General features: G+C 42.1%; 3 protein-coding genes across 3 annotated transcripts; 2 read left to right on the plus strand and 1 right to left on the minus strand.

The window, feature by feature from the left end:
• Nucleotides 1-13,305: 13,305 nt before the first annotated feature.
• LOC139475881 (cation-independent mannose-6-phosphate receptor-like) lies at nucleotides 13,306-85,512 on the minus strand. The gene is made up of 43 exons (XM_071259093.1): nucleotides 85,358-85,512; nucleotides 81,442-81,733; nucleotides 80,488-80,725; nucleotides 79,388-79,590; nucleotides 77,676-77,838; nucleotides 72,215-72,401; nucleotides 71,391-71,494; nucleotides 69,990-70,154; nucleotides 69,448-69,570; nucleotides 68,796-68,948; nucleotides 65,495-65,632; nucleotides 64,804-64,978; nucleotides 62,043-62,330; nucleotides 61,765-61,936; nucleotides 61,274-61,447; nucleotides 60,035-60,250; nucleotides 59,392-59,569; nucleotides 56,872-57,171; nucleotides 55,681-55,868; nucleotides 54,119-54,199; nucleotides 53,420-53,639; nucleotides 52,548-52,916; nucleotides 51,689-51,755; nucleotides 46,947-47,100; nucleotides 45,745-45,883; nucleotides 45,093-45,218; nucleotides 43,614-43,873; nucleotides 43,148-43,375; nucleotides 41,516-41,665; nucleotides 40,885-41,052; nucleotides 39,713-39,923; nucleotides 38,803-38,882; nucleotides 37,012-37,169; nucleotides 35,838-35,980; nucleotides 34,280-34,424; nucleotides 33,051-33,119; nucleotides 32,148-32,240; nucleotides 31,572-31,753; nucleotides 27,454-27,572; nucleotides 27,206-27,291; nucleotides 25,474-25,641; nucleotides 24,743-24,818; nucleotides 13,306-18,073 (listed from the first exon to the last, which is right to left on the minus strand). Exons 1-43 carry the CDS (start codon nucleotides 85,510-85,512, stop codon nucleotides 17,912-17,914), a joined length of 7,266 nt encoding a protein of 2,421 aa, XP_071115194.1. The 3' UTR covers nucleotides 13,306-17,911.
• Nucleotides 85,513-86,634: 1,122 nt separating this feature from the next.
• Nucleotides 86,635-100,970, plus strand: LOC139474199 (mitochondrial carrier homolog 2-like). Its single transcript, XM_071257100.1, has 12 exons — nucleotides 86,635-86,728; nucleotides 87,943-88,027; nucleotides 89,867-89,973; nucleotides 90,792-90,878; nucleotides 91,064-91,121; nucleotides 91,760-91,811; nucleotides 92,368-92,427; nucleotides 94,843-94,936; nucleotides 96,668-96,700; nucleotides 97,568-97,635; nucleotides 98,967-99,033; nucleotides 99,933-100,970. Exons 1-12 carry the CDS (start codon nucleotides 86,639-86,641, stop codon nucleotides 100,035-100,037), a joined length of 906 nt encoding a protein of 301 aa, XP_071113201.1. The 5' UTR covers nucleotides 86,635-86,638; the 3' UTR covers nucleotides 100,038-100,970.
• An 11,396-nt stretch (nucleotides 100,971-112,366) lies between these two features.
• On the plus strand, nucleotides 112,367-113,383 carry LOC139476076 (uncharacterized). The gene has a single exon (XM_071259316.1). It carries the CDS (start codon nucleotides 112,367-112,369, stop codon nucleotides 113,381-113,383), a length of 1,017 nt encoding a protein of 338 aa, XP_071115417.1.
• The last annotated feature ends 30,796 nt before the right edge of the window (nucleotides 113,384-144,179 follow it).

Below are 144,179 nucleotides of genomic sequence, written 5' to 3' on the forward strand. Positions count from 1 at the left end.
CTAAAAGACACAAATGTTAAAAAAAAATTTAAAAAAAAAAGGAAAAAGAAAAAGAAAGTACATTTAAAATAAACGATGTAAAACGTGTAAGAGGCACGGGCGCGCGACATGTATCCCGCATTAAGTAAATGATTGGATAGATATAGGTAAATAAAATAGATGGATACAACTACATGTGCAACAGTCATAGCAATGCGAGACAGACGACGTGCGCCCGGGTCTATGGCATATTACTAGTTATTATAAAATGCTTTCTACGCTGAAACATCCGGTTTACTAAAGCGGCAAGGCTTGCCGATAATTCATCGCATACTTATAATAAGAGGAACAGGGATGCTAATTGTTCCTTGTAAACTTGATACTAGTTAATCGGGATGCTTTCTGCTGTGTGGTCATCTTCCATAGTCAGTTAACTCTCTTGCCTCGGGAAGATGCTGTGTGGAAAACCTCATCCAGACCAACGCATTAAACAGGTCTGGTAAAGATGTTTTAAGAACAGGTACAGAACCTCAATAATACGGACGGTCTCTGTTTTAATCATACATGTACAGATAAATGAGGAGTCTTGATTCCCTGCTCGCGTTTGTAAATGTAAGCTGTCCAGATTAAGGAGTGTGTGGATTAACGAGGTGACATGGGATCGTGACAACCAAGCTGTATCTCCGATACAGAAGTCCTTGATCAATATGTACTCTTGTTGTTCGGTCGATGCTCTAGAAATCAGTCGTGCGTGATGGAAGGGTCGCTGAAGCGGACAGCTGGTCTGGAATCACATTACGTGACGTCGACACGGTAGGAGAGATGGTGAAAGGTTGCGTTCGTGTGATATTCTTGGCGCTGGGAGGCAGCCCGCGTGGATACTGTTCAAAGCCTAAACATATATAAGTCGGCACCGAAACGTCTACAGTTTTCTAATAAGGAATTCAACACGTTAATAATTGCTGTTATCTTAAATCTGTGTGAGACTCAGCTTGTGATTTACAAATGAACGTTGCAACGCTAATATTTCGACAATACTAATACAATAACAATAAAAATTATGACTGTTGTTTAACGAGACAAACAGCAATTTTCCAGCTATAATAAATGAACGAGTTTCCTTACCGCCGCAGTCAGTAATATGCAAAACCATATCGTGGAGACCTCTGCCTAATAGAATTTGGGGCAGGCGAACGTAGGAAAACGTAGGAACAACGCTCCAAGACATTCATTGGGTACCAGGGTCCCCTCTACCATGGAATCCCCTGGTGTGTGTGTGTGTGTGTGTGTGTGTGTGTGTGTGTGTGTGTGTGTGTGTGTGTGTGTGTGTGTGTGTGTGTGTGTGTGTGTGTGTGGGTGTGTGTGTGTGTGGGTGGGTGGGTGTGTGTGTGTGGGTGTGTGTGTGGGTGTGTGTGGGTGCGTGTGTGGGTGCGTGTGTGCGTGTGTGTGTGCGTGCGCGCGCGCGCAGAAAGAAGTGTGGTTGTGTTTGTGTGACTATATTATGTATTGTTGTCATGAAAATGATGCGATGTGTGACACTTATATGGTTTGATTCACTCTCAGTTGAACTAATATTGTTCTCACATTGAGCGATTTACCACTGTGTTGACGCCTTGCATCAAGGGTTCCATCGTAAATCCTCGAATAAGCGTCGTGCTTGTGTTTACTTCGGTTGATCCTCCGACCCGGGCCCTATCCGAAGAAGGTGTTGTTTTGCTTCAAGCAGAGTTATTATTCCATAATTAAACGTGTTTATTCTGGGATTTGCGGTAACTTGGGGAACGCAACACAACTTGAAACGCGCTATACAACAAGCACGGCAGTAAGTAAGGAATATTTCAGTCAAGCAAACAGCTGGGACCAATACCATCCCAGAATGTTCACCGTATGCTCAGTGTTGTGTCATCTAACATTGAGCCAGTAAATATTCACTATTTGCCCCATAATGATCCCTTTCATTCTCTTTCCTTATTTAGTATTGCTAATATTTCACTAGATGATAAGAATATATACTCAACGAGAAATCGAACCTGAATAATCAGGTTGTCAAATGAGAAAATAGGAAAATGTTTTATCTATGTGTCGGAAAAATCATTACTTTGTCATATAACAGCAGAGGCAGATGTTAATTCTCTGACTTTTAATGTAGCACTTGTGTTGTATATTGGTATATATTGAAGTGGTGATGTATTGACCTTTTGCTGTGTTGCTTTTAATGTAATAAACCTGTCCAGCTTATTTTATTCACAGCGCTGCCTCCAGCAGTATATGAGTTTTCTTTAATCAACTCTAGCGTCTTCAGCTCTACTACTCCAAATAAGGAACGCATAGTAGATTGTTTTTCAATTATGACAACATCGTGGATGGGTAGAAACAGTGTTTATATATATATATTTGATATTGAAACAACACGTGATCAGCCTCGTTCTGGTAAACTTCGTGTCACCACGCCGGCTCAGGACGGATCTTGTTCACGTTCAGAGTTTAACGTTATTGCGATGAAATCATCAGGCTTCAAGTCATTCCACTCATGAACAACCAACATGTCATCTACCAAGTAGTGGGTAAAGCGTTCGGTCGTCACGCCGAAGACCCCGGTCAGATTCCCCACATGGGAACAATGTGAGAAGCCCATGGTGTCCCCCGTCGTGATATTACTGGAATATTACTTAAAGTGGCGTAAAACCATACACACTAACAAATCTACCTACAAAACAATGTCCGATTACATACGGCGAGACTGACCACAGCCTTTATTACTCACAACAATATCCCGGTCCTTCTCTTGCTACCCCAATCACCAGATCTCCATCCTATTGAACATTTGTCTGAGAACTCAACAAACGTTCGGCAACACCATAAGGAACTTCGGACCATACCAGTTTCGTTTTTGGCACTACAAGGGGAGTATCAGAACTTGGAACTTAGGATACAAGCAGGATGTACTGGGAACTTACCCTTTCCTGAAACTTCCTCAGGGCACAAGCAGGATCTACCTTATCCTTCCCTTAACACCCCCAGGGGACAAGCAGGATGTACTGGCAACTTTTCCTTCCTATAACTCCCTCGGGGGACAAGCTGGATGTACTGGGAACTTATCCTTCCTGTAACTCCCTCAGGGCACAAGCAGGGTGTACTGGGAACTTATCCTTCCTGTAACTCCCTACGGGGACAAGCAGGGTGTACAGGGAACTTATCCTTCCTGTAATTCCCTCAGGGCACAAGCAGGATGTACTGGGAACTTATCCTTCCTGTAACTTCCTCATGGGACTAGCTGGATGTACTGGGAACTTATCCTTCCTGTAACTCCCTCAGGGGACAAGCAGGGTGTACTGGGAACTGATCCTTCCTGTAACTCCCTCCGGGGACAAGCAGGGTGTACAGGGAACTTATCCTTCCTGTAACTCCCTACGGGGACAAGCAGGGTGTACTGGCAACTTATCCTTCCTGTAATTCCCTACGGGGACAAGCAGGGTGTACTGGGAACTTATCCTTCCTGTAACTCCCCCAGGGGACAAGCAGGGTGTACTGGGAACTCATCCTTCCTGTAACTCCCTACGGGGACAAGCAGGGTGTACTGGGAACTTATCCTTCCTGTAACTCCCTCAGGGGACAAGCTGGATGTACTGGGAACTTATCCTTCCTGTAACTCCCTACTGGGAACTAATCCTTCCTGTAACTCCCTCAGGGGACAAGCAGGGTGTACTGGGAACTTATCCTTCCTGTAACTCCCTCAGGGGACAAGCAGGGTGTACTGGCAACTTATCCTTCCTGTAACTCCCTACGGGGACAAGCAGGGTGTACTGGCAACTTATCCTTCCTGTAACTCCCTCAGGGGACAAGCAGGGTGTACTGGGAACTTATCCTTCCTGTAACTCCCTACGGGGACAAGCAGGGTGTACTGGGAACTTATCCTTCCTGTAACTCCCTCAGGGGACAAGCTGGATGTACTGGGAACTTATCCTTCCTGTAACTCCCTACAGGGACAAGCAGGGTGTACTGGGAACTGATCCTTCCTGTAACTCCCTCAGGGGACAAGCTGGGTGTACTGGGAACTCATCCTTCCTGTAACTCCCTCAGGTGACAAGCAGGGTGTACTGGGAACTTATCCTTCCTGTAACTCCCTACGGGGACAAGCAGGGTGTACTGGGAACTTATCCTTCCTGTAACTCCCTACGGGGACAAGCAGGGTGTACTGGCAACTTATCCTTCCTGTAACTCCCTCAAGGGACAAGCAGGGTGTACTGGCAACCTATCCTTCCTGTAACTCCCTCAGGGCACAAGCAGGACGTACTGGGAACTCATCCTTCCTGTAACTCCCTCAGGGGACAAGCAGGGTGTACTGGCAACTTATCCTTCCTGTAACTCCCTAAGGGGACAAGCAGGGTGTACTGGGAACTTATTCTTCCTGTAACTCCCTACGGGGACAAGCAGGGTGTACTGGCAACTTATCCTTCCTGTAACTCCCTCAGGGCACAAGCAGGGTGTACTGGGAACTTATCCTCCCTGTAACTCCCTACAGGGACAAGCAGGGTGTACTGGGAACTTATTCTTCCTAAAACTCCCTCAGGGGACAAGCAGGGTGTACTGGGAACTTATCCTTCCTAAAACTCCCTACGGGGACAAGCAGGGTGTACTGGGAACTTATCCTCCCTGTAACTCCCTACGGGGACAAGCAGGGTGTACTGGGAACTTATTCTTCCTGTAACTCCCTACGGGGACAAGCAGGGTGTACTGGGAACTTATCCTCCCTGTAACTCCCTACAGGGACAAGCAGGGTGTACTGGAAACTTATCCTTCCTAAAACTCCCTCAGGGGACAAGCAGGGTGTACTGGGAACTTATCCTTCCTGTAACTCCCTACGGGGACAAGCAGGGTGTACTGGGAACTTATTCTTCCTGTAACTCCCTACTGGGCACAAGCAGGGTGTACTGGGAACTTATCCTTCCTGTAACTCCCTCAGGGGACAAGCTTGATGTACTGGGAACTTATCCTGTCTGTAACTCCCTACGGGGACAAGCAGGGTGTACTGGGAACTTATCCTTCCTGTAACTCCCTACGGGGACAAGCAGGGTGTACTGGGAACTTATCCTTCCTGTAACTCCCTCAGGGGACAAGCTGGATGTACTGGCAACTTATCCTTCCTGTAACTCCCTCAGGGGACAAGCTGGATGTACTGGGAACTTATCCTGTCTGTAACTCCCTACGGGGACAAGCAGGGTGTACTGGCAACTTATCCTTCCTGTAACTCCCTACGGGGACAAGCAGGGTGTACTGGGAACTTATCCTTCCTGTAACTCCCTCAGGGGACAAGCAGGGTGTACTGGCAACTTATCCTTCCTGTAACTCCCTACGGGGACAAGCAGGGTGTACTGGGAACTTATCCTTCCTGTAACTCCCTCAGGGGACAAGCTGGATGTACTGGCAACTTATCCTTCCTGTAACTCCCTCAGGGGACAAGCTGGATGTACTGGGAACTTATCCTGTCTGTAACTCCCTACGGGGACAAGCAGGGTGTACTGGCAACTTATCCTTCCTGTAACTCCCTCAGGGGACAAGCTGGATGTACTGGGAACTTATCCTGTCTGTAACTCCCTACGGGGACAAGCAGGGTGTACTGGCAACTTATCCTTCCTGTAACTCCCTACGGGGACAAGCAGGGTGTACTGGGAACTTATCCTTCCTGTAACTCCCTACGGGGACAAGCAGGGTGTACTGGGAACTTATCCTTCCTGTAACTCCCTACGGGGACAAGCAGGGTGTACTGGCAACTTATCCTTCCTGTAACTCCCTCAGGGGACAAGCAGGGTGTACTGGCAACCTATCCTTCCTGTAACTCCCTCAGGGCACAAGCAGGACGTACTGGGAACTCATCCTTCCTGTAACTCCCTCAGGGGACAAGCAGGGTGTACTGGCAACTTATCCTTCCTGTAACTCCCTAAGGGGACAAGCAGGGTGTACTGGGAACTTATTCTTCCTGTAACTCCCTACGGGGACAAGCAGGGTGTACTGGCAACTTATCCTTCCTGTAACTCCCTCAGGGCACAAGCAGGGTGTACTGGGAACTTATCCTCCCTGTAACTCCCTACAGGGACAAGCAGGGTGTACTGGGAACTTATTCTTCCTAAAACTCCCTCAGGGGACAAGCAGGGTGTACTGGGAACTTATCCTTCCTAAAACTCCCTACGGGGACAAGCAGGGTGTACTGGGAACTTATCCTCCCTGTAACTCCCTACGGGGACAAGCAGGGTGTACTGGGAACTTATTCTTCCTGTAACTCCCTACGGGGACAAGCAGGGTGTACTGGGAACTTATCCTCCCTGTAACTCCCTACAGGGACAAGCAGGGTGTACTGGAAACTTATCCTTCCTAAAACTCCCTCAGGGGACAAGCAGGGTGTACTGGGAACTTATCCTTCCTGTAACTCCCTACGGGGACAAGCAGGGTGTACTGGGAACTTATTCTTCCTGTAACTCCCTACTGGGCACAAGCAGGGTGTACTGGGAACTTATCCTTCCTGTAACTCCCTCAGGGGACAAGCTTGATGTACTGGGAACTTATCCTGTCTGTAACTCCCTACGGGGACAAGCAGGGTGTACTGGGAACTTATCCTTCCTGTAACTCCCTACGGGGACAAGCAGGGTGTACTGGGAACTTATCCTTCCTGTAACTCCCTCAGGGGACAAGCTGGATGTACTGGCAACTTATCCTTCCTGTAACTCCCTCAGGGGACAAGCTGGATGTACTGGGAACTTATCCTGTCTGTAACTCCCTACGGGGACAAGCAGGGTGTACTGGCAACTTATCCTTCCTGTAACTCCCTACGGGGACAAGCAGGGTGTACTGGGAACTTATCCTTCCTGTAACTCCCTCAGGGGACAAGCAGGGTGTACTGGCAACTTATCCTTCCTGTAACTCCCTACGGGGACAAGCAGGGTGTACTGGGAACTTATCCTTCCTGTAACTCCCTCAGGGGACAAGCTGGATGTACTGGCAACTTATCCTTCCTGTAACTCCCTCAGGGGACAAGCTGGATGTACTGGGAACTTATCCTGTCTGTAACTCCCTACGGGGACAAGCAGGGTGTACTGGCAACTTATCCTTCCTGTAACTCCCTCAGGGGACAAGCAGGGTGTACTGGGAACCTATCCTTCCTGTAACTCCCTCAGGGCACAAGCAGGACGTACTGGGAACTCATCCTTCCTGTAACTCCCTCAGGGGACAAGCAGGGTGTACTGGCAACTTATCCTTCCTGTAACTCCCTCAGGGGACAAGCAGGGTGTACTGGCAACTTATCCTTCCTGTAACTCCCTACGGGGACAAGCAGGGTGTACTGGCAACTTATCCTTCCTGTAACTCCCTCAGGGGACAAGCAGGGTGTACTGGGAACTTATCCTTCCTGTAACTCCCTCAGGGGACAAGCTTGATGTACTGGGAACTTATCCTGTCTGTAACTCCCTACGGGGACAAGCAGGGTGTACTGGCAACTTATCCTTCCTGTAACTCCCTCAGGGCACAAGCAGGATGTACTGGCAACTTATCCTTCCTGTAACTCCCTCAGGGGACAAGCAGGGTGTACTGGGAACTTATCCTTCCTGTAACTCCCTACGGGGAAAAGCAGGGTGTACTGGCAACTTATCCTTCCTGTAACTCCCTCAGGGCACAAGCAGGATGTACTGGCAACTTATCCTTCCTGTAACTCCCTCAGGGGACAAGCTGGATGTACTGGGAACTTATCCTGTCTGTAACTCCCTACGGGGACAAGCAGGGTGTACTGGCAACTTATCCTTCCTGTAACTCCCTACGGGGACAAGCAGGGTGTACTGGGAACTTATCCTTCCTGTAACTCCCTCAGGGCACAAGCAGGACGTACTGGGAACTCATCCTTCCTGTAACTCCCTCAGGGGACAAGCTGGATGTACTGGCAACTTATCCTTCCTGTAACTCCCTCAGGGGACAAGCTGGATGTACTGGGAACTTATCCTGTCTGTAACTCCCTACGGGGACAAGCAGGGTGTACTGGCAACTTATCCTTCCTGTAACTCCCTCAGGGGACAAGCTGGATGTACTGGGAACTTATCCTGTCTGTAACTCCCTACGGGGACAAGCAGGGTGTACTGGCAACTTATCCTTCCTGTAACTCCCTACGGGGACAAGCAGGGTGTACTGGGAACTTATCCTTCCTGTAACTCCCTACGGGGACAAGCAGGGTGTACTGGGAACTTATCCTTCCTGTAACTCCCTACGGGGACAAGCAGGGTGTACTGGCAACTTATCCTTCCTGTAACTCCCTCAGGGGACAAGCAGGGTGTACTGGCAACCTATCCTTCCTGTAACTCCCTCAGGGCACAAGCAGGACGTACTGGGAACTCATCCTTCCTGTAACTCCCTCAGGGGACAAGCAGGGTGTACTGGCAACTTATCCTTCCTGTAACTCCCTAAGGGGACAAGCAGGGTGTACTGGGAACTTATTCTTCCTGTAACTCCCTACGGGGACAAGCAGGGTGTACTGGCAACTTATCCTTCCTGTAACTCCCTCAGGGCACAAGCAGGGTGTACTGGGAACTTATCCTCCCTGTAACTCCCTACAGGGACAAGCAGGGTGTACTGGGAACTTATTCTTCCTAAAACTCCCTCAGGGGACAAGCAGGGTGTACTGGGAACTTATCCTTCCTAAAACTCCCTACGGGGACAAGCAGGGTGTACTGGGAACTTATCCTCCCTGTAACTCCCTACGGGGACAAGCAGGGTGTACTGGGAACTTATTCTTCCTGTAACTCCCTACGGGGACAAGCAGGGTGTACTGGGAACTTATCCTCCCTGTAACTCCCTACAGGGACAAGCAGGGTGTACTGGAAACTTATCCTTCCTAAAACTCCCTCAGGGGACAAGCAGGGTGTACTGGGAACTTATCCTTCCTGTAACTCCCTACGGGGACAAGCAGGGTGTACTGGGAACTTATTCTTCCTGTAACTCCCTACTGGGCACAAGCAGGGTGTACTGGGAACTTATCCTTCCTGTAACTCCCTCAGGGGACAAGCTTGATGTACTGGGAACTTATCCTGTCTGTAACTCCCTACGGGGACAAGCAGGGTGTACTGGGAACTTATCCTTCCTGTAACTCCCTACGGGGACAAGCAGGGTGTACTGGGAACTTATCCTTCCTGTAACTCCCTCAGGGGACAAGCTGGATGTACTGGCAACTTATCCTTCCTGTAACTCCCTCAGGGGACAAGCTGGATGTACTGGGAACTTATCCTGTCTGTAACTCCCTACGGGGACAAGCAGGGTGTACTGGCAACTTATCCTTCCTGTAACTCCCTACGGGGACAAGCAGGGTGTACTGGGAACTTATCCTTCCTGTAACTCCCTCAGGGGACAAGCAGGGTGTACTGGCAACTTATCCTTCCTGTAACTCCCTACGGGGACAAGCAGGGTGTACTGGGAACTTATCCTTCCTGTAACTCCCTCAGGGGACAAGCTGGATGTACTGGCAACTTATCCTTCCTGTAACTCCCTCAGGGGACAAGCTGGATGTACTGGGAACTTATCCTGTCTGTAACTCCCTACGGGGACAAGCAGGGTGTACTGGCAACTTATCCTTCCTGTAACTCCCTCAGGGGACAAGCAGGGTGTACTGGGAACCTATCCTTCCTGTAACTCCCTCAGGGCACAAGCAGGACGTACTGGGAACTCATCCTTCCTGTAACTCCCTCAGGGGACAAGCAGGGTGTACTGGCAACTTATCCTTCCTGTAACTCCCTCAGGGGACAAGCAGGGTGTACTGGCAACTTATCCTTCCTGTAACTCCCTACGGGGACAAGCAGGGTGTACTGGCAACTTATCCTTCCTGTAACTCCCTCAGGGGACAAGCAGGGTGTACTGGGAACTTATCCTTCCTGTAACTCCCTCAGGGGACAAGCTTGATGTACTGGGAACTTATCCTGTCTGTAACTCCCTACGGGGACAAGCAGGGTGTACTGGCAACTTATCCTTCCTGTAACTCCCTCAGGGCACAAGCAGGATGTACTGGCAACTTATCCTTCCTGTAACTCCCTCAGGGGACAAGCAGGGTGTACTGGGAACTTATCCTTCCTGTAACTCCCTACGGGGAAAAGCAGGGTGTACTGGCAACTTATCCTTCCTGTAACTCCCTCAGGGCACAAGCAGGATGTACTGGCAACTTATCCTTCCTGTAACTCCCTCAGGGGACAAGCTGGATGTACTGGGAACTTATCCTGTCTGTAACTCCCTACGGGGACAAGCAGGGTGTACTGGCAACTTATCCTTCCTGTAACTCCCTACGGGGACAAGCAGGGTGTACTGGGAACTTATCCTTCCTGTAACTCCCTCAGGGCACAAGCAGGACGTACTGGGAACTCATCCTTCCTGTAACTCCCTCAGGGGACAAGCAGGGTGTACTGGCAACTTATCCTTCCTGTAACTCCCTACGGGGACAAGCAGGGTGTACTGGGAACTTATTCTTCCTGTAACTCCCTACGGGGACAAGCAGGGTGTACTGGCAACTTATCCTTCCTGTAACTCCCTCAGGGCACAAGCAGGGTGTACTGGGAACTTATCCTTCCTGTAACTCCCTCAGGGGACAAGCTTGATGTACTGGGAACTTATCCTGTCTGTAACTCCCTACGGGGACAAGCAGGGTGTACTGGCAACTTATCCTTCCTGTAACTCCCTCAGGGCACAAGCAGGATGTACTGGCAACTTATCCTTCCTGTAACTCCCTCAGAGGACAAGCAGGGTGTACTGGGAACTTATCCTTTCTGTAACTCCCTCAGGGGACAAGCAGGGTGTACTGGGAACTTATCCTTCCTGTAACTCCCTACGGGGACAAGCAGGGTGTACTGGCAACTTATCCTTCCTGTAACTCCCTACGGGGACAAGCAGGGTGTACTGGCAACCTATCCTTCCTGTAACTCCCTCAGGGCACAAGCAGGATGTACTGGGAACTTATCCTTCCTGTAAGTCCCTCAGGGCACAAGCAGGATGTACTGGCAACCTATCCTTCCTGTAACTCCCTCAGGGCACAAGCAGGATGTACTGGGAACTTATCCTTCCTGTAAGTCCCTCAGGGCACAAGCAGGATGTACTGGCAACCTATCCTTCCTGTAATTCCCTCCAGGCAGAAGCAGGATGCATTTGTGGCCTACATTCCCCTGGATATCGCTCAGGCAACATGCATTGTGAAACTATTGTCACCCTTTAATTTCAACCAGGTACAGCACTGGGGACCTGATTTCCCCCAGGAATTAATAATGAGGCAACAAGCACGGGGTACCTGGGATCCATTTCTTGCCTGTCATTCAGACAAGTGAGGAGCATCAGGTGGTGGAGAACCAGTTCCTCTGTTAGTAGCCTTCACAGTAAGCATGAGCCCTATTTTGCCTAGTATATATTATATTGAGTCAAATACTGATAACAACAACACAAAACAGTATATCAATTTATTATCCACAAACAACTTAATTGATGTCCCCACTGATGTATATCTATCCAACTTAAATACTCTGCTGTCATGGACCAACCGCTGCTGCAGGGTAGATTCCTTACAAACTTTTAGACATGATACCAAAAATAATAATTTATTGTAATGAATCATATTCATCTTCTGCATGCAAACATCACAACATTAATATCACAGCTTTCATAACTGTTCATAAATAAAAATCCAATATACCAACGTCGGACAAGCCACACAAAGCACAGCTTAACAAAGAAACAATCTGTGATGCATCATTTACAATCTGTCAAAATAAAGATGTAAAGATGTTTGGTCAAAACAATTTGTTGTGTGGTTATTGAAAGAAAAAAAAAGGAAAAAATACCCACCCGCTTAACCGTGTTGACATCTTCCCTCACTATTTCATTCACAGCAGTTATATATATCCCATCAATGTCTGACCTAACAAAGCTGAATATGGCCCAAATCGTTCACCATCCTAGGAAGATACTGTGCAGACCCCTTTGGGTTAGCTACACATAGATTGAGTGATGATGATATTTTTTCAATGAGACTTAGGAAGCATGACATTCCTGATCGTGAGACTAACTCATCAAATGAATGATTAAGTACTTCAATGCACAAATCTCCAAAAGCATAAATGACATAAATGTTTTCATACCCAGTAAGTAAATAGTTTCAAGCACTGAACAACTAACCTCCTTTAATTGTGAGCTAACTTTTCTACATGGTACATGATACACTGGCAGCCAATGTGCCAGTACTGCTGATATGACCAAAGCAATAGTTACTCACATACTATATACTGATGAAAAGAACAAAGGGAACAGTTATAAAGGGAAACAATTTGCTGTAAACATCACACGAAACATATCATATCACCAAAGATAGTTTAGGTACCTGGCAATGCAGTACTTAGAGAAGAAGCAACAAGTATGGGGAATTAGTGGTAATGTCCCAGTGGAAGAAGGGATCCTCAGGCGACAACCTTCATTCACGAGGGAATAGTAATTTCCAGTTCTGAAAATGTTATTCCATGTATAACTCATCTGTTTCCAACAGTATATGTACAGAGCCGTGAGCTTCAAATTCTCTATAAAACTATCCAACTTGTGCTTTACTAGAATCCTCTGGATAGTTGAATAGTTTACCAGTGATCTCTACGTGCAACTGTACATCATTATAACAATCACATGGAATAATAGATTTTCATTCATTTCAGTGTCAAATCAACTGTGCTGATTGATTAAACAGGTGAATCAGCGTCTCATTTGGCATTTGCTTAATGCTAAATAAACACTTCCAGTGAAAATAGTTTATTTAATACTGTTGTAGAAGTAAGGTAATTGCCACAGTGGGGTAGGCAGCAGGTTCTGTGTGTTTCAGTGAGTGTGTAGGAAAGTAGTATTTACATGTAATACACGTCCCAGCAATCTCTACGGGTGTAGACGTACCAATTAAAGTCTATTGGGAAGACACCAATATTTACACTGATGGTTACAAAATACATATATATTATTCAGAGTATTTGTCTCAATAAAAATACATCCCAGTGGTCATAAAATATAACTTAGTAGTAGAATAATTATTCTGAAATTCACACAAAACATAAATTGGAGGGTGAAATCTCGGCGCAAAATAATTCTACATTAAATGCACCAGAGTTGGTGAAACATTAAACTACATGAATCCCTTTGTAATCTGAAACCCACATGTGTTAAATACTAGCAGTATTGCAGGTGTCAATGTACAAATATCATAATTACAAGCCTGGAATCTATCTACGACTCTATACTAAGTGCCCTAGGTAGGCTAACTGGGGGGGGGGGGGGGGGGGGGGGGGAAGGGATCAATATTTTGATCAAAACTGGGATTCTTTTATAGTTATTTTCTTAAATCCTGAGATATTTTAATCATTTCTGCTTATTGTGATATACAAGATTCCTCTGCAAAGTCGTAACATTAGTTATAACTATATTAGGGTGTACGGGTGGCCCAGTCGTCTAAGGCGCTGCGATTCGCTTTGCAGAGTGGCATCCCTTGGGCACCCCAGAAACCTATGATTGTGTGTTCGAATCCTGGTTCGCCCCAATTATGTTTCTAGGTTTGTCAGCACCATACCGGGCTGGTGGGTTTCACCGAAGTGGTAAACCATGAGAACTGCATCACTTCAGGCATTCTTTCCACATTAAGCTGACACGCCGTGACATAACTGGAATACTGTTAAAAGCGGTGTTAAACTCAACTCACTCACGATATTAACATGAATTTGGAAATTATAAATTCCAATATAGGAATAATTAGTGACTTTGCTGCAGACTTGGGGATAAATATTGGCCTTTGAGCAGGCTGTGATGTAAAACATACAGGCAAATTTATACAGAACTACTGAGGTGTGATGGGATTTGGGTAAAAAACAAGTTATCTATGGTCTTGAGTTCGACTTGTAGTTGATGAGTGCTTTGAGCAGTGTTTTAGTAATGTCAGATCAATGTGAGAAGAATACCCACATAGACAGAGCTTGGTCTTTGTGCAGCTCCACTTTTCTCAACAAGTGTGGACCAGAAAAACCACATTCGTTTCCAACTTGTGTTATTCCTGTTATTGCGACCGGGTTCTGTCTTAGCGCAAACGGGAATACCTAAATCAATTGTCAACGCTTTGCGTAACGGTTCACAAATATTTCCCCATATATTACATATTTTTCAGATGCAATTTAAAGCACATTGGGACGTGCGGAATTATACAGTATGACATTTAACTGTGTCTTGGGTATATTTTTAGATGCAAGACATATGTAAAATCAAAAATTATTTCTGAGGGATTCTTTGACGAAGAACTTGAAATCACACACACATTCTCATTGGTTTGTCGTATTTTCGCACATAACATTCATGGATAGGGGGACAAGTCTACTTGCACGTTATGGAAAGGGGCGAGTGGTGACGAATGGAAAAACCAGTGATTGATATCATGAGCAATTGTTCACATTGTGACAGTAAGATGACACCCAGTGAAAGTCACCAAACCTGACCTCCCAATCCGTTTGGTCGCCTCCGAGGACAAGCCCTGGTTGCTGGGTACCACCATCTACCCTGTATCCCCACATGGTTGCTGCTTACCACATTGATGAAACCCACAAGCATAGTCCAGTGACGACTAGTGACCCATGCCACTAACACATATCAGTGAGCAAATCAATTTACACTGCAATGGTAAATATCCCAGCTTCAGAGAGACCTAAACTGTGTGACAGAGTCTGGTACCAGCAAATGTCAGTGAATAGAAACAGGCAATTTACATTATTGATAAATTCAATCATTCGTAAAGACAAATATGTTTCTGTCCCACAGGCAACGCATTCTTTATGTCCATTCTCAATTTAAATGTGAACAGGATAAATATATGTGTATGGCAAAACCCTGATGAGAGAAATAAAATTCCTGTCAGATCTGTATCATCTTGTTTGTTACTGGTGGATGGGATGATGACATGGCAAACTGAGATACATTGAACGCATGTTGAAACAAGCACAGGGAGAGAGCCAAGGCTTCCCATTGATCCCAGTGTAAACAAATGTTATTGAACATATTTGGCAGATGGTTCATTATATACAAAACAAAGAAAATATACACATTCGGGCTGAATAACATAGTGTTCGGTGATATGTTTGCAAAACTCATGTCATCATAAGAGTGAATCACATAAATAGTCTCTTTGTGAAATTGTCAAATGCAAAGTCTTATTTGTGATATGAGTGCTGTTTCTTCAAGTGTTAAAAATATTTAACCATTTTAACCTTCAAAATTACCTCTATGGCATGAAATTAATTTTGAAAAGAAATTTGTCATTTAAAAACACAAATCATTGGACATTATAATCAGAAAATGAGGCTTTCATTGCGAACTCTTCCAAAATGACAAAAGACCTCCAGACAAATCCAGCTCCAATAACACATGCAAGGGGCCTTGGTCTACACACACAAGGCCACACCAGCCTGTATAACATAGACATTGCATTCTACAATAACTGGAGCATTCACACATCTTCAACCTCAACACATCTCATCCACACAGACCTGGTGAAAACATCCCCCCCCATACACACATTCAGCAGGACACCATACAGACGACAGTTATGTCACTGAACTAGTATATGTCACATGAGCAATGTCGTGACAAAACACAGCTGGAGCCATCTATTGATCACCCTCGACACGTGTCCGGTCCGAGACACTACAGTGGAATCATACAGAAGCCAACTTCAATAATGATGTTGTTTCTTTGTTTGTTGGCAATCCACATGTTGTACAAGGATATATACATAAATGAGTTTCAAAATGCTAGGTTGGGGTATTATTTTGGAAACAATCCAACCACAATGACACCAGGGGTATTCAACAATACATACAATGATGAAGAGGTCATGGTGTTGGGTATTACAGAAATATACCCTGCCCAGAACCAGACAACAGGAATGTACCCACACTGGCCAATGCATAGCACTTGAGTCACAGGATGATTCCATTCTAAATTCAGCCCTTGCTTCCAGTACCTCTGCAGACTTGGGGAATGTCAAGCCTCAGCGAAATCAGTCAGTATGGGTTGGCGTAGGCATTGGACCTTTCGCTGCTCGAATCATGTGTTCAAATACAATCAATTTCATATTGACATCACTGTTCCAGGTCAATAAAACTTTACAATTCAAAAAAACATTTTTGTGCATACGTTAATTGGCTTGTACAGCTGAGGTATATTTCTCTATTATTATTCCAGCCAGGGTACATTTCTGCAGTACACCATACACAACAATGACCCATTCAGCCAGACTAACAGGTCTGGATAACAAGGTGTCACTACAGGTTCACCGAATGTCGTGTAATATTACAAGAAGCCCAAAGTGATGCTGGTCCAACACATTTACCCTATTGGTGAAGGAAGCATGAGAGTGGTGCTGACAGGCCAGAGATCATCATCAGGGTGATTCTGGGATTTGAACCCATAATCCTGGCACCACTAAGGGAGGCAACTTGCACAGTGTTTCATAGTGCCCCATAGATACTTGATACTGGCATACTCACTTCATTGACACTGGGAGAGGTCACATGTTACTATTCTTCTTCTGAAGAGAAAACATTTGGAACAAAACAAGTTCACAGTTCTCACTGAATTGTGAGTGATATACCTTCAAGTGTAGACAGTAAGTAGTGATGATCACAAGACATGATATTTCACAATATATGAAGCACTGTTATGTGAAAGCCACATTTCTAAAAATCTTGACATCAAACATATTCAAACGACCAATAATTACCCAGTCTATTTCTATTTCAGGGTGTCGTTGTACACTACGACTGTTGTAAGTCTATGTTAAGGTATGGGAGTTACGATCACCTTAGCGTTGAGATCGCTTTGTACAACGGCACCCTGAACTCCAAATATACCAAACATTTTATTGCTTATTTAAAAAAAAAAGGAAAAGCTTGGTACATGTCACAGGAGCATGTAACATTTGGATGGACATGTACCAGTACAGGGCCAGATAAAGGAACTTGCACCAGGTGCATGTTAACATATACACCAGGTTCACCCTGTACCCATAAATGTATCTAAGTTGGAACATGCACATGATGTGGAAGTACCCACATTTTGATGATGTCAAGCCCCAAAACACAACACAAATTACAAATAACATTGGGGTTATTGATGTGGTATGGTAAATAAGCCTAGAGGTATTGAATACGCTGTTTGGACATGTAAAGGTTAGACACACATTTTGAAAGATTTTGACATAATTTTATGGTTACATTTTTCAAAAAATGGCTATATAGCTAATGCCTAAGGAATGCAAGCCTGTACAGCACAGCACAGCACAGCACTGGGTTTGAATATGGGGTTGGCTTAAAAGTTCAGTTGCATCTCATGTGGGAAGGTAAGAAGTGATGCAGGTCTCAGACGTTTACTACTTTGGTGAAGGCGATGAGCACAGGTATGATGCTGACAAACCAAGACACAGAATCATGTGAACCAGGATTTCAATCTGAAGATCATAGGTTTCTGGCAAGTCTAAGACAAACTTTGCACAGCCTCAGACTGGGCCACCCATGCCCCCGGCTGCTAATGGATACAACCCTGATCCAAAATCTGTACCCTCTCAGTGTAAACAGAAGTGTGACTAAAATATTGCATGTTATATTTGTTTTCCCCAATGTTTTTTATGCATATAATCTCCTGCAAGTTGTTTTCCTGATAATTACTCTCAGGCATGTAATTTAGTCATGGCCGTCTACTTTCAGACCTAAACACAGTGAAACCAATTGAACCAACACAAACAAGAAAAATAAATAGCCATATGTAGTGAAGCTAACATGTGAGTTTTGATGAGACAATGACATATTATGACTTGGTCATTAGCATATGTGATCAATGGTTATGAAAAGTACACATGTATTCTTCATGCCAGCAGGTCGTCATCACTGTCGTCATGGTAACTCCGGACTTGTGCCGTCGTCTGTAATGTAGTGTCCGTGGATGTATTGGGTAGTGTTGTGATATCATTGTCATGATCCATGAAGAAATCGTCATCCACCTCTGGGTCCACATCATCTTGGGTCAACTGAAAAAGTGAGGGAGTTGGGTTTAAAGGGCTTCAGTTACTTCACTGCATGTCAAGTTTAATGTGGGAGGAAAGACTGAAGTGATAAGGTTCCTCAACGCTTGGTAAACTCATGGCATGGGTAAGGTGCAGACAAACCAAGAATCATGATCGGCTGATCTGGGATTCAAATTGTGGAACAAATGAAGGACTGTAATAAATTATATATTTGGAAAAACACTTTCTTAGAAAAGTACAGATTCTAGAGTCCCATCCGGGATTTGAACCCACACTGCCAGAGTGAGGCACCTTATCACCTGCACACAAATTCAGCAACCTAACCCACACAGCCATCGAAGCTTCCCCGGATGGCACTAAACCCCCCAAAAGTACTAGAATCTGTACGTTACTAAGAAAGTGTTATCCCAAAAATAACATTTGTTACATTTGATGACTTTCTAAATGGCGTTGTGTGTTCATAACTGAAGGACTATTATTGAAGGTTCACTAGCAGCGTACCTGTGACAGTGCACCCTAAGGAATGAGCGACACTTCTGGAGCCCAGATGCCCTGAACAGATATCATCCACAATAACCTCTACCTCCATCCTTCAATCCCCAGATGTCACCCTCAACAAGCTGTACCTCCATCCTTTAACCCCTAGATGTCATCCTCAACAAGCTGTACCTCCATCCTTCAACCCCTAGATGTCATCCTCAACAACCTCCACCTCCTCCCTTCAACCCCTAGATGTCATCCTCAACAACCTCTACCTCCATCCTTCAACCTCTAGATGTGACCATCAACAAACTGAACCATCATCCTGCAACCCCTAGATGTCACCCTCAACAAACTGAACCACCATCCTTCAACCCCTAGATGTACCTCCATCCTTCAACCTCTAGATGTGACCCTCAACAAGCTGTACCTCCATCCTTCAACCCCTAGATGTCATCCTCAACAAACTGAACCACCATCCTTCAACCCCTAAATGTCATCCTCAACAAACTGAACCACCATCCTTCAACCCCTAGATGTACCTCCATCCTTCAACCCCTAGATGTCACCCTCAACAAGCTGTACCTCCATCCTTCAACCCTTAGATGTCATCCTCAACAAGCTGTACCTCCATCCTTCAACCCCAAGAAGTCATCGTCAACAAGCTGTACCTCCATCCTTCAACCCCTAGATGTCATCCTCAACAACCTCCACTCTTCAACCCCTAGATGTCACCCTCAACAAGCTGTACCACCATCCTTCAACCCCTAGATGTCACCCTCAACAAGCTGTACCTCCATCCTTCAACCCCTAGATGTCACCCTCAACAAGCTGTACCTCCATCCTTCAACCCCCAGATGTCACCCTGAACAAGCTGTAACTCCATCCTTCAACCCCTAGATGTCATCCTCAACAAGCTGTACCTCCATCCTTCAACCCCTAGATGTCATCCTCAACAAGCTGTACCTCCATCCTTCAACCTCTAGATGTGACCCTCAACAAGCTGTACCTCCATCCTTCAACCCCTAGATGTCATCCTCAACAAACTGAACCACCATCCTTCAACCCCTAGATGTACCTCCATCCTTCAACCCCTAGATGTCACCCTCAACAAGCTTTACCTCCATCCTTCAACCCCAAGATGTCATCCTCAACAAGCTGTACCTCCACCCTTCAACCCCTAGATGTCATCCTCAACAAGCTGTACCTCCATCCTTCAACCCCAAGATGTCACCCTCAACAAGCTTTACCTCCACCCTTCAACCCCTAGATGTCATCCTCAACAAGCTGTACCTCCATCCTTCAACCCCTAGTTGTCATCCTCAACAAGCTGTACCTCCATCCTTCAACCCCAAGATGTCATCCTCAACAAGCTGTACCTCCATCCTTCAACCCCCAGATGTCATCCTCAACAAGCTGTACCTCCATCCTTCAACCCCAAGATGTCATCCTCAACAAGCTGTACCTCCATCCTTCAACCACTAGATGTCATCCTCAACAAGCTGTACCTCCATCCTTCAACCCCTAGATGTCATCCTCAACAAGCTGTACCTCCATCCTTCAACCCCCAGATGTCATCCTCAACAAGCTGTACCTCCATCCTTCAACCCCTAGATGTCACCCTCAACAAGCTGTACCTCCATCCTTTAACCCCTAGATGTCATCCTCAACAAGCTGTACCTCCATCCTTCAACCCCTAGATGTCACCCTCAACAAGCTGTACCACCATCCTTCAACCCCTAAATGTCATCCTCAACAAGCTGTACCTCCATCCTTCAACCCCTAGATGTCATCCTCAACAAGCTGTACCTCCATCCTTCAACCCCTAGATGTCACCCTCAACAAGCTGTACCTCCATCCTTTAACCCCTAGATGTACCTCCATCCTTCAACCCCTAAATGTCATCCTCAACAAGCTGTACCTCCATCCTTCAACCCCTAGATGTCACCCTGAACAAGCTGTACCTCCATCCTTCAACCCCCAGATGTCATCCTCAACAAGCTGTACCTCCATCCTTCAACCCCTAGATGTCATCCTCAACAAGCTGTACCTCCATCCTTCAACCCCAAGATGTCATCCTCAACAAGCTGTACCTCCATCCTTCAACCCCAAGATGTCATCCTCAACAAGCTGTACCTCCATCCTTCAACCCCTAGATGTCACCCTCAACAAGCTGTACCTCCATCCTTTAACCCCTAGATGTCACCCTCAACAAGCTGTACCTCCATCCTTCAACCCCCAGATGTCATCCTCAACAAGCTGTACCTCCATCCTTCAACCCCTAGATGTCATCCTCAACAAGCTGTACCTCCATCCTTCAACCCCTAGATGTCATCCTCAACAAGCTGTACCTCCATCCTTCAACCCCTAGATGTACCTCCATCCTTCAACCCCAAGATGTCATCCTCAACAAGCTGTACCTCCATCCTTCAACCCCTAGATGTACCTCCATCCTTCAACCCCCAGATGTCACCCTGAACAAGCTGTAACTCCATCCTTCAACCCCTAGATGTCATCCTCAACAACCTCCACCCTTCAACCCCTAGATGTCATCCTCAACAAGCTGTACCTCCATCCTTCAACCCCTAGATGTCATCCTCAACAAGCTGTACCTCCATCCTTCAACCCCTAGATGTCACCCTCAACAAGCTGTACCACCATCCTTCAACCCCCAGATGTCATCCTCAACAAGCTGTACCTCCATCCTTCAACCCCTAGATGTCATCCTCAACAAGCTGTACCTCCATCCTTCAACCCCTAGATGTCATCCTCAACAAGCTGTACCTCCATCCTTCAACCCCTAGATGTCATCCTCAACAAGCTGTACCTCCATCCTTCAACCCCTAGATGTCACCCTCAACAAGCTGTACCTCCATCCTTTAACCCCTAGATGTCATCCTCAACAAGCTGTACCTCCATCCTTCAACCCCTAGATGTCACCCTCAACAAGCTGTACCACCATCCTTCAACCCCTAAATGTCATCCTCAACAAGCTGTACCTCCATCCTTCAACCCCTAGATGTCATCCTCAACAAGCTGTAACTCCATCCTTCAACCCCTAGATGTCACCCTCAACAAGCTGTACCTCCATCCTTTAACCCCTAGATGTACCTCCATCCTTCAAACCCTAAATGTCATCCTCAACAAGCTGTACCTCCATCCTTCAACCCCTAGATGTCACCCTGAACAAGCTGTACCTCCATCCTTCAACCCCCAGATGTCATCCTCAACAAGCTGTACCTCCATCCTTCAACCCCTAGATGTCATCCTCAACAAGCTGTACCTCCATCCTTCAACCCCAAGATGTCATCCTCAACAAGCTGTACCTCCATCCTTCAACCCCAAGATGTCATCCTCAACAAGCTGTACCTCCATCCTTCAACCCCTAGATGTCACCCTCAACAAGCTGTACCTCCATCCTTTAACCCCTAGATGTCACCCTCAACAAGCTGTACCTCCATCCTTCAACCCCCAGATGTCATCCTCAACAAGCTGTACCTCCATCCTTCAACCCCTAGATGTCATCCTCAACAAGCTGTACCTCCATCCTTCAACCCCAAGATGTCATCCTCAACAAGCTGTACCTCCATCCTTCAACCCCTAGATGTACCTCCATCCTTCAACCCCAAGATGTCATCCTCAACAAGCTGTACCTCCATCCTTCAACCCCTAGATGTACCTCCATCCTTCAACCCCCAGATGTCACCCTGAACAAGCTGTAACTCCATCCTTCAACCCCTAGATGTCATCCTCAACAACCTCCACCCTTCAACCCCTAGATGTCATCCTAAACAAGCTGTACCTCCATCCTTCAACCCCTAGATGTCATCCTCAACAAGCTGTACCTCCATCCTTCAACCCCTAGATGTCACCCTCAACAAGCTGTACCACCATCCTTCAACCCCCAGATGTCATCCTCAACAAGCTGTACCTCCATCCTTCAACCCCTAGATGTCACCCTCAACAAGCTGTACCTCCATCCTTCAACCCCCAGATGTCATCCTCAACAAGCTGTACCTCCATCCTTCAACCCCTAGATGTCACCCTCAACAAGCTGTACCACCATCCTTCAACCCCCAGATGTCATCCTCAACAAGCTGTACCTCCATCCTTCAACCCCTAGATGTCACCCTCAACAAGCTGTACCACCATCCTTCAACCCCTAGATGTCACCCTCAACAACCTCTACCTCCACCCTTCAACCCCTAGATGTCACCCTCAACAAGCCGTACCACTATCCTTCAACCCCTAGATGTCACCCTCAACAACCTCTACCTCCACCCTTCAACCCCTAGATGTCACCATCAACAAGCTGTACCTCTATCCCTGAAGTTACATGTACAGAAATCTGAAGTATCTGGATTGTCGAAAGTGAACACACTAAGGCAAATGGGATGAGAATCTCCAGACTTCCCGAAGTTACTAATCTGGTGAAGGATTTATGCAATGACAGCAGCTGACAAGGGGAGGAATAGTTCAGCAAGTGAGGAAATCTCCAATAGTTGAAAACCTCATTGCATAGCAAATCTTGTGAAGCTAAGCCAGAGATGAAGAGGTTGAAGGATGATGACGTTGCAGGATGAGAGGGAGTCGGCTTGTGTTATCACTTCATGGCAAAGTGGTGGCAAAGTGGTTCACAGGTCACAAATGAGGCGAAGCAAAAACATCCAGACAGGAGAGTAGGTGGATGGTGGCATGCCCCACACTCAATCACAGGTTATCAACACGTGACTTTGTTCAAAATAGGCCTCTGTTCACCCAGCTAACAGCTTGCAACCCAGTTGGATGAGATGGCAACATGAACGCAAAACCTAACACTTACACAAGGCAGATGGGTCGTGTAGTCTCCAGGGAGAAGACTGTTCCACTGACTGGGGTAATACTGTGAAGCAGCCTGAGAATGCTTTAGGGTACAGATGCTGTCAACACAGATTAGTGTTCCTCCATCACCCGTGAAGACATCCACACTGCAGTGCAGTAACCACTGTGAGCCAATGCACCGAGTCATGGCTTGGGTCAAGTCAAAGGGAGCCAGTGAGTGATGCAAACAACTAGCATTCAGATCATGCATCAGCAGTATGTCTCCACAAAATGAGCATCAAGTTCATGCACAGTGTAGGGCTTATTTGACTTCTGTGAGGTATTGCACAGAACATAGCAAACATTGTTTCTTAATTCTTTTAGATTTACCGTATATCGCTGTGTATAAGGCGACCCCACGTATAAGACGAACCCCCTGTACAGGCCTTCAAAATCAACCCAAAATCCTATACTCCGTGTATAAAGCGACCTGGAATGAAGCACATCACAAGTGCGCACACAAACCTTATATATGCAATAAAAATATGTTTATCTTGCGTTGTTTTTTCTACGATGATTGGTCGCGTGTGTAACTCCAGCACATGTTGCCATTTTGTGTTTACCAAATTGGTGCCCGTAAAATAAAATTCATTTATAAGTAATAACATATAAGAGACAATGGTGAGTAATTTAATCGCCAATTAACTATGTTGTAACTAACTAGACTTATGTTTGCTTCACATTCAGCGTGTTTATTCCACAATCACTAATACACACCGTCTCCAACACTTGTTTATACAACTGTAAAAACAGCAGGAATTGATTTCAGCTTCACCGGTTATCACATGTTGGGTCACATGTGCAATATGCAAATGCTTACCAGTACTTCCGGCTCTCTACTCCCGGATGTTGATTGTTTTACTGGTTTGACAATCTGCATCGAGGCGAGGGTCATTTCAACTTTATTTGCAGAAATTATCAAACTTTATTCAAGGAAAAGAGATATATATCATGTTTATGTATGGAAATAGTTATTGGAACAGTTATTTAGGACGAAATGCGAAGTTTTATTGTCAAATGCTGGGCTGGCCTTCGGATGCCGGTTGACATCGCCAGTGGAAAAAAATGTGAGATCTTTGACTCCGTGTATAAGTCCACCCCCCTTCTTAACCCCCTCATTTTAGGTACGAAAAACTCGCCTTATACACAGTGATATACGGTATATTCTGGGGTAGGCCTTTATCCTAGGCAGATCAGGTAGGGATTTCAAGGGTTTGATGTGTTTTTCTTTTCACAAATTTTATCCAGTGTGCGATATTGGATCCCAATACACACTATACCTATTTAGTCAAGTGACCTGTACATGTTCATCTAAAGTGTTCCATCACTCACCACAGAATACTGGAAATGTCTTTCAGTTTGTGTCGGACATCTGCAAGTTCTCTTAACTCTGGACGCAAATGCAGCTCTGAAAGGAAGCGAGGTACTCATGAATGAGGTGAGGTGAGGTTATATGGGGTTTAACGTTGTGTTCAAGATGATTGCACTTACATAGTGAGGTGCATGCTCATGTGTGGCTGCCTGTACTAGTCTGGACTAACGCCAAATTTATAGTGCTAGCCCACTGAGATACCATGCCGGATTTTTACATGACATAGTATACTGACACGAGCCAACCAGTCCTTGTTTTAGACCCTTATTGCCGAACGCCAGGCAGGGTAATAACAAGTACTATCTTTTATCATCTTTTGGTATGAAGTGGCCAGGGATTGAACCCTCTACCACGGAGAGGGAGATGCACATTCAAACTATTCCAAGTACAAATTCTGAATATAAGTTCAATTAACCCTTTCTTCTCTGTCAGCGGTATCAAATCTATGATAGATCATGATCCCACTGATCACTGTAGTTGAAATACAAAATATTTGTTTAGAAAGAAAGAAAATACTTTTATTCCTTTGCAAATCTGCCTGTTTGGCAATTTCAAAAACTGATCTTACTTCTCTAACAATGCTAAATAAGGTGTTGCAGTTCTTACAATATTCACAGTAAGTGTAGCATTATATTTCAGGCGTACAATGCCACATTCACTCCCTCACTGCTGCGGTATTGTGTGTACGTACCTCCTCTCTGGTTTATGGAAGACAATGAGGGCGATGCAGATGACGATTACTGACAGGAACACAGAGATGATGACACCCACAGTCTTGGGCTTGATGCTGCTGGACTTGCCGCCATTACCCAGAGTCTGGTCACCAACAGCGCCGTTGACAGCCACATGCTGAACATCTCTGTGCCACAAAAAATAATGACCTGTTGGTTTTTCCAGTAACAATATTTCTTACTGAACTTACTTGCCATAATATATTACAACTACATAAGTATTGATCAATAAGATGAACAAGATGTGTGTGCTCAAGTCATTATACCTGATGTGTGTGCCCAAGTCATTTTAGCGGATGTGTGTGCCCAAGTTATTATACCTGATGTGTGTGCCCAAGTCTCTATATACCTGATGTGTGTGCCCAAGTCATTATACCTGATGTGTGTGCCCAAGTCATTATACCTGATGTGTGTGCCCAAGTCATTATACCGGATGTGTGTGCCCAAGTCATTATACCAGATGTGTGTGCCCAAGTCATTATACCAGATGTGTGTGCCCAAGTCATTATACCTGATGTGTGTGCCCATGTCATTATACCTGATGTGTGTGCCCAAGTCATTATACCTGATGTGTGTGCCCAAGTCATTATACCTGATGTGTGTGCCCAAGTCATTATACCTGATGTGTGTGCCCATGTCATTATACCTGATGTGTGTGCCCAAGTCATTATACCGGATGTGTGTGCCCAAGTCATTATACCTGATGTGTGTGCCCAAGTCATTATACCTGATGTGTGTGCCCAAGTCATTATACCTGATGTGTGTGCCCAAGTCATTATACCTGATGTGTGTGCCCAAGTCATTATACCTGATGTGTGTGCCCAAGTCATTATACCTGATGTGTGTGCCCATGTCATTATACCTGATGTGTGTGCCCAAGTCATTATACCGGATGTGTGTGCCCAAGTCATTATACCTGATGTGTGTGCCCAAGTCATTATACCTGATGTGTGTGCCCAAGTCATTATACCTGATGGGTGTGACCCAATAGTGTTGCCTGATGTGTGACCCAATAGTGTTGTCTGATGTGTGACCCAATACTGTTACCTGATGGGTGTGACCCAATAGTGTTGCCTGATGTGTGACCCAATAGTGTTGTCTGATGTGTGACCCAATACTGTTACCTGATGTGTGACCCAATACTGTTACCAGATGTGTGACCCAATACTGTTACCTGATGTGTGACCCAATAGTGTTGTCTGATGTGTGGCCCAATAGTGTTGCCTGATGTGTGACCCAATAGTGTTGCCTGATGTGTGACCCAATAGTGTTGCCTGATGTGTGACCCAATAGTGTTGTCTGATGAGTGGCCCAATAGTGTTGCCTGATGTGTGACCCAATAGTGTTGTCTGATGTGTGGCCCAATAGTGTTGTCTGATGTGTGGCCCAATAGTGTTGTCTGATGTGTGGCTCAATAGTGTTGTCTGATGTGTGGCCCAATAGTGTTGCCTGATGTGTGGCTCAATAGTGTTGTCTGATGTGTGGCCCAATAGTGTTGCCTGATGTGTGACCCAATAGTGTTGTCTGATGTGTGGCCCAATAGTGTTGCCTGATGTGTGGCTCAATAGTGTTGTCTGACGTGTGATCCAATAGTGTTGCCTGATGTGTCACTCAATAGTGTTGCCTGATGTGTGACCCAATACTGTTGCCTGATGTGTGTGACCCAATAGTTTTGTCCGATGAGAGACTTACACAGCCGCAGAGAAGCACACAGCATCTGTATCCCATTCAAACAGGTAGAAACAGTTGCGAGACTTGTATGTCAAGCTTGGCTCACTCTGAAACAAATGAAGGATAATTTTTACACTGAGAAGTAGATGAGCTGGGGATGGCCTTTTACCATTACATTACAACAATGGATGCCACTAAGGTCTCCATCGTCCTAACGTGTATATTGTGTATACCTTAAACTCCAGTATTAAACTGTTCAAATAGCTCACCTTATTTTTCAACCTATCACAGTTAAACACAATGGCAGTGGAGATGTTTTTGGCTAGCCTGTGACCATCTCTCCCCACACACTTGTCTGGCGAGGTGTACACAACTTCCAGCTGATCATCTGAAACAGTAAACATGGTAAACTCAGTATTTGAAATTACCCATCGGTTTTGTTTGTGAAATAAGAGATTTCAATATCATGTTCTAATGAGTACCATATTTTCTTGAGCATAGTGCGCACTTTTAAAAAAAAAAAGACAGCTGTGTAGAAGGGGGTGCGCATTATACACGAATTAAGAGTTTGGATGTTTTTTCCCCCATGGAAAGACATTACCGTGAGCACGAAACACCGGAAATACCATGTCAACAAATCCAAACTGAAGTATGCAAAAATAATCATGTAATTACACTGTCTGGCTATAAAAAGTGTTCTTTGTATATCTGGACTTGTGTTTGTAACTTATTTCATTAATTTTATTCAAAATTCCTTTTAATATTGTTTTTATTAATTTCGGCGAAATCGTGTGTGAAGCAATCGGAAGATCGCACAACTCACCATTATTAACAGCAACCACGGTCAGAATACCGCTATTGACGCCTTGAAACAAACTTTAGTTGACAGAGAATGGATACATATATCATAAATGACATACTTTGACTCGTTAAAAGTCATACACTGTATTTGGTCTGACCATGGTGACTGGTCAGACTGGTTCCATGTAAAAAATAATACCCGGGAATAGCGATCAGCTGCTTCGCTTAGGGTTATTATTATTTTAAATATGTTTAGTAAAGGCTGCATATAATTAAGAAAATAATGAAATATATTATTCCTGATAAAAAGAATAGTTTCAGATACCGTATATGACCGCGTATAAGCCGACTTTTGAGGACCAGAAAAAAGATTCTGTAGGAAGGGGTTGGCTTATCCACGGGATACACTTTCATGACAGTATTTTTCAGATCGTAATCTGTCAGAAACATCGCCTGAATGACGGTCCGATAGATTACAACTTCCCGAAAGTTTGGAAGTTGCCGCGACTAGAGCCATTATTGTTATAAATTATCAATGAAGTTATTATTATACAGCAATGTTGTCATTATTAAAACTTGTTTATGCATGTTGCTACTTCAGATAAGTTTTCAATTGAATGTTCAAAGTTTATCGTTCTTCATAAACTCCACAATCTTTACATGTAACAATGTATAATATATAATCGCCAGATGAAATTGCCAATAGCTATTACGTACGTTTTGCAAAGTTCATAAATTGATAGTGAACAAGTGTCTACCTTTATTGAAAGAGGCAAATAAACAACTGTATCTGCGAGTTATTCCGTTCGCCATTTGCAAAAACATGTGATCAGTTGTTTCCGGTGACGTCACAAATGGTGACCACTGTGATTGCTTCCTGTTGTTTAAAAAGCAACACGGTACGCAAGGAAATGAGCACTGATAATAAGGGGCCGATTGGTATTGTCATGTTGTTTACACAAACATTTTCAAGTTGTGGGTGCCTAGCGATCGTGTTGGGAGTAGGGGCTTAATTCCTTTGTTTTCGAGAGATTAGTTTAATAAACTGTATTCATCAATGTGTTCATAGTATAATAGTTTATTTAATTCAACTGGATTAACATACAATAGTGGTGTAAAGGGGGTAATAAAAGTTGGTATATTTTTACTGACTGACATTCTCATCATGAGTTTGAAACGAAAACGCCATGCTTACGATGCTGAATTCAAACTGCGAGTCTTCGCTCTAGCTGATATATTTTCTCACGGGTTCATAATTCTATATACACCAATTCACAAAATGGCGCTTCTTTGTTGATGGTACAATTGTTGCCGACCCTTGCGTTAAAAATCCTATAAAGTTTTATCAATGAGTGTGTCTTGACCAAATCACCGGTCAATTCCAAGAAAACATGTGCACAGCTTATTGTTGTTTCCGGCTTAGTTTACGAGAAAATACACAAGGTAATCTTAATCCCTAGATATCAAACAATGCCTAGCAGAACAATAAATACTATCTAAACGGTAAATAAACATGTCTGGTGATTTTTTATCTCAAATTTCGATTTTGTACTGACGAAGTTTCTCATCACCCGTTTGTTTGCCGGACTTCGCTGAAAGGGTACGGTGTAATTTTTTTCTGCGCATAATAATCAAATTTCTTTTTTTCCCAAATACTGAACCTGCTAGAGGGGGGTGCGCATTATACATGGGTGCGCACTATACTCAAGTAAAAACGGTATTCAATTAATGTTTAATCGGAGTGTAGGATTCTAAAACGTCATGTAAGAATTTCTTTTGAAGGAGAACGTCATTGTACTGGTACATTTGCGGCCTTTAAAGATGTGGTTTCTATACCAAAATCCCTTTTCTAGTCCTGTGAATGAGTGAGATGTTGGTTAATGCTGCAGTTAACAATATTGCACCTACCAGTTTGTCATGTCAGCCTACGGATAATCAAGAGTAAGCCAAGCAAACAAGTTTGTTTTAATAACTATTATCTCAACACTCAGGCGACACTCAGTGGGGACACACTGTGGTCAACAAGCATGGATGTGGGGAACACACTGTGGTCAACAAGCATGGATGTGGGGCACACATTGTGGTCAACAAGCATGGATGTGGGCACACACTGTGGTCAACAAGCATGGATGTGGGCACCAACTCTCAACCTTCTGGGGACACACTGTGGTCAACAAGCATGGATGTGGGGCACACATTGTGGTCAACAAGCATGGATGTGGGGCACACATTGTAGTCAACAAGCATGGATGTGGGCACCAACTCTCAACCTTCTGGGGACACACTGTGGTCAACAAGCATGGATGTGGGGCACCAACTCTCAACCTTCTGGGGACACACTGTGGTCAACAAGCATGGATGTGGGGCACACATTGTGGTCAACAAGCATGGATGTGGGGCACACATTGTGGTCAACAAGCATGGATGTGGGGAACCAACTCTCAACCTTCTGGGGACACACTGTGGTCAACAAGCATGGATGTGGGGCACACATTGTGGTCAACAAGCATGGATGTGGGGCACACATTGTGGTCAACAAGCATGGATGTGGGGCACACATTGTGGTCAACAAGCATGGATGTGGGGCACACATTGTGGTCAACAAGCATGGATGTGGGCACCAACTCTCAACCTTCTGGGGACACACTGTGGTCAACAAGCATGGATGTGGGGCACCAACTCTCAACCTTCTGGGCACACACTGTGGTCAACAAGCATGGATGTGGGGCACCAACTCTCAACCTTCTGGGGACACACTGTGGTCAACAAGCATGGATGTGGGGCACACATTGTGGTCAACAAGCATGGATGTGGGCACCAACTCTCAACCTTCTGGGGACACACTGTGGTCAACAAGCATGGATGTGGGCACCAACTCTCAACCTTCTGGGGACACACTGTGGTCAACAAGCATGGATGTGGGCACCAACTCTCAACCTTCTGGGGACACACTGTGGTCAACAAGCATGGATGTGGGCACCAACTCTCAACCTTCTGGGGACACACTGTGGTCAACAAGCATGGATGTGGGCACCAACTCTCAACCTTCTGGGGACACACTGTGGTCAACAAGCATGGATGTGGGCACCAACTCTCAACCTTCTGGGGACACACTGTGGTCAACAAGCATGGATGTGGGGCACCAACTCTCAACCTTCTGAGGACACACTGTGGTCAACAAGCATGGATGTGGGGCACACACTAGTGAGATAAACATTACTTTCTTTCAGATTTGCATGTGTTATTGAGTGTTTGATGCCTGCACATATTCCCATACTGTGATCACCTGACTACAAGCATGCTTGACAACTGACATTGAATTAATTGTTGTCGTGAAAACGCCTAAAAAAAAATGAAAAAAAATCCCTAATCATCCAAAGGCACCAGTTCACCACTAGACTAATCTACATTAGACAAAAGTTTCAACAAGATATATTTAATGGTTTCGGAGTTCTTCTCAGGAAACGAAAAACGGACACACAAATCTGATCGCTATATCTGATCACAAAAACTAAAAAAATCCTTCTGCCCTCTTCACCTAAGAGCAAAATGAGCCTGAGAATTCAATTTTTAAATCCAGTGTTACCTTTAAAGAAGTACTTCCTGCTGGTGAATGTGCCGAGGTTGTTATTGACATTGGAGTCCTGTGGTTTCCTCTGACACACAGCTGCCCCGACACAGGATCCGGCCGAGGTGGACTCCAGTTTTCCCTCCAGGCTGATGGCGTACATGAAGTTGTCCTTGCTCCTCTCATGTACGATGTGGTCGCTGGAAGAAACAAGACATTGTTCAAGTTAAAACATGGCTGTTACACAAAAGATTTTCTTGTCGTCAAAATTGATCATACCTTACTCTTTGATTTATGCATGTTTGTTTCCTGCCTTGCAAACAGACTGCGAGAAGTCATGGAGCCATGGCACGAGCTTGTAGGATGTTCAGGTGATGAAATGAACTGCAATTTCTTTCAATGGACACATATCTTCACTGAACAACCATGCTTCATTATCATCACCTTGGAGCTTCATTGAATAATAGTAGTAGTAGAATCTAGTAGAGTAGAACTCACAACAGATAACTGCTTGTAGATTGGTCGGTCATGTACGAAACTGTCCTAAAACCACACTGATGAAGTGTCCCAGTGTCCCAGTGTCCCTGTACTTACCGATGTGAAGTGGAGAGTTTCCTGATGTCCACCATGCCACTGGACCGCGGATCTATGATGATACCGTTACTGTCTTGTACTGCCTCCATCATCCTGTAGACACACAGGTCACATATTACACACATCAGCCTGTAGACACTCACACAGGTCACATATTACACACATCAGCCTGTAGACACTCACACAGGTCACATATTACACACATCACCCTGCAGACACACACAGGTCACATATGACACACATCAGCCTGTAGACACACACACAGGTCACATATTACACACATCAGCCTGTAGACACACACACAGGTCACATATTACACACATCAGTCTGTAGACACACACACAGGTAACATATTATACACATCAGCCTGTAGACACACACACAGGTCACATATTATACACATCAGCCTGTAGACACACACACAGGTCACATATTATACACATCAGCCTGTAGACACACACACAGGTTACATATTACACACATCAGCCTGTAGACACTCACACAGGTCACATATTACACACATCAGCCTGTAGACACTCACACAGGTCACATATTACACACATCAGCCTGTCGACAAAGTCACATACATAATGGTCACCTAGATACACAAATTCAAATGAATTCAAATGAATTCTCAATGCAATGGAAGTATGTTTGTAATACTTGTCAACACACATCCTTCTTTGTGAAATCAATGAAGCAGGCAATGGATTCAGTATGTGAGTATGTGACTTTGTGAGGTTTACATTGTCTACTGAGAGATCAGCCTATCCCACATAGTTTATAATCTTGGCAGGGACGTCAAGCAACATGGGCTCATTATATCAAGTAGTTAGCAGACTAAGGAATCATAAAAAAGGAATTTACATTCAGATGTGCATTATGAAAGTGATATTCACTCACATGTCTTTCTTGCAAGCCAGTCTTGTTTTCCATTCAAATTCAAAGATGCACTGCTCGTTATTTCTTGCACTGAAAATAGAAATGACATGATAAGCATTGACATAGAGAGCGAGAGAGTTGGGTTCCTCTGGGCAGTATTTCAGTGTAAGTTTGACACAAGGGGAAAGCCATCTTCCTGAAGCAAGGGAGTAAACTGATGCTCAAAGTCCAGTTTTACTTGCCCGGAATTCTGGAGTTACATTCTGGCTTGACTAACGAGTCTGTGCATAGTCCAATCAAATCATGCAACGCATAAGACATCCAGATTTCATCTTGCAGATTCGATCAACTGCAAGTTTTGCAAACCATGTGTACCGTCAACTGGGCATTGAAAGATATTTTCCAAATCTTTTCATGTTTTTAATCAAGGTGCTCAAATATAGATCATGATTATCGACAGATGGTCTTGACGGGGTGCAACCATTTTGTTTGAAGGAAATGCAAGCGACGTAAGAGGTGAAAACTGATTGCTCAACAGAAGGGACATAACTCGCATTATCCACTGCTGGAGCAACAATTGTGGCCAGAAATTCATCAAGGGTGGGAACTGGACTTTAGTAGTCAGTTAACTCCCTTGCCTCGGGAAGATGGAAGGAAGATGGAAGGAAGATGGAGGGAAGATGGAGGGAAGATGGAGGAAGCCTGACAGCAAGGACACAACACTGGGCTAGCTAGGCCCCTAGAATACCAAAAGAAATTGTAAATTTGGGAGCTTAATGTGGGAGGAAAGCCCGAAGTGATGCAGGTCTAAGACATTTACCACTTCAGTGAAACCCACGAGCAAGGGTATGGTGCTGACAAACCTAGAAACATAATTGGGGCGAACCGGGATTCGAACCCACAATCATAGGTTTCTGGTGTGCCCAAGGGACTCAACTCTGCACAGCGAATCATGGCGCCTCACACGACTGGGCCACCCGTGCCCCCTCATAAAAGTTGAACAAGAAACATTTTGTGTAGGACATATTTAATAGGTTAGTAAGCGTGCACCATTACGATCCATTATAAATAAACTACTTTTTTATAAATAAACTACTCAAACTTCTAAATCATAAAAAATTGTGAACAATTCAAGCTCTGAGAAACAGACAGACAAAATAAATAAACAAAAAGAAACATGTAAACTGTCAATAAGTAAATATATTACAAAGGATCATGAGAACAATATTAAGACGATTAATGTGACATACCTTTCAATAAATCTTGGGCCTCCCACCAGTTTATCACACTTGAACTTGATAATGGTTTTGGCCATGAGGTTGTTGCTGCGGCGCCGGCTGTGGGAACAGGCTGACGCCCCCTGAGAGTACTCCAAGACAATAGTGTGGCCGTCAGCTGAACAGGAAACAATGGCGTTAGACGACAAGGACCAGTGGCATGCAGTGCAGCAGTTCATGTCTCACTGGTTTGGTGATGAACACAGCTTAGGCCACCATCATATGAATATGCAATTTTCATACAAATCTTTTATAAATGTGATGCAGCAGGCATTTGATAATGTATTTTTGCAAACTGTGCAATGTCCAATGCATCTGTGATCAACAATATCAACAGAGGTGATCAACATGAAGCATGTTCTGTAGGCTTCCATATGGTGAACTTCATGAAACAAAGATATCGAACACCCAGCCTCACAGAGATATTCTCATCTGTTTGTTTGATGTCTAACACCACACTCAGCAATATCTATATCCTTATGATGGCAGCCTGTAAATAATCGAGTCTCCAGACAATCTAGTGATCGTTATTGTGAGCAAAGATCCACACCGTCGAAGTATGATGACACGCTATCAACCTAGTGAACAAGCCTGACCCTCCGAACCATTGTGTCACCACTTACGACCAGCATGGGTTGCTCTAGACCGACTCCAACCCAGAGGTCCTACAGCGTTTTCATCCGTAGGTACTCAAGGGCAATAAAATGATACGAAGCTTGGTGTTTGGGATTGAGGCGAACAGGGATGGACAGGCTACCCTTGTCCTTTCAAAGTCCTTGGAACCACGGGCAGTAAAACTACTGATTATGTTAACTGACTGAGTGTTCAGGAGAGCGACAGTCATACTTCAAGATAAGTTTGTTTGTTTGTTGTTTAACGCCGCACTCAGCAATATTCCAGCATATGACAGCAGTCTGTAAATAATCGAGTCTGGACCAGACAATCCAGTGATGGACATCATGAGCATTGATCCACGCAATTGGGATACGATGACGTGCATCAACCAAGTCAGTGAACCTGACCTCCCTATTCTGTTTGTCTCCTCTTACGACAAGCATGGGTTGCTGAAGACCTACTTTACCCCGGATCTTCGCGGATATCAAGGTAAGTAGTGAGCCTGTATCAGAATATAGTGACATGGATCATCATCAATACTTCACAGGTCTCTTTCTATCACATTCACCCATAAATACACTGTCCAGTTTTAGTAAGCTTATGAAAAGAGGTTGCATCTACTCTGTACAAAAGCATTGTGCACAACCAACCACTGCCTGGCATAAGCCAATGTGTGCCCATATTGCCATGCAAGAAACAGTAATGAGTATTGTTGATGCAATGTAAGCGGAACGCTCAAGAGTCTAAGCACCCACTGGCTCCAACTTCAGTGGAATTAGGTCTTTGAATGATTCGTTGGGTAAATATGGCAACTACACTGCAAAGCATCCCTATATATTGACGGAAGATGGACATTCATAGTGTATGCTAGACCGTCAAGAATTCAAAAATGCTAAAGCTAGGCCGGTCAACCTACTATCCATATGGAGCTTCTGTGTCCGCACCGCTCCCAACATATCTGTCCTCTTGTCGGCAGTCTTGCGGCAAACAGCCGAATCCATGTGACATCCCTCACCTCGAGCCCGACCATGAACCCCTTGGCAGATGTTCAAGAAGTAACTAGAAAAGAGAAGGAAGGGAGGTGTGAGCTGTGTTTAATACCACTTTGAACAGTATTTCAGCAATATCATGGCGTCCATGTTCGTAGGTAACTAAATTTAGTGATGGAACCATGTATGAGTCAGACCAAGAATCATTGTCATCGGCAGTCTGTTATTTACATCCAAGACCTGCTGATCCTGGCCCTGCTAAGGGACATAACTCTAAACAGCAAATTGCTGAACCTTAAGTGACAGAGCCACCGATAACAAACACAGAACACTAAAGCATGCAGTCTCACCTGAAGAGAACGAGTTGTCATGTAATGAAGCTAACATCCTAAAACATTCTAAAACAAAAGGTATGCTTTTTCTTTAATCAAAGTTAGTTCTGACATGACCTATAATGGGATGCTAAGATCTTTATGTGGCAGTAGCGAGTACTAAGATCTGACTTTAATGAGATTGTCTTTATATTACTGATTACACATAATTTCTCAATAGAAATGAAAATAAAGCAAGCAAACTTCTTGTTTTCTTAAATCATTTTGACTAAAAATACTTTCACTCTAAAGAAAATCAGTTGGGTGATGTAACTAAAAGTAACATTTTTGTCTGTTAGTAGTTGTAAAGTAACAAGTACTGTATTTTTGTGTGTACACACTTTTCCCATATATTTACAGCGGTGTAGAGAGGAAAAATTGTTTGATAGGCATTACTTAGAATTTGACAGATGACGAGGTAGACACAATTTTATGGATAACAAGATCGTTAATACAGTAAAAAGTGACGTTTCGGTATAGATCCTTATACCGTTGTCAAAACATGGCTTTTTACAGTATTAAAGAAGTTGTTATCAATAAAATTGTGTCTACCTTGGAGCAGAGAGGGATGGAGAGACAGGGACAAAGGTTAGTTTTCATCCCAAATGAAAATCATTACTGCAAGCATGCAATATGATTACGTCAATAGCATGTCAACAGATGCAGTGACGTACACCAGCTGCTCTTGTTGACACACTATTTTGTATATTAAACACAGTAGAAAACGTACATGTTTCCCTTGGAGTCTGTGTAGTTCCAGCTGCCGATGTCGCGTGAGAGTATCCCGAAGTCGTACACCGTCCCATCATGCACCAGGGTACAGTCTTCAATGATGGGAGGACAGATGAGGTTTGTCTTCCACATAAACAAGGCGGAACACTTGGCACTCTGCAGCACAACGTACACCATCAGACAACCAACCCCATCAGGGTGTATATGTGATTCACACTTGACAGTTAGGCATTAAATACACTTAATTTGTGATTACACATCTCCTTGACGCAAGGGAGTTAACAGACTATAAAAGTCCAATTTCCACCCTTGCCGAACTAAACTGGAATTTCTTGGTATGATGGTTGCTCCACCAATGGCTATTATAAGTTATGTCTATGTCTCTCGTATTGACCAATCACATTCCACCAATCACATTACTTGCATTTGCTTTAAACAAAATAGCAGCTCTGTATCATGGCGATGTTATAGATAATCCATGACCTATATTGTCATTAAACATGTTTCACCTCGCCAAGTTTATCAAATTAATTGAGCACCTAATTAACAAAATGAAAAGATTTAGAAATATCTGTTGACGCCGAGTTGAGGGTACACATCCTTTGCAAATCCTGCAATCGACAGAAATCTGCATGGCAGTTTACAAACTACATGTCAATTTTGTTACGAGATTTTGATTGGACTATGCATCGACTCGAGATTTCAAGCCTAGTTCGGCAAGGGTGGAAACTGGAATTTATAGGAGTACCCGGACCCGTGGTTAGTCACGTGATATATTGACAAAAATTATGCACCCATTCCTTCTAACTTTTCATATGGTTGAATAAAGATATAACTTAAGTCAACTTCAGTGTATGCATGACCTGATTGTTTAATACATGTGTCTAAATACGTTTTGCCTGGGCTATGGTAAAAAAAATCCCAATCAGACATTTTGTACCTATCTCTTGGGGCCTACAGTGGGTACCCAGGTAGGGTCAGGTAATAGGGGCGTGGGAACCCGGGTAGTAAATTTGGACTCATCCCCGCCCTACCCTGAAGCCATTTATAATCGGAAAAACTTAGTGATCAGCATGATGATATGCTTCTCATACACATTACTATTTTTTTTTTATGGAAAAAATCTTGTATTTTTGTATATATTCTATAAACCTGGTGGTTCAATGTCATGGAAACATGACATCATTCACTGTTTGATGACGTCTTTAATTGCTGGATGATGCCATTCATTAATTGATGACGCCATTTAATGCTGGATGCTGCCATTCATTGCTTGATGACACGATTCAATGCTTGATGTCACCATTCATTGCTTGATGATGTCATTCATTACTTGATGATGCCATTCATTGCTTGATGATGCCATTCATTGCTTGATGATGCCATTCATTGCTTGATGACACCATTCATTGTTTGATGATGCCATTCATTGTTTGATGATGCCATTCATTGCTTGATGATGCCATTCATTGCTTGATGACACCATTCATTGCTTGATGACACCATTCATTGCTTGATGACACCATTCATTGCTTGATGACACCATTCATTGCTTGATGACACCATTCATTGTTTGATGACACCATTCATTGTTTGATGATGCCATTCATTGTTTGATGACGCCATTCATTGCTTGATGACGCCATTCATTGCTTGATAGGGTACTCCAGACATATCATGTTACAAAGCACATATAAAGAGAAGTATCTCCGTGACAACAAATTTTCAATGTCATTCCATGTCTACTTCCTCAGTAGATGCTACAGGAGATGAACCAACTGTAACTTACAGGCCACGCTTGGGGCTTCCCACTGCCAGCATTGTAGTCACACTGGAACATAATCTCGGTCTTGGCTTGCACCTTCTGTCCTAGATAACAATAACAACAGGAATGGTAATGCCTAAATGTTATTGCTCCTTCAAATACACAGCTACTGTCTAAAGCTCTTCACTTGGCTAAAGCTTCAGAACTGTTATTATACAAATCATTACACTTGACGGGGTCAATATGTGAAAACAAAATGTTTTCGCATATTGATCTTGTCAAGTGTAATCATTCGCTTTGTTATACCTAAATTCACTTTAAAGTTAATGAGCCCTATAAACTGTCCTCTGTTTCATTACAGTAACTTGGCTGCGAACTGCAGACAAATCAAAATTCATCACATGAGAGTCAATACTGATCATGTGAAGAGTCGTATTTGAGGTCAATGTCAGTCACAGGATTTGGGATCTACATTACAGTGTATTGTTTCGCCACGTGGTACGGATTAACCAATGGAATTGCAAGAATCTTAATACAAGTATAACAATGAAACATGTTATAATGGAGGCACAAAGCAACTCTGAAACGTTGCTGAAAAGAATAAAAGAAGTTGTTATCCATAAAAAAAGTGTCATGTATTCATGTTCTTCCAACTTTAAAATGCCTATCCAAATCTTCTGTTATTTAATCAGTTATGACAATAAATAGGCTTAGCACAGCAATGAAACATGTACCTCCACCTTGTGTAGCCCAGTAAGATGGTCCCCCCTAGTCTTGTATGGTATCCTGCACCGAGTTTCACAAGTGATCTTACTTCTATGAATACAACTTGAACATTTTGATATAAACTTACAGTACTAAGCATGCTAAGAGCACATGTTATCTTGACAACATGTATCACACAGCCCTACAATTCCCATCCACCTGGCCTCACCTCCGACATCACACTGACTGCCTCCAGTCATCAGCAGCTTCAGGATCTCCCGACTCTCCATCATGAACATCCCCTTCTTGGCATCCCCGTACGACATCGCAGTGTTGTGGTCAACGTGGCAGCTGGACGAGCCGGCACACGCCGGGTAGGCGGGGTTACTGATGGCGCCACATGGCTGGATGAAGAAGCTTCCCCCTTGTGCTGGGAACGCCTGAACACACACCATACCATCAGTGGTCATTCAGGCAGGGTGAGTCAGTGAGTGAGTTTGATTTTATGCCACTTTTAGCAATAATCGAGCAATATCACGGCGGGGGACACTAGAAATGGGCTTCACACATTGTACCCATGTCGGGAAACGAACCCAGGTCTTCAGTGTGACGAGCAAATGCTTTAACCACTAGGATACCCGACCGCCCCCATTCAGGCAGAAATACTCACTGTCACTTTGCAGGTAACAGTATTCATTTATATGATGGCATATAATCTGTAAGTATTCTCGTTTAACACTTAACTAAGCAATAGTCTAGTTTTATGATGCTAGTCTGTAAATTATTGAGTCTGGACCAGACAAACCAGTGATTGATATTGTGAGCAACAATCCTTGCAATTGACAACCAAGTCGATGAGCCTGACTATCCAATCCATTGATCGCCACTTGCAACCAGCATAGGTTGCTGGAGACAAAGTCTAACCCTGAATCCCCACGTGGGTAGCAACAAGTGTCACAGGTTGCCGACATGTACAGCTAGGAGAAGCTCTCTTAAATGGCATGGTGCTGACAGACCAAAGATTTGAAGTCCAATTAAACCATGATATAGGCCAATCCATGATATAGGCCAATCCAAGCCTAAACCAAAGGAGTTAGCCAAAATCACTGGCCTAAAGCTAGTGAACTTCATATTTCTCAAACAAAAGCTATGTCTGCATCCTGTCGTTTGTGCATCCTGTCGTTTGTGCGTGCGTGCGTGCGTGCGTGCGTGCGTGCGTACATGAGAGAGTATAGTTTTACGCCGCTTTTAGCAATATTCCAGCAATATCACGGTGGGAGACAACAGAAAATGGGCTTCACAAGTTGTACCCATGTGGGGAATCAAACCCGGGCCTTCAGTGTGACGAGTTAACGCTATAACAACTAGGCTACCCTACCGCTCCACACTGCTGTATCTCACCTTGACTGGAGTGTTGAGGGCACTGATGTCGTAGAGTTGGCCGGTGCTGGGGTCACTGTACGAGCATGTGGGTGTCTCGGCGGCGATCTGGTTGTCCTGGCAGGCCAGGTTGGTGTACCACATAAACACGTAGTCACAATCATCTGCCAACTCAAACTTGGGCTCACCCTGGAAGTGACAACAGTGTGGCTGTTAGTGGGTCAGTTTATATCAGTGTTATACACAGACACAAGTCTGTTAGGTTGACACCAGTGAAACTCCAGAGCCACTAGTTGTTTTCTACCAAAAGCAAGATATTTTGCAGAAACCACTGGTCCAAAATGAGCTGCAGACTAGAAGGATATGACCCCCACACATAGGTTGTGATGTCAAGGAATTTGTTTTCATTATTGTGCAATAAGGGTATTGTGCCCCACAGGCAGGTCCCCATTTTCAGTACTGGTCTCAACTTAATTGATGCTGCGTGTAAAACTGTAAAAACTCCAAACTTTGAGTTACAGAAAAAAAATTAAAGAGAGTTTTGAATGACTTGAATTAATTGCTAGAAAAGCAAACTGGTGTGAGAGTTATCTCCCTTATATAGGTAAACTGCAACTTCATTGGGGTTGAGAAAAGGCTTGATTAAACTCACAAGCGATGTGCCGACTTTGCAGGTGAAGATGATACGGCTTGTGGTGTTTCTACTGGGGTCCTTCAAGCACTTGCTGCCATTCACATAGGACAAGGTCACCTTCCCAGTCACGGAGTCAACGTACGGACCTCCAGCCAGGTGACCCAAACTCTGAAATACCAGGCAGTGTGAATTATAACCATAGGAAGCGTGATCTATTCATGTGAATGCACAAAGAAGAGCCGGTAGGGCACAGTTACATACACACCACAGGAATTTTTTCTCCCTCTTTCATACAGGCAGAGGAGCCGGGTGGGCACAGTTATGTTCATATCACAGGAGTTTTATCTCCCTGATCACACAGGGGAGAGGGTGGGCACAGTTATGTACATACCACAGGAGTTTTATCTCCCTTATCACACAGAGTAGAGGGTCGGCACAGTTATGTTCATACCACAGGAGTTTTATCTCCCTTATCACACAGAGTAGAGGGTCGGCACAGTTATGTACATACCACAGGAGTTTTATCTCCCTGATCTCACAGAGGAGAGGGTGGGCACTGCTATGTACATACCACAGGAGTTTTATCTCCATTATCACACAGAGGAGAGGGTGGGCACAGCTATGTTCATACCACAGGAGTTTTATCTCCCTGATCACACAGAGAAGAGGGTGGGCACAGCTATGTACATACCACAGGAGTTTTATCTCCCTGATCACACAGACAAGAGTGTGGGCACCGCTATGTACATACCACAGGAGTTTTATCTCCCTGATCACACAGAGAAGAGTGTGGGCACCGCTATGTACATACCACAGGAGTTTTATCTCCCTGATCACACAGACAAGAGTGTGGGCACCGCTATGTACATACCACAGGAGTTTTATCTCCCTGATCACACAGACAAGAGTGTGGGCACCGCTATGTACATACCACAGGAGTTTTATCTCCCTGATCACACAAACAAGAGGGTGGGCACAGCTATGTACATACCACAGGAGTTTTATCTCCCTGATCACACAAACAAGAGGGTGGGCACAGTTATGTACATACCACAGGAGTTTTATCTCCCTGATCACACAGGCAAGAGGGGGGCACAGTTATGTACATACCACAGGAGTTGTATCTCCCTTATCACACAGAGTAGAGGGTCGGCACAGTTATGATCATACCACAGGAGTTTTATCTCCCTAATCACACAGACAAGACGGTGGGCACAGCTATGTACATACCACAGGAGCTTTATCTCCCTGATCACACAGACAAGAGGGTGGGCACAGTTATGTACATACCACCAGAGTTTTATCTCCCTGATCACACAGAGGAGAGGGTGGGCACAGTTATGTACATACCACAGGAGTTTTATCTCCCTGATCACACAGACAAGAGGGTGGGCACAATTATGTACATACCACAGGAGTTTTATCTCCCTGATCACACAGAGGAGAGGGTGGGCACAGCTATGTTCATACCACAGGAGTTTTATCTCCCTGATCACACAGAGAAGAGGGTGGACACAGTTATGTACATACCAGAGGAGTTTTATCTCCCTTATCACACAGAGGAGAGGGTGGGCACAGCTATGTTCATACCAGAGGAGTTTTATCTCCCTGATGACACAGAGAAGAGGGTGGGCACAGTTATGTACATACCAAAGGAGTTTTATCTCCCTCTATCATACAGGCAGAGGAGCCCGGGGGGCAGAGTTTCCCTTGGATGGGGTTGAGGGGTCGGCAGATGTTAATGTAGTAGGTTGTGCCTGAGTTTACCGCCCCTGGTATCATGGAAATGGCCACATGGTGTCCTGATGCCTTGATGAGTGGAGACAGGTCGACCTTGTAACTGCCTTTTGGGCCCAGGGTTTCCACACTGCATTTTACCTGAGGGTTGAAGTTGAATGAAAAAATTATCAAACTAGGAAAGAGTTGAATTACATGAGAAATTGAGAAATGGTCCCATGAATTCAATTTTCATGGCAAAACATTGGTTGATGGAGAACTTACAAAGAAAAGAACATATTATTACTTGACATCTGAATATCAATACTTTTCCATATCCCTGATATCTCTCCAAATTCCTGATTGGTATGATGACAAAGTTTTAGAAAGTTGGACCAACCTCTTGCTCACAGACTCTGCTCGTGTGCCAGTTGAAGTGATACACACAGTCATCTGTCTCGCCCACCAGTATAGGAAATCCATCCCCCTTTTCCTGGCTGCAGATGAAGTTGATGATGGTGGAGCGGTGGTACTTGTTGTGGCAGAGAGCGCCACCGGAGTAGTTCAGCATCAAGAAGCCGCCTCGGAACTGCAGGTTGCTGTTGGCAACACCGGCGCTGAAGTTCCGCTTTTCCCCCACCAACTCCTTCTGACATGCTCCTGAAACACACCAGTGAGTGAGTGAGTGAGTGAGTGAGTGAGTGAGTGAGTGAGTGAGTGAGTGAGTGAGTGTGTGAGTGAGTGAGTGGGGCTTACTATTGTTTTCAGTAGAATCTCATGTCATAGGTGGTCAGCTTATCCTGAAAGAAAGCCTTATGTGACACCAATTGTTGGTGAAACACATGAAAATAGGTAAAGTGTCAACAGGCCAAGGATTTGATCAGGGTGATCTGGGATTCAAATCCACAAATAGCTGATCCTTGCAACCAAGGGAGGCAACTCTTACAATGCCTTAAACTACAGTGCCACCTGTCACCCTTTAGAGTGGGTGTCAAGATCACCTTTAGCAATATTTCAGCCATATAATGGGGGTGGGCGGGTGTTGTTTGGCAAGAAGAATGGAGTCCAAACATTGAACTCTTGAGGGGAATCAATATCTGGGACCACTATCTATGTAAGTGACTTAGTCCATGTTAAAGTATGGGAACTATGATCGTCATAGTGCTTACATTCCTTTGTACAAGTGGACCAAGGTCTTTTCATACTTCAACAAATAACAAGCGTATAGTTGACAAAGTCATCTATACCCCCCGCCCATTTAGCACATTATGGTCCCAAACCAGGTAACTGACCCAACATTTCTCTTAGCCCATGTCAAAATAGCTGCAATGGAAATTCTAAAATAAACGTTTCTAAAACTCCTTAATATGACATGGCACTAGTTCAGTATGCGCTTTATATATAGACATGCAATGTTTGGCAAGGAAATATATAACAGTTTATTTGTTATACTACTTAAGTAAACCAATCCTATATTAAAACTTAAATCCAACTTGTTGTCATGGTAAGATAAACAATAACAATTTCTAAAAGTGCTATATATCAAAAGGCACCAGTTCAGTATGTGCCTGGTAGACATGCAAAGTTTTGTAAGAAAGTATTTAACGGTTTTTGAGATACACTCTGGAAACGAACACCACCCCTGTAGAACGAACACCACCCCTGTAGAACCTAAGTCCAACTTATTGCCATGGAAACGAGAAAAATAAACATTTCTAAAATTACTAAATAGCAAGAGGCATCACACACACGCACCCACACACACGCACACACACACACACACAGACGGAACCCATTTCTATATCCCCCGCCAACTTCGTTGGGGCGGGGGATAATGAGGGACAAGTACTTGAAGTCTCAGGAATAAAAGACTCCTCACCAGCTTTGCTGTCACAACCACTGCCAGCAACTGGGCCACACACATTGATGTGGAAGTCATGGTCGTTGCCGTCATTGAAGTGATATCCTGTGGACTTCTTCAGGGCACTCAGGTCAAACGTGTAGCCTGAAACATAAGGACACCCAATTCGGTTGAAGCTCAACATAATCCACAGGTTTTAAAAAAATTATTAACATCAAATAAAAATCTAATGGAAAAGCAATTTACTTGATCATCAAATGTGTTGCCATGTGTGCAGTGCAAGTTGCTTGTACTAGTCCGGACTGATGCCGATTATATAGTACTAGCCCACTGAGATACCATGCCACAGTTTAAAATGAATACACCACTCAGACATAGTATACGGACTTCGAGCCAACCAGTCCTTGTTATAGCCCCTTAATGCCAAGCGCCAGGCAGAGTAACATCGAGTACATTTCTTAAAGTCTTTTGATATGATCCTGCCCGGGATCGAACCCCTGACCTTCTGCTATCTGGGCAGGCGCTCTATCCACTAGACCATGGAGGCAGCCTGTTTGGATGACAGGAAACAACAAGGTTGTGAGGGTTGCCAATTGTCCAGAGCCAAGTACTTTTTAGCATTGGTCCCCATGGTTACTAGCAATGAGAGATTACACTAAGACTGACTCACCAGAGTCTGGGTTTGTCGCAGTGCAGTTGCCTCCTTTGGCACTGCTTTCCCTTGTGTTCACGGAGCAGGCTGCGCGCGTCGTCCAGACAAACCGATGCTCACACAGGTTGGCCAGGAAGTGACCAGTGGGCTCCGTATCCTGAAGTAGAATGGTTTCACTAAACATGAGATCTATGACATCCAAAGGGGTGAAGGGTGCACACCAACCTTTCCAAAGCATACTTAACCTTTCTACATTCAGAAGTGGTTGGTGATTGAGTACAAGTGTAAACATTTTACAACACAATAACTAACTCCTTTGAAGATACATTTGTTTGTTGTTTGTTGTTTAACGCCGCACTCAGCAATATTCCAGCTATATGACAGCGGTCTGTAAATAATCGAGTCTGGAACAGACAATCCAGTGATTGAAAACATGAGCATCAATCCACGCAATTGGGATACGATGACATACATCAACCAAGTCAGTGAGACTGACCACCCGATCCCGTTAGTCGCCTCTTACGACAAGCAAATCACCAAGATCACACAACTGTCCAAAGAACAACTGCCCAATCTCAAACTGCACCCCTCATTTTCCAAAAGCTGTAACTGAAACGACAAAAAATATTTTCAAGATTGATCTCATTAAATACAGGTCCTCTTTGCACCAATACACAGTGATTGTTTGTTGTTGTTTTACACCAGTCAACAACACTTCAGCCGTATCACAGTGGCCTGTAAATACACAAATCTGGGCCTGACAAACCAGTGGTTGATATCATGAGCAACCTCTCACATTATCTGGATATGATGACACACAATCAACCAAGTCACTGACTGGACCACCCAATCCATTTTGGTTGTTTCGTACCACAATCACTTGTTTCTATCATCTTAACATGAGATTTTCAAGTAATTGGGGTCATGAAAATTCATTACAAACTATTGAAATGACTTTATTTCTGTCAATAGCCAAAAAATCTTGGCTCTTAGCATCAATTTCAATACAATTTAGTGTTAACATATGGACTATTGTAAGTTAATCTTACAAGACCAAACTTAATTTTACTTCTGGCTTCGGACAAGTGGCTAAAGTCAAAGACTGCTGATTATATCCATTTTGGGTTTCCTGGTAGGCATGGTAAGATCACTTCACTTACTGACCTAGAGACAGAAGTACACACACACTTGGGTTTCCTGAGAGGAAGCCCCATACTCACATAGGCATGGAGGTCACAGTGCAGGATGATGACAGTGGACACTGTCCGGTTAGCAACTGGGCACTTCTCTCCATTGTCGTACCGGATGATGAGCGTCTTGGACAGAGTGTCGAACCTCACTGGCTTGCTGGTCAGTTCCCCAATCTTGTGGAACCTAATGAGCACAAGACCGGTCAGTGAAACCTGTGAAATGCTAATATACAAACAGGGGGGTCGGGTAGCCTAGTGCTTAAAGTGCTGGCTCATCACCAGGGTGAGTCCAACCTTACTAATTGTATTGTACAAACAGGGGGGTCGGGTAGCCTAGTGTTTAAAGTGCTGGCTCATCACCAGGGTGAGTCCAACTTTACTAATCGTATTGTACAAACAGGGGGGTCGGGTAGCCTAGTGTTTAAAGTGCTGGCTCATCACCAGGGTGAGTCCAATCTTACTAATTGTATTGTACAAACAGGGCAACGGGGTAGCCTAGTGTTTAAAGTGCTGGCTCATCACCAGGGTGAGTCCAATCTTACTAATTGTATTGTACAAACAGGGCAACGGGGTAGCCTAGTGTTTAAAGTGCTGGCTCATCACCAGGGTGGGTCCAACCTTACTAATTGTATTGTACAAACAGGGGGGTCGGGTAGCCTAGTGTTTAAAGTGCTGGCTCATCACCAGGGTGGGTCCAACCTTACTAATTGTATTGTACAAACAGGGGGGTCGGGTAGCCTAGTGCTTAAAGTGCTGGCTCATCACCAGGGTGGGTCCAACCTTACTAATTGTATTGTACAAACAGGGCAACGGGGTAGCCTAGTGTTTAAAGTGCTGGCTCATCACCAGGGTGGGTCCAACCTTACTAATTGTATTGTACAAACAGGGGGGTCGGGTAGCCTAGTGTTTAAAGTGCTGGCTCATCACCAGGGTGAGTCCAACCTTACTAATTGTATTGTACAAACAGGGCAACGGGGTAGCCTAGTGTTTAAAGTGCTGGCTCATCACCAGGGTGAGTCCAACCTTACTAATTGTATTGTACAAACAGGGGGGTCGGGTAGCCTAGTGCTTACAGTGCTGGCTCATCACCAGGGTGAGTCCAACCTTACTAATTGTATTGTACAAACAGGGGGGTCGGGTAGCCTAGTGTTTAAAGTGCTGGCTCATCACCAGGGTGAGTCCAACCTTACTAATTGTATTGTACAAACAGGGGGGTCGGGTAGCCTAGTGTTTAAAGTGCTGGCTCATCACCAGGGTGAGTCCAACCTTACTAATTGTATTGTACAAACAGGGGGGTCGGGTAGCCTAGTGCTTACAGTGCTGGCTCATCACCAGGGTGAGTCCAATCTTACTAATTGTATTGTACAAACAGGGCAACGGGGTAGCCTAGTGTTTAAAGTGCTGGCTCATCACCAGGGTGGGTCCAACCTTACTAATTGTATTGTACAAACAGGGGGGTCGGGTAGCCTAGTGTTTAAAGTGCTGGCTCATCACCAGGGTGGGTCCAACCTTACTAATTGTATTGTACAAACAGGGGGGTCGGGTAGCCTAGTGCTTAAAGTGCTGGCTCATCACCAGGGTGGGTCCAACCTTACTAATTGTATTGTACAAACAGGGGGGTCGGGTAGCCTAGTGTTTAAAGTGCTGGCTCATCACCAGGGTGGGTCCAACCTTACTAATTGTATTGTACAAACAGGGGGGTCGGGTAGCCTAGTGCTTAAAGTGCTGGCTCATCACCAGGGTGGGTCCAACCTTACTAATTGTATTGTACAAACAGGGGGGTCGGGTAGCCTAGTGTTTAAAGTGCTGGCTCATCACCAGGGTGAGTCCAACCTTACTAGTTGTATTGTACAAACAGGGCAGCGGGGTAGCCTAGTGTTTAAAGTGCTGGCTCATCACCAGGGTGAGTCCAACTTTACTAATCGTATTGTACAAACAGGGGGGTCGGGTAGCCTAGTGCTTACAGTGCTGGCTCATCACCAGGGTGAGTCCAACCTTACTAATTGTATTGTACAAACAGGGCAACGGGGTAGCCTAGTGCTTAAAGTGCTGGCTCATCACCAGGGTGAGTCCAACCTTACTAATTGTATTGTACAAACAGGGGGGTCGGGTAGCCTAGTGCTTACAGTGCTGGCTCATCACCAGGGTGAGTCCAACCTTACTAATTGTATTGTACAAACAGGGCAACGGGGTAGCCTAGTGTTTAAAGTGCTGGCTCATCACCAGGGTGAGTCCAACCTTACTAATTGTATTGTACAAACAGGGGGGTCGGGTAGCCTAGTGCTTACAGTGCTGGCTCATCACCAGGGTGAGTCCAACCTTACTAATTGTATTGTACAAACAGGGCAGCGGGGTAGCCTAGTGCTTAAAGTGCTGGCTCATCACCAGGGTGAGTCCAACCTTACTAATTGTATTGTACAAACAGGGGGGTCGGGTAGCCTAGTGTTTAAAGTGCTGGCTCATCACCAGGGTGGGTCCAACTTTACTAATCGTATTGTACAAACAGGGGGGTCGGGTAGCCTAGTGCTTAAAGTGCTGGCTCATCACCAGGGTGGGTCCAACTTTACTAATCGTATTGTACAAACAGGGGGGTCGGGTAGCCTAGTGTTTAAAGTGCTGGCTCATCACCAGGGTGAGTCCAATCTTACTAATTGTATTGTACAAACAGGGCAACGGGGTAGCCTAGTGTTTAAAGTGCTGGCTCATCACCAGGGTGAGTCCAACCTTACTAATTGTATTGTACAAACAGGGGGGTCGGGTAGCCTAGTGTTTAAAGTGCTGGCTCATCACCAGGGTGAGTCCAACCTTACTAATTGTATTGTACAAACAGGGCAACGGGGTAGCCTAGTGTTTAAAGTGCTGGCTCATCACCAGGGTGAGTCCAACCTTACTAACTGTATTGTACAAACAGGGGGGTCGGGTAGCCTAGTGTTTAAAGTGCTGGCTCATCACCAGGGTGGGTCCAACCTTACTAACTGTATTGTACAAACAGGGGGGTCGGGTAGCCTAGTGTTTAAAGTGCTGGCTCATCACCAGGGTGAGTCCAACCTTACTAATTGTATTGTACAAACAGGGCAACGGGGTAGCCTAGTGTTTAAAGTGCTGGCTCATCACCAGGGTGAGTCCAACCTTACTAATTGTATTGTACAAACAGGGGGGTCAGGTAGCCTAGTGCTTACAGTGCTGGCTCATCACCAGGGTGAGTCCAACCTTACTAATTGTATTGTACAAACAGGGGGGTCGGGTAGCCTAGTGCTTACAGTGCTGGCTCATCACCAGGGTGAGTCCAACCTTACTAATTGTATTGTACAAACAGGGCAGCGGGGTAGCCTAGTGCTTAAAGTGCTGGCTCATCACCAGGGTGAGTCCAACCTTACTAATTGTATTGTACAAACAGGGGGGTCGGGTAGCCTAGTGTTTAAAGTGCTGGCTCATCACCAGGGTGAGTCCAACCTTACTAATCGTATTGTACAAACAGGGTAGTGGGGTAGTGTTTAAAGTGGTCCATACACTATTAGCTTGACAAAGGTGGAGATAGGACAATGGTCCTTTTTGGACCAATGGAAATGTCAACTTTAAACTTTCTGTAAACTTTGTAAAATTTGGTATGAAACTTATCAGACATCATCAAATGGTTGAAAACTAGCCATTTTATTCTTAAAAGTTCTTGACTTCAGTGATATGGTCAAAACTAAAACTATGGCTACATTGAGTGAGAGAGGCAGATTTCAAATGAAAATCAAAGTATGAGCATGTCTGTGACCCAAGATGAATATATTACCCGATGCTAGTAATGTTTTTATGTGCATTGCCTGTGAAAAACAGCTTGGCTCATAGACTTGCTCACATGCAAATATTACAAAAATGCTTCAAGCATGAAGTACTAGGATGACGGAGTGCTTCTTACTACACAATTGAGGGCACTGCCTCCTGCTACAAATATAAGACACAATGCCATTTAGAAAGAGGTCAAATGTAACAAATGTTATATTTGGCATAACGCTTTTCTTAGTAAAGTACAGATTCTCGTACTTTTTGGGGTTGAGTCATTTTTGCGGAAGTCTTGCGGCTGAGTGGGTTAGATCGCTGTATTGTTATATTCGGGATAACACTTTGGTAGTAAAGTCCCATCCAGGATTTGAACCAACACTTGCCAGAGGTGAGGTGAGGTGAAATTGGGTTTAACGTCGCGTCAAAGATTATTGTACTTATATAGTGACGGGCATGCACATGTGTGTGTGGCTGCTTGTACTAGTCCACACTGATGCCGATATATAGTGCTAGCTCATTGAGATACCATGCTGCAGTTTAACATGAATACCCCACTCAGACATAGTATACTGACTCCGAGCCAACCAGTCCTTGTTTTAACCCCTTAATGCCAAGCGCCAGACAGGGTAACAGTATAAAGTGTCGGACTTTCATTTTTGCGGAAGCCTCATTAGCTGAGTGGGTTAGATCGCTGACTTTGTGTGCTGGCAATTAGGTGCCTCACTCTGGCAAGTGACGGGACGCAACCCCAAAAAGTACTAGAATCTGTACTTTACTGAGAAAGTGTTATCCCAAATATAACATTTGTTATAAATATAAGGCTCTGGAGCATGTATGTGCCTGTCAATTACTACAAGCACAAGGAATTGAGTAATCTGCCGTAATGTTTTTTGAGATAATACATGGGAGCTCATTCATCATCATTAGTTTGGCCAAAGGACAAATGCTTTGTATTTCATAACACATGTAACAATGTTGGTATGAATCAACATCCAACTCACTTCTTCTCCTGCAGTGTCTCTGTCAAGTTCACCATACAGGCTGCGGAGTTGGGAGGGCAGGTCTGATCTGTTAATATAAATGTTAGCAGTATTTCACCATTGTGTTGTCTACAAAGAAATACAATGTTCTTAGGTTGGATGACAAAATGCACGCAGTCAACATATCTCGTTATCTATCTAAATGTGTCATGTTTTTATTAATTGCCCGTGAAGAGATCACCCATTCAATAAACATACAGCTGTATTACACATTATGACATTGCATGTAGAGATGATAAATCACTGAGAGGAGCTTACGCACTCTCGATGACCCCAGTCACCCTGTTGCTAGTCTGACTGTGATTGTAAACTTTGTGGTGCAGGGTTCACGAGGCGATCAAAGTGCAAAGACACTTGTACATCTATGTTAAAGAATGGGAGTTATGATAGCTTTGTGGAACAGACCCCTGAATTCTAAAGGTGGGCCATTGTATGGTATTAAATTAATACCGGTAAGTATCAACTTTTGTCCTTTTGAAGTATTATTCTGTTAAACTCAGATGGATTATGCTGTGGATCGCATAGATGTCTGCCTATTGACACACGACAGTGAAATTCTAAGAAAGTTATAAATGGCAAGAAATAAATAAAATACTAAACACGCTCTTGTGTAATACCAATTGAGTTCTGCTTGTGCATCATGATGACTGACTACAGTTTACACCAGAGCAGCATTACAGGTACTGACAACATATTTTCATTCAGTCCTTGAAATCCTAGTTCAGCAAAAGTCAACCTGGTCAATAAGTCTGACCACCGATACAACAAACTAAGGCTTCTGGGGGCCTATTCTAACCCGGAATCCCAACACAATTATTACCTTTCTTGTAAACCAATGTCTGGCACACATTCAGTATAAACTTCCTCTGCCTGTATGCCTTATCAACAATGTAGTTATCATTGGTTCGTGTGAGAGAAGACAAATCATAAACGTTGCCCTCGGGATCGGTCGCCGTACAGTCGGACACCTTGTGTGGTGAGCATGCGTAGCTAGTCGGCCACTCAAACTGATAGGTGCAGTCTCCATCTTCCCGCAGATACCTCGGCCCCTCCTTCCCATCCTTCGTGTGGTCGCAGGTGAAGGTGATTATAGTCGTACGGTTGTACTTGTGATGGCAGTTTGACTTGCCATCCGTGTAGCGGAGAGTTAGCTCCCCTGCATTGTATACGAGATCACTATTGGCCTTTCCTGTAAAGAAAGAAGTCAGAGTTCAAACAAGTTTAATGACACAGATATAAGTTCAAAACTATTTTTTTGAGAAAAAAATGTTTCCTCAGCCTAACAAGCTCATGAAAGTGACACCACCTTGTCACACAACACATTACCACCTATCAAACCAAAAGTGTGACATTTACGTGGAAAGATATCCCCAAATGATACAGGTCATACACATTTACCAATCTGGTGAAACCCACAAGCACGGATATGATGCTGACAAACCAGGGATCATTGCATGCAGTCAACAATAATCCAGCTAAATCATAGCACCCTGTACATAACGGAGTCTGGGCCATACAAAACAGTGGTTGATATTATGAGCAATGTTCCATGCAGTTGGGGTACAATGAGTCGCCAGAGACCGCCTGGATCCTGGCATGACAAAGGGATGCAACTCTGCACAGTGTATCCAAAGCCTTGAGACAACTTGGCCACCCTTACCCTAAAACAATGAAATGACTGATCCTGCTTACCTGCATCAAAAATGAAGGATTTATCTGAATCCTTAGTCTGACACGCCCCCACACCGGCACATGCCCCCGTGCCAGACACCAGCTGTCCGCACACATTGATGAGGTAAGTGTAGTCCCCGGCCTTCACCTTGTAATCCTCAGCTGATTGGTGCAGGTGTGAAAGGTCAAACTGATAGTTATACACAGGGTCAGTGACCTTGCAGTCCTTGCCAGTTATTTTCTGCAAGAGAGACAGTTCAGATTACATCCCCACCATGTTGCTGAGACAGAAAGAGGATGAGAAGCAGTTTTAACTGTTAAGGGGTCCTTGACATTGCCCTAATGTCAAAGGTTAAATTGTAACTTTAGGGAGTCCCTAGATTCAAACATATAGGCGCAAACTTTAAGGTCACCAGGAAACCCCTTAATTTGGAACACTGCCGAGGATGAAGTGATGTTACTTCAGTTTCACTGACATTGCAAACGCTCCTCTTTATCAGTGAATCGTTGTCAGCTTGAAATGCTAGGTATTATAGAAATAACAACAGCAGCAGCAGCAGCAGCAACAATACCATGTACATTTGTTTATCACAATGCTCCTAGTGTGTAGAATGTATTACCCCATCAACTGATTAGTTACATACAATTTGGATACAAGAAAAAGGCTATATGGAAATAACTGCAGTTGCAGAAAAGCTGATGAAGATTCTATCTACTCACATGTTGGGGGCAGGCACTGGGAGTGTTCCATTCAAACAAATATTCACACGTCTCTGTTTCTCCCATGAACACAGGATCACTCTGAAAGGATGATAGTCAGAAATATAAGTAACCATGGTAACACTAAGTTTCTCATACACCAAACTCCTCAAGAAGAAGTGACCGCGGAAAATAATTCTTAACATCCACAATTGTTGTGAACAATCATGTAAACCTGAAGTGTTTCAGTCATCACATCCATGTTTACCAGTGTAAAATCTTCATGCAGTTGTCATATATCCATATCTAAATATTTCTTTCCGTCAGAAATCACTTGGGTTCCTGCTATAGCACCAAGGGTTATGACATCAGTCACAAAAACTTAGGCCACAAAACTGAAGGTCTGAAGGCCTTTTCAAAGTAATGATCACATTTCAGGGCTAAAGATAAGACCCATGTGTGTGTTCACACAGATTACTGAGAAAGGCCCAGGAATTGGACAGAATGGCTATAAATGTACATCCAACTGCACCATTTAAAACTACCATAGTCAAGTCCACACACCACTGTTCCACTAGTATTTTAATATCAACAGAGTTAGAGCCCCACCCTGACTATAAATAGCCCGCAAGGTGGCGGTGTTTTAGTTTCGAACAACGACTGACAATGTACACACAACTGAGTGTCAGGAGAAGTTTTTTGAAAACCATACGGTAACCAGATCACCATTGTATGTGTTATCATGACGTCATATTGACCTGTCAGATCACTTGTATAAGCTCCGCCCACTAGAGTGCGGTAGTTACTACCGCAGATGGGGCTTTAAGGACTTATCCTCTGCTACATTGTTTCTTCACGCATTAGGTGGGAAATAAATAATTGTAATATCTATTCAAAATCAGTTAACAATGGTTGAAAAATTCAATTTTAAGTCCTTTTCAAATTGTTCAAGACATATTCAAATTCAATGCCTTTTCAAAGCACGACTGCCAAATCTAAATCTGGTACAAGTTGAACTTGTTCAGTAACCAGTTCAGAAAACAAAAAGTGAAGAATGTTTTAACACTGGATGTTTTTGTTTCTGTTGATAAAGCCACACTTTGCAACATTCCAGCTATGACATGCAATCAACCAATTCCCAAAGACACTCTTCCTGATCCCCAGGCTAAAAAAATAATAGTCTTGGTTCTCAGACAACGCCCACATCATCATAAAGTCTGCCACATGTTTCGTTTTAATTTCCATTTTCAAGACAAATCAATAATCTTTAAATATTCCGCTTCTCAAACACACAACACTGGCAGTTAAATGCTACAATACTTAAGAACAACATGATTTCCCCGAATATTATTGTAAACAAAATTTTGTCACATACAAGCTTGAACACCCATTCCCCTCCAAACACCCCCCCATCCCAAAAAACAAAACAAAAAAAACAAAAACAAACACCGCCTGCCTGCACAATAGTTTCATAATGCCACTGAGAACCAATTCTATTATTTTTTAAGCCCAAAAGACACCGCTTATGACCAGTGTGACTCTGGAAGTGTTTTCTGCATGTTCTATGGTGTTAGTATTTTTACCTCTGCATGTGAGCAGATGAAGTTGATCCTGGTGCTGCGATGTGATTCCCTGTCAGTGCCCTTGTGACACAGAGTCCCTCCCCGGTACTGCAGCACGAGGGAGCCGTCGTCCATGGCAACAGGCTTGGACTGGACGTACCCCAGACTGAAGGACTTGTCCCCGGACTGACAGCCTCCAAAAGGCCCACCTGCAACACAGCCAGGAGGGATGGGGATGAGGGGGGAGGACAGCATCAAACAGTAGTCAGTCTAGCATAAGCACTAAGTCAGGCTGCATTGAAGACTCCTGAGAACTTGTTGACAATATAACCCAGTCCTTTTGTTAGACGAGCAAGCAAGTACATCCAATGTGCAGAGATGCCAACCCTAATTGAAGCTTTGGAGTAATCAGTGGGGTCCTAAATGCTAAAGGTTCATGTGAAAAAGATCAATGTTAAGAGCACCCTGCCATGATGGTAGTTTTCACTTCGACATTTTCATTGCGCCTACACATATGTGAAGCATTGGTACACATGCACTGACACTAGTAGTATAGCCGCACACGCAAGGCCTACTATTTTGAAAAAAAGGGCAATAAAGCTAAAATAAACAGGAAAAAAGATTGCGCTTCCGTCTGCATGGTTAAATATGACTAAACCTATCTATCCAAACATAAAAAAAGTGGATATCAACATCGATAAAGTACTCGGCATGCCAACCTCATCAGTGACATACATCAAGTGACATTAAAAAAACCCACATATTTTGAATAGATTTGGTAATCATGGTAATTATAGATCATAAATCACTAACGAAAGCATTTTATTCAAGCTGTTGGTTGGGGGCATCTTAGCGAGGCGATAAAAAACTGGTGTCAAAAACACGGCATTCATGCTGAAACACGAGGTCAAAGCTCCACACATTCATATAATTGATCATGTGACAATATTAACTGCAGAAAAACAATGTGGTGTTTCCCTATGAAATATCGGTGTACATGCAATTAGCTTTCTGTAGAATGCTTCACATGATTGGTGCATTAACAATTTCCTCTCTCTGATATTTTATACATGTAAAAAATTCGTGAAAAAAATGTCTAAAATTGTAATTTGGGATGGATAAGCGTAATAACGTAGTTTTAGGCTCAAAAGCATAATTATTACACCAAACTCATAATAGTTGGCATCTCTGAATGTGTGAACACCCACTTACCAGGACAAGTTGAGCCTGCAACTGGGTTGATAGGGCGACACACGTTGATGTAGTATTTCAACTTAGAGTAGCCCTCCCTTGTGTCCCTCACCACCCAATTGGACGAGGTCTTGGCCAAGGCGGTGAGGTCATACTCGTTGCCACGTTTATCTATGGCCATGCAGTCAACAGGTTGTGGGGGACAGGCCAGAGCGGTCTCGAACTTGAAATAATACGTGTTGTCTTCTTGGCGTACGAATGTCGGATTATCACCTGCATCTCTTCGACAGACGAAGGAAATCTTCACCTGCACTTGTTGTTCTGGAGAGAAACAATTGTATCAAAATAACAGTAATATATTCACACCGGGTACAGAATTTCAGAACAACTTTCTGGGCCTTTTCAGGGCTCATATCAAACAATTCAAGGTAACCATTTGTACATGAAAACTTTATATTCTGCAGGAGTTTCCATTCAATTTGTTACAGATTTGGGCATTTTTACCACTAACACAAGCAGACAATTATTAGAAGGGAGATATTGCCATGGTCACTGGCAATAAATATATATTATACAAATGTTTTTCTTTGACTTTTCAAAAACAGAATGGACAGAATGAAGAGATGCCTAATATTTTAGCATTATTTGAAATATGGATCGGTCACCAAAATTCAAGGTTTTTTCAAGGCACACAATCCATATTCAAGATCTTTCCATGGCAGAATCTAAACTCAGGCTGTTCAAGTCTGTGTGACACGTGACATACTTTGTCATGATATCATGAAAGAAATCAGGGAACTATACAGGAAACCACTCATAGCATTTCAGGTGAGACATTGAGTGGGTGAGTGAGCGAACAGGTTGTGCACACTGTTATACATATCACACATTTGAAGTTCTTTAAACATTATGTTTTGCGCTAATTGAAACAATTAGTCACGGATTATTACACAAACAAATGGAGGAACCTAATTGTTTGGGTAGTGGTTTAGTTTAACCACAATTCACAGAGATAAAATAGCTGTGATCCTCAATTCAAGGTTTCACGTTATCTATGGGTTTCATGGTATCAGAGGCGAGGAATGGACAATTAGTCACGGAATATTACACAAATAAATGGAGAAACCTAATTGTTTGGGTAGTGGTTTAGTTTAACCACAATTCTTAGAGATAAAATCGCCGTGATCCTCAATTCAAGGTTTCACGTTATCTATGGGTTTCATGGTTTCAGAGGAGAGGAATGGACAATTAGTCACGGAATATTACACAAATAAATGGAGAAGCCCAATTGCTTGGGTAGTGGTTTAGTTTAACCACAATTCTTAGAGATAAAATCGCTGTGATCCTCAATTCAAGGTTTCATGTTATCTATGATAAAATCGCCGTGAACAATTACTGTGAGGGAAAAATGACACGCAAAAAACAGTTACAGAGTCTGACAACCAATCCATTAATCAGCCTCTTTTGACCGGTATAGCTTGTGGGGATCAAGTCTAACCCGGAATCCCCACAGGATGCAGGTCAGGTGACACCTCTATGTCCTCTGTATCTAAAGCAGCATCTTCCCGAGGCAAGGGAGTTAACTGACAATGTAAGTCCAGTTTTCACCCTTGCCAAACTTGGCTGGAATTATGGAGATACACTTCGGCTTGACTAACGAGTCTATGCATAGTCCAATCAAAATCGCATAACGTAAACTGACGTGTAAATTACGGTCAATTGCAGGATTTACAAAGCATGTGTACCGTCAACTTGGCATCAACAGATATTTTCCAAATCTTTTCATGTTTTTAAGCAAGGTGCTCACATGATTTGATGCACTTCACGAAGTAAGATCCGTTTTATGACAATACTGAATTTGATTATCGATCAGATCGTCATGACAACATTTTGTTTGAAGTTAATACAAGTGATATGAGAGGTGGAATCTGATTGGTCAATAGGAGGGACATAGAAGGGACATAAATTGTTTGATAGGCATTACTTAGCAGTTGACAAAGTAGAGATAACTTATATTTTGGTTGGTTGGTTTGTTGTTTAACGCCGCACTCAGCAATATTCCAGCTATATGTAAATAATCGAGTCTGGACCAGACAATACAGTGATTAATATCATGAGCATCGATCCACGCAATTGGGATCGACAACATGTATCAACCAAGTCAACGAGCCTGACCGCCCGATCCCGTTAGTCGCCTTTTACGACAAGCATAGTCACCTTTTACGGCAAGCACGGGTTGCTAAAGACCTATTCTATCCCGGAATCTTCACGGGTTAGATAACTTATAGATAACAACTTCTTTATTTACTGTAAATGCGATGTTTCGGTATATATCATTATACCGTTGGCAGCCTTGCCTTGGCCTTGACAGAAAAAAAAGAAGTTATCAATAAATTATCTCTACTTAGAAGGGACATAACTCGTAATAGCCACTGGTGGCCCTTCGATCGAGCCTAGAAATTACAACCTAGTTCTGCACGGGTGGAACTGAACATTTCAGTCAGTTAATTCTTCTGCGGAAGATGTTACAGTAGTACCAACCATTACTGAGCCTCCGCCCATCATAAGTCAGCATCAACTGTCCATCATCTGAGAAGTCCAGTGAGCCGCTGGACGTGGCCAGGGCTGGCTTCCTGGTGGTCTGGTCCTCGCACACCGAGGCCTTCACGTTGTCTGGCTTGAGGAGGTCGCAGGATGACACGTTGCCGCAGATGTTCAACTGAAAACACAAATGGAAATCATAAAAACTAATCTGAATTCAAGTTTCCAATCTTCTAAATACTTCAATATATCTGGGGAGTTTTAGTGGACATTTTCCAAAGTAACAATACAACTATAATCATGATAATAATGAACAAAGACATGGAATTTGTAAAAAAAATAAACTTAATGTATTCATTTATCATTTTTAAAATTTAGTTTTAGCGTCTATTTTCCAACACACTTCAATAAATAATAAAATACTGAACAGAAATAAAAGAAAGGGTGGAATTGACAATGGAAGTGACCCTAAGACTTTTTTCCTAACAATACGGAATGGTCCTCTAATAGCGACTTATATCTCATATATGAAGTGTTGCCTAACTTGCCGATGTAAATTTTAATATGTCAAGATAAGTTGTTGATCCCCAAATGACTTGTTAAAAAAAATTGGAATCAATGCTACCATATATATGTTACTAACCAAGAAAGTCCTCTTGTCAAATGCGGTGACTTTATAAAAGCCGTCTCCCTTCTTCATGAGAGGCTTCAGGTTGTAGATGAAATTGGAATTGGGATCCTTGATGCTGCAGGTGCTGGTGTTGGTCTCGACATCATCGATGGGGCACGCTGCCTCCGTTCTCCAGATGGTGCTGTACTCACAAGGGCCGGACTTGATGAACGGAAGCGGGGCTCCTGTCTGGGAACAGAACACAACGGTGAGTGGTTGTTGTGAACAACACGTCTAGGTTTAGTTGTAACTCTGTTGTCACAGTTCTATCTCAGGGTTGTGAAAGGACTACAAGGAGGAGCAGAAAGGTTGGTAGGGGAATAGGTTTGAGGTTGTCTGTCGGAATGAATTAAGCCATTTAAGTATTTCTAACAAAGGTATTTTTCAAATCAAAATGATTTAATTTACCTGTCCATTGAAAAAAGAAGGGGGTTAGTGTCCAATCTGTTGCACAAGACGTTTATCAAACTTGTACTTTACTATAGAGGAATAAACATGAAACCGGGGAATCGCTCAGTTTCAATGGAAACTTTTTTGTAACAGCCAAACAGTCCCCATGTTGCTGCCAACTAATGCACAATATAAGATAGCTACACAATAAATCGCAAAAACAAATGAAGATTGAAGCACGGTTTATTTCACGATAAAACATTGTTCTGTCATGACGTCATTTCTGGAGATTCGAACATGTGCTCGCAACTTGATGACCTTGTAAATTGGACGAGGTTATTTTTGAGAGGGAAGTGTCTGTAGTGAGTTGTTCCCCATAGCTAGACAGCGCAGATGAATGCAATGGCCGAACAATCACACCCAAAAGTGGGAGAGATATGACAACTGGTATTGGCAGAAAAGGTACAGAATATCGACATGAAACTTGGGAGAATATGTGGGAAATACCAAATGTACCCCCCCTGTTCATAAATTGGATTTGTCCGACATTGCCGCGGTCGGATTCTATTCAGGGAGGAGTCATTATTTAAATACTGGTAAATATATTTAAAGTGAGTACCTTTTACTAACATCCTTAAAGAGGCTGTACATAATGTTAATATCTCATATAAGAAATAGATATGCTCAGCAGCCAAGGGGCTGGCCATCCAATCCCCAAAGGAATCAGATACTGAGGACAGTGAGGGTTTGCATGCCCACCAGTGGAGACATTCTAGCATCGGAGCCGGTGTAAGAGCTGCCTTCATCAACATCAGTACGTACCACCTTGCCCTTGGCACAGCTGAAGTGTATGACTGTGGTCATTGTTGTGTTGTGCCCGGCTTGGTCCACACACTGGTCTCCGCCTGTGTACCTCAGCATCAGCTGACCTGGGTGGTCTCCATCCGATGTGGGACCGACTCGTGCCTCGCCCAGGCTGCTGTGCACGACAGTTTCCTGTAGCAACCATGACCACAAATATGCTTCACATCATCCATACAAAGTAAACTGCACGATGCAAGTTTGATCAAATAATGAGCTCAAGAGGCAAAACAATGTTATGATTTTAGTTTCAAGGATTTGCAATATAGGGTTATTATTATTACTACCATTAATTTCAAAATCATTAGAATAATTACAATTCCAAAAAGATATAGGAATAAACTAGTCTTTTATATCAATGCATGGTAGCCAATAAGCTTAATACATTCTAGAAAGTGTTAAAACAACCCTTATATCAAATATAATTTCCATTTTACAAACTTGTTTCCTACCTTGCCATCCTTGACCTTGGTCTCACAAGCCGCAGCAAATGGTCCGCACGACTGACCACTGTCCACATGCACGGGGTTGACCGGCCTGCACACATTTATGTAGAATCTGCGTGAAGTGTCAGTGTTATCCCCGACCACCATCCAGTTGTCTTTGGTCTCCGACATAGACAATCTGCAAGTATAGTACAGTGTTGGAGTGTTACAGAATTGTTTTGTTCTTAAGCTTTTAATTGAAAATAAAATGTGGTCTTGACAAATAAGATGCAAACACGCCTCACCTGGACAAGTCATACTGTTTATTGTTGACCTTGTCCTCGTACACACACTCGATCGGCTGGGCGGGACAGGCGTAGGCTGTGTACCACTTGAAGGTGTATGTGTAGTTGGACTCGCCGACAAACTCCGGACTGCCCTCTCCCTTCGTGGAGTCACACAGGAAGGCAATCTCAGTCTGTCTGGGGGTATGGCCAGCGTTGTTGTAGTTGTCGCCGTTACTGTAGGTGAGGTTGATCATGCCGTCGAAGTATGTGACGTCACCGTTGGGTTCCCCAGTCTTGTGGTAGATGCTGTGTCAAGGAGGGATAGATTAAGTTTTAGTTAAGAGACAACATATACATGGAGTCCGTAACTTCTGTATTTCTGTGATGCAAAACATTTCAAGGCAACTACTTCTTGTCCCTGCATGAGGACCACCTCAATGGTTGAGTGGATGCAGTAACTGCTTCGGGGCTTCGATCCCTGGCCACATCTTACCAAAATCGTCCAAAGATGCTACTTGTTATTACCCTGTATGGTACATGGAACTCGGCATTAGGGGATAAAACAAGGACTAGTACAAGCACACAGGCACACACACTTGCATGCACACATGTACACACACTTGCATTATGATGCATGCAGGTCACTACACAAGTGAGTGAGTGAGTATGGTTTTACGCTGCTTTTATCAATATTCCAGCAATATCACTGCGGGGGACACCAGAAATGGGCTTCACACATTGTACACATGTTGGGACACATCTTCTCTCTCTTAAATTTATAGGTTTAGGGGATGGATATATTCATTGACCCACGACTTCATCGACAGGCTACTGCTGCACATTAAGAGAAGTACGTGAACACCAAATATTGTATCCCTTTTTTCCACAAAATTAGCAATCCTTGAAGATCAGGGGTTGAATAGGTCTTCATCAACCCATGCTCTCTGCACCGTGCAACTACGCTGGTCGTAAGAGGAAACTAATGGGATCGGGTGGTCAGGCTCGCTGACTATATGGATGCATGTCATATTATCCCAATCGCGTGGATCGATGTCCATGATGTTAATCACTGGATTGTCTGGTCCAGATTTGATTACTTACAGACCGCCGTCATATAGCGGGAATATTGCTGACAATAACCAAACAAACAAAACAAACAAAATTAGCACACAAACAGTGTTCTATCATAAGACCAGACCCATTAATTCCTTGTTTGACAGCCACTTTGTCACCATCTTTCAACAAGAAAACATTCTGTAACAGGAAACTATCATGACCAGTAACCTGTTGTCATAATCTACAGTTACATCCACCTTTTAACTGTGGTTATTACCTCTCCCTCCAGCGAAAGGATAGAAATTTTCCCCACCTAAAATATGAACCCCAAACTGCTGCATTTTATTTAAAAAGAGATCTTTATGTCCATTTATTCCCTCACCTGCCTTCAGCAAGTACTCAGATTGGTCAGGCCTTAGAAGCATATTTCATCCTCAAGAGCTGAACATATTCTCCTTGCCTCCATGATCTTGTCAAAAAGTGGTTTGTTCCTTTGTAGTTCAATGCACACAAACCAATATTCCAGCTGTATGAGGCGGCATGTAAACAATAGAGTCTTGACCAGATAAACCAGTGATTGACATGAGCAACACCCACGTCAGTTGAACCAATCGATCAACACATCATCAACAAAGTCACCTGATCACCTCATCCATTAACGTTTCCTCCAGATTGGGGGGAGGGATGGAGATTTACAGTCAGAGATTGTCCTGCATTATAATCTAATCAACCATGTCACACAATCAAAAATGTCATAAAAATCAACCATGTCACACACAATCAACCACGTCACACACAATCAACCATGTCACATACAATCAACCATATCACACACAATCAACCACGTCACACACAATCAACCATGTCACACACAATCAACCATGTCACACACAATCAACCACATCACACACAATCAACCATGTCACACACAATCAACCATGTCACACACAATCAACCACGTCACATACAATAACCACGTCACACAGAACCACATCACACACAATCAACAATGTCACACACAATCAACCACGTCACACACAATCAACCATCACACATAATAAACCATGTCACACAAAATCAACCATGTCACACACAATAAACCACGGCACACACAATCAACCACGGCACACACAATCAACCACGTCACACACAATCAACCATGTCACACACAATCAACCACGTCACACACAATCAACCATGTCACACACAATCAACCACATCACACATAATCAACCATGTCACACACAATCAACCACATCACACACAATCAACCATGTCACACACAATCAACCAGGTCACACACAATCAACCATGTCACACACAATCAACCACGTCACACACAATCAACCACGTCACACACAATCAACCAAGTCACACACAATCAACTACGTCACACACAATCAACCATGTCACACATAATCAACCACGTCACACACAATCAACCATGTCACACACAATCAACCATGTCACACACAATCAACCATGTCACACACAATCAACCATGTCACACACAACCACATCACACACAATCAACCATGTCACACACAATCAACCATGTCACACACAATCAACCATGCCACACACTGCAACAACCCAATCCTTTGAAAAACTCTGGCTCTCATGAAAAACATGGATTCGTTGGAACTCATTCTGACCAGGAATCTCCATGGAGATGCAACAATGACAAAAGACCATGCTATCTAGGAGACTGAAGTACAAGTACCTATCATCAGCTTTGTTGACTTGACACACGGCCGTGTTGGTGTGTCCTGTGTCACATTTGGAGCCAGTGACGGCGCCGCAAACATTCAGGAAGAAGTCATACTGGTGGCTGCTGTCGGAGACCTTGTAGTACTTCCCGTCTGGCTTCTTGAGACGGGACAGGTCAAAACTGTAACCTAGCAACAGCAGAATATCACATCTGCAATTAGGACTTATCTCAGCAAATACTGTCAAATCCACCAAACAAAATATCTTTTAATTTATACTCCTATCAAAATTCACAACATAATCTGTCCTGGTTATTGCAAAAAGACTTTTAACAAACTTAGATTCAGAGTGAGTGCGCGTTGTTTAAGCCACAGTCAGCAACACTCTATGCCACTGACGCACAATGGCTGGCAATCAGCCAAAGAACCTTGTTTAACGCTGCTTTGAACAGTATTTCAGTCACATGACAGCCTGTCAGCGTCATGCGTCAGGAAAGCTCAAATTAATGCAGGTCCGTTTTCACTTGGGTGAAACCCATGACTGACAAACCAAAGATCACAATCTAGGACTTAACCCATGATCCTTGCATGTCAAAGGTATGCAACTCTGCATGGCAAATTGTGGAGCCTTAGATAACTGGGCTGCTTGTGCACCTTTGTCAATACAGAGTTCTTCAAGATCTCTTTAAGTCAGTGAAATCCTACCTGCATCATCGTCAAAGACTTTACAGTTAGATCCTTTCTTCTTTGACAATACACAAGCTGCAGCAGTGTGCCATTCAAACTCGTACATGCACTTGTCATCTGTCTCCTGGATGAGAACCGGACCACTCTCCAAGTCTCCTGATGGAGAAACCCAAGGCATTACTATGTTATCCCAAAACACCCCACAAGTCAAGGAAAAAGAATGATTCAGCAAATCAGTGATCTTGGGTATTCGCAAAACTTGACATAAAAAGATGACTAAGATGTTTGAAAGTACGAGACAACAAGAGACGATGATTGAGCTGGCTGAAATAATACTTGAGGTGACAGGAGAGTTGAGATAACCCACCCCACAATCAACCACGTCACGCACAATCAACCACATCACACACAATCAACCATGTCACACACACACAACCATGTCACACACAATCAACCACGTCACACACAATCAACCATGTCACACACAATCAACCATGTCACATACAATCAACCAGGTCACATACAATCAACCAGGTCACACACAATCAACCATGTCACACACACAACCACGTCACACACAATCAACCACGTCACACACAATCAACCACGTCACGCACAATCAACCACGTCACACACAATCAACCATGTCACACACACACAACCATGTCACACACAATCAACCATGTCACACACAATCAACCATGTCACACACAATCAACCATGTCACATACAATCAACCAGGTCACACACAATCAACCACGTCACACACAATCAACCATGTCACACACACAACCACGTCACACACAATCAACCACGTCACACACAATCAACCATGTCACACACAATCAACCACGTCACACACAATCAACCATGTCACATACAATCAACCACGTCACACACAATCAACCACGTCACACACAATCAACCATGTCACACACAATCAACCATGTCACACACAATCAACCACGTCACACACAATCAACCACGTCACACACAATCAACCACGTCACACACAATCAACCACGTCTCACACAATCAACCACGTCACACACTGCAACAACCACGTCACACACACAACCACGTCACACACAATCAACCATGTCACACACAATCAACCACGTCACACACAATCAACCATGTCACACACAATCAACCATGTCAACCACGTCACACACAATCAACCACGTCACACACTGCAACAACCACGTCACACACAATCAACCACGTCACACACAATCAACCACGTCACACAATGCAACAACCACGTCACACACAATCAACCACGTCACACACAATCAACCACGTCACACACTGCAACAACCACGTCACACACAATCAACCACGTCACACACAATCAACCACGTCAAACACAATCAACCACGTCACACACTGCAACAACCACGTCACACACAATCAACCACGTCACAAACAATCAACCACGTCACACACAATCAACCACGTCACACATTGCAACAACCACGTCACACACACAACTACGTCACACACAATCAACCACGTCACACACTGCAACAACCACGTCACACACAATCAACCACGTCACACACTGCAACAACCACGTCACACACAATCAACCACGTCACACACAATCAACCACGTCACACACTGCAACATCCACGTCACACACAACCACGTCACACACAATCAACCACGTCACACACTGCAACAACCACGTCACACACTGCAACAACCACGTCACACACAATCAACCATGTCACACACAATCAACCACGTCACACACAGCAACAACCACGTCACACACACAACCACGTCACACACAATCAACTACGTCACACACTGCAACAACCACGTCACACACAATCAACCACGTCACACACTGCAACAACCACGTCACACACAATCAACCACGTCACACACAATCAACCATATCACACACAATCAACCACGTCACACACTGCAACAACCACGTCACACACAATCAACCATGTCACACACAATCAACCACGTCACACACTGCAACAACCATGTCACACACAATCAACCATGTCACACACAATCAACCATGTCACACACAACCACGTCACACACAATCAACCAAGTCACACACAATCAACCACGTCTCACACAATCAACCACGTCACACACTGCAACAACCACATCACACACACAACCATGTCACACACAATCAACCATGTCACACACAATCAACCACGTCACACACTGCAACAACCACGTCACACACAATCAACCATGTCACACACAATCAACCATGTCACACACAACCACGTCACACACAATCAACCACGTCACACACAATCAACCACGTCTCACACAATCAACCACGTCACACACTGCAACAACCACGTCACACACACAACCACGTCACACACAATCAACCACGTCACACACTGCAACAACCACGTCACACACAATCAACCACGGCACACACAATCAACCACGTCACACACAATCAACCATGTCACACACAATCAACCACGTCACACACAATCAACCACGTCACACACAATCAACCACGTCACACACAATCAACCACGTCACACACTGCAACAACCACGTCACACACACAACTACGTCACACACAATCAACCACGTCACACACTGCAACAACCACGTCACACACAATCAACCACGTCACACACTGCAACAACCACGTCACACACAATCAACCACGTCACACACAATCAACCACGTCACACACAATCAACCACGTCACACACTGCAACAACCACGTCACACACAATCAACCACGTCACACACTGCAACAACCACGTCACACACTGGAACAACCACGTCACACACAATCAACCACGTCACACACTGCAACAACCACGTCACACACACAACCACGTCACACACAATCAACCACGTCACACACTGCAACAACCACGTCACACACAATCAACCACGTCACACACAATCAACCACGTCACACACTGCAACAACCACGTCACACACACAACCACGTCACACACAATCAACCACGTCTCACACTGCAACAACCAAAAAAACTCTGGCTCCATATATCTCTCCTGTGTCCAACCCTCCACCCCAATTATCTCACCTGGTGTTCAACCCTAAACCCCCTATATCTCACATGGTGTTCACCCCCACCCCCTCTATCTCACACGTGGTGTGTAACCCCAACCTCCAATATCTCACCTGGTGATCAACCCCCACTCCCATTATATTATCTTACATGGTGTGCAACCCCAAACCCCTTATACCTGACCTGATGTTCAATCCAGAACCCCCTATATCTCATCTGATGTGCACCCCCTTCCCCCTATATCTCACCTGATGTTCACCCCCTATATCTCACCTGGTTTACATATGAAGGTTATTCTGGAGGAGGTGGACTTGCCCGGCTGGCAGCTGTCCCCCCCTGTGTAGGTTATCTGGATTGTCTTAGATGAGGGATCGTATGTTGGAGCCTGTGCGAAGCGGCCAAGCTTCTTGGTGTTACCTTTAGCATCTGCAACAAGACCCCTCATGCAACAACTGAACATGAAGCAGAAGCAGATACACATAACTGTACAATAATAACCAGTTGTAGCTGTGCAGTTGCTACCTCCTTCATCAAGCATTGAACCTATACAGAAAAACAACGTAGTCAATCAAAAATATAACTGAATGTTGTTCTTGATTCCGAAGCTCTAATCATGTGAACAGTGTACTACATGGCAAAATATTACCCTTAATCTTGCTTTTCAAACCGAAACCATTTTCTAAAATGTATTCAAATTTGAAATCCTTGCTATGTCATCAAAACAATTATAATGCTAAGATTGTACTGAAGTTTGAATAGTCCAACACTAAAGTCAGTCAAGGAATGGGTCCGAGAACTATGTTTGTTACTGTTGGCAACATATACGACCTCCATTCCATCTCAGTAGGGCCTTTATTTACATCATCACTGCTCCAAACAAACAAACAGATCACTTCAACATGTGTTTTATATTAACTGAGAATACCTTTCCTACAGATACTGCTGGCGGTGCAGCCTGTGGTGATGTTGAGGACGTCGTTGCAGACGTTGACGTAGTAGTGAGACTGCTCATACTGGTTCTCACCGTCCAGGGCGACCCAGTTTGAACCTGCGTGGGGGGGGGGGGGGGGGAGAAGTGTTCAAGGTTTAGTCATAGATGATATCATGGCCATGCCATGTACAAATGATCCAGGGACATTTGAATAATCTTCATATATGTAACACCTCTTTCAACCTACAACATGGTGTCCACCAGACAATGTCTGAAGAGACATTTACGGATATGACTAAGTTTGAAACTATTGTCACTATAATACAAGACAGCAAGCATGGCCCATTTCTTCAGCATGTTTAGCTTCATATTCATAAAGGGTCAAAACCTGCCTTACACATGTTTAGAAGTGGAATAGAGATATAACCTTCTTGATCAGCTGAAGATAAATCATGATAAATTGTACATCTATCTTGGTCCAAGTGAGCAAAAAGTAATAGGGTAAATTCTTGGAAACGAAAAATGAACCCACTCACCCGAGTTCCTGACGAGGGCTGACAGGTCATATCGCTGCTGGTTGTGATCAACCCGACACGCCCCCATGGCGAGACGGTTCTCACATGCGTACTTTGTCTCCCAGTCAAACAGGTAGGTGCAGTTGTTAGCCTCCCGAAACACTGGCCAGCCATGACCGTTGTTAGCTGTGGGGGGAAAAGGCAACAGTGAGATTGGCTGTTTGTTCTCATTATTATACTGATTGTGTATTGATGTAATCAAAGATATTTTAGAACATCATTTGATGAAACATTGAACACTCCTGGACTTAATAATAATGATATTGGTTATTGCATGAGGAGACCGAAACGACCATGGTCATCTTATTGCCACTTCAGTGACACCAATGCGCACAGGCATGGTGCTGATAGGTCAAAGGTAACAGGGGCACATGTTACATCTCTAAGGTGACGCAATTGCTGCTCTACAGATTGGGTCCCTTTGGTCCCTGTGGGGGAACATCACCTCCAGGATTAATAGATAAACAGCAAGTGATTCCGTGGCATTTTGATAGGCTAACCACATGCAATATTTGTACATTTATTTCTATAAACCTAAAATAATAAGACCACAGCTACTGACAGATCACTGTTTCCTGACTGGCCAATAATAGAATGGGCCGGGCTTGTGTTGCATTATTGCATTGAATGATGTCACAGATTTTGGATTGTCAACAGTTATGTTTGCGATAATAAAGTTTATAAACATTCTGTGAAGGTGTTATTGTTTTTGACATGTTTTTGTGTTTATGGAGTAATAATTGTAAAAATGGCTGTGCACATGATGCTGCACGTATAAACACAGTGTGCACACCATTTTTTAGGTTTCTACCTCTATAAATGTAAAAACATATTGAAGTAATTCTTAATTAAACACAGGGAATTGGTTCCCTTTACCATGTTTACTGTTTTCAGGTGGGGAGCATCACTTCCTGTGGATTTGTTGGCAAGTGAACTTTTTAAAAAAAAGAACTTGCAACTCTTGCTCCTTCAAACTGACTAATGTCCATTCAGAATCTAGGCAATATCATTCTTGACAATCCACAAAAAACATATGAATTTCATCCTTTCTGAAAGCTAATGACCAAGAAAGAGTTACAATAAGACACACACCTAGAGTAGACAGAAAAACAATCTGTGGTTATTGTCTTCACATCAATATCTCTGAACTGACCAGTAAACCATGATAATTGCTTCTTCTGGGACCCGTTTCTGAAAGTTATCCTTAAGCTAAGATGATCTTAAGTCTATGGTATAGCATGGGAGCTGTGATCATCTTAGTGCTAACAACGCTTTGAGGACAGGGGCCTGGCCTTAGTGACAAAACTGATGATACTTTCACAAGGTACACTGTGACATTCTGACAACAAGTAGTCCACATACCTGCGGTCATGTTGCATTTGAATGTGATGATGGTGTTCCTTCTGAAATGGGTGTGGCATGCTGTTCCATCTTTGTAGGTCAAGGTCAGCTCTCCATCTGTCATTCTATGATTAAAAGCAGTATGTATGTGTTTAGACAATTACACTGCTCCTGCTAAGAAATATGTGCATTTCTATGGTCAAAAAACCACATTTTCCTCAACTGTATCTAAATCAGCCATCAGATCCTGGATAGTCTAAGGGATGCAACTCTTTACTTGAAATTGTGGTGCCTTAGATGACAATGATTATGATGAAAATTATGTATGTCAAACTTAAAAAATACTAAAAAAAGGAGTCAACAGTAAATTTTAAAGTGACCATCCAATCCTCATTTTACTGGGCTCTTACCACAACCATTGGGACTTGATATATTGGTCCTTGGATCATCTAAAAAACATTAAGACATGACCAAGAGTCCACTGATTGACTATGTCCCTCAGCAAACAAATTGTGAAAAGAACATCTGGACCAAACAATCCAGTGATTGACATCATGAGCATCAATCTATGTAACTGGGATAGGATGACATGCATCAACCAAGTCAACAAGCCTGATCACCGGATCCTGTTTGTCACCTCTTACAGCAAGCATGTGTTGCTGAAGGCCTATTCTAACCTGGATCTTCACAGGTTGTTCAAAATTATTTATTTCATTAAAAGAATATATTTATCATTTTAGATATATTTTAACATTGAATTCAATGCAAGAATGTAGAACTAAACCATTGACACAAGCTGCAGACATGGCCTCTGAGCAAGTCTAGATAAATCCTATTGTCTGTACCTGAGTTTCATGGTATCTTTCTTTCCGAGGCTCTTGGCAAACGTGGACTCGTGTTCCTTCAACTGGCAGACTGATGCGGAGTCCTTCTTCTCAGGACACTCCAGCCCCAGGGAATCACACACATTGAGGACGTACACATAGTGGTCGTTTCCGTCAGACACGTTCATCTTGTATGGGTGGTCAGAAGCTGGAACACAGGCAGACGGTCAAAACTGTGAGTTGTGTATCGCATACATCAGCAGTTCTAAGTCTGTTGGGAGCAGTTCAATGTAACATGTATGGGAATGTATGCTGAAATCTAAGCTATTTTAATGGAAATCTTCCCGATTTTTCACTGCTTAAAATACTTTTCTTGATAAGTACTGTATCTTTTTTCTTTCTCTGAATTCCAAATTTTACCAAAAACGGCCTTTTATTGTGGAAAAATAGATACCACACTGCTAATGAAATATTAAGTTTGATCAATATTTGTCAGAACAATATCATTGTTTTCTTTCTCATTCTGCTAACCAGGTGGGTTCAGTTACCATAGAAACATATGATGTTATCCATTGTATCATGATGTCATTGGAGACATAGCACTCTAGAATGACATCACACCTGTCTCACAACAAACCCGTGTTTTTTACAACACAAACAATGACAACTTCAATCTTGTAGAATTTTCCTATTCGGAATATTCTATAAGTAATACGTTACCACTGTTATACCGAGGCTGTTGTCTCCCACAACTGCTGCTATAGCGAAATCTACCACAGAGATCTCTATTACCTCATGCAGCACGTGCGTAGCCACCCAGCTGCCATGTGACACCCTTCACTCTTGTCTCTTGCGAGAGCAAGTGCTCGGGGGACGGACGGGCGGGCAGCAGCCCAGTGATAACGTATTACTTATAGAATATTCCGAATTGGAAAATTCTACAAATTACATTAAGTAATACGTTACCACTGTTATACCGAGGCTGACTACCACAGTAGGCGGTGGGGAGCACCTACAACCCGAATCCTGACTGCTAGCGTTCCTTCTGACCAGCGGAAGTAAACACCAAGGCGGAAGCACTCGATGCACATGCACCTAGCTAGGCTTTACCCTATAGGAATACCAAGGCACTGTCAAGCGCATACCGTAAGGCTCAATCGTCATTGCCAAAACGATTGGTGACTCCAAACGGCCCCACTGGATAGGTATTTCATCGCCGCAGCGGATGAGAACACTGTATCCGCGTGAGCTTAATCTTAGATCAGGTTAAACAGTCGAAAAGAGGGAAATTAATTTCATTCAGACCGTATATCCCAGAGCAAGCCTACTTAAAGTATGCATTAGGCGCGTGACCTAATTCCAGTATTTGTAAGCATGCATCACAAGGTTGGGATACACGACAGACAATTAAATACATAATTGTCAAAATACAAATAAGGACAAAGCACACAAAAAGCCGCCCTCACCTGTGGTGTGAGTGCGTTGGTTTTCAGGACCCCAACTCCTGAACCCACGGCAGTGGGAACATTGGAGTCGACCCAGATTGACCACCGTGCAAGGTCTGACGCCTGAGGAGGTCGGAATTGCGCTGGGCACACCCCTTAGGTGCCCGCTTCGCCGCGATCCGCGGGCCAAGACGGTGCACACTCTCCACGACGGCATCAGCGACCTGTTTGAGGTAATGATTGGCTAAAACCGAGTCAGAACGCCAGTAACAACCTCGTAATATTCTGCGAACAGAGATATTCGAGTGTAGGGCAAATGTTGCCGCTAGCGCCCTGATCTCGTGCGGGTTTGACCCCGCTACCGGTAACCCCCGAGACCGGTACGCCAGATTGATGACAGAACGAAGCCACAACGCAATCGAGTTGCAAGTTATGTCAACCGTGCGATTAGGGTTACACAATATGAACAGACGGTCACGCCCTTGTCTACGTTCATTCGAAGCCTTAAGATAATACTTAAGGTCCCTAACCGGACACAGCGCTCTGTCCTCAGTATCAGCAGGATGTAAGATTTCTTTGAGTGATCTTACAGTGAATTCTCTCTCCGTTTGCCCGATTCTCTGATTCTTGGCAACGAAGCCAATGAGCAGGCCCAGGCGGACCGCTCCTTCATCACCCCTATCGAAATCGTACCTTGGCGACATCGAGTGCATGAATGTCGGATACACATGCCGCCGTGGCAAAGGAGAGGAGAAATGCTGTTATCACCAGCTCTTTGGAGTGACTTGTACCCATAGCAAGTGAGACATGAAACGAGCAATATCCTGCACAGATACCTTATCTGGTGAATGAATGTGATGTTTACAACATCACTTCGTGAAAATAACCCAACGTGCATTATACACCTTCTGGGTAGAATCACGATGCATACTAACGTATGCCCGAGACGCCCGGCGAGAAAAACCTTTACTCCTCAGACGCTCGGTGCCAACATCCACGCGTGCAGATTGAACTGCCCTGCGTTTGGATGAAGCTCACGGGTGTGAGGGTGGATCAAGAGATCCGGTCTCACAGGCAGTGGAAGTGGCGACTGCGTGACCTGGGTCAGCAAGTCGGGGTACCACGATCTGTTCGGCCACATGGGCGCGATCAGTAACATTCGACCGCGAACTCCTCGGAGCCGGCTTAGAATGTGTGGTATCAACGCTGTCAGCGGGTAAGCATATGCGTCCAAGCCCGTCCAGTCTAACGCGAGAGCATCCTGTTGCACCGCTAAGACTTTGGCAATCATCGCCTGAAACTTGTGCCACCCGTCTGGGGGGACAAAGAGGCGATGGGACACCGTGTTGAACCGACCTCCGATGAACTGCAAGTTCTGAGAAGGGGTTAACTCGCTCTTGGGGAGATTGATAATCCACCCCAAATGCTCCAAGAGCCGACGTGCGAAAATGAGATGGCGTGACAGGGCGTCCGTCATTCGATTTGCTACTAGCGAGTCGTCCAGGTACGCGAAGTACCGGACACCCCTCCGGTGGAGGAACCCCACTATGGGGGTGGTTAACCGGGTGAACAGCCAGGGAGCGGATGAAAGACCGAATGGGAGTACAACCCATTCGTAGTGCCTGTCTTGAAAGACAAACCTGAGATACTTGTGATGAACCGGGTGAATCGGAACATGCAGATAAGCATCCTTCAGGTCGATCGAAGCGAGGCAGTCGGCCGGCATGATCAGTGCTTTCAGGTCCGCCAAGCTCAACATTCTGAACTTGGGCGGCTTGCGCAGGTAGAACTCGTTGAACGATTTCAAGTTGTGAATCATTCTGAGTTCGGCACTGTCCTTCTTGGGAACGAGAAATATCCTGGAGTAAAAACCCCGGTGTTATTTCTGGTAGAGCTAACTCCCGAACTGCCCTCTTCTCCACCAACCTGCCGATGGCATTGGCGAGGAAGGGAAGATCGGTTTCCGAATAGAAAAAAGCGAGGGCGTCCAGCCGGTGCAAGGTAGCTTGCGTTACCGTAGCAGCCGGTGGGGCACGGACACCCAACCGCTCAACATGGGCCTCCGCGGTACGACCAGCCTCGGGAAAGGCAAGGTCATGTACCAGGAATAAACCCTTTCTCCACGACGTCGGAGGCAACGGGAGACCCTGACCGGAGGCCGCCGCGAAGGCGTTCTCCAAGGAAGGCTTGATACCGCGCAGCAAGGTCGATGCGGGGAAAGCCGTGTCGGAAGACTCATCGTATACCTCGGAAGAACCCAGAGAGCCGTGGATTCCCCACGGTACCGGCCGGGGCTGGCATGTCCTCAATGAGGTCATAAACCATGGCCACGTGGTCCTTAACCGATAGCAGGAGCAACGGTTCGGGGGAAGGACCGGTGACCACGGGAGCCGCCGCCGTACAGGTGGACCACGCGGCCACCGAAGTGGCCGGGGACGGAACAGCCAGCGGCCTATCCTGAGATAAGGCCGCCAGCTTGGAGTCCACAAGTTTTGCAAGCAATGCAGCGACGGAATCCCCAGACAGCCCACGGGCCGCCAAGGGATCCGCCGCAGCTGTGGTGGTAGTACCCGCAAGGGGACCCTGAACGGACGAGCCGGCCAACACAGGGGTGGAAACGGACTGCACTGTTCACCACCGTTGCTAACAACTGGACATACAGCCGGTAACGCTCGTTTGCGGCACACCCCGCAGCTCCTTGTTGCGGGGATAGAGGGGGTGGAGGACGGCGAAACATCCATGTCAGACATTTTGTTTGTACTATGAACAAAGAGCAAAACATGGTTACAACACACGCACCACAAATATTCACAAACGAGTATTTTCACCAGAAAATAAACGAGCAATGCGTATATAGAACATACACATATAACATATAGAGGAATAAGTGATGTAAAAAAACCAAGTATACCAGAACATGGGGAACGTAAGACGCAACGTGCATACGAGACACCCCGCAAGTATATAGAAAAAAGGGCGGGAAAATATTTCCTTTTGGCGGGAAAGATATTTCCAAGTGTAGTTACAGCAAACGCCCCGTAAAAGCACAGTTTATTGGAGAGAATCAACAGTAATAAATATCACCGAATGGTCGGAGAAACAGGAACGCTTAAGCAGTTTATTGTACGTCTTGCTAGAGCAAGCGAAGAGACAAGAGTGAAGGGTGTCACATGGCAGCTGGGTGGCTACGCACGTGCTGCATGAGGTAATTGAGATCTCTGTGGTAGATTTCGCTATAGCAGCAGTTGTGGGAGACAACAGCCTCGGTATAACAGTGGTAACGTATTACTTAATGTAATAATGTCTATCAATGTCTATCAATGTCAATCAGTCATTAAATCAACACCTCCAACATGATGGTCTGGTTAATCTTGATTAAAAACAACTTTTTTTATAGCATGCAAAGGACATGTTGGAATTCATTCACAATACTGTCAGAGCTACTCTCACTGACAACCCTGACAACAAACCTTGACTCTTTGACAAACCTTGACTCACTGACAACAAACTTTGACACTTTGACAAACATTGGCTCACTGACAACAAACCTTGACTCTTTGACAAACCTTGACTCACTGACAACAAACCTTGACTCACTGACAACAAACCTTGACTCTTTGACAAACCTTGACTCACTGACAACAAACTTTGACACTTTGACAAACCTTGACTCACTGACAACAAACCTTGACTCTTTGACAAACCTTGACTCACTGACAACATACCTTGACACTTTGACAAACCTTGACTCTTTGACAAACCTTGACTCACTGACAACAAACATTGACTCTTTGACAAACCTTGACTCACTGACAACAAACATTGACTCACTGACAAACATTGAGTCACTGACATGCTTGACTCACTGACAAACCCTGACCCATGTACAAAATTCCTTTGAAAAATAAAGAAGAAAGAAAATAGAAAACTGACATCCCAGCTCTCTCCGTACTACTGCTACCCCAAACAGTCACCCTTACACAACACACATCAAAATGTGGTACACTAGACATTATGTAACGGTCACCCCTACTTACCAAGTGGCTTTCTAAGAGGGGAAAGATCAATGTCGATGTGGTGGTTTTCCTGGGTCAGCATACATGTGTCACTGGTCAGTGAGGATTCTGGACATGCATACTCTGTCTTCCACTCGATCTGGTTGTGACAGAGTCTGTCATCAATCAGCAGAGGATCCTTACTCTGAAAGTCAAGGATGCAGAATACACACACTGTTCAGTGTTTCATATTGTATAATTCACTTAGCATTCTTTGAACACACAATTCAGTGAGGCTTACTGTCATTGGTAACTCACTTCCTAGATTTGTCTAAACAACCAGTGTCGATGATGAACTGAAAGTGATCTCTAAAATGCATCATGGGTATATTATCAGTCTAGTTAAACAAATGTTGTTTTTGAATAGGATAACCATGATAACAACAGTCATCAGGTGATGACATATCTCCCCTGGTCTGGTTACCTCCCTTGACTTAGTTAAGATGCCACAACACTCCATGTTGCCCCAAAAATCAAGCACTTGATTATGTTGTTGTTTGTTGTTCAACAGTGTTCAATGCCGCACTCAGCAATATTCCAGCTATTTGACAATGTTCTGTAAATAATCGAATCTGGATCAGACAAACCAGTAATTGATATCATGAGCATCAATCCACACAATTGGGATACGATGACATGCATCAACCAAGTTGGCAAATCTGACCACCCGATCCTCTTAGTCGCCTCTTACGACAACCATACAGGTGCCTTTTACGGCAAGCATGGCTTGCTGAAGACCTATTCTGACCCGGATCCTCACGGGGGAGCACTTGAACTCTTCCTGCCAGAATGCTGCTTGATGAAGTCAGAGTAGGGGTGGTTTCAAAGGTCAAATGGAAAAAACTGAGGGGTGATGGGTTTTCTTCAACATAACATGCATGTGTGTGTTTATTATGTGTGAGTCGAAAAGCTTTTCAACTTTAAAACTTTAAAACTTTAAAAGAAATAATTATCAATGCCTACACATTTCATGCATTTGCCTATGTCAATATTCAAACTCATCGAAAAATAAACATACAATTATTTTGATTAATTAGTTAATTGTCCATGGCTACATTAGTCAGCTTCTCTATGTATTTAATGGGAAAGAGAAAATATTGCAATGATCAAAATTTCATTGATTTTCCTCCCTCAAATTGGTGTTATCAAAACACTAATTCTTTCTGTCAGGCAGGCTTTCAATGGTATTGATGGCGACTTGTTTCCACTGAAAGTACATTTCAATAGCATCACCTTTATCTTTGTAAGGGAAAACTATATATATGTACCGTTTTTGACTTAATAAGCGCTCTGACCACTCAAAAAATTAGAAATAGGGGGCTCTTATTAGAATATAATTTTGGTGAGAAAAAAAAAACAGAGTTGAAAGATTGTAAATTTTGTAGCTTATGCTGACAGCCTGAAATGACAAAAAAAAGAAAAGTATGTGTGTATCATACACGACATATATTTTCCAGTATTCAATTGCCCATAATTAAGGGTGCATATATATCACATGAGGGTGTATTATACACGAATAAATAAGTCTTGTGTACATTGATCAATCAGAAGGGGTGCTAATTGGGATTGTTCACTAGCCAATATATTAGCAAATATTGCCATGGGCACTTATAAGAGCGGGGAGCTTATTACGGTGAATACGGTATATCTTTGTCTTTCCAACATTTTTATACTCTCTAAACATGTGCACTTACCCCTCCTCTGGCAGGACACACAAATGTAATAGTTGTAGTTGGATTGTCCACACATCCAGCTGGCTTTACAGAAGTCTTATACTGCAGCAACAGGTTGCCGTCAACAGAGTGCTGTAGACCGCCAGATGGCTGGCCCATATCCTCACCCTTGCCATCAAGGATCCGACATGCACTTGAGCCAACAGGACATTTGCTGGATGGATCTTAAAATGAAAGGGTCCATTAGTTTTTTCCTCTATTATATAAATCTAGGTACACCTAAATCTTCAAACTTAAAAAATGTTAAACATGTCAAATTTATGTTAACATTTGGGCTATGATCAGAATCCCTGACTTTTATGCTTTATCATGTTCATTCCAAACACTTTATTGACTAAAAATGGAAAAATATGAATGGCCAAAGGGACTATTACAGTATTATTAAGTTCACAAGTTTTAGCCTTGTGAGAGAGATGTAAAATATCTTAATCATTGCTATGTCATAATCCATATTAATATTTCCTAGCATTGTGTCTTCACAGAAATACAAAATACCAACACTGTAAATATGGTAGGCAAAATGATTAAAGGCGTAAAAAGGATATCAGTATCAGAGTTTCCATTGTGTACACCTAAACACAAGACACAACATGTTTCCAAAAATATGTAATTTTATCATGTTTATCATGACAGCTCTAGCTGACATAGGTTACAGCCTGTTAACCTCCCTACAGCGTGTAGTCTTTGCCTTGTATATCTCGCGGATTATGATAATTAGTGATAGAATATGAGTACTAGATTCTTTGGGACTGACCAATTCCCAATAAACATGCCATTATACATCAAGAAATTTTAGTTTTAAGTGTGGTAAAATTCCAAAGTGTAAACTAGGGTTAAATTCAAAATATAGTACGACAATAAGAATAGAACATTGATAAATACACAAATCTAACATTAGCCTACTCGCACCAGGCTTTTATGACAAGTAGCGGGTACTGGAGATCTATTCTCCTCAAAATGCCCAAAGATAATCATTCTTTACATAAATTTATACCTACATTGATGAACAAAACACACCTAACGTCTAAACTGTTTGTGGCTTATTGTACACATGAACCTACCAGCGCCAGCTCCTGTAATGTCTCGACAGATGTTGATGTAAAACTGACGATTCCCAGTTGAGTCCACTAAATGGGCGCCGGTTGTTTTAGCCAAGGGAGATAAGTCATATTTTTCATTCTTGAGATACAGATAGCAAGGCACTTCATTCACAGGTTTAGTAATGTCTTCACAGAACACATGAGATTCCCATTCAAAGTATGTGGAACATTCAAACTCTCCCAAGAATACTGGTGAGCCCTGAAAATGACAAATCATGAAACTAAACACTGTGAAGTGTTGCGTGAAATGTTTGATGCAGATAGCTAACGTTGTCTTGTTTGTTGTTTATTGCAGTACTCAGCAATATTCCAGCTGTATGACTGGGGTCAGTAAACAATCCAGTCTGGACCAGACAATCCAGTGATTGACTTCATTAGCATCTATCTAAGTGAGTGTGTGGGGAGTTTGGTTCAACGCCGCTTTTAACAGTATTCCAGTTATATCGCGGCATGTCAGGTTAATATGGGAGGAAAGCCCAAAGTGATGCACGTCTCAGATGTTTACCACTTCGGTGAAACCTACGAGCACGGGTATGGTGCTGACAACCCTAGAAACAAAATCGGGGCGAACCGGGATTCGAACCCACAATCACAGGTTTCTGGCGTGCCCAAGGGACGCAACTCTGCATAGCGAATTGTGGCGCCTTAGACGACTGGGCCACCCGTGCCCCCGCATCTATCTAAGCAATTGGGATATCAAGACATGCATCAACCAAGTCAGTGAGCCTGGCTACCCGATCCTGTTGGTCGCCTATGTCAACAAGCATGGCTGTCTGAAGACCAATTCAAACCCAAATCTGCAGCACTGAGAACTAAGAGAGACATCATGAAGCAAGAGACAAGCATTCAGTTGGTCAAACACAACAAGAACAAAAATTCATATTCATATCTATTAATAATATTGACACTGCTTACCAATGTTTTTCCACACTTAAAGTAAATGACAGTCGTTCTGTATTCCGTCGGCATCCGTGGGCATGATTCACCACGGAAGAATACAATAACCTCTCCATCTTTGCTATCTTTTGTTGTATTGAAGGTAGATGTGTAGTTGCCAAGAGAGACAGACTTTTCTCCCCTGGTCAGCTGGCAGACTGATGTCTTTGCCGGACACTCATTGGCTGCGTTTGAAACTCTTACAGCTTCGCACAAGCTAATTTTGTATGTTGTGTTTCCATCGTTTGATGACGATATCCAAGGATTATATCTAAAAAAATAAGACATATATTATCTCACACAAGATCGAATCGCCATCAACCCATCAAGCTTGTAAATATAAAATACACAAGTCCTTAAATGTTAGTGTGTCTTATGACCTTACTACCAGCTGATTAGCCCTAAACATGTAACTTGTCATTTTTGTTTTATTTTTTATTCATTTTTCAGGAATCACCCAATGGGCTAACAACATTGCATACACAATGCCATTTAGAAAGTGGTCAAATGTAACAAATGTTATATTTGGGATAATAGTTTCTTTGTAAAGTACAAATTCTACTTTTGGGGGGGGGGGGGGGGGGTGAGTCCCATCCAGTCTGACAACTGCTAGTCTAGCATGTCTAGATCACATACTTTGTGTACCCCTCTGACAAGAGTAAATTGGCATGGCTCCCATGGTCATGATGGTCAAAAGCTATGAATACACGCGTGACAATGCCATTTAGAAAGTGGTCAAATGTAAGAAATGTTATATTTGGGATAACACTTTCTTTGTAAAGTACAAATTCTAGTACTTTTGGGGGGTTAAGTCCCATCAGGGATTCAAACCCACATTCTCAGAGTGAGCATAGAGATGATCCTCATCCCCAGGACAATGTACTTTACTAAGAAAGTGTTATCGCAAATATAAAATTTGTTGTTTGCAATCTTGTAATGGTAATTACAATTTAAAGTGAGTGAGTATGGTTTTACTTTGCTTTTAGCAACATTCCATCAATATCAAACCAGGGGGGCACCAGAAATGGGCTTCACACATTGTACCCATGTGGCGACGAAACTTCGGCATGTTGAGCAAACGCTTTAACCCCACTTCCTCAATTGGAAAGAAATGATTTTGACATACATGATCATAGAGACGTGGTAGTAATTTAACTGACTAGATGTAGTTAGGTAAACAAACACCCAATTTACGTTTAATTTATGTATTGATCAGGTGAGCAGAACAGACCAAACTTCCATTCATTATTATGGTGATTATTATTTACTTTGTCTACAAATTTCAGTATCTGAATAATAATATTTTGAGAAGCATGGTTCAGACATGTAAGAGTGACTCAGAGTGGTAGGCCGATCTACATCATTCATTTTGAGTATGATAACCGTGCTTCCAACACATTAATCAAACTGACAGAACCGCTAAATAGGAGGAGTAAGAGAGTTTGATGACGCCTTGAGCAGTATTTCCATTATTATTGCATGTTGTTTGTTTGTTGTTTAACGCCGCAGTCAGTAATATTCCAGCTATATGATGGCAGTCTGTAAATAATCAAGTCTGGATCAGACAATCCAATGATTGACATCATGAGCATCGATCCACGCAATTGGGACAGAAGACATGCTACAAAGTCAGCGAGCCTGACCACCCGATCCGGTTAGTCGCCTCTTACGACAAGCATAGTCGCCTTTTACGACAATAGGTTGCTGAAGACCTATTCTGATCAGGATCTTCACAGGTTATCAGGGCATGTCTGCATATGGAGAGCTTTGGAAACATCAAGGAAAGGACAGTAAACTGTGTAAAATGTCTTAAAATTCAAAGCCATGGAAGCGATTTGTTCATATTATTTGATGACAATATTATTATCAGTGCTCCAGATAAGCTGCATATATGAGTAAAGTAAGTACCCAATCATATTTGTGTTTCATGCTTATATATATGCATTAAATTGTTTCTTAAAAATAGTATAACAACACTGTGCTTAACATGTTAACCACCCAATGTAACCTTTTCAGCTTGCATACCTGTATGACCTTAAAGATTGCTAGTTACTGACTGGCTGCAGGTATCATGTGTATATGAACTCTACAACAGTGATAATGCAAAAAATTGCTACATTTCGCTTCATGTTATTTAGAAATGTATCGTCATTGTGACACACATGGGGGATAGCACGGACCAGAGCTCCAGATAAGCTGCGTATCTGCGTAAAATACGCATCAGAAATGCAGAAATACGCAGTAACATAAAATCCAAGCGTATCAAATACGCAACGAACAATACAGATACGCTACAAAAATAAAACTTGTGCGTATCATCAAAATATTGTGAAGTAACCCTGCGTATTCGATTTGCAAATTAGTAACTTATTTTGAAATTATAAACGGGCTTTCCGTCAACCTTGCCAAACTCCACGATGACAGTTACATCATGATCATTTGCCATCACACTTTCTTGTGGAAGTATCGTGGTATTTTTGAGTCCTATAAAGCTCTCGAACCCACACGACACCAGTTTGCAGGGACTAGATGAATAGTGTTTTTAAATATTTAACTTAAATACCCACATGTGTAAAAACTAGTGGGTAACAGAAATTTGAATACCCAGATAGAATTACTGATACCCAATGATTTTAAAATGCATGGGTAAAATACCCACAACACCAAAAGCTTATCTGGAGCTCTGACGGACAGATGCAAATTTGAAGTCACCTGAAACAGCATTGTAACCAGAAATATGTTTAAAAAAGGTTCACCCATTGGTTTAAAAATATGCACCAGACTGGATCCTAGGGAGTAAAAATATATTGAACACCCAAAGAAAACTATCAATACATTTACTCACCCAAAGTGAGGAATAAAATGAAAGTAAATATTCAATGGCTTAAAGATTTATCAGAGCCAAGTACTATCAGTATTGTGTAACCACCAACAGATTAACTGTGCAGTCATCCCTATGTTCTCTGCCTGATTACTTGCATATCTGGGGAAGATACCAAATGACCCTGACACTTCTTAATTTTAGAGGTGAGGTGAAATGAGTTTTAATGTCTCGTTCAGATTATAGAGCTTATACAGCGATGTGCAAGCTGGCAAGGTACGATGTCATCTGTGGGATGACTCTGTGGCCTGCTACACACTCCCCCGTCAGCAATTCCCAAGCCACATAGTAGATCATAGTAAGGGGCTGAGACTCATCTTGCTCAATAGTAATATGAATGTGCTCAGGCCCATTTTTTTTCATTTAATTTAGTGGCCATAAGATTTTTGAGTCCTGTGATGGGACATGAACCACAGACCTTCATTTCTGAGGTTGAACAACTGGGTGCCATTGAACAAAACAACCTTAGCGCTACGACTGTCGTAAGTCTATGTTAAGGTATGGGAGTTACTATCACCTTAGCACTAAGATCGCTTTGTACAACGACATCTTGGTCCACATGACCAAATAAAAGGTAAGGAAGTCATCTGCGGGATGACTCCACATCCTGCTACATTGGCATGTGTGATACTGTTGTGCACTGATTTGTCAAGTTGTTATGACCAGTGACTTCTGATACCCTAAGCAAACAGGATCAAATTCTTGTTGTTATTATTAGGTTTTGGCCTTGTCACTCATTTGGTGATAGGCAAATCCATCTCAATCAGTGTGATTTTGATTTCACGCCACTGACGGTGACAGTGCCAAAATTTCAACTTCAAAACACAATTTCTGTGTTCTGACATTTCATTTGGCAACAAGCGTAGTCTAGGTAGCAGCCCCGCAGAGAATGTAGTTATGATAGTCCAAATTACCAATGATGATTCGGGTAAATAAAACCCGGAAAATGTTTAAATTAATGTTTGACTTTTGTCATGTGATCTCTACTTCCTTGTTTTTTAGCACTCTACTTACTTTGAAAGCATTTTGACATCGTATCCGTGAATAGTACAGTCATCTCCAAAACTTTGGGGTATTGATGAAACAACTATTATGAAAATGAATAGCAAAATGCTTGACTGCATCGATTGTCCGAGGTACGGACAACTTTTCATGCTGGCAGTCGCCATTTTCACAACACTGTGCGCAGTTGGGTTCCGCGCATCTATTAATAATTGATCACATGATAGTCACGGGACTTTGACCGATGACACATCACGTGACTGGATTGTCTTCATTGTTAACGCAAGAACGTCTGATAAATTTGAGGTCCTAACTTTATCATGTAATGTTACTGTACTGTTATAATATTTTACACGTACAGTTTATGTATAAAGAATGCACAGTCTTTACTCCTTCATTAACATAAGTTGATTCCCTTATACCTCAAACATTTATTCTCTCTCTCTCTCTCTCTCTCGCTCTCTCGTTTATAAAATTGCCATGTATAGTTCAGAAGCGTATTTTATCTTCCCAAAACTGAGTAGAGAACTATGGGTACAATGTGTAATGTCACCTAAATATCTGGTGGCTGCCGTGATATTGTTGAAATATTGCTGAACGCGGCGTAAAGCCGTACTAATTCACTCCACGTTTTTGTTTGACCCGCGAAGATCCGTTACAGAGAATAGGTCTTCAGCAACCCCAATCTCATTAAAATCAGACCTTAGTTCTCGCTACCGCTAAACAAACAAACTTTGTTTAGCAGTAGCGAGAACTAAGACCTGATTTTAATGAGATTGCAGCAACTCATGCTTGCCCCAAAGGCTACTTTGTTTGCCGTAAGAGGTGACTAACGCGATCGGGTGGTCAGGCTCGCTGACAACGTACCCCAACTGAGTAGACCGATGCTCATGATGTCAATCACTGGATTGTCTGGTTCAGACTCGATTATCGGAAAAGTAAAACCTAATCTGATTCAACAAACGTAAATATTCACATGGGAAGTAGAAATTTATATAGAGTCTCTTTGTAGACCTTTTCCCAATTAACACTAATATTAGCATTACCCAAAGATATAAAAAAACACATAAATGTAACAACATTTCGGGTCATAGGTAGTCTGTCTCCAAGACCCAAGAGGAAAAACTGTTGAATCCAACTCAAGTCCACATTTAATTTTTAAGGTAACTTCAATTTCTCATTTCTGAGAGTGTAACGAAGGTGTCACGCGCTGGACAGGAGCTTGCTTGGTGATATTCCAAGGGACACAACTCCGCACGATTACGCATTACCTCCCTTGCTCAGATATCCAAAATGTCGGCTCTTCTTGCAGCTCAGTATGGAGTGGGGGCATTGGTTACAGCAACCATGCACCCGATTGGGTATGCCAAAGTCTTAATCCAGGTATGTTTTGGTTTAATTTAATCCTGGATGCAGTAAAAGATTAGTTGCCAATTTGCCAGCCTTTGTCATTATTACTCCACAGTTACTACAAAATGCCATCTCTTCCTAGTGCTGGTTATTTCGTGGTAAAAATCTATATGCCACTGTTTTCGCGACACACCGCAGAGGTTGTCTGAGGTTCAGATTGGAGTGTCTTCAAGGACATTGACTGATGGTCCACAGATATGTCCCAATGATTCTCATAATTGGAAATGAGTCATAATGGCATAGAAAAATATCATATAATAAAAAATGAAAATCATGAAAGTGTTGTAGTAGAAGTGGTTTAGGCCCTAATGTCGTTTGTCCTTGGTAATGTCACGCACACTTTGTAGTCTCATAAGTTGGTTAATTTCATGTATTACATGGTTATTTGAAAAGGGGGAGTCCAAAGAGTGCAGTCTCCCTTATTGACCCTAGCACTAAGTGTCTCACGCTTCACTGACTTTGCAAACCTTGATTGTCAACATGGTCAAGGTTCATTCCAACAAAGTCACCAGGTCAGACATTCCAACATTTCCAGTGACTTTACAGGACTGGTAGCAGAAGCCAATCACCCCAAACAGTAGCCAGTAATCTGGATTAAGGATTATACTTGCAAGGGAACATCTCCACAGTAGAAATGGAGAAAATAAAAGAGACCTGTAACCATGGTAACATTAACATTAACCAATTTTATGAAACTTGTGAATTGTTCTGGTATCTGATGCACTTTCACTCATCAGAACTATTCACTGGTTTCATAAAATTGGTATTACAGGGGAGCTCGTTTAGTGTTCTATTATTATTTAACACACACATACACAATAATATAAAATGCCAGTACTTGTTGGTTTTCACATAGTGGTAAAAATCCAAGCCGTTCATCACTTCAGGCTTTTCTCAAACATTTTGCTGACATGCTGGAAAATACCCAAAATACTGCATAAGGTGGTGTCAAATGATGCATTCAAAATGGGAATAATAACAATAACAATCTGTCAATGATCAGTTAAAGAGTTTTGATTGTCAGTATAAATCTTCAGAGCAGTGTCCAACAATACTCTTAACCCTATACTCAACTGCCACGTGAACGCAATCCACTGAATGTAGTTGACTCCAGTGAATCAATAAATATATTGATATGTAAAAAAATAAATAAAACAAAAAGTTTTAAAAAGATTGCTATGTTTCAGGTCGGACATGAGCCTATGAGGCCAAAACCCTCTGTGTCCATCCTTGGCAAAGAGTCACTGGTCTACCCGAATGTAGTACAATATGGTAAGTTCAGGTTTTGGGTTATAGAAGTAAAGGGTAATCATGTTGATTAAACCTGTGCATATATGTTTGTGTTTTCCTTCAAAAGTGAGGGTGAAAAGTTAAGTCGAAAATATTGCACACAGCAGAATGTTTTAAGATGTCAACCAATTTCGCTGTATTATATGATGTCATCAAGTTGCAAGTGCATATATAAGAATCTTTAGAAATAACATCATAATTGAACAATGTTTAATCATGCATTAAACTACGCTTTGTTCTTCCTTGCTATTTATATACAGGTAAATATTGTAAGAGCTTGTTCATTTTATTAACATCCTTAAAGAGGCTGTACAAAATTTAGATTTTTCATTTAAGGAGTAAACGACAAGTGGTAGTTGTTTATCGTACAATATAACACAGCAGGGAGAATAAACCATGAGCATAAAATATGCGAAATAATCACCATAACCCAATTAATGTGCAGCAGTTTGCGTACAAATATCACATGCATGTAAAAGTCAAAACCCCATACATAGTAGAACCATGATAACAACAATGTGTGTAATTACCCAATGTAGCCTTTTCAACTTGTGTGCCTAAATATCTTTACATATCTTTATTTACTAATCATAAGCAGGCATCATAACTTTATTGCAGTGAAAAATGCACAAAACGGCTACGTATTGCTTATCGTATGTCACTGTTGTGAGCTTTTGTGACACACTCAGAGCGGCACATGAACAGAAGAAACTTAGAAGTCACCTGAATCAGCATTTTGTAACAGGATGTAAACATGGTAAAAAATCATTGGTGTAAAAATATAGTAAATAACCCAATATAATCATGATAATATTATAATAATAAAAAAGATACCCAATGAAAGAAAACTATCACAGATCCAGTGTGAATGATAAGCTATGTGCTCCTTATGTTTGATCATCGACAGTTTGAGGGGCGATGAGTTAGCTAGTGGTGAAAGTATTCGCTTGTTGCACTGTAGTCCTTGGTTTGATGGGCAATTGTTGGAAGGCTAGTGTTCCCTGTCCTGATGTGGCTGATGTCTACCATTATATATGGCTGATGTTTCCCCTGATGTGGCTGATGTTTACCACGATATGGCGGATGTTTACCCTGATATGGCTGATGTTTACCACGATATGGCTGATGTTTACCCTGATGTGGCTGATGTTTACCCTGATATGGCTGATGTTTACCACGATATGGCTGATGTTTACCCTGATATGGTTTATGTTTACCCTGACATGGCTGATGTTTACCCTGATATGGCTGATGTTTACCCTGATGTGGCTGATGTTTACCCTGATGTGGCTGATGTTTATCCTGATGTGTCTGATGTTTACCTTGATATGGCTGATGTTTACCCTGATATGGCTGATGTTTACCACGATATGGCTGATGTTTACCCTGATGTGGCTGATGTTTACCCTGATGTGGCTGATGTTTATCCTGATGTGGCTGATGTTTATCCTGATGTGGCTGATGTGGCTGATGTTTACCATGATGTGGCTGATATTTACCCTGTGGCTGATGTTTACCCTGATGTTTATCCTGATGTGTCTGATGTTTACCCTGGTGTGGCTGATGTTTACCCTGATGTTTATCCTAATGTGGCTGATGTTTATCCTGATGTGGCTGATGTTTACCCTGATGTTTATCCTGATGTGTCTGATGTTTACCCTGATGTGGCTGATGTTTACCCTGATGTTTATCCTGATGTTTTAACTTAAAAGTCTGAGTGTATTTTTAAACCTCTCTTGACAAGTATGTGTTAGGAAATAGAGTTGAGCTAAAGATGTGACTCATTATGTATATTTGCCTGACATGTTATCTTTTTTTTAGTTGGACACATTAAGAAATGTGATGGATTCTGGGGATTGTACAGAGGCGTGTTCCCCAGAGTGGTGTCTGGAACGCTGGGAAATGTGGTCCAGAATGCTGTGATGGAGGTACTCAACTTTACCATGTAGATTGATGTGCTTTATTTCATGTGACTCCTATACACTTTACATGCCTTAATACTCCTTAATACGTGTTATATGAAACTAATGATTAACATGGATAACATGGACCTACATTTTGATCAAAGAATACTTTGTCAGTTGTAATTTCAATACTGTGTTGATGTAACCAAACTGTCAGGAGTCAAGTGTTTATCTCAGATTTCCATCAGAGTGGCTGCATTATGAATTAGAAAAGCCCAGATATTAATCTGAATTGTGATATATTTCTTTCCATGACAGGAATTATTTTGGCTTTAGTTAAGATTTTGGTAGAATATCAGCCCCGGGGAAATGCCAAGATATATCCTTGTGACTAGAAGTTAACCTTGTAGGGCCTACCAAGGGTTTGTTGTGTATGTAGGGGGGTCCCCACATTGGCAGCCCGGGGCGTCATCTGGTTTTTGTGATAATCCTATGTTTGTGGGCATCCTATGTTTATTGGATGGATGATATATGAGACCATGGCCTTGTTCTACAGAGTGATCTTAGTCCTAAGGTGATTGAAACTCTGATTCTTCTACATAGACTTAAGACTATCATAGTGCTACAATCCTTTAGTGATCAGGGTTCGGCTGACCGTGTGTCAGTGAAGCCTGGCAGTATAAATTACTGCACATGCTATCAGCCATCAGTCTGCCTGGTGTAGACACAGTCAGGTACAGGCCTGCTTGATATAGCTGAAATGTGCTGATTTTGGTCTAAAGAAACATTCACCCACTCACTATTTGTTAACTTGATGTACCAACAAACCTTTCCATTTGTAGAAATTTAAAGGAATGAATAAAGCTGAAGAAGAGAAGTCAAGTACTGATGATGAACTTGTGACGTGGATTAAAACATTCTGCAAAGAGGTACTTATTAATTCCATCATTTAACATTTTTCTTTTAGCTAATAGAATGTACCAACAAGGCTGTGATATTGGTAATTTCCTAAAAGCAGCATATTATTTGTAAAACTTGCATCTCAAATGTTTTATATGTTTTGATAAAAAATAATTATTACTAAAAATTGTTTTCCCCATGTTTTTTTCATCAGACCGCACAAGAAACTGCTGGTAGATGTTTGGGTATTGTAGCAAGTCATCCATTCCATGGTAAGGGAACTCCCTCTGACATCAACATCTGTTTAATTCCAGGGCAGGAAGGTCCCAGCAATCTTAGCATTATCACTTGTTCATTTGTAGGGAGCCTTGAAAATTACAGTTGACAGTCTTGAAAAGCCTTAAAAAGGCCATGCATTTTAGATTTCCATATCTGTAGGAACTAGGGCTGGGACGAGTCCAAAACCATTACCCGGGTATCCGACCCCCTATTACCCGACCCTACCCGGGTATCCACTGCATGTCTCAAGAGTCGGGAACAAGATGGGATTGGGAGCTGTTTCACCGCAGCCCAGGCAGTAACTATTCAGTTATATGCATCAAACCATCTGATCATGTGTACACGGAAGTTGACTGAAGCGTTATATTTACTCAAACATATGCAAGTCAAAAGGAATGGATGTATCTTCAGAAAGAAATGCGAACATTAGCAACATCTAGTGTAACCACTGAGCTATAGTGAGTGAGTGTCATTAAACAATAATTCACGTGACTAACCACATGTCCAGGTAGTCCTGTGGGTGCTCGGGGCCTACTCATGACCCACTCGACCCGAGTTACCCATCCCAGCCTTAGTATGAACCTTGTTAAAACAGGCATTGGATGAGTAATATTTGTGTATGCTTTTTCAGTGATTATGCTGAGATGTATGGTGCAGTTTGTAGGCAAAGAAACAGAATATAAGTAAGTGTGATCCTTGTTATTACATCTTACTGTCCAAAATAACTGCCTGCCCGTGTCTGGTAACTTTTCTGAAGGGCTGCGTGATATTTTATTCCTCCTCCCTGACTGTCTGGCAGATAATTTTAAGACTCCTTTCACATGCAGTTTTATTCTAACTCCACATAGATTCCCAAGTATTTGTTTGCATTATTTCAACTAAATCAAGACACGATTTGTCTCCTTATTTTTTTTCATTTTTTCAATTGTGAATGCGGGCAGGTTACTTTGAAGATGGGCAGGCAACATTTATGAGTCACCTGCCCGACTGTCTGTTTGGGTTTTAGAATAATTTCAAACCCTGTTACATCTCCATTTCATTATTAAAAATACTCTGGGCCCAATCACCACCATTCCATGAAGATCCAGTTTAGAATACGTCTTCAGCACCCCATGCTTGTCATCAGAGGCGACTATGCTTGTCATAAGAGGCAAACAACAAACAAACAAACAGACCTATGTCGCATTATATTGCAATACCCAACCCTAACATTATTCATCAGTGTCATTTCTCTTTCAGTTCTGTATGGTCATCTATAGGAGAGATCTATAGGAATGATGGAATTTGTGGTTTCTTTGCGTAAGTTTCACACAGAGCACACTTAGTTCTTGTGATTAAGAATGATTTACAACAGTTGGTTTCAAGGTGTTTGTAATGTTTTGATGATAACCATTACTTCAGTGAGACTAATGTCTGGTTTAGAATATTTCTAATAATTTCAGGTGATCTACTGAAAAGGGATCTTTGAAATGTTAACACAGACATATATACCAACAAATAGACAATACATACCAAAGTGTTCCGCAAAATGTCTAACCGTAACAGGACCCATGAATATCCAGGGTAGAATAGGTCTTCAGCAACCCATGCTTGCCGTAAAAGGCGACTATGCTTGTCGTAAGAGGTGACTTACAGGATTGGGTGGTCAGGCTTGCTGACTTGGTTGATGCATGTCATCGATCCCAATTATGTCGATCGATGCTCATGATATCAATCACTGGATTGTCTGGTCCAGATTCGATTATTTACAGACCGCCGTCATATAGCTGAAATATTGCTGAGTGCAGCGTTAAAACAACCAACCAACCAAATCTAACAGTAACTGTGCGGGGTTTGCAGGCTCTCTGATATTTGTCAGTGACCTCTGTGGTTTGTGTTGGTGTTCATGCTTTCAGTCACTAGTTTGTCTGGTTGAGAGTTCATCATGTACAGGTGACTGTGATAGGACTAAATATGAAAATCTGCCAACTTCTCATGATAGAAAACAAGATAAATTAATGTTTAAAATAAAAGAACTGCATTAAGTAAGTTAGAAATAGGGAACGTGAGGAACATTCCTTCACTCAAACCCTAGGAATACAACATGTCTTCTAACAGTGTTGCACAACCTTCACTCACTCATTATCCAGGAATACAACATGACTTGTTACACAACCTTCACTCACTCATTATCCAGGAATACAACATGACTTGTTACACAACCTTCACTCACTCATTATCCAGGAATACAACATGACTTGTTACACAACCTTCACTCACTCAATATCCAGGAATACAACATGACTTGTTACACAACCTTCACTCACTCATTATCCAGGAATACAACATGACTTGTTACACAACCTTCACTCACTCATTATCCAGGAATACAACATAACTTGTTACAATGTTGCACAACTTTCACTCACTCATTATCCAGGAATACAACATGACTTGTTACAATGTTTCACAACTTTCACTCACTCATTATCCAGGAATACAACATGACTTGTTACAATGTTGCACAACTTTCACTCACTCATTATCCAGGAATACAACATGACTTGTTACAATGTTACACAACCTTCACTCACTCATTATCCAGGAATACAACATAACTTGTTACAATGTTGCACAACTTTCACTCACTCATTATCCAGGAATACAACATGACTTGTTACAATGTTGCACAACCTTCACTCACTCATTATCCAGGAATACAACATAACTTGTTACAATGTTGCACAACTTTCACTCACTCATTATCCAGGAATACAACATGACTTGTTACAATGTTGCACAACCTTCACTCACTCAATATCTAGGAATACAACATGACTTGTTACAATGTTGCACAACCTTCACTCACTCATCCAGGAATACAACATGACTTGTTACAATGTTGCACAACCTTCACTCACTCATTATCCAGGAATACAACATGACTTGTTACAATGTTGCACAACTTTCACTCACTCAATATCCAGGAATACAACATGACTTGTTACAGTGTTTCACAACTTTCACTCACTCATTATCCAGGAATACAACATGACTTGTTACAATGTTTCACAACTTTCACTCACTCATTATCCAGGAATACAACATGACTTGTTACAATGTTGCACAACTTTCACTCACTTATTATCCAGGAATACAACATGACTTGTTACAATGTTGTACAACCTTCACTCACTCATTATCCAGGAATACAACATGACTTGTTACAGTGTTTCACAACTTTCACTCACTCATTATCCAGGAATACAACATGATTTGTTACAATGTTGCACAACCTTCACTCACTCATTATCCAGGAATACAACATGACTTGTTACAGTGTTTCACAACTTTCACTCACTCAATATCCAGGAATACAACATGACTTGTTACAGTGTTTCACAACTTTCACTCACTCATTATCCAGGAATACAACATGACTTGTTACAGTGTTTCACAACCTTCACTCACTCATTATCCAGGAATACAACATGACTTGTTACAGTGTTTCACAACTTTCACTCACTCAATATCCAGGAATACAACATGACTTGTTACAGTGTTTCACAACTTTCACTCACTTATTATCCAGGAATACAACATGACTTGTTACAATGTTGCACAACTTTCACTCACTCAATATCCAGGAATACAACATGACTTGTTACAGTGTTTCACAACTTTCACTCACTCATTATCCAGGAATACAACATGATTTGTTGCAATGTATTACAGTGGCATTGCACCCAGACTAGTGGGAGAGGTGATTACGGTCTGGATAACCAACTTCCTTGCACAGTTAGTGAACAAGTACTTAGTAGAGGACAAGGTAAGGCAAAAACACTCCCCATGGGGATTCTGAGTTAGAACTGGTCCTCAGCAAACTATGCTTGCGTAACAGAGGACTAGGTGGATAATATGGTCAGACACTTTGACTTCGCTGGTTGCGTGTCAGTGTAGAATCTATCCGACGATGTTGCTGATAATAGCAATCATTGGTTTGTCTGGACATCAAACTTATTATTAACAAACTATCATCATATTAGCGTTGTGAGTTACACAACAAACAAACCAAGGTATCAGTATAATGTCAACCAGACACTCATAGCCTACGCATACCTCTTGGATCACAGGGTCAAGATGTGATGATGCGGATGTCCTGCTGATGATGTTGATCATATGCTGAATCCTATAGTAGCCTTGATTAGGCAGTGAATACTTAACAAGATGTTTCTCATCATGATGGATGTCATTTAAGATAAGTTGTGTAAGCAATCTTCATACCTAGGAGTCAATAAGTTTGGGTTTTGTCTGGTAAAATTATATGGTTTAACATTAGTAAGTATCCAGATTTTCTGCTTTTTCACAGAAGAAATTATCCATCTTGCCTTGCCTAAAGTAGAAACACTATAACGCTATATAGAAATATTTGTGCTTTTTACATATTTATATTTTAAGTTTGAATAATTTTGAAATTTTGATATATGGTGCAAATATCACAGCTTAAGAAGGTTTCAAGGTGTTTGTAATGTTTTGATGATAACCATTACTTCAGTGAGACTAATGTCTGGTTTAGAATATTTCTAATAATTTCAGGTGTTCTACTGAAAAGGGATCTTTGAAACGTTTACACAAACATATATACCAACAAACAGACAATACATACCAAAGTGTTCCGCAAAATGTCTAACCGTAACAGGACCCATGAATATCCAGGGTAGAATTGGTCTTCTATTTCTCTAAGTTCTAGTTACAAAGTAGACAAAAGTTTATGGGAAACAACTTCTTTATTATACTGTCAAGTACGACTGACACTGTTCTAAGGATCTGTACCAAAACGCCGCTATTACAGTACAATGAAAAAGTTGCTATCCATAATGTATTTTACTAATTTCTTAGAAATGCCTATCTAACAGTTCCAGTTCCAGTTGTATGTTTGCTGTTATATGTCTGGAATACAGGGTAGTTGATGTCATAGTGTTTATTATTCTAACAGTTCCAGCTCCAGTTGTATGTTGGCTGTTATATGTCTGGAATACAGGGTAGTTGATGTCATAGTGTTTAGTATTCTAACAGTTCCAGCTCCAGTTGTATGTTTGCTGTTATGTGTCTGGAATACAGGGTAGTTGATGTCATAGTGTTTATTATTCTAACAGTTCCAGCTCCAGTTGTATGTTGGCTGTTATATGTCTGGAATACAGGGTAGTTGATGTCATAGTGTTTATTATTTTAACAGTTCCAGTTGTATGTTTGCTGTTATATGTCTGGAATACAGGGTAGTTGATGTCATAGTGTTTATTATTCTAACAGTTCCAGCTCCAGTTGTATGTTTGCTGTTATGTGTTTGGAATACAGGGTAGTTGATGTCATAGTGTTTATTATTCTAACAGTTCTAGTTCCAGTTGTATGTTTGCTGTTATATGTCTGGAATACAGGGTAGTTGATGTCATAGTGTTTATTATTCTAACAGTTCCAGTTCCAGTTGTATTTTGGCTGTTATATGTCTGGAATACAGGGTAGTTGATGTCATAGTGTTTATTATTCTGACATTCAATTTCAGGACATGAAGTCATATACTGCTGCAGCATGTGGGGTGAGTAGCAGATACAGGGCGGTCGGGTAGCCTAGTGGGTGAAGTGTTCACTTGGCCTGCTGAAGCCTCAGTTTCAGTTCCCCACCTATTTATGGCTTCCCCCGACCCGTGAAGATCTGGGTTAGAATAGGTTTTCAGCAACCTATGCTTGCCGTAAGAGGTGACTAAAAGGATCGGGTGGTTAGGCTCAATGACTCAGTTTGATGCATGTCATCGTATCCCAATTGCGTGGATTGATGTTCATGATGTCAATCACTGGATTGTCTGATCCAGATTCAATTATTTACAGACTGCCGACATATAGCGTGAATATAGCTGAGTGCGGCGTAAAACAACAAACAAACAAATAAAATGTTTCTACCAATGGTTTTGTTTAAAACCACACTAACTCACACATTTATCATACATATGTGTATTTATTTATTTAATGAACAAAACGTTAAAGTTACATATTTTAAATGATTACTGGCAGTGGAATCTTTTGGTCATTTTACACGTTCAGTTTTCCTGATAAAGTGTAACACTCCAAATGAAAGGAATTGTTTTTCACATGTATCTAGAAAGCCTGTTTGTTTTGTTTGATAAACCTTTGTGTGAGTTATTTTGCCCATAGATAGAGCTACTTCACGTTTATCTCATTGTGGGAATTAGTGATTAGATGACAAAATGGACCAGGTGGTCAGACTCGGTTGACTTGGTTGATAGCGTGTCATCATAGTCCGACTACATGGGACATTGCTCATTATATCAATCACTGGTTTCTCTGGTCTAGACTCGATCCTGGTGAGGTTACTGTCATACACCTGGAGTACAAATAAGTGCAGCATTGTAAATAAACAAACAAATAAACATGCTGTCTTGTTTCAGCTGATCGTGTCACATCTGACATATCCCTTCACTCTGGTCACAAACATCATGGCAATCAACGGCTCAGGGTAAGTGGAGTAGTGGGGATGCAGGCTGGTACTCGCCCCAGTCAGTTTGTCCATGTGTTAATGGTAGCCCAAGGGCGAGTATGTCAGGCTTGTCAGGAAGTGTCCTCATGTGTTACACTGTGGAAGCCAAGTTGTTGGGATTTGTGGTACTTGGCTTGTACTGCACACAAGATGAACATGTCATCTGAACGAGTGGCCTGACAAGGTGGATACTGTAAATCTGGAAATTAATGCGTCTCCAAATTAATATGACTGCTGACCCCTAGCCAAAATTGCGAGTCACTGTCAATGCGACTCCCCCCACCCCATCCCCAGTGGAATGATATATATCCTTACCTTAATCCAATCAAAACAGCAAATAGCCCGGCTTATTAGCACTGAGTAAAACACTTCCCTAAAAACAATAAAGTGTTTTCCTAAAAGAAACACACTGCTTATATGTTTACTCTGTTCACTGGTATTAAGGATGTTCAAAGGCAATAACTTGAATAACATAACTGAACAAACAACAGTTCACTGATTGGCATGCAGAGAGGGTGTCAACAAGCTTGACACGAGTGGGTAGAACTCTTGACCCCAGCAGTGATAACTCACCAGATGCCTCTTCTGTTATTCCTATTCTTTGAATGAAATTGTTATATACTTGTAACAACTGCTGCTCAATAAACCGTGTTTGTGTCTATATTCTGCCGCTATCCTAAGTGTGCAGTGAGGCCGTCTTGTTGTTGATAGTCATTTGTGAGACATAAATGCGAAGTTAATTAATGCGAGCAACATGAGCAAAGACCACTCGCAATTTTCGCATTTAATTCATGCTCGCGTTAATTTCAAGATTTACAGTATTTGCATTATTGGCACAAACATAAGTAAAAATATGAACTTGAGAGTAATGTGTTGTTTGACAAGATGAACCAAGCATCACATTTATTTCAAACTTTTATCCGAAGCAGAAAAGGTCCGGAGCTCCTGATGCTCCTCTAAGAGTGGACTAAAATGAGGATGTTTCCAAACTGCATTAAGTCACTGAATTATTTTGATAGGTTTCATTTTCTAGTTTATTCTTACAGTGTGATATTCCAGTACAGATCCTAGTGTTAATTGATAAAGATTCTGGCCTGCATTCATTGAAAGACTGAGAGAGAAGTCAGTCCTGTCTTTATTATTATGACAATATGGTGGTGACATGACAATGGTTTGAGTGTATCTATGCTCATGCTGTCAACCTCTGGTTTACCTGGCCAGGGAATATTACAGAGTGCTGTGATTCAGATTGAATATTGATGACTGACGATGACTGCCTGCACTCACTAATTCCCACTTGTTTGTTCCAGTCTTAAGGCTACTGGCAGGAGAGTCTATGGAAGCTGGTTTGAGTGCTTCGGTCACTTGAGAAGACAGGTGAGATGATGATGCTACATCTTGTAGTAACTTGGCATCCTCGTCATCCAAGTAGTGATAACACTGACATGCTTTGATTGGAGGATTTCTTAGGGAGGACATGATTGTTAGGATCAGCAATTTCAGCCCAAATCTTATTGTACCATTAGCTACGTTGGAGAATTTCAGGTGCTGCCAACCAATGTCCACAGTAACAGTTCAAAATATTCAGGCTAGTGCAGTTGGGCTAGCATATTTATCAAGTGATGCATCTTGCATGTTGATGATTCAGGCATGAATGATGGACTCGTTAGTCTTTCAGTAGGCTGTGCAGGATGTTAAGAAAAACTATTTCTTTATTGTGCTTGTGGTTCAAATCCGTGCATGCGTAAACACCTGTAAATTTTCCTTGAGGATTTTGAGGCATAGTAAGCCCTCAGTACCCAATTTGTTTGGTAAAATCTAATAAGATGAATCAGAATGTGGAAGGTTACAATATGTGGCCCTGGCTGTTTTGTGTGTCATCTTTCATGGATTGTCTGCTCAAATATTGCTGACTGCGGTGAAAACCATAGATGCTCAATCATTCAATTGATCACCTACTTATCACTGAATGACCCATGAAGATCTGGGGTAGAATAGGTCTTCAGCAACCCATGCTTGCCGTAATAGGCAACTATGTTTGTCGTAAGAGGCTACTAACGGGATCAGGTGGTCAGGCTCGCTGACTTGGTTGATGCATGTCATTGTTTCCCAGTTGCATAGATCTATGCTCATGATGTCACTCACTGGATTGTCTTGTCCAGATTCGATTATTTACAGACGGTTGTCATATAGCTGGAATATTGCTGAGTTCGGCGTTAAACAACAAACAAACAAGCAAATATCACTGAACACTCTGCATCTTCTTCTAACCACAGGGTGCCCTGAAGCGAGGCTCTAGTATGTTCTGGCGGTACTACCAGGGACCACTGATTCTGATGGATGGGAAGCCCTACCCTGCCAACTCCAGGTTCCTACAGTGAGACGCCCTCATGCCGACCTCCCCCACACACAGACAGCATAATGAGGTGGAGGACTCAACCATATTTTTGTAAAATTGGCCCTTGTAACAAACATAGACAAACCCTGTAAATAGCATGTAGCATCCATTGCTCATTTTCATTTGATGATGTGTATGTGACTCTGGAGTTTTGGGATGACAGGGATAAATGATACACATATGAATGGTTGTTTGAATCGTCAAGTCTGTGTTGCCAGACCTGTCTTTGTGACTGTTCAGCATGAAACGACATGACCATGTATCTGACATGTGACTGTCAACTTGACCCTTTTCGACCTGACCTGACCTTGATACAATGAAACCCTGTTATTCTGGACAGAACCTTTCCCAGTGGAATTGTCTGGATTGATAAATTTCCAGATTAACTAATCATTGCCAAGTGGTAATGTGCCTTTAACCATACAGATACTTACCAACAGTAATTGTCCAAATTTCTAGGATCCACTGTGTTTCGTTGTAATAGAATTTATAACCTACCTGGCATCTGCTTAACTCTGCTGACTTTCACGCCAACCACTGGATATTTTTCAGTAATCGACAGAAAGATTAAGGATTAAAAGGGTGCATAATTTTCTAGTTGCCAGGCTTTCAGGATAACATGACCGCTATACCTGACATCATTCTGTGTTGATTTGTCATTGATTGTACATAATTTAACATATTTCCTATTTGGACAAAGTCTGTATCATTTTCTACTATATTTGTTTGGAATTCACATCATTCAGCTACTTTGTATGTTTAAACCCTTCCACGGAGTCAGTTTGGGCAGAGTGAGAGACGTGACCTGTTGGGATGTTCCAGATGTTATAAAGACTGTTATCAGGACATTAATGTGAATACGGGAATATAGTAATAAGAATATAGGAATACAGTAATGAAAATGCAGTTTTAAGAATATATTTTATTACTTGCCCGTGAAGAGATCACCCGTTTAATAAACATACAGCTTTATTACACATTGTGTAATACCAAAACGCGTGCTTATGTACTCTCGGAACACGTTTCACGAACAAATATTGAAAGCTCTCAACATCCCTTGGCGTATTCAACGACATTGCGTGTGGAGATGATAGATCACTGGGAGGAGCTAATGGACACTCGATGACCCCAGCAACCTTGTTGCTAGGCTGACGTCACATTGCTTTGACTCGCCGATGGATCTTGCAACAAAATTCAACAAATTACGTCATCGGGTACTGTGACGTGATTGTAAACTTTGAGCTGCAAGGCCCCGTTCCACAAGGCGATCGTACTCTAGCGCAACGAGAGTCTTTAGTCTAAGTTAAATTATGTGAGTTGTGATAGCCTTAGCACTACGATAATTTTGTGGGACGAACGCCTGAATTCTAAAGGTGGACCATTGTATGATATTAAATTCATACGTTTCAACTTTTGACGTGTTTGAAGTATTATTCTGTTAAACTCAATTGGATTATGCCATGGATCGTGTAGGTGTCGGCCTATTTACACTCAACAGTATAATTCTAAAAACATTATAAATGACAAGTAATAAATAAAATACTAAACTCGCTCTCGTGTAAAACCATTTTTATGAAACTCGTGAATAGTTGTGGTATCTGACTCGCTTTCGCTCGTCAGATACCAGAACTATTCACTCGTTTCATAAAATTGGTATTACACGGGAGCTCGTTTAGTATTCTATATATTCATTGTACAGTTATTGTAACAACTAGTTCGTAATGATATTTGTTATGATATTATAGGAGACTAAATAAACAAACCAAAACAATGAAAGTCAGTATCATCTTTCTCATGTCAAGAGTCTTTATAGAACAGGGAAATAAGGTAATTTTAAAACTTGAAGCACTGTTGCAATTCAACATGTACTAATATTTTCATATTGAGTGAGTTTATTGGTAGCTTAGTGGTCGGGGCATTTACCTGGCAATCAATACCTGGGTTTGATTCTCCACCTGTTTATAACCATACTCATTGTTAAGTCCTACCTTACCATGTGAAATGTGCTGAGGAAACAGAAGCGACATTATAAGGCCTTACCACTAACATTATGTATGGGGAACATTGGAGACAATGAGACAACGGAGCAAGAGTGGGTGTGATAAGACCATTGTTATATATTTATCAATGATATGAGGCATTGTGCGATAGAGTGAACATGGATACAGTCATATCACAAGGGGTGTAATAACCAGACCTATATTATATCCCCTGCTGGTCTGATATGGCTTATCATTGCATTTTCAATGTGCTATCAATATCAGCCTGGGAGGTAAGAAATTAGAGTTACCTCCCTTAGTGCATCTGTCGTCTGCTCAGCTAGCGTTCCCATGACAATGACTTCCAAACAAGGTGAAAATGTTCTGCATTCACTTGCAAATAGATACATTGTACAATTTTATGTTGTGGTATATCATAAAAAGTGACCCTTCTTATACCTATAGTCCCAAACTTTATGAAGGTACCCAGAGCAGATCCAGGGTAGGGGTGGGGGTGGGGGGCGCTTTTTGCAGCAGTGCCCTTCCATTCTTTTTTAATGCTTACTTTAAAACTGTTTATACTCAGTTTAGTTTTCTAGGTAATCTTGTATACAAGTATAAAGATATATAATAATATAACTATAACTAACTCATTAACAGAAGTAACATGACTACTAAACACAAATTGCTTGGCACATTGTTTGCTTACATCAAGCCCGTGTATGACAAGTCCTGATAACAAAATGCACCCGTCATTACCAAAAGTCTGTTAATGTTTGTCAGTGTTAATAAGATATTTGACTGATGTTAAAGAATGATGATACTCTCACTGAATATTGATGATATTTATGTTGGTATGAAATAGATTCTATGGACTGTTAAATTTCAGTGTTACAGCACTTATGGTTGTGTGTTAAGTCTTTGACATTACATGTATCTTTATGAGTTCATCTTCGTTGTGAGAGCTGAGGAACCAAACACGAGGTCGACTACCTCAGTTCCCAGATGTTTCTGCACACTTGCTACTGCTTGACTTCTCTGTTGAAATACATATCATATTTGAAAATAGTTTTGTCATGTTTCAGGGTCCAGAAATGTACCAACACATATTTTACCAAATTAGAAATGATGGCCTATTTGTTTGAGCTTATTTGCTTCCAAATATTAATCTACTAACTGCAGTGTGGTTTATTTGTTGTTAGAATTTTTGTTATTTTACGCCTTAGTGTTACTTATAATTTAGATGGTCAGCTCTCTGGTCATGAAAAGCTCCGAGCTGGTCCTCACAACATCCAGGAGGGGGCAACTCCTTTTACCGGTAGTTGTTTGGAAGCTTCATCATGTGACTATTGATGCAATGATGCCAGAATCCTGTTTTATTACGTACGTGTAGGGTTCTGTTGTTGATGTACAAGGTATGGCTTTAGTTGATGTGTTTGTGGTAGATATTAATCAGGTACATTTTCTGTACCAAACTTGATCTCATCAGTCTAGTAAACTTCTTTTCAGTCGAGTAAGCACTGCTAACAATGGTATGTACTAAAATTGATGTTAAGAGTCAAGATTGTTCAAGTAGACCCCAACGGTTTGGCAGACTGAACAAGTATTGAGAATGCAAACACAAGAAGGCTTGTTTGAAGTCACTTGGTTTACAGAATTTTTCCAAATCTACCGGGACAGTGGTCAAAGTTTAAAAACAAAAGTGATTTTTGTCAGTTGATATAAAAATAAAGAGCATATTTTTTATTGTGAAATGTGAAAAGGTATTTGCCTTCCTACACTGACCTACTTCAGAGTTGTTTGTAATTACTGAAAATTGTTATCGTATGAGTTTGGAAGACTGAAGTGACATTGGTAACTAGTTAAGCTAGTTAAAAAACAATTTGAAATCTAGTATTGCAGCTTATATTTTCAGTTTCGAGTTTCATATTGCTTTATAAGGATACAGGCTGTGTGAAGTAATAGACTATTTCCTTAGGCAGTATGTATAGTTTCGCTTGCGAAGTATAAATCTGCATTACTAAGCTGCAACAACAAATGCTAGAAATTAGATTATGATTATTCTGAGAGGAGACACACAGAGGAGTGGTTTGCTGCTAGAAGAAAGTGTTCCCAGATGTGTTATGACTTCCATGATGTATATGTACAGATGGTTGGAACATTAGTAATAATATACGTGTATTCCTTTAATGATCCTTTGTTACTGGAATAAAGCCAGCTGTAAAACCATGGTCACTTGTTGATGTTTAATTCAATAATGAATCAAAGTTGTTCTTTCACCAGCCAGTTATCTCAGGAGTACAAGCTGTGTCTCATAACCATGCCACTACAAGTTGATACAAGTATAAATCAGAATTGTTTTAAAGGAGCAGCCCAGAGATACGGTTACCACAGCTGTGCCAGGGATGTTGACAGGGCACAGGTGGCCTAGAAATCTAAGGCATATGGCAATTCACTCTCTGTAGCTACATCTCTTTGGCATGCAAGAATCCTATATGTTTTGCGAATCCCAGATCAACATGATCCCGATTTTGGTTTGTCAGCACAATACATATGCTTGTGGCTAATATCAGTGTATAGTGATTGTATAACCTGCACCATTCACTAACATGGCTGGAGCACGGCTCAAACTCAACCGCAACTCATAAACACTGTGAAAGTACTAAGGGAAATAACTATTCCAATTTATCATAACTGAAATAGGAAATTAATTATGAAATGAAAAGGATTTTGTCAGCCTATAGTCCACAGTTTAGTCTTTGGGGCAAAGCACCAGGCAACCATACATGTCCGGTGATGAATTTTGCAGTGTGTAAAACATTCCTTACACAGTTTTAGGCATGGCTATTTTAAGCCCTGCATGGTTGTCCATGGCAGGATGACAATGATTCCTTCCTTCCAATTCTGTGGGGGTTCCAAACGTCCTCGTTAGATCTGACTAAAAGAGGATTGGATTTTCTCATGCTCGGACAGCTCGCATCGTTTCTTGAGCTATCAACCATTAGTTAGCGTGGCCGGTGTTTGCGTATTTACAATCCACCATGACAGTTTTGCAGAAATGCTGCTGGCAACTAGTTGACTATCCACCAACCTTCATGAGACTAGGATCATTGGTGGCAGAGTGGTTGTTAGCCCAACCAAAGTCTGTTGGTATGGGGGCACAGGGGCACGGGGGCACAGTTGTCTAAGGCGCCGTGATTCACCGTGCAGAGTTGTGTCCCTTTGGCACGCCAGAAACCTATGCTGTCGGTTCGAATACCCATGCTCATTGGTTTCACCAAAGTTGTAAATTTCGGAGACCTGCATCACTTCGGTCTTACCTCTCACACTTAGCTGACACACTGTGATATAACTGGAATACTGTTCAAAACAGCGTTGAACCCAACTCACTCACTCACTGTTGGTATGGTAGTGGGTTCGAATATCAGGCTCTCTCTGTTTCTGATCCTTGGCCTCCTTTGTGGTCTAGTAGTAGAGCATCTGCCCAGAAAACGGAAGGAGCGGGGGTCAGTTCTCCAGCCCACGCCATACCCAAAAGACTTTAGAAGATGGTACTTGTTACCCTGCCTGGCTTTCAGTGTCTAAAACAAAGACTGGTCAGTTTGGAGTCAGTATTCTGTGTCTGAGTTGTGTATACATGTTTAACTGTGGCATGGTATCTCAGCGTGCTAGCACTATATTATCAGCATTCCTCCCACTAGTACAAGCAGCCAAACATGCATATGGATGTAGGACCCTATAGAATGGCAATAATCTTGAAGGAGACCTTAAGCCCCATTTCACCTTACCTGTTGGTATGGTAGTGGGTTCGAATCTCAGATTCTTCCTGTTTATGATCCTTGGCCTGTCGGCTCCATATCCATGCTGTCATTAATTTGACTCCACATTACACAAAACTGTTCAAAGTGCCATCAACACAACTCACTATAAATTAGGCTGGGTTGCCAGCAGATCAATTGTCGGCAGACTACCGATCAGAGTGACAAGATTTTGACCAATAAATGATTTCATTAAATCTATAAAACCATCATTAGTCAGGTTTAATACAAGCAGACAGGACCTGTGAAGATCCAGGTTAGGAAAGGTCTTCAGCAACCAATGCTTGCCATAAGAGGTGACTGACCCCGGTTGTCAGGCTTGCTGACTTGTTTTCTGCATAACATCGTATACCAATTGCGTGATTTGATGTTCATGATATCAAACACTGGAGTGTCTGGTCCAGACTCGATTATTTACAGACTGCCGTCACATTGCTAGAATATTGCAGGGTGCGTCGGTTAAACAAACAAACAAGCAGACACACACACATGCATGCACATCGCTATTTAAGTGCAATAATCCTGAAGGCAATGGTAAACCCTATTTCATCTTACCTGTAGATGTCAATACATCTCGTCAAAAATATGGCACTACCAAATTTGAAGTGTAATTTTCATTGAAGAGATTTTCAAATGGTACACTGTGTGTTGACACATCATCTGTCTGTAGAATGGTAGTCACCTTAAGTGCCCAACCTGGTGGGTGCGTTAATGCCATTTTCCGGAGGCAAGGGAGTTAACTGACTGTAAAAGTCCAGTTTCCACTTTTAGATCCAGTTAACTCCCTTGCCTCGTGAAGATGGGTTATGCGAGCCGTATGCACACCAAAAGGGTCCTAATAGAGACATTCCTATCTGCTGACAGAAAGTTCTTTACTGCTATTAAGTTTGAATGAAAGTTCCACCAATTTGATATTCTGTCTTTGGAACGACTGTAACTGAAATGCCGAAGCGTACTATCCCAGAAAATCAAAGATGGCAAATCATTGGCATGCACCAAACTGACATGACATGTCGGGCTATTGCCGTGTTGAACATTAACCAGGCTGTAATCAGTCGACTCATTAGAAAACACATATTGACTGGACATGTGAGGAACTTGCCGAGTTCAGGACGTCCACGGAACATCAGTGCCAGAGAGGACAGGGTCCTTGTACGCCAGGCAAAACAGCAGCCAACTTCAACTTGCACTGATCTTCGCCATCACTGGCATATCCAGAACAGAGTGTTCCTTATCACAATCAGGATTAGGGGCCAGAAGACCAATAAAACGCCCTCCTCTCACCCCAGCACATGCAGGACCGTTTAGCCTGGTGTCAGGTTCGAGCACTCTGGAAGTTGAGGTCATGGAGAAGGATTCATTGGTATGACGAGAGTCGGTTTCTATTGCACCTCACTGATGGCAGGACCGGTGCCTGGAGGCAAAGGGAAACATCTTATCATCAGCGCAACATCAGTGGCTTGAGGCGGTGGCTCAGTGGTGATATGGGGATGTTGCTTCTTTGATTGTAAACTTATCTGATCACAGTTCAGGGGACATAAAAATGGACAAAGGTAGCAAAATATCATATTGGACGGTTTTGTTGTGCCTCATTTTGATAACTGAGCACTTGCCACACGCCCTGTCTTCATGGACGACAATGCCCGACCAGACCCAGCACGAGCAGTGAATGGCCATTTCAAAGAATTGACCAAGGCATTGCGTCAGGAATGGCAACACATCCAGCAGTTGAGGATCAGGCGTCTGATTTTGAGCATGATGAGACGTCTTGTGGATGTGATCGGTGTTCGGGGTGGCTACACCTGATATTGACTTACACTGTCGATCATTTAACTGTGACATGGATACAGCGTTACTAAGACACGTTCGTGCTGATCTGTCCATCTCATTACAGTCACCATATTTACAGTGACTCCTTTTATTAAGCTACACCCTCTCCCCTAACACACGCACGCACGCACGCACACACGCACGCGTCAAGTGAAAGAAACTTGAACGTGACATTAAACTCACCTCACCTCACCTCACCACCCTTTCACCAAATGAATTCCGAGCCATTACTTGAAAACCGTTTAACATTTTTTTACTAAACAGCACATATGCTTTGGACATCAGCTTAACTGGTGCCTTTTTGATAATTTTGAATATTTTATTTTTTTGTTTTCATGGAAATAATTTCGGCTAAGTCTCAAACGAGAGTTGGCTTAATTTCCGGATCGTATCTTGAAAACCGTTCCACATATTTCGAAAATGACGAAAAATTGACGAAAATGGTCAAACTAACTGGGTTTCTTATATGAGACAATTATTGTTTCAAACTGGGTTTTCATATGTGTGGTCTCAGGACTGCGGCGATATGTAATGCTTCATGGTTATATTCAAACAACGATGTAAAGATATAGAATTTCAAAACTGGCATTACAAAATCACAAATTCTTTTTTCCTTGATGTTTATTCATCTTATAAATCGCTACTCGAACCAGAAAAATATTTGTCTACTTTAGCAAGTGAAAGAGATCTTCTTAGAGCTTTATGTAAATTCCGTTGTTTAAGCCATGATCTAAATGTACAGAAAACTCGATTTAATACAACCAGAGAGTCATCGTTCAGTTTATGTATGAAATGTAACCGCTATGAAATAGAAAATGAATACCATTTTTTGTTAATTTGTCCTTTTTATAAAAGTAGTAGAGAAAATTTAGTTCCAAAATGTTACCATGTGCAACCATCTGTTCCAAAATTTGTTCGTCTTCTATCTACCAGAAACGATTGTATTATTAAAAAAACCTGTCCATATATTTTAAAAGACATTTACCTATGTAAATACAAATGTCAAAAAGATAAACGTTTGCTGTAAGAAAATTTGTGCATGTGCATAGCATATATTATTCCTGTAAATGAACTGAGCCATGTGGCCTTCATTCATAAAATAAACTTCTTCTTCTGAACTAATATATCGAAAAAGGAGGGGGAAACACATGTTTTTCAGTAAGAACACGTTCTAGTCCCCAGTTACAATTCCTTTTAGTTTCTGGCAAATAAAGTGGGTTTTTTTTCTTCTAAATGCTCACTGTCCCTATTATAAATACTCTAAATATTGCTGGTTGTCCCACGAAACGAAACACCTTTAATGAATTCAGACCCCGGCAGTATGCATGAGCTTAATTTTATGCCAGTTAAACGAGTGACACATTTTTAAAAAAAATGTTATTATCAATTGCTCTTCATTTATTGAAGAATGCAGCGTAACAGGCAAACTGAAATAATAATTCATATTTAGTCAAAGGACCACTGGTGACTTTGACCTTGAACAGATGTTAGCGTAGATTTAATGGTCACTGTAAATATCTTGTATGTCCAGTTCTTAAAAAACAAATCTGTCAAAATGATGGTCAGAACAATTTTGATGCTTAGTTTGGGGGGCATAGGCCAGCCGATTATATTCCCGAAACATCCCTTAGAAAATGTACTTATATTATATACTGCTTTCTTTCACCCGTTTCTAATTCAGCGTAAATAATCAACCCAGACAGACAAGCATGGGGGACCACTTATATCCGATCGTCTTTAGTCACTTTCTCAAATATTTTTCACCAAAAGTCTTTTGATACAAGGAACTGACTCTTGCATTATTTTGAATAAATATTTTCTTCAATCTGCATAGGCACCATCATGTCACGTTTAACCTGAAAGAGACTAACTGCCAATATCGCTAACGACTGTCATTGATGTTGCGTGATAATTTGCGGGTCATTGTGTGAACGAGTTGACCAGTTTCCATTCCGCCAGGCTCCGTCTCTACATGTTACAAAGTTGACGCAGCGCACAGAGAGTTGGCAACCAGCAGTACATCTTATTTAAATGTAAGTTTTATTTTGCGGACATGATTAAAATAATGTTCCACTGGACGTAGAGGCATATTTCCATTCGTGAATACAAAAAATCTTCTGGCTAAACTCTATTTCCGGTGTTGCTACGGTAACAGTTCAAAGCAAGTTCAAGACCCGGCTCTTACGAATCTTCGTTGACAGAAGTGTATCGTTGCTATCTCGGTTGTTATTTTAACAGATTTCAGAGACCTATTTGAGTTCAAACATCTTCTTATTTCTGCAGATAGGTTTGTAGATGTTATTTTGTATGAAATCCTTTTGTTTTCTCCCGAAATGTCTCTGGATTTGTCTTTGTTGGCATTGTAAACAAAACAGGCAATCCTTGACAACCAGCAAATATTCAACGTTTTTAGTCACCTTTTGATTACGTTTTCCTTTAGATTAGTGTTGACTTATCTATTCCTTCATTTACCAGCTTGTTTGCCTATCATATTTAGACGCACGTTGTAAGTATTTCGGTAATTCTGGAGCCACCACGATTGTTTTGACACCCAAACTGACCTCAATTCTGATCATGTTTATCAACGGCCGAACACAAAAACGTCATCGATTCACCTAAACCACAGTCTGTGACTTTAGCCACTAGTCCGTAGCCCAAGTCTAGTTAATTTTTCTTTCAGTCTAGTAAGCTTTGCTAATAAAGGTCCATACATGAATGTAACCGTGTTTGTGATGGCCGATAGAAGTAGCCGATATACTATCTAAATCATCACAAACAGCTGTGGGGGGTGAGGCTGATAACGTTTATTTATATATGGTAGGTATGCATGTACGTACGTACAATGAAATAACAACATAAGCAAATATAACAAAGAATCTAATAAATATGTACAATCTGTTATAGTTACTCTTTAAATAGATAAAACATAGATTTCACTTTCATTAAATAAATAGCACTTACTTTACATCATCTAGTACTGTACATATCTGTACAATACATCAATACACAGATACAACATATATTGATATGATAACAAAGTGATAACGAACATACTGCATGTAACTTTGGTAAGAAATACAAATCATGGAAGATAGAATATTTATACAATATCTGTCAAAAGCAGGCAGTGTGACAATTAGTGGAGGTTCGACTGAGAGTAATCTTACAATGTTACAGAGCTATGGAATGCATGTTAAGCTATAAAATACTATGGTATAAAACATAACTAATATTGTAACTAATAATATTTTCTTATACAGTAAGGATTGTAATAAACTAATTAGTTAAAATGGTAACAAGGCCACACAACCTTACTACTAATAAATCTTAACTAAAAGTTATGTACATATGTATAATGACTTGAGCCTGTCACATGAACACTAAGATCTACTGAAAATGATGGGGTGTTGGCTAAACAGTCAACGGTTTCTATGGGCTAAAACAGTAACACTTTCGCAAAAATAAAAAATAAAATCATCCTTTCTTGTAAAATATCACCAAATGTTCCCAGTTTGCCTGCCAAGGGTACTTAGTTTGAATTCTAAGATAAATCTCTGTGGTCTGCTAAGGTCAGCTGATAGTTCTCCATATAATAACAGAAATATACAATGAAATGATGCCAGTAGACAATTGCAAAATTTCCTAATGCCATTTAATTGATCTCTCAAATCACAAGTCACCATATGAATGTACATTACCAGTGACTACATATTTATGTACTTTTATCTTCTATTGCAGAAAATTTCCTCATTATCATTATTCTTAGTATTCTCTTTCTTCTTCTTATTATTCTTATTTACAATTAATTTATGATTAAACAGCAATGTTTGAAAATAACTAATGTACTCTCTTCTAGTATAATTAAGAAAGAAAGAAATTTCTTTGCAGACTACCTCTTGTACCTAATGGCAACTCTTTAACAGATATTTTCTGTGGACTTGTTTAAATAGAGATAAATTGTAACAATATTATTTTCTCACCCAGTTATGGGTTGTAGGTTTTTTCTTTTACCATCATCTAATTAGGTAAATGATAACATCACCTCATTGTCATAACAACATGCCTAGCAAGTGTGGGAGACATGTACTTTGCCGGTCACACTGTCTTCATAATGACTTAGTATTTAGCTTTTAGCCACGAAATATGTTTATAGTTATAACATAAAAGGATCTTTCTGTATAAAAAAGCCCACTCTATTTATACTGATAAAACATCAAGATGTTATAAGTAACTTCATGTCTATCTTGTTGACAGGTTTCTGTTGTTGTGATCGATTATCTGGATTATCTGGATTATCTGGACGTGTTTCACCTTGATCTGGTGCAAAGATCAACTCTAGAGGTACTCTCATCTAAACAACACACACAATAATGACATGTCTCACCTCAAACACAAGAACTCTAGCTTTTACATTCATCAAGGCAGGGTTTGATATCGGTCCACTTTCCAGGACATGGATTGTCATCAAAAATGTCCAACAGATAGTTTTCAAATGTGGTATATATTTATATATAGTTGATAAAATGATGAAAATGTCCTCATGGCAATTGTCTCCATCAAAATCCCTGTATAAGTACAGGTAAACCACTCATGTAAACAAGCCTAACATGTGACAATACCTGTATTTTGTCCTTTGTGTGAAATGAATCTAAATAAATCCCAGATTGATACTTCAGAGGCACAACATGCTGTGTCCCAGTGAGAGTTGGGTGAACCTGGATGACCCTCCCTGCCCCAACACTGATGCTGTCATTCCCTCCAGTCCTACAATGAGGTCCACCAGCCTAATATGCCCCACCCCTAGATCCTCCATCTTCTACAATAGCATCCTACAACAGTTTGAACAACCTATTTCCTTCCCATCCTTCATCCCAAGCCAGTATCTGAATATTCATAATGCAGGTTTTCTCAGTCCAAATACTAGTGTGCTTCATTCAGACTATCCTAACTTTACTTCTAACTGTACTGACACTAATGACCTTCCTTCTATGTTTCTATTAGAGAGCAGACATGTATTCCCCAGCCGAAATCATATGTCCCTCCCAGCAGACACCAATGCAAGCATAGTCCCAAGCCCATGTGATATATCCCTCCCTGCTGGCACCAGTGCAAGCCAAACCTCAATCATCGAAGAGTTTATTGCTGAACTCTCACCACCTCATTTCATGCCTGTTACTATTTGCAGTGAATCAAGCCTGAGTCAGAACATCAGCCAGACCTCATTGGTTTTCGATGTTTCCACCTTCCAGCCTCTTCCAGTTGACAGTGCATGCAGCCTAGATGAAACAGCAATAAGCCAGACTTCATTGGGCCCAGATTTCGATGTTTCCACCTTCCAGCCTCTTCCAGTTGACAGTGCATGCAGCCTACATCAAGCATCAATCAGCCAGACTTCACTGGGCCCAGATTTCGATGTTTCCACCTTCCAGCCTCTTCCAGTTGACAGAGAATGCAGCCTGGATCTAGCAACAATCAGCCAGACGTCATTGGGCTCTGAGTTTCATGATTCCACCTTCAGGCTTCCTTCAATTAGCAGTGCATGCAGCCTAGATGAAGAAACAATCAGCCAGACGTCATTGGGCCCAGATTTGGATGATTCCATCTTCAGCAGTGAATGCAACCTGTCACAAGACTACAGCCAGACTTTGATGAAATTCATTGTCAGCCCTGTTCCTGGGAGCAGTGATTCCAGCCTGTCTTAGACCAACAGCCAAGTATCAAGTATTGAGGATTTCAGTGAATCCATCCTCATAGCCTATTCCTTTCAGCTGTGAATCCAGTCACAGAATGAACGAAAGTTTTGGCAAGACCACAATTTATAACTTTGTTTTTCTTTTCGAAACATACCAAGCAGTATGTCGGTTCTCATTTCAGGTTTCTTTTGTATTTCTACAGATTTCTTCCTTGAATTAGTCCCAGATTAGTCTCCTGCTGTTAACCTTGGCTTCAGTTCATTTCAGATCTACTTATCACATCAGGGTGCCATTGTACAAAATAGACCAAGATATAATTTAAGTGCCAATAACAGTGGCCCAGCTCCAGCAAAAAATCCACCTGCCTTTCAGACCCTTCCACTCTTCAATTTTTTTCAGAAACTCTTAAATGATTGTCAGTGACATGATTCTCAGTCTCACTGGTAGCCAATGCAGTTCGTTCAGAAGCGGTGTTATGTGGTTGCGAATTACGCATTGTGTGATGAGCCCTGCACCTGTATTTTGCACACACTGTATCATTTGCAAATGACTTTAATGAATGTCATGCAGGAGAATGTTGGTATGGTCACATCTTGAAGCAACAATGCATGAATGAATCATTTGCAGTCTGTGAACAGTGCTCCCTCTCTTTCTGCTTTTAAATCTGGATTGAAAACTTACCCCTTTCAACACTACTGTGCATGCTTTGAGCATGTCCTCTATATAAGTGTCATTATTTTTTTATTTTTTTTATTTTTATTATTATTATTATTATTATTATTATTATTATTATTATTATTATTATTATTATTTGAGCATGTCCTCTATATAAATGTCATTATCATTATTATTATCATTATTATTAATTTTTATTATTATTATTATTATTTTCATCATCAGATTAAAACACGTAATGCAGCAAATTGGGTTCAGGTGATCCTGGCATAGTCAGGCTGGTTCGGCTCATAATCACCTTGGCCCTTGCCCCCCCTACATGCAGCCCAGACAGAAAATGGGAATTCTAGCAGGAAGCGCTGCCTAGTCAAATCTACACAGAACGTTTTGGAGAATGTGAAGACTCCCCAACACTGCAGCCTTCTGCAATACACATGTTGTCAGAAGGGCTGTATTCCTTGCAACAAACCAGGCTGTATTCCTAGCAACAAAACTCTCCCAATTTCGGTCAACAAATTTGGAGGCACTGAGAACAATGGGGATTTGGACAACTTGGTACTTTGGATGCAAGGATGACATTTTAGAAAGCAAGGTCAATATATTTGCCATGTTTTTTCTATATCTTGTCAATCACATTTGTGTTAAAGGGGACAGAAAATTCAATGATATAAATGATTTCATTGGATTTATCAAAAAGGACAAGATCAGGTTTGTTGGCCTGGATAAGTTTGAGGCTGTAAACGGGTCTATTCCAAAGAATTTTGTATTTATCATTTTCCATGACGCCCTCTACAAATTGCGGGTTGTACCATGGATGGACCTCTGTGTCAAAACCACAAGCATGGCGAAGACATTGATAAAATGATCGAGCTACACCATCATATTTACCATCATATTTACATTTTGATGCAAAATCACACATTGATGGTTTCGAGTGGGAAGTGACTGGTACTGAGCATCAAACAGAAAGCCTTCTGTTTCACTTTTCTCAGCCAGCCGACCTTATCCAAGCGAAGGACTCTGCAGGGTTGCTGAATTTCTCAACACACTGCAAATAAACTTGTTGCAGTGGTCATTGAAACAGCCTCTCTTTGAAAAACAGAGTCTGGGCCGATTTGATATGGCGCTCACTATTATTATTATTGTTATTATTATTATTATAGGTTTGAGTGATCCTGGTAGTCAGGCTCATCAGCTCAGGACCCAGACAGCGAATGGGACTTCTCCCGGGAAGCGCTGCCTGGTCCAACCCACCCAGAATTTTTCGGAGAATGTGAAGAGTCCCCAACACTGCAGCCTTCTGCATTACCCAGATTGTCAGAAGGGCTGTATTCCTGGTAGCAAATCCAAATGTCTCTCCCAATGTCAGTCAATAGATTGGGAGGTACCAAACCTAAGGCACCGAGAACAATGGGGAGTGGGACAAGTTGGTACTTGGGATGGCAGCATGCATTTTCAAAAGCAAGGACTACATATTTGCCATGTTTTTCATGAATCTTGTCAATCACAATAGTGTCAAAAGGGACGGAAAATCCAATAATATAAATTATTTCACTGAATTTATCAAAAAGGACAAAATCAGGTGTTTCGCCTGGATATGTCTGAGGCTGTATTTATCATTTTCCATGACGCCCTCTTCATATTCTGTCAACATGATAACTGTGTTTAGTCTGATATGTTTATAATAGAATCAAAAGAGCTTACTTTTCCCTGGATGTAAATATGATTATTTTTTAGAAATTGTATTAATATGCCCTTGGAGACATTACATTGTCATGGTAAGTATTTCAGTAATTCAGAATTTCCGATTGTGTATTGAAACTACCAGAAATTACTGTTAAACCTATTGCTCATGAACTGACAGTAATTAGCATTCCTCATCATTCACCTTGGCTCAAGTGTACACAGTCAAGGGACGCCAGCTCTACCTTGACATGGCTGCTTCCATCCTTTGGATATGACTCATCTACCTGTCACCAGGATAATCATAGTCACAATGCTGTCGAGGAGCTACAGACATGATGCCAGAGATCAATTCAAGAATGAGTGGATGTGGAAGATCAGTAACTGGAGGCTAGCCCACTGCATCCACAGATCCTGGTATCAGACAGGACACAGTACGCCTGGGAGCCCATCCACCTCAATGAAAAAGAACTGTGTGATATTTTATGGTCAACTGGCAATTGTTATCAGTAATGTAAGTACTTTATCACCAAAAATCAGTTATTTTGGGAGTCAATGGCAACCTGGTCTTTCATGGTTTTTCACTTGTGGAATCAGAAACATTGCTTAAGTTGGGAAACCAATTGCTATGTATATTGGCCCAGAAGTGGTAGTTGTCATTTAGGCCGGCAGCGGTAGTTGTGTCCCTGCCAGCGGTAGTTGCCACAATGCTTTTTAACATTAGCTGCTATTTTCTCCAAGCAGCAGTAGTTGCTAACAGTGCCAAACAGTGGAATGTGTCATATCACCGGCAGCGGAAGTTGCCACGATGCTTTAAAAACAGTAGCTGCTCTAAGCCAGCAGTGGGAGCTGTTAATTGACATTGGCAGAGGTAGTTGCCATGAGAACAGTAGCTTTTCATATAATTAACTAGGACCTGTACACCCTGAGCCCTTGTTTGTTCTTATTGGCAAGGGCATCCTGTGTATGGTAACCCCCTCCCTTCTTTCCTCGGCATAACGTGCAACAACTGCTATTTGTTTCAGTGGATATGTTTGTTGGTGGTGAAGGTGTGGCTATAAGGGGAGGTGGAGGCCACCTTTACAAGTAATTGTTTGCTTGTTAAAAAATAAATCACTGATGTTTATCGATAAAGTATTTCATGAAAGAAAATAATGTTAAAAGTCTGCAGTTATTTCACTTATATCTATGTTTTAGTGTGTTTTCAGTCGTACAAATGGGTATCTCTCATACCCTCACTTCTAGTCGCACGTTTAAAAGGAAGCCAGAAGCTGGAATGTAAACATTAAACTTGTTTCCTTCCGGTTGCGCACGCACCTCCCTATGACATGCCACAAATCTCTCAGCGCGCCTCTGAGACTGGTCGCTCAAGAAAGACTTTCGCGGTAGACTGTTAGTTTGTATTCTACTAGTACTTATCGCCTTTCTACAGTTGTTGTTCTAATAAAGTTATAATAATATGTCTTACATGTAGACTCCTGGAATGTAATCCTTGGTAATCCATTGTTTGTGTTCAATATTTGTTTCACTGTTTGACTTGATTATACACGTGGCAACATGTCAGGCATTTGTGCCTCGTGTCAAAGAAAACTGTCTAAAGTAGATCCTCAGAAGTATTGTCCTTCCTGCATCACTGAGGACGGGTTTTCAACGTGTTCATGGGATAAACGTGGTAAAGAATGTGAGCCCTTGTCTTCTATAAACTTTAACTTGTATCTTTGTGCGTTGGCGAAGCGGGCTGCTGACCAGCGCTACAAGCAGAGAAGGTCATCGGGTGGAACCTTGGACTCTGCACGCTCCACATCCGGCCCTGGGGGTGGCGAGTTGGCCATACCCAAGAAATCAGTTGATAAAGACCCACTTCAGTCAACTTCTAGTTTCGAAAAGACACGTGACCCCTCGCCTGCTGATGATACTACCCACACGACTGATCTTCGTCAATCGGTTGATCGAGAGCATCAGTCAGCCACCCCCGTTGCGACAGGACTTGGTGGTGACGAGGACCATGAGGGGACTACAGTCCCCAGTCGGTCCGTATCTCGTTCTGCCAACGACGATAGGGACGTCGTGCGGGACGACAGTGAACACAGATCCCTCTCTAGAAGTCGTTCACGGGACAACAGGTCGAGTGCCTCTTCGAGAGACAGTAAACGACACGAGGACGTTCATCGCCGTCGTGGTCGTCGGGAGTACGATTCGGACGATAACTACGATGGGGATCGTAGTACTTCTACAGTTAGAGATCGTAGCCCTCGTCCCCACGAGGACGTGCGAAGTTCTCGCAGGGAGTCTCTGGGGGATCAACTCGTAGAGATAATGACAGCACGACACCCTCGTCTCACTTTCATATCGACCCGGCTTTGATAGCCCAGATCACGGCGGCGGTACTCGCCTTGACGCCGTCGACCAAAAAGGATTCGACTACGTCGGGGGTCCATGGACCGTCAACCAGCTCCTTCATCTACGCCTACACAATCGATGTCGATGATGGATTGTAACGACAGCCCTCCTAGGCCTCCTAAAGACATTGAGTTGTTTGCTTGGCTATCTAACTTTCTGCCTGAGTTATCAGACGATGACAAACCGACGCGTGCTGGCTTTAAGGTCGGAGATACACCGCAGTCTCTTCAGTTTTCTCCTCCCGATGCCTTCAGGGCCATGGCTAAAGATGTGGACCAGAACTTTGCCTCTGCTTTTAGCAAGCCGTCTGTTCGATCTCGTTAACCGATTTATGGCATGCCGTTTTCGTCACCCATGGGTAGGGACTTGGATTGGGGGCTACTCTTCAAGAAACCAGCGCCCTCCAAGATTCTTGTAGAAGACAGGCATTTGGAATCCATGGACACTGCTGTTTGTCACCAACTACAACCGCTTGCTATGCTGTCGACAGCGATCGAGGCCCTCTCAGTGTACTTTGAGAAGAAGAACCCCAGGACGAGGACAAAAGGACAGTGCCATCGGTCCTCACCTGTATGCAACAGACTTATCGGGCGACAAGCTCAATAAAGTACCGGAGTTGCAGAAGATTCTACGTGCCTTCATGGTTGAAGATCAGTAATGTAAATTCTGACCGCCGACCTGGGACCTCGATGTCGTTCTGCGCAACCTGTCTAGTCAGACTTACGAGGTCGCGTTTGACTTATTGTCTCAGAAAACGGCTTTCCTTCTCTCGCTGTCTATGGCAGCAAGAGTATCGGAAATACATGCTATTGACATCGGTCAGATTACGTTTGATCAGCGTAACCATGGCAACGTCCATCTTTGTCTCAGATGGGATTTTTTAGCGAAAAATCAACTTCCTGGCCAAGATTCCTTGTCTGCCATTATGGGCCCTCATGATCACGTTGATCTCACCATGTGCCTAGTTTGTGCGCTTCGTATTTACCTGCAGCGATCTGAACAGCGACGACAACATTTTCGACGGCTGTTGGTACCGCTCTCAACCAATGCAAAGAAAGAGATTACACGTAATACTCACTCCTTTTGGTTGAGAGCGGTAATTCTCAGGGCTTACAAGGCGCAAGGACTCGCACCTACCACCTCCTCTCACCCGCACGAAGTTCGAGCCATAGCTTCAACATTAGCACTCCACAGTAATTGCTCGCTGCAAGTTATTATGGAGGGCTGCTTTTGGAGATCTTCTTCAGTGTTTGCTTTGCATTATCTCAGAGATATCTCAACAGAAGGTATTGAAGGACTCAAACAGTTTGGTCCACTCGTGGTGGCACAACAGATCTCCTAGAAAAGACTTTGGACTTTTTGCTCGACACTTCGTGCCATATAACATGTTACAATAAAAGCTGTGAATGTACGCATTATGTTTTTTTGTTGCGTGCAGTACTTTGGCTTTTTTATTATGGTTATTCGGTGTATGCATCATCTTCCCAAACTTTATAGTACTGCTCGTATTTTTTAGTTACCTTGTATACTGCGAGTTGCTCTGTAACTAAATTATGCGCTGACCACACTTCGATCGCAGTTCAACTGACGTGTGCAGTTGTCCTATCTCATCGATAATTAGTTGTGTGTCGAAGAGCATTAACTATGATGTGCGTTCGTGATAAACAACTTGTCTCGTCCGTGCATCTGGTTGAATGTTCTATTGTCACTACAGGGGTGAGGAACTTGGTACATTTGACGTGAAAGAGGTCACTTCCTGATTACTTTCCCGACCCTCCTTATAGTGTGCCGTCGGATTCTACCCATTTGTACGACTGAAAACAGACTAAAACATGTGTTTTTCAGAATAAAAACGATGTTTTATTGGTCTGTTTTCAGTTGTACGTTCCCATCAAGCCATACCGACAGGGAAGTAATCCAGTCCAGTCCTGAATGATGGCTTATTCTTCGAGATTCGTGACATGTCATAGGGAGAAGCGTGCGCAACCAGACGGAAACAAGTTTAATGTTTACATTCCAGCTTCTGGCTTCCTTTTTAAAGGTGCAACTAGAAGTGAGGGTATGAGAGATACCCATTTGTACGACTGAAAACAGACCAATAAAACATCGTTTTTATTCTGAAAAACACATTTCTTGCTGTTCATGTGATATTTCATTTGAAATATTACATTATAGAGGTACACACAACATGTATAATCTGCATGGTAAGTATATCAACAATGTGCAGACTGCCTGTTGTGTATTTGAACTGCCAGTAATTACCATGATTACTGTTTTTTATTTCAGTGGATATGTTTTGGTGGTGAAGGTGTGGCTATATGGGGAGGTGGAGGCCACTTTAAGTTTTAACCAATGTATTTGTTTTCCCCTTGAAATATGTGACACACAATTAATATGACAACTTAATTTTTAAGGACTTAATAAATATGATTTTATTTGAAGGCACAATTTTGTCTTGTTTTTATTCCCCTAATCAGTGAGTGAGTGAGTGAGCTGAGTTTAACTCTGCTTTAGCCAGTGTTTCAGTCATATCACAGTACTGCTCAAAGTGAAAGAGGCTTGTAGAGGTTTCCCACTAACGAAATGCATGAGCACTAGTATTGTTCTGACAGGCTAAGTATCATGATTGGAACAAGAGTGGTCTTTGAACCTGTGACAGGCAGGTCCTGGCTTGACAAACACCACTGGGTCACACAAAGGACTGTCACTGGGGAGAGAATCAGTCAGAATGATTCCCATTTGACATAGTTATCCAAATAACACAAATACATGGGTCTGAATAAACACTGTTTACCAAGATTCTCCAAGATCCAATTCCATTAGTAGTGAGGTAACAACAAAACAAATAATATTATATTGTTAACTATCCAGAATTAGGTGTTAGCAGAGTTGGAGGACACCTGGCATTTTGGTCCCTCTTCCTACGTCTTTCTGTACTGTAAATGTCTCGAACTTGTAAGCCATATGGTGTGGTGGTATTCTTGTTAATACAAATCTGTCATTAATATGGTTTTGCTGAACAACTTAGCAATCATAATAAATCACTAATGTTCATTGATAAGTATTTCATAAAAGAAATAACTTTAAAAGTCTGCAGTCATCCAGTCATGTTTACTTCACTTCTATTCATGTGATATTTTATTGGAAACAATACATTAAAGAGGTACACACAACATGTATAATCTGCATGGTTAGTATATCAACAATGTGCAGACTGCCTGTTGTGTATTTGAACTGCCAGTAATTACCATGATTACTGTTATTTATTTCAGTAAATATGTTTTGGTGGTGAAGGTGTGGCTATATGGGGAGTTGGAGGCCACTTTAAGTTTTGAACAAGGTAATTGTTTTCTTTTTAAAATTAGTGACACATAATTAATTTGGGTTTACATTTACTCTCTAAAATTAGCTTTTAAAATGAACTACTAATGTTATGAAAAGGTTTTTTTCACTTGATAAATACAATTTTCAGTCATATCACAGTGTGTCTGCTCAAAATGAAAGAGGTTGGTAATGAGCTGGCTTTAACACGGCTTTCAACAGTATTCCAGTTATATCGAGAAGTGTCAGTTTAATGTGGGAGGAAAGCCGTTTACCACTTTGGTGAAACCCATGAATTGTGGTGCCTTAGACGACTGGGCTTCTCGTTTCTCTAAGAGGCTTGTACTGGCTTCCCTAATGAAATGCATGACCACTGGTATGAGGCTGACAGACTACGTATCATGATTGGAACAAAAGTGGGCTGGTCAAAGAACCTTATCATTAAATACAAGCATGCTGTGGAGTATTTATGCCATTCCTATAAGCTGCCTTGAGTAAGAACAATAAACCCAACGTTTTTCTTCACCATATGTTACGTTCCCAAATTATATAATCTTATATTTCCAAAATAAATCATTTAGAATTAATCTTAATTAATCAAATATGTTTTATATAATTTTGCCTATTTATAGCACAGTAACCATGACATTCCCACTCTTCTACAAGGGTGTATCGTAATCTCTGTTGTACCGCTCGTAGAATCTGGATCCTTTCATCCACTCCTCATAGAGCCTGTAATAGTCGTCCAGCATGGAAGCAGAGAACCACTTCCTCCACTCCCCAGAGACGCCTGCAAGGAGTGAGATGAGGTCATGTAGCGTTTTCCTCAAGATGGTTTACATTTGAGGATTCCGGGATAAATACGTTCCAGCAACCTATGCTGATTGTACCAGATGACTTAATGGATTGGGTGATAAGGTTCGGTAATGCCATTGATTGCATGTCATCTTTCTCCGATTGCATGATATCTTGCTCATAATACCAATGACTGGTTTGTCTGGTCCAGACTCAATTATTAACAGGCAGCTGTCATATTGTTGGAACATTACCCATTGCAAAACAAGCCAAAGATGGACAAAACATAATCACCAATACCCTAGGTATATCACTACAGCCGAGACATAAACGTCTGGGTAGAAATCCCAGTGGTTGATAGCATGAGCAACAATACAGCTGTCAGTTTACGATGACACATAATTATCCAAGTCATATTCACAGTCCAAAAGTCCAACAATCTATTTTAGTCTTTTAAGTTAAGAATATGACAACGGCATAAACAGTGTTTCAGATATATCACTGTGCGCCTGCTCAATTTGGGTGGAAATCCTGAAAAGGTGCAGATTACATTTTATTGAAGCCCACAATCACAGTGTGGTATTAACAAAGCAAGGATAATACTTGGGCCTATCTGGGTTTCGAACCCATGAGTGAACGAGAGCGGGAATGTTGTACGCAGCAGAGACTAGTTTATTCTGAAAAGTGAGATTTATTGATAGTATTCATGCAGTCAATAATTGATAATGAAAAGCTTATTGTCAATGTTTTTCATTATCTCGTCCCGATATGGCTGAAATATTGCCTATGTGATGCTAAATCTTGACGCACTCTTTTCTTTCCGAAACCCAAGGCTTAATGGTGTCAGAATGTGAATTTGGGTATATAAATGTAACCACAGTGATTATGTTTTGCTTTTACACACAAATATGAAAGTTATCAGTCCCTCGATTGTATTGGGACAGCCAAGTCGGAACTGATGGCAGCAAATGTAGGACGTTGACACAACGGGTATATTAAAGAGAACAAGGTGACCAAGTTGTCTGATGTGCCACAATTTGTAAAACCTGCATCACATCAGGCTTTCCTCTCATATCACACTAATAGTATATCAAAACAAGAAAAACCGGAATTAAAAGCATACCTTTCCCGAAAAGATAATTTGCACCATCAAACTTTATTGAATGGACATCTTTGGCTGATTTCATATTGGAGAAGTGGCATTTCTCAGCATTTGCACAGCACAGGGCATCATTCCTCTGTAGTCCCAAAAAGTCAGATAAAGCCTGCACAGCTGCCACTGGTTCCTGTTAGAAAAGTATGTGACAGCATTACTTGAACAGTGTATATCTGTTATACTAATGTTCCAATCTAGTCTATGCAAGATCTTCTTGAATCCTGAGTAAGAAATCGGCACACCCGAAAGCACTCGTTAAATCTCCAACCTCATCGTCATTGAATCTCGTTTAGCCCTGATTGTCTTTTTTAGGTTTGCACGCTGGCAGGTTTCACCCAAGTCGTAAACAGTGTCTTACCGGAGGATTGACCTTTGTGATTAAAGTATAAATTGCTTTGATGTTGCCTGCTGGTAATGTGATGTTATAGGGGATTAAAACTTGAAAAGTGCAACCGAGTTTCGAAAATATGATTTGAATAGAGATTACATTATTTCAGTTTGAGCTCACTCACACAATCAATCAGTGAGCTCAACTACAGGTATATTTATATGAGTAACTCACATTGTCACTCAAATAAAATGCTGATGTGATGACCGTTGGTAATGTGAGTTAACTCACTTTGGTTGTTGGGCATCTTCCTGAGGCAAGGGAGTTAACTGACTGTAAAAGTCCAGTTTCCACCCTTGCCAAACTAGGCTGGTATTATGGAGTTACAATTTGGCTGGACTAACGAGTCTATGCATAGTCCAATCAAAATCGCGCACCGAAATCAAAATCTGGTTAGTAAACTGTCGTGCAGATTTCGGTTGATTGCAGGATTTGCAAAGCATGTGCCCCGCCAACTTGTATTTTCCGAGTCTTTTCATGTTTTTAATCAAGGTGCTCATGTGATTTGATGCACTTCGCGAGGTAAGACCCTTGTTATCACAAAAAAAATCTTGATTATCGATCAGATCGTCTTGACTTGGCGCTGCGATTTTGTGTGAAACAAATGCAAGTGATACGAGAGGTGGAATCTGATTGGTCCATAGGAGAGGCTTATAAGTGACATAACTTGTAATAACCACTGGTGGCGCTACGAGCGAGCCCAGGAATTCCAGCCTAGTTCGGCAAGGGTGGAAACTGGATTTTTAAAGTCAGTTAACTCCATTGCCTTTGGAAGATGGTTGTTGGGGTATAAATGCCGAAATAATTTTGAGACACTGTTACTTTCAACGATGGCAAGTCAACAGATATGTCACATATTCGTTCCAACGTCACACGGAGGTCAGTATCTGTGTTTAGACGAATTCCAGTTTAAGGTCAATAAGTGAAAACAGAACAATTGGATTTCATGGAAGTGCGTCAAGAAGAGGTGCAGATCAACAATTTCCATCGGCAATGACATCATCACGAAACACAAAAAAGAAATATGTGGTTGTGGTGTGACCAACCAAAATATAATATCAAGGTAGTACTGAAATACAGAATTCATCATCAGCCCGCCCTCCTCCTTGAACTGATTTGAACACTGGTAGCCCAACTAAAGTTAAGAATTCTAGTAAAGGGTGAGGGTTAGTTGTCAAGGTCTTCAGTAGGGGGCATCACCAGGTACAGTCCGTTTGACTCCAAATGAGAACGATGAATTGCAAAATAACTCGAAATCCAGAAAAGTGTATGAAACATCAATACGGTACTTGACCATGAATACCCTGTACCCAACAAAATCTGAATTTTGTTTATTGTAAGACCCATGACGGATGAAGTTCTTTAAGAAACTATCATGTCATTTTGTATAGAAATGTGTACATGACACGTAGGGGGACAAACCGTGGAAGAAACAGCGCAAGCACGGTCTGCACGTGCTACACAGTGACCGTGTTCATTCAATGACAAGATGCGCTACTCAGCAGATGTTTGACAGTTGATGTTGATAGAGCAAAGCCTTTTTATGCAATTAATAAATTCCTGAAACGAGCTTCAAAAGCTCTTGGTATGTCCCCTCAGAAACTTAAAAATGTTGTTAGTCGATGAGATACAAATAGTCAGGCCAAGGAGGTAGGGAACATGTCAAAACCATGCAAGGTTGATAAATTAGACAGTTTTCAGAGGGATCAAGTCAGACGTGCAAATGTTAAACTGCACTCAGAAAATAAGTACCTGTCCCTAAGAATTTTGAAGCAACACCTTGAAACTGACCATGATTTATGTGTTACAAAGTACAAACTATGGCAGCTGTTGCATACATTTGGTTACAAATACAAAAAGATAACTGGAGAAAATAGGGCTGTGTTGTGTGAACGGTCTGACATTGTTCGTCTCTGAAATCATTACCATCAAGCAGAAACGTGAAGAAGGATATGAGCCCGTCTTCTTAGATCAGACATGGCTAAATGCGTCACACACAGCCAGCAGTCAGTGGGTACCCAGTGGTAACTGTAAGGAGTCTGGTAGAAAATTACCAATGGGAAAGGGTGAAAGACTCATAGTTCTCCATGCTGGTTCTGCTAGTCAGGGTTTTCTCCCAGACTGTTACCTCGTCTTTAGGGCCAAGGACAACAGGGACTACCACACAGAAATGAACCGCAATGTACTTCTGGAGTGGGTGAAAGATAGATTAGTCCCTGCTTTGCCTACAAAGTCTTTCATTGTCATGGACAATGCACCGTATCATAGTGTGCAGGCTCCAGAAAGCAAGACTCCGACCTCTAATAACCGTAAAGGAGACATGGTTACTTGGCTGCAACGGAGGAACATTACCTTTCCTTCTCGAGCGACGAACACAGCTCTATGAAATCATCAAAACTATGAAACCTGACCCTGTGTATAAAGTTGACAGTTACATCAAGGGTCAGGGTCACGCTGTCTTACAACTGCTACCTTATCACTGCGACCTGAATCCAATCGTCAAGGGTGACGTTGGACGATCGAACACAAGGTTCAAATTATGAGACGTTGAACAACTCGTAAAGGAATCTGTTGGTCGTGTAACAGTAGAAACATGGAGGCGTTGTGTGGCCACAGTCGTTGACGAGATAGAGCCACGTTATTGGTCACGAGATGGACTACGGCCAGCAACAGTCCAACCTATAATGGTGGCAGTCGGTTCAGGCACCAGCAGTTCCGACGACGAGATCTATGGTATGAGCGAGTCAGATTGCGACTGAAATTATCATGAGACAGACCCTCTAACGCTCTGTCATTTCCCCTACCACAGAACGTGCAGTGCATGCGTGCTTGCGCTGTGCCTTCCACGGTTTGTCCCCCCCTACGTGTCATGTATACATTTCTATACAAAATGACATGATTGTTTCTTAAAGAACTTCATCCGTCATGGGTCTTACAATAAACAAAATTCAGATTTTGTTGGGTGCAGGGTATTCATGGTCAAGTACCGTATTGATGTTTCATACACTTTTCTGGATTTCGAGTTATTTTGCAATTCATTGTTCTCATTTGGAGTCAATGGTCTCACCTTTGCCACTGACCAGCATGCACGTCATCTCCCATACCCAGTGCCCGCCTGAACCAAAAGATGAAGACAGTACCCATCAGTGGGATAACCATTTATCAAATAATGATCTTTAATGGAAAGATGTATCGATGACGATCCTTATTAGATACACAACGTCACATACATGTGTACTCGTCACATACATATGTACACAACGTCACATACATTTGTAACGAATGTGTACCCAGCATGTCAGCCTAATGTTACATTCAAGACTCCCAAGGTAACATACGTATGAAACCAACGTAGCATACATGTGTATCCAGCGGCACATAATGTGTATCCAGCGTAACATACATGTGTATCCAGTGTAACATACATGTGTATCCAGTGTAACATACATGTGTATCCAGCGTAACATACATGTGTACCCAGCGTAACATACATGTGTATCCAGCGTAACATACATGTGTATCCAGCGTAACATACATGTGTATCCAGCATAACATACGTGTGTACCCAGCGTAACATACATGTGTATCCAGTGTAACATACATGTGTATCCAGCGTAACATACATGTGTACCCAGCGTAACATACATGTGTATCCAGCGTAACATACATGTGTATCCAGCGTAACATACATGTATCCAGCGTAACATACATGTGTATCCAGCATAACATACGTGTGTACCCAGCGTAACATACATGTGTATCCAGTGTAACATACATGTGTATCCAGCGTAACATACATGTGTACCAAGTGTAACATACATGTGTATCCAGTGTAACATACATGTGTACCCAGTGTAACATACATGTGTACCCAGCGTCACATACATGTGTATCCAGCGTCACATACATGTGTACCCAGCGTCACATACATGTGTATCCAGCGTCACATACATGTGTACCCAGCGTAACATACATGTGTATCCAGCGTCACATACATGCGTACCCAGCGTAACATACATGTGTATCCAGCGTCACATACATGTGTATCCAGTGTAACATACATGTGTACCCAGCATAACATACATGTGTACCCAGCGTAACATACATGTGTACCCAGCGTAACATACATGTGTACCCAGCGTAACATACATGTGTACCCAGCGTTAGCAGTCGTATAAAAGAGTTTATCAAAAAAGGAAATATGAAGCAATATGAGGTTCGTCAATCAATGGATCAATAATCCAATGTATGCAATGTGTACTTCACCTTGATTGTTATTAGGATTTGTTTTTGATCAGGCAGTGACCTACTTGGGGGCATCTTATCAATTGAGAGATGTTGGCACAGTACTGATTAATGATTAAACACACACAGCTTGGTTGATTGCTAACTTAAACCAACGGCATGAATCGTTGCTCACAATATCAATCACTGGTTTGTCAGGCCCAGACTCGATTATTTACAGTGCGGCCATAAACAACAACACATATGCACAAGTGAACCTCAAATAAGAAAGACTATAGCATGCATTTCGAGGACAGGACTCAGCAGCTGGAAAGACTGTGAAACTAACACACAGGACAGACCACCTCCGTTAAACCACTGATCATCTATAATGCTCATCAATTATTTGGACCCTGAAGGTAGCGTTGTAGCAAGGGATCACTGCATAAAGATACACTCAGTTAAACATTTATACATTACACAATGAGATCTGTGCTTGTCTCAGAGTAGCTTTGGGGGTTTGAATGTACCTGGTGAAGTAGACTGAGCTCCACCCTCCTTAGGGTTTTGATGAGATGGTCCTCAATTCTCACTTGTGCAGCTGTGGTAGCTGCGCCAATCCTGAATGAATGTCCTGAATAGGATTTGGCCTATGCGACACATGATAATGTTCAGCCATTTTAGAAAAGGATGTTCTCGTAATAGCATGGAAACAGCTGTCCACAAAGAGGGGATCAGGAGCCTGTGCCCAACAACCTGTGTCCAATGAGAATCAGTTGTGAGAAGCTTCTAACTGGACATGCTGGTTGGTTTGTGTCAAACAGGGAAATAGCCACTCCTTGTTACTATCACAGGTGACATCTCCGACACATAAATTGACATCTGTATCAAAACTGTCTGAACTGGTGAACTTGCCACTTCTGAGGAAGCTGAAGAAGGCAACAGTACACATTGTAACCATGGTAAATTCATTAAAAGGACCCAGAGCGCCGTTCTTCAGTAGAGTGATGATTTGACACAGAATATTGTAAGTGATAGGTAGTCTCTTGTTTTTACAAGGGGCTTGTAGGTTCTTGTATCCCCGCAAAAGAGTTTGAATATGTGCATTTGCGCCAGAGTCAGCAGAAGCGAGGAGTGTTGGTATACCTGCTTGTACGTAAGTGTATCTGATGCCTGGTAAGTTTTGACAGTAGTATAAGATAACTTGAGAATGCCGAAGCAGTGGGCGAGAAAAAAATGAACACAGCTCTCATGTAGCAGTGGGAGTCCTGGGATTCGAGAGAACAGATTTGAGAGAACAGATGAACACTTATCATGAAGTTGATGTAGCACTGAATGCCTGTAGCATAGGTATCCTTTGTATGTGGGGGAAGAGCTGGTGACCACAATATGTTCAGGTGCCTTGTCAATTCCACATGATTTGAGAAGTTGGAGGGCACGGATTCGGTACGATCTGGGCTGCCGGGGCTAAGGAGCGGAACAGGTCTAGCTGTGAATGAGAAAGAGCATCAGCTAAAGTATTGTGAACCCCAGGGATATGCTTAGCTAATATTATGAAATTTCCTTTAGCTGCCGTCCATGTTAGAGTATGCATAAGAGACATGATTTGGGGGCATTTAGATATCTTTTTCCAAATGATATGTACAGTAGCTTGGTTGTCCCAATGGAATAACACTCTTAACTGAGTTCCCCTATGTCCCCAAATAACAGATGCTAAGTTCCCCTATGTCCTCAAATAACAGATGCTATCACAATGGAATACAGTTCAAGGAAGGCGAGGGAATGTCCGACACTTAAGTCTGTCGGTTAGTTTTCCTGCCACTTCTCTGAAAAAAGTATCCTTGAAAGTATCCTCCGAATCCAAACACTGTGGATGCATCGGTATACAAGTCCACGCCATTCCACTGTTGGAGAAATATATGCCACATGTGGAGATCTTGTTGGCATGCCGTGGACAAATGTATCTGGTGATGCAGTTTCTTCACTGATTTGGCGATATCCAACAGGTGAGAAATGAAGGATCTGCCGGGAATGATGACCTTACAGGAATAGCTTAAGTGTCCCAACAAAGATAAGAGTTCCCTCTTTGTACATTTGCTCTTTTTGGAGAACACGTGAAGTAAGGCTGATACCCTGTCCAGCTTATCTTGTGGTAGGCTCGCTGTCATGGTGTCAGTATCCAGATTAATGCCCAGCTATTCCAATGTAGTTGCTGGTCCCATTGTCTTGTGCTATAGAGATGCCCATCTCACAGAATAATTTCTGCAGGTTCATCATGGTGTGTTGGGTATCAGCCTTGAGGTAGTCTATAGTAAGAAAATCATCCAGGAGATGGAGAATGTGTTGAATGCCATATTTATGATGCAGTATCCAGCATAAAGCTTCGGATAAAGTGTCACACAATTTAGGGCTTGAACGACATCTGAAGGCCAGGCGTTTGTAAAAGTAGTACTGCTTCTGCCACTTGAATCCAAAGAAAGGTATAACGGTTCTTGGGGTAGGTATTGGGGTAGAGCTTTGGGTAGTCAATTGTGGATCACTTCCAATACCACCAACCACACAGATTTAATTATCTAAATTAGAAAGAATAATTTCACAACTAAGAAATTCACAATAAAAATTCATTACATTATAAAGAATATAATTACTCTTTTACATTATTACATTCAGTTAACAAAATATACAAGAAATATGAAATATGTGAATCGCAACTCACATTTCTTGGTTTCGAACCGGCAAGCTCTCTCCAGCCTGAGATCTTCCACAATTTTCTTAATTGTCAACAAAGTGAAGACATATTTAACGAAGTTATCTTACGTCGTGTCACTGCTATGTAAGAATATACAATGCATTTAGATGCAATTTGTAGACGAAAAAGGCAGATTTTATGCTACAGGAAGTAGTTTCGTGGAACAGACTTACGAATATAGTTGCCAAATGGAAACAGGTGATTTAGAACGTATTCACATTTTGTTTTTGCACATTAAACAAACAGTCAGTAAGATCAGTGGTGATATACATTAATGTATATAGCAATAACGTTTATGTTTACAGTTGTATGCTGTATTGCATACAACATGTACAATATGATTAATCTCACTGTCTACTGACCGAATATACAAAAGACTTGTACATTACCAAAGGTATAAATGCATTAGCTATAGGGACCTGTTTGAAGGCATCCTAAATGTCTAGTTTACACAGTTTGGCACAATGACCTTCATTGGAGATGATAACGATAGCGTGGGTGACTGTAATATATGAAAGAGAACACTGATCTTTGTCGATGTGCTCAATGATGCTGAGTATTTCTGGATTGTTGTAGGGTGCTGACAGGTCAAGAATAAGTCTCTTCTTCTGGCTGTATTTACCTATGGCCAACCCGATGGGACTCTATGGAGGTTGTGGGTCGTGGATGAATTAAAGGGTTGAAGCCATATCTTAGACCGTAATCAAATATTTGGTAAACTTGATATCCAAATGAAGAGCCAGTTCACGTTGTACCGGGGTGTGGTTAATTTGGGTGAGTGGAGATGATACAGGCACTGTTTCCATGGGTACGGCGGAGTTGTTGGAGGTGGTATCCAGTCAAACCTTCTTTCTCGTGTTGCTACAGTTGTTTTTCCATGGCTCGTCTCCTCACAGGTTAAACAAACATGTTCAAAGAAACAGTTTTTCCTGACCCAACCTAAGTCGTTAAAATTGTTGCAAATTTCTTTGCTGTTTAACCTGATCTTGGGACGTCCCCTGATGTCAACGTGTCTTGCCGATAGCCTTGCGGTCTGTCAAAGACTGGTGTGTTGTACAATGGTCATAGTAATGGTCTCTATCGTGTCACACTAGGGCAAATTTGGCACAACATCGAGATTCTTATAGGTACCTAGTGAGAATCCGTTGGTCAGGCATATCCCACCTGATGGGTTGACCTTTCTCGGCATATGTAAATTGCGACGGAAACAGTTTGTGATAGTCATAATGGTTGCTTTTACCTGGAAATTGCTGAACCAAATTTAACACTGTCTGTTCATGAGCATCCAACTGTCATCTGAGTTCTTACAATAAATGTTCTGAAGGTGGAGCAAGAGGAAGAGGCTTTTGCTGATTTCCCCTTCTTACTCGCCCTCTTGCCCCGGGGACATCATGTCTACCAGGACAAACAGTAAACCCCAACGAAATTTTGCTTCCGTTCCACTTCAACAGTCACTTCTGTGCAAACCTGAGAGGTAATAAAATTGGAATTTAAATGGTTGTGCACAATATGGTACTTTAAACCTTTAAGTGAAGAACGACAATCATGACACTTTTTTACAGGGCAAGCAAACAATTTATGCACCCTGTTATGCATTCGCGCCCAATGTTCTTCAAACTCACGTCGCAATGCAAAGGTCTTGGCGTCAAGGCAGCCAGGGCAGTCCATATTTGGCAAGCCCCCTCCATAACCTCTGTTTACTCCGATCCCAATTGCATCATCTCATCTTCATCGACATCTAGGTTGAGAACGTCAGCCATCCTTCTGACTGCAAATAAGGAGTAAGTAACGCCTGCATGAGATATGTTGTAATTTCAACAGTGCTTATCACTTTTCTTTATTCTAGATACATCCTAGGAATCATGATACATCATCAGCTTCCTCAGTGAGAACTAGAGTGAATCCCATACCAATCAACCATATCCAGTAAATAGTTTAGAAAGCTTACATAAAGCCCAAATTTTAAATCTTTACCAGTTAAAAGATATGTTGTTTAACATTCAACTTTCGTGCCAGAACATTCCCTAGATCATATTTTGATCTGGTGCATCCACAATGCAACTGCAATATTCATATTGTCATGAAACTAAAGTATAAAGGGGTCTGACAATATGTAGGAAAACAAATGAAATATAATTGTTTTCAGATTCATGTGAGAATTACTGAGAAGTCCACCATGTTGGAGGATCATCTCCCTCAGCATGGACAACTCAAGGTGAGTTATTGGAACCATCCTGTATACCGTAAGTCACATCATCAATCTGTTTGATGACCACCCATCCCTTCTTCCAGCAAGTAATGAACTTCCTGCTGGACGGGAGGTGTTTCCCAGGATTATATAACCATGATGGTTGTCCAACCTTAAGTCGAAACTCTTAAGTTCCCACATCGTACCTTTTCTTCCAGATTTCGGAAGAATGTTTAAGGCTACGGCGGGCAGACTCAAAGGGATATTCAAACCATCTCCCTGAGTTTCTCAACATACTAACATGCTTCTGAGCATTTTCAATTGGGATTCCGGTAATAAGTTGGATTGGTAACCGTACTCAATGTAAGTTCATTTGGCATAAAACCAGTAGACTCATGTCGAGAAGATCTGTATGCTGCCATGACATCGGGAAGGTGCTTGTCCCATGATTTTGGTTTCCCATCTGCGTATATGCAGAGCATGGCACCCAAGGTACGGTTAAAACGCTCAACCTGGCCATTGGCTTACGGTCGAAGAGCTGTTGTCCTCGTTTTCACAATGCCAAGCAACTTACAGAATTCTTGGAAGAGAGTAGCCTCATATTGTCTGGTCACTGTATTAGTGAAGGAGTACCAAAGCGACAAACCCACTCTTCAACTATCTTCTTGGCTACTGTTTTAGCCTCAATATTTGGAATGGCCTCAGTCCATATTATAAAGGCATCTGTAACCATCAAAATGAGCTTGTTACCAGATGATCGAGCATCCCCATAATGTCAGTAGTAAGTCTCTCCATAGGTGAGCCAGTTACATACTGCTTCATAGGTGCTCTCTGCTTCGAGGGTCTTTTCTGAGCAGCACACTTGTCACATTTGGTACAATGTTGTCTAATGTCTCATTTCATGTCAATCCAATATTTTGAGAGTTTTCTGCACCGCCAGGTGACCCCCTAAAGGAGAATCATGATTATGGGTGAGGATCAGGCGACGTTTACAAGTTGGCATGACAATCTGCAAGTGCCATTGTCTGCCATCTTTGTTCTCAGACCTCCTATAGAGTACCCCTTGTCTAATAGACAACCGATCATATTGTCCCCACAGAGCCTTACAAGCACTTGAGGTGGCAGACACCTCTTTCCACTGTGGTCTGACATTATTAGCTCTGGCCTTGTAGATGAGTGCAATATCATCATTAGCTAACAGAAGATTTTTCAGTTCAACTGGAGACAATTGTTCATAATGAATGGCAGTTTGGGTCCTACTCCCAGTCTTTGCTGACTTGGACCTAGTCACTACACCACAAATGCTTGGAGATGAATCAGGGCCAGCGCATTGTTTGCTGCAAGGTCCATCTTCTCGTTTGCATTGAGGACATGGTACACAAGGTCGGCGACTTAGGGTGTCTGCTTACCAATGAATGTGCCCAGGTCCATGAACTTCATTTAAGTCATAATTGCTCAGTTCTTGTAACCACCTGGCCATCTGATTTACAGGTTTCTTAATCCCAACCTTCTTGCATTTGTGCCAAAACTGCACCTAGTTCTTCACTTGAAGCATCACTGTGAATGATAACTTGGCCTTCTGGCTGAGGAAAACCAAGAATCGGAGCGGAAGTAAGAGCGACCTTTACGCTCATAAAAGCTTCGTCTGCTTCACTACTCCACTGGAACTCGAATAGTTCACTAGTCAGTCTGGTTAATGGTTTTGCAATTTTTGAAAAGTTTCCAACAAATAGTCTGTAGTAGTTTGCTAAACCTAAAAACCTCAAAAGATCTTTGCGACATTTTGGTGTAGGCCATTCTTTTACAGCTTCTATTTTTTCAGGTTGTGTGTGGACACCATTTGGTGCAATCACATGCCCGAAAAAGTTCACTTTTGTCTGAAACAAGTGACATTTTTTAGGCTTCAGCTTCAACCCAGGTGCGGTAAGTCTGTCCAAGACCATTTTGAATTGTTCAAGGCATTGCTCAAAGACTGTCCCAAAGACAATTATGTCATCAAGAAAACAGAGGCAGTCTTAGGGTTCAATATAACATCGTCTGGTTTGGCGTTTCCCTGTGCTTGCTGCAGAACTGCTCTACCAGGTGACTGATTCACACACTGCTATGTCCAATGTCCAGGTTTATGACAGTTTGAACAAAATGAATTTGCTCTGTTGTCACGCCTAGATGGACTCTGAGCTCTGTGCATGCCTCTATTTTGGGTACGCCATAAGGAGTCTGGCTCATGGAATTGTTTTGTCTCATGGGGCTATGACTTTCATCAGCCCTATAAAGCAATTTTTCTTGCATTTGAGACAATCTCTCAACAGTCTTTTGCAAGTCCGCCAGCTGTTTTGAAAAAACATCGAGTTTATTCTCAACAATTCTCTCCGGCGAATCAAAATGTACTTTTCTCCCTGCAGGTTGTGTATATGCAGTGGCTCTCACAGGTCGCTGAGTGGTCCGACAGTTTGGTCTGCCCAACACAGACTCGTACATCTCTGCAACATCAAACGCTCCTTGTAGCGTGCAAACACTCTTGTCAAGGAATCGGAGATGGAGATCTTTGTCTACGGCTCTTTTGAGAGCATCTAGCGCCAATGTCTCCTGGAGGCCATCATCCAGATCAGGATAGGCTTCCTGGACAAGTCGCCAACCATCATCTCTCAAGTCTGCTATTGACTCCCCAGGCTTGCGGTTCCGGTTGAGTAATTCTTCCAGTATCGGCAAGCCATTGGTAATCATAGCGACTTCGCTCAGGTAACCTTGCATAAACACCTGTGCCGTTCCTTCCAGAGCGCATCCCAGCATATCTGCACACTGCTGTTTTGATAATGATCCGTAACTACACAAATAAGTTCAGTAAAGTTTCAACATTATTTCCATTTATCCAAAAAGCATATCCCACTTCTGACACCATAAACTGTAACGGGTTGGGGTTGGGGGAACATGGTTGTCAGGATGTTTTCAGTCCCATCCCAACCGTCAGTTTCAAAGAGATATTGTTAAAATGGATGTAAAAGAAAACTATAACAAATAATAAAAATCACTTGAAATCTTTACTTGTTGTTGTTGTTGTTGTTATTAGTAATGACAGTTACAATTTTAATATATGCATGAACTAACTGCAAGTCGTACTCTATTTTTAACGCTTGTCAGTTTTGACAGTTAGATTCTAGATAATTAATTTCTACAAATTCTATTTAATCTACATGAAAAAGAATAATTACTACAGGAAGGTGTTTATGTAAGTATTTTGGAATAATAATATTTACTTAAGCGTATTTAGAGCAAGGAACAATTTCGGAATGAACTACCCGACTTTTGATGACGTAAGCGCCAGTAGATCGCAGGACTATTTGAGCCAATCACTGGAGCTAACTGTAACTGTTAAATACTACGATGAAACATTTCATTGATCTTATACATACAATATACATAGTTTTTACACACAAGACGTGTATGTAATAATGAATAATCACATATTTAATAACTATAAAAACTTCAAACGATCTTGGGAACGTGGGCAAAAACCGAAGGTCTTGATCGTTTTCAACCAAGCCTGACTATTACAGTGGTGAAAGCCACAATAAAGTCTGGTAAAGGCGGGGTTCTTGATAATTTGTCTTTGGAGCTCTCTTGACTGTATCCTTTATCACCGTAGTCTAAACCTTGATGTAATAAGATAGCCAGATTCACACATTTACCGGCTTTGATCTATCCTCGATTGCTTCTGGCATCATATCTATCAGCGGCAGGCTGTCCAAAGGCACCGCTGGATGCATCAGGTGTGTGGTTCTGTTTCCATTTTCTTGATGCATGGCACAGGTAAGCTCCAACTACCTGACCTCATCTCTCATGTTTCTATCCGCCATGTTGGATACTGGAACTTCCGTCTGGTCACTGCGCAGGTCGGAGATGGGATGCTGATTGTCATCATCACTGACAAGTGTAACTGGAGTGTTGATCGTTATATATCTTGTCATGCATTCTCTAGCTAAATCGTCTGGAGTCTGAAATGCATCAGTCTGTCCCCTCGCTGCCTGTGTCTCCAGCAGCTGGGTTGGTGACGTGAGACTGCGGAGATGGTCGAGGGGTTAGTCCGCCATTTTGGTTGTTATCATCGGATTCTTCAGAAGGTAGATTAACACTTTTGGTTCTACCAGACTTCCTTGTGTGTGCAATACATTTCCTCTTTGAATCCAACATTGTCGACACAATGGGAAGCATTCCCAGTGAAGAAGAATAATGGATGGCATATTCAGTGATGGATTCGTGAGAGGTTATCAGAGCATTAAGGCAAGGACAAGGAAGACAAAGCAACAATTTTTTAGGGTTAAATAGCCTCGCTGCATGACGTCACTGGGAGCTTACTGAGCATGTGGAGCTGATAAAATAATGCATTGTGGGATACGAAAATAGTAACATTATACATGTTAGAAAAAACATGGCTAATAAGGGGACGTGAACTAAAATGTTAGAATGAGTGAGTGACTGAGTGAGTTGGGTTTAACACAGCTATCAACAGTATTCCGTTTATATCACGGCGTGTCAGCTTAATGTGGGAGGAAAGCCCGAAGTAATGCAGGTCTCAGACGTTTACAACTTCGGTTAAACCCACAAGCACGGGTATGGTGCTGACAAACCTAGAGACATAATCGGGGCGAACCGGGATTCAAAGCCACAATTATAGGTTTCTGGCATTCCCAAGGGACACAACTCTGCACAAAAATCAGATGTAACTTTAATTTTGACATTAAAAGAACACATAAAATCAGTTGTTTTAATCTGAGTGAGTGAATGAGTATGGTTTTACACTACTTTTAGCAATATTCAAGCAATATCACAGTGGGGGACACCAGAAATAGGCTTCACACATGCGAGGAATCGAACCCTAGTCTTCGGCGTGACGAGGGTACATCTTAACCACAAGGCTGCCCCACAGAGAATACAAACATGACAAAGAAGCTGCTTAGCTCTATCTTCTGTCTCATCAATGCTACACCCTATCTTACACCATCATGCTTTCCCTAACCAACCAAATGAGGACATCACACAGTCAAAGCAAAAGAGAATATATCATAACATTAAAGTTGTCATACCTTTGTGTTCAGTGCCTTGGGTTGTAACAGTCTTCAGTTTCTACAGGACCTGAAAATAAAGCAGGATTTGGAAGATCAATGCTACACTCTTACCGGGTATCTTACATCATCATGCTTTCCCTAACCAACCAAATGAGGACATCACACAGTCAAAGCAAAAGAGAATATATCATAACATTAAAGTTGTCATACCTTTGTGTTCAGTGCCTTGGGTTGTAACAGTCTTCAGTTTCTACAGGACCTGAAAATAAAGCAGGATTTGGAAGATCAATGCTACACCCTATCTTACATCATCATGCTTTCCCTAACCAACCAAATGAGGACATCACACAGTCAAAGCAAAAGAGAATATATCATAACATTAAAGTTGTCATACCTTTGTGTTCAGTGCCTTGGGTTGTAACAGTCTTCAGTTTCTACAGGACCTGAAAATAAAGCAGGATTTGGAAGATCAATGCTACACTCTTACCGGGTATCTTACATCATCATGCTTTCCCTAACCAACCAAATGAGGACATCACACAGTCAAAGCAAAAGAGAATATATCATAACATTAAAGTTGTCATACCTTTGTGTTCAGTGCCTTGGGTTGTAACAGTCTTCAGTTTCTACAGGACCTGAAAATAAAGCAGGATTTGGAAGATCAATGCTACACCCTATCTTACATCATCATGCTTTCCCTAACCAACCAAATGAGGACATCACACAGTCAAAGCTAAAGAGAATATATCATAACATTAAAGTTGTCATACCTTTGTGTTCAGTGCCTTGGGTTGTAACAGTCTTCAGTTTCTACAGGACCTGAAAATAAAGCAAGATTTGGAAGATCAATGCTACACTCTTATCTTACATCATCATGCTTTCCCTAACCAACCAAATGAGGACATCACACAGTCAAAGCAAAAGGACTGAGGACATTACAGCCCTCGTTTCTTTTGGAAAGAGGGGAGAAACCCGTTCAACAATGAGGAAGGGACACTGGAGTAATGTCCAGATGCTGTTGCTGCAAGACCTGATGGTAATGGTGTAGTGTCCATGGTGTCCATGGTGTGCACAGTAATCTGTCACTAATGTACTTCTGATTTGAAGACTGTCTTCAATGTCACACAATTAACAATTGTTCCTGTGTCTTCTCATATTACAGACACTGATTATACACCTTAACATTGAATACTGCAGTTTCGATGGGGACATTTTAACAAGCACCAACGATGAGGAGAATTCAATGTTACAGAATAAATCGTTCCTGGGCAGAACACAGACTTTTCAAGAGAAATATACTGTCACTTAGATCTTTTGCAATCCTTGCTACAATATATCGGTGGGAAATATCAGCTAATAGCTGTTCTGTTGTAACAATAATTGCATTACTCTGTCGGTCTGAATTGTGAAGCAAATTTATATTTTCCTAGAGCAGAATTGAGACACTTCAGCAGAGAGATACTGTCACTTCGATAGTTTAAAATCTGTGTTCCCACAATATATTGCTGGCAAATATCAGCTAATAACTGTTCTGTTGTTGAAACAATAATTGCATCACTCTGTTGGTCTGAATTGTGATTTAAAATTTATACTTTCCTTGATTGAGTGTTTGCTTTGTTTGTTAGTTGTTTAATGCCGCACTCAGCAATAATCCAGCTATATGGCGGCGGTATGTAAATAATCAAGTCTGGACCAGACAATCCAGTGATTGACATCATGAGCATCGATGAACGCAATTGGGATACGATGACATCCATTAACCAAGTCAGAGAGCCTGACCACCCGATCCCGTTAGTCGCCTCTTACAACAAGCATACCTAGAGTGAGTGAGTGAGTTGGTTTAATGAAGCTTTTAAACAGTAATCACAGATGTTTACCACTTTGACCCACGAGCATGGGTATGGTGCTCACTAACTTAGAAACATAATCTGGGCGAACTAGGATTGGAACACACAATTATACGTTTCTGGCGTGTCCAAGGATCGCAACCCTGCACAGCAAATCGCTGTGCTTTACATGATTGGGTCAACCGTGCCCCCTATATGTTAAAAGAGCATAACTAAGGTACTTCAGCAGAGAAATAATGGATCATTATCAAAATATGTACCCTTTTTATGTTAGTAATGTCTATTTTTCGCAAAGTTTGAGATAGCCCTCAATTTCATCCCTACTATTTCAGTGGGGAACCAAAGAATGTATTCGACGTAATAAGCGCCCCGCTCTAATAAGCGCCCACGGTGATATTTGCTAATATATTGGCAAGTGAACAATCCCATAAACATAAATACTTCAGGCTGTCAGCATAAACCACGAAATTTATCTTTCAACTCTGTTTTTTCTCACCTAAATGATATTCTATTAAGAGCCCCCTATTTCTAATTTTGAGAGAGCCCTGGGCGCTTATTACATCGAATACGGTAAACATATCATCAAACATTTTTCTGTCAGTGCTTTATTTTCATGTGGTGGAGTGGTATATAGTCTGAATTGGATGAAACATCACTGTCAACAGACACCGAATGCACTTTTCAGTGAACATATTTCGGGTTTTATGTCATATACATGAGTTTTGATGTTACTTTACTCATGGGATTAGAATCTTCAAAAGAAAATCAGTTTCCTTTAAATGAAAAAGAATTAACAAAGAATGCCTGTCTAAAAGGTTCCTGTCCTTGGTGCAACCATTTGTTTTATTAGGTGGAATATGACATGTCGGGTGTGTGCAATGCATTAGCTCATGAGAACTATGTTCACTGGGCCTTTTTGTAAAGAAATATAGAACGTTTTTCAAGATCTGCTCTGGAAACGAGGACTACCTCCATTTTCAGTCTAAATCAAAGTCGTTGCCATGGAACGTTTACCACGTTTACCACTAGATCTATCTAGGTGCCAAGTTTGCTGAAGAAATATGGTACGGTCTTCAAGATCTGCTCCTGAAACGAAATGTGACGGACGGAAGGACGGACGGACGGCACCCATTCCTATATCCCCCTTCCACTTCGTGGCGGGGGATAATAAATGCCAAATGGGAACCTTCATCAGGTATTCGGAGTGGTGCTACCACTTATTATACCTGTAATAAATTCATTAACTGAGCATCAAGTGAATGACGACAAATACACACGTGTAGGGTTGTACCAGAAAATGTGGATGACAACAAGGGAGTAGTAATCGTATTATCGACGCAATCCGAAGTCCGAAAATGCTTTCACTGCATTGATGCTTATTTTAAAACTATAACAATCACGGGTATTTCCAAATGACCACAACCGATGAGCTCCGCCGTTCTTTTTGTCTGTTTGTTTATGCTGAAGAAATTTATTAACATGCGCCTTTTGTCAAAATCTTTATAGATCACGGTTAACAAATCAGTGTTAAAAAATGGGTAAAACAAATATTGCCTTCAAGTATATTTTGCTGTCCTTGCAGACGGTAGCCCAGTCTCTTGTCACGCTCAGTTGCGTTGCGTATCATCCGGGTACTCACGGAGGAAAAAACAATACCAAAGGAAACAACCAGTTCCGGGGAATTGCTTTAGATTAGTGCCCCTTAAAAATATGGTGATATTAAAAGGGAGATTCTTTTTCTTTTCTAGGCAGATTAGTTTTACAATAATATACTGAAAGAAATATTGTATTTATTTAATATTTCTGCAAAAGATCGGTAATTATAATGGTTACACCAAAGACAATAGATTTCCACTGTTTCTCCAGTATACTTATAATATTTCAAAACTTTGTTTCTTTGTGTTGGCATAATTTACCCATTTATTTGTTGTTTAGAAGTTTAGATGTTTCTTGTTAAATCACTAAATGTTTTTTTCAAGTTCAACAGGGCCAAAAGGGGTACAAATTTTGATAATGATCCATATGCTGTCACTTCGATGGTTTAAAATCAGTGTTCCAACAATATATTGCCAGGAAGTATCTACAATATGCTGTCCTACTAATCATGCTAATTGAATCTCACTTGGGGTTTTGATTAGCGTGAGTCAATTACACATTATATTATAACATACAATAATATCAAAGTTCACAGCATTGCACTGTGGACAATTATTTAATAATTGCAGATAAATTCAATATGAATCCGGAAAAATCCAGAATATGTGAAAAATCCCACACAAATCCTGGAAAGCAGATCCTGGTAATGTAAAAAAATCAATCACTAATCAATGTTCACAAAGTTCATCGACAGTGCTCCTGTATTTTTTCGAAGATATACGACAGTTGTTTTGTATATATATGCCAGGCGCAGCTTAAGGGAAGATGCGCCAATATTTCTGTTTGAACCTTCATGAAATGAATATAAAACGGATAGTATGTTATGATTTTCAAAACAAGATGGCGGATTGAAAAAACGATGAGTGTGAGGACCAGTTCACTATGTCAGATTTTCCCACGATTTAATACTTGGTTCGCAGGTCCATTATAGAGACTTGGCACTTCTAACTTTCAGCTCCAACTGACCATATAACCACTTCACAGATAATGGATGGGCCAGGTCACGTTTTCCTAAATGACAAGCAAAGTTTGGCACTAATTGGATAACCTCTTTCCTGGTATATCCGTATCCGATGGATGCCATGTATGTTACATGGTCAACAAGTCTAGTTTCTTATTCTGCATAAAAAATTGTAGTCGCACCTGACTTGACAGTGTCAACATTGATCTTGCCTTTTATCCTGTCTCTTATTGTTTTGCACTTCTAAGTAAACATTAGTCACAGCTGTAGGCGAGAAACTTTAGTAGCGGTTGTGAAGGCGTCTATGAACCCTATTAAAATGTTATAAAATGCTATACGAGATGGCCTGAAAATGTTTCAATCGTTTTTTAACTTTTACAGACGGCACCTCAAGTCACGTGACTTATGTTTATTGACATCTAGACAAACAGACGACGAGATGATGTGAGAAAGGTGGTGCTTACGGTAGATGTATATATTTTATTTGATGTTTTGGAAATAAGATATTTGGTATTTGTGATCTAGGGCTATTTATCTCAGTGTTGGACATTTGCTTTTCTGTTCTTACATGTAGGCCCTAATGCACCGATTCGGAACATTTTTGTCAGCAAGGCGTGGCAGTGTGTGTACATCAAAAGTACATCTGTGTGACGTCATACAAGACTTAATTTCACGAGATATCACGAATTCACGATAATTACCGCGATCCAGGAAACAAGGTTATCCACGAATTTAGGTAATGGTTCCGTACGCCTTCACATCGTTGCTCAAAGCTTCTAGGTAACCCAACATTTCACACCCAATATATACATCGTATACAAACAAAACAGTTACGTAGTGAACTAGCATCGTAAATGTCCGACAACTTCATTAATTTGAACTTACTCGTTAGACTCCTCAGGTAACGCCGCTTCTAAAACTTGCCTGACGTCAGTGTGATTGATCGCTTCGCTTGTTCTGCACATGCGCAGTGAAACGTAATGAAAATGGAAGGTGCCCCAGTGATGTCGGCCAGGATTGCGTAGGCGACACCATGAATGCAATATATATAAATACCGGCGAATTATCTGTATCTCATGAAACAGTGTATACTGAACCGCAAAAAGAAACGTCACCCCAAGTATCATTGCATGAAGATTTGTCTTTTAAATATCTTGGTAATTTTTGTTAAAGTTTCTAAAATTTAACATTAGATCTACCTTGTATGGGCGGCCATTCGGTCAAAAAATACAAAGTTGAAAAAAAGGACAAAAGTACGCAATTAAGATCAAATATTACGAATAAAGACATTGACCAACATTCAGAATCCAAGGGGTCCAAGTCTCACATCAAGTCCAATCCCTGCCCATGTCATGACGCCAGGTCCTCTCCATAGATCCCTTTCCACAACGTTTCTGTCAGCGAAACGATCACCTCAACGCCGCCAAATTCTGACTCTTCCGTCTGCATGGGAGACAAGCGACTTTCAACATAGAAGATGACACGCCTCCACTAACGATGACGCCAATTGCGATGACCCTGTGCCCACTAAGTCGTGCTTGTCGATGCCGTGGTTGGAGAACAGGACGACGTGGTGGTCGGTGACATCCGAGGTTGTTGGAACGGAGACGTTAGATCACAGTGTCTACCGGCTAATGTGTCGATTATGTGTTCCTCTGTTCTGTCGAGCACTTTCACTTGCGGTTAGGAACGGATGTCG

This window comes from Haliotis cracherodii, unplaced genomic scaffold, assembly GCF_022045235.1.
Source record: "Haliotis cracherodii isolate W230 unplaced genomic scaffold, xgHalCrac1.p SCAF_3, whole genome shotgun sequence".
Classification (NCBI taxonomy): Eukaryota; Metazoa; Mollusca; class Gastropoda; order Lepetellida; family Haliotidae; genus Haliotis; species Haliotis cracherodii.

Excerpts from the sequence above, each read along its gene's own strand:
- LOC139475881 (XM_071259093.1), bottom strand. The coding sequence starts at position 85,512 with ATGGCGACTGCCAGCATGAAAAGTTGTCCGTACCTCGGACAATCGATG. Across the intron at positions 71,495-72,214 it reads AAAGATACCATGAAACTCAG|AATGACAGATGGAGAGCTGA; the intron begins GTACAGACAATA and ends TTTTAATCATAG. Across the intron at positions 33,120-34,279 it reads GGCCCAAGATTTATTGAAAG|TGCAAGAAATAACGAGCAGT; the intron begins GTATGTCACATT and ends TTCTATTTTCAG.
- LOC139474199 (XM_071257100.1), top strand. The coding sequence starts at position 86,639 with ATGTCGGCTCTTCTTGCAGCTCAGTATGGAGTGGGGGCATTGGTTACA. Across the intron at positions 90,879-91,063 it reads TTAAAACATTCTGCAAAGAG|ACCGCACAAGAAACTGCTGG; the intron begins GTACTTATTAAT and ends TTTTTTCATCAG. Across the intron at positions 94,937-96,667 it reads AGTACTTAGTAGAGGACAAG|GACATGAAGTCATATACTGC; the intron begins GTAAGGCAAAAA and ends ATTCAATTTCAG.
- LOC139476076 (XM_071259316.1), top strand. The coding sequence starts at position 112,367 with ATGCTGTGTCCCAGTGAGAGTTGGGTGAACCTGGATGACCCTCCCTGC.